This window comes from Miniopterus natalensis, chromosome 11, assembly GCF_054644295.1.
Source record: "Miniopterus natalensis isolate mMinNat1 chromosome 11, mMinNat1.hap1, whole genome shotgun sequence".
Taxonomy (NCBI): domain Eukaryota; kingdom Metazoa; phylum Chordata; class Mammalia; order Chiroptera; family Miniopteridae; genus Miniopterus; species Miniopterus natalensis.
Window position 1 is genome coordinate 6,011,887 of NC_142091.1, and position 137,754 is coordinate 6,149,640.

General features: G+C 51.4%; 8 protein-coding genes and 1 pseudogene across 15 annotated transcripts; 4 read left to right on the plus strand and 5 right to left on the minus strand.

Annotated features, from left to right (window-relative positions):
* The first annotated feature begins 410 nt into the window (after positions 1–410).
* SLC37A4 (solute carrier family 37 member 4) lies at positions 411–5,443 on the plus strand. Of its 2 annotated transcripts, XM_016207683.2 has the most exons (9): positions 411–784; positions 1,560–1,792; positions 2,107–2,350; positions 2,859–3,017; positions 3,240–3,325; positions 3,796–3,909; positions 4,076–4,141; positions 4,479–4,617; positions 4,741–5,443. In XM_016207683.2, exons 1-9 carry the CDS (start codon positions 637–639, stop codon positions 4,905–4,907), a joined length of 1,356 nt encoding a protein of 451 aa, XP_016063169.1. In that variant the 5' UTR covers positions 411–636; the 3' UTR covers positions 4,908–5,443. The 2 variants fall into 2 exon arrangements, with proteins under 2 accessions (XP_016063169.1, XP_016063170.1); XM_016207684.2 differs by lacking the exon at positions 4,076–4,141 and having other exon boundaries at positions 412–784.
* Positions 5,444–6,007: 564 nt separating this feature from the next.
* TRAPPC4 (trafficking protein particle complex subunit 4) lies at positions 6,008–9,783 on the minus strand. Of its 2 annotated transcripts, none has more exons than XM_087821491.1 (5): positions 9,410–9,622; positions 9,077–9,251; positions 7,487–7,590; positions 6,696–6,822; positions 6,008–6,443 (listed from the first exon to the last, which is right to left on the minus strand). In XM_087821491.1, exons 1-5 carry the CDS (start codon positions 9,582–9,584, stop codon positions 6,365–6,367), a joined length of 660 nt encoding a protein of 219 aa, XP_087677617.1. In that variant the 5' UTR covers positions 9,585–9,622; the 3' UTR covers positions 6,008–6,364. The 2 variants fall into 2 exon arrangements, with proteins under 2 accessions (XP_087677617.1, XP_087677618.1); XM_087821492.1 differs by lacking the exon at positions 6,008–6,443 and adding an exon at positions 7,058–7,125 and having other exon boundaries at positions 6,699–6,822; positions 9,410–9,783.
* Positions 9,784–9,933: 150 nt separating this feature from the next.
* RPS25 (ribosomal protein S25) lies at positions 9,934–11,791 on the plus strand. The gene is made up of 5 exons (XM_016207687.2): positions 9,934–10,019; positions 10,239–10,334; positions 10,867–11,050; positions 11,552–11,653; positions 11,743–11,791. Exons 1-4 carry the CDS (start codon positions 10,017–10,019, stop codon positions 11,644–11,646), a joined length of 378 nt encoding a protein of 125 aa, XP_016063173.2. The 5' UTR covers positions 9,934–10,016; the 3' UTR covers positions 11,647–11,653; positions 11,743–11,791.
* Positions 11,756–21,251, minus strand: CENATAC (centrosomal AT-AC splicing factor). The gene is given in 12 exon segments (XM_087821498.1): positions 11,756–11,920; positions 11,923–11,947; positions 12,033–12,165; positions 12,248–12,337; positions 13,355–13,385; positions 14,277–14,382; positions 14,534–14,598; positions 14,915–14,977; positions 15,049–15,115; positions 20,361–20,459; positions 20,840–21,003; positions 21,128–21,251. Coding segments are annotated over 12 exon segments (1,017 nt in total). The 5' UTR covers positions 21,248–21,251; the 3' UTR covers positions 11,756–11,866.
* A 2,774-nt stretch (positions 21,252–24,025) lies between these two features.
* On the plus strand, positions 24,026–25,936 carry LOC107533073 (F-box only protein 8 pseudogene; annotated as a pseudogene).
* A 5,164-nt stretch (positions 25,937–31,100) lies between these two features.
* Positions 31,101–39,876, minus strand: FOXR1 (forkhead box R1). The gene is made up of 6 exons (XM_087821496.1): positions 39,816–39,876; positions 33,880–33,954; positions 33,528–33,775; positions 33,081–33,307; positions 31,588–31,826; positions 31,101–31,129 (listed from the first exon to the last, which is right to left on the minus strand). Exons 1-6 carry the CDS (start codon positions 39,874–39,876, stop codon positions 31,101–31,103), a joined length of 879 nt encoding a protein of 292 aa, XP_087677622.1.
* Positions 39,877–46,112: 6,236 nt separating this feature from the next.
* On the minus strand, positions 46,113–70,299 carry UPK2 (uroplakin 2). 3 transcript variants are annotated; one of them, XM_087821497.1, is made up of 5 exons: positions 47,936–48,011; positions 47,385–47,519; positions 47,069–47,207; positions 46,731–46,801; positions 46,113–46,319 (listed from the first exon to the last, which is right to left on the minus strand). In XM_087821497.1, the coding sequence occupies exons 1-5, from the start codon at positions 48,009–48,011 to the stop codon at positions 46,183–46,185; spliced, it is 558 nt and encodes a 185-aa protein (XP_087677623.1). In that variant the 3' UTR covers positions 46,113–46,182. The 3 variants fall into 3 exon arrangements, 1 of the variants encoding a protein (XP_087677623.1); XR_015715265.1 differs by lacking the exons at positions 46,113–46,319; positions 47,069–47,207; positions 47,385–47,519; positions 47,936–48,011 and adding exons at positions 48,692–48,748; positions 51,482–51,543; positions 70,177–70,299 and having other exon boundaries at positions 46,730–46,801; XR_015715266.1 differs by lacking the exons at positions 46,113–46,319; positions 46,731–46,801; positions 47,069–47,207; positions 47,385–47,519; positions 47,936–48,011 and adding exons at positions 69,062–69,196; positions 70,177–70,299.
* BCL9L (BCL9 like) lies at positions 69,781–97,534 on the plus strand. Of its 3 annotated transcripts, none has more exons than XM_087821493.1 (9): positions 69,781–70,228; positions 85,292–85,393; positions 86,653–87,038; positions 87,697–87,816; positions 90,298–90,499; positions 90,671–90,755; positions 90,855–93,150; positions 93,556–93,837; positions 94,226–97,534. In XM_087821493.1, exons 2-9 carry the CDS (start codon positions 85,368–85,370, stop codon positions 95,323–95,325), a joined length of 4,497 nt encoding a protein of 1,498 aa, XP_087677619.1. In that variant the 5' UTR covers positions 69,781–70,228; positions 85,292–85,367; the 3' UTR covers positions 95,326–97,534. The 3 variants fall into 3 exon arrangements, with proteins under 3 accessions (XP_087677619.1, XP_087677620.1, XP_016063175.2); XM_087821494.1 differs by having other exon boundaries at positions 69,782–70,228; positions 93,658–93,837; XM_016207689.2 differs by lacking the exon at positions 69,781–70,228 and having other exon boundaries at positions 84,962–85,393.
* A 1,400-nt stretch (positions 97,535–98,934) lies between these two features.
* On the minus strand, positions 98,935–108,097 carry CXCR5 (C-X-C motif chemokine receptor 5). Of its 2 annotated transcripts, none has more exons than XM_016207692.2 (2): positions 108,039–108,097; positions 98,935–100,038 (listed from the first exon to the last, which is right to left on the minus strand). In XM_016207692.2, exons 1-2 carry the CDS (start codon positions 108,095–108,097, stop codon positions 98,970–98,972), a joined length of 1,128 nt encoding a protein of 375 aa, XP_016063178.1. In that variant the 3' UTR covers positions 98,935–98,969. The 2 variants fall into 2 exon arrangements, with proteins under 2 accessions (XP_016063178.1, XP_087677621.1); XM_087821495.1 differs by having other exon boundaries at positions 98,935–100,031; positions 108,038–108,097.
* Positions 108,098–137,754: the final 29,657 nt, after the last annotated feature.

The window sequence follows — 137,754 nt, forward strand, 5'->3', positions numbered from 1 at the left end:
CGGGCCCAGCCGAGCGGAAACGCCGGGGGCAGGTTGCCCCGGCCTCGGGCGGCGGGCGCGGGGAGCCCGCGCTGACGTCACAGGGTAACGGGCCGAGGCAGCTGAGCGACCCGCCACGACCCCGGCCCTAGGGCGGCTTTCGGTGGGGCGCGGCGGCCCCGCTTGCAGCTTTGCAACTATAAAAATGTCACACCCGAGGGTGCCAAGCCCCGGGCTCGGGGCGTCCGTCGGCCTGACAGCTGGGGCCGAGCGCGGGGTGCCGGAGCGAGCGGAACGGCCGGGCACCGGGTGCGGGCCTGGCGCGCCCCGCCTCCCCTGGGCTCGAGCAGAAGAGTAATTAGGCTGAGCCTGCAGGCGCAGCTGATCTCACGGGCAGGCGGGCGAGGGAGCGCGGGGGGGCGGTCGCGGGGACCCGGCGCGGCCCGCGCACAGCGCTGCCTCCGGCCCCCCCACTTGGCCGTCGTGAACCTGTTTTCTCGTCTCCTCAGGACACGGGGTTCCCGGCTTAATGATTGCCCAGACGGCGGCTATAAAGGGAGCCTGGGCGCCTCGGGGGAGGAGGAGCAGAAAGCCTAACTCAGCAGGTCCGGCCGCGCGCTGCGAGCGCCCTGGCCGGTCGGCTGGCCGGCTTCCACCATGGCGGCCCAGGGCTACGGCTACTACCGCGCGGTGATCTTCTCGGCCATGTTCGGGGGCTACAGCCTGTACTACTACAACCGCAAGACCTTCTCCTTCGTCATGCCATCGTTGGTGCAGGAGATCCCTTTGGACAAGGATGACTTGGGTGAGCCCTAAGCGAGCAGGGTGGTGGGCCGGGGACCCAGGACCGGCAGGACGAGATGAGTGTGGCAGTGCAGGGTGTACAGCCGGGCAGGGTGTGGCGTGTGCGCGCGGCAGAGGCCAGCGGACAGTCTGCTGGACCAAGAGGCTGGGATCCGCGTCCATGGGTGTGGGTGAAGGACTCTGTGTGACCCCTGCATGTCTGAGGAGGGCTGCTAATCTGATTGCCCGTTTATGCTGAGGGGTTTCCGCGTCTGTGGGGTGCATGCTAAGACCTGAGTGCTTGCCGGCCACTGACATTGTGAGCACTGGGAACTGGGGAGTTGGCACTATGACTTCATGTGGCCTAGCAAGTTACCTTTCAGGAGGAATAAGGTCCCTGGCACCAGTTCTAAGCCCTTTGCCCCATGTTCAAAGGTGGGGCAACAGAACGGCCAGAGGCCCTGGGTTGGCATCCAGGGTGAGGGGGAAATCAGGCATATGTAAATCCCGGGGAGGGGCGCTGCCCTGTCCTGCCCCCTTCTTCCTGACAGCTGTAGCTGGAATTCTCCAAGGGGCTGAAAAGTCATGGGTCACCCTGGGGCTAGTGCTGACGTGAGGCAGGAGTAGCTAGCATCAGGGTTCCAGCACAGGCCCTCCTATTTCTCTTGGAAGGAAGCCGTCTTACCCTGCCCAGCACCTCTACCCGCCTGAACCCAATGCTTCTTCCGCCTCTCCTGTGCCTTTGTCCCGGCCCCTAACCCCCCAGGTGTCCCGTTCCCTGCTTCTCTCCCTTACAGGGCTCATCACTAGCAGCCAGTCAGCAGCCTATGCCATCAGCAAGTTTGTGAGCGGGGTACTGTCTGACCAGATGAGTGCTCGCTGGCTCTTCTCTTCTGGGTTGCTCCTCGTTGGTTTGGTCAACATAGTCTTCTCCTGGAGCTCCACGGTGCCTGTCTTCGCTGCTCTCTGGTTCCTCAATGGCCTGGCACAGGGCCTGGGCTGGCCCCCATGTGGGAAGGTCCTAAGGAAGGTGAGTGTCTACTTCCAAGGAGCCTGTTTAAATTGGCCTAGCGGATACCCAAAGAGCATGTGGGAGCTCCAGCACCCCCTCCTCCAACCCAGAAGAGTTTCTTTAGGAGTTTGTCTGGCTCCATTGCTTGTCAAGATATTTTAGGAGCCTGAACATGGTGGGATCAGGTGGCAGAAGAGAGAAATGGCCCTGCCAAGTAGAAGCACCCTCTCCCTCATCCCTGTAATGGGAGCTTCTGGGTCTACCCCACTTTATCCCCTCCTTCTACATGGACTGTAGGCTGGGCACCTACTCTGTCCCCCTCTGCCCCACAGTGGTTTGAGCCATCTCAGTTTGGCACTTGGTGGGCCATCCTGTCAACCAGCATGAACCTGGCTGGAGGGCTGGGCCCTGTCCTGGCAACCGTTCTCGCCCAGAGCTATAGCTGGCGCAGCACGCTGGCGCTGTCTGGGGCACTGTGTGTGGTTGTGTCCTTCCTCTGTCTCCTGCTCATCCACAATGAACCTGCTGATGTTGGACTCTGCAACCTGGACCCCACCCCCTCCAAGGGCAAGAAGGGTGAGCACCCACCCAAGCCGACCCCTTGGCAGCTTTCATCATTCATTTGGCAGACTTTCATCGTGGACTGGCTGTATGCCTGGCCCTGTGCTAGCCAATGGATGTAGGGGTTGGGATGGTGATGGAGAGTGGATGGGGAGTAAATAAAACTCCATTCCAAGAGGCAGTTAAGTATCAGACAAATGGCAGAGCCCATAAATGCTGTGGTTCATATTATATCCTGGTCCTTCCTTACAGAGCCAGGCTTCCCTGTCCTTGACAGCATCCTAAGCTTAGGTGGCTTGGGTGCTTTCCTCCATCTGCCCTGGTTCTCAGTATCTTTCATTTGTTGAGGTTGGCGGTGTGGAAAGGGCAGAGTGGTGGGCGAGGGTACCCTCCTGTTTGATTCTTGGCTATGTGGATGGACTTTGTTCCTGTGGCTGGTAAATGAGTGTGTATGGGGGAGGGGGGCACAGTGGGGGAAGGGCAGCAGAAGCAGAGCCTAAGGCCTGGCCTCCTCTCACCCCAGGCTCCTTGAAGGAGGAGAGTACCTTACAGGAGCTGCTGCTGTCCCCCTACCTGTGGGTGCTCTCCACGGGCTACCTGGTGGTGTTTGGAGTCAAGACTTGCTGTACCGACTGGGGCCAGTTCCTCCTTATCCAGGAGAAGGGACAGTCAGCCCTCGTAGGTAAGACTGTGCTGGAACAGGGGTGAGCCCTGGTGTGGGGGTGGGAAGTTCAGGCCCGCTTCCCTTGACTCCCTTTTCTTCTTTCCCTGAGGCTGGGCACTACTTAGGCAGCTGTGACCAGTCGCCCTCGGGGACCCTGTACTTCTTTGGGTTTAAACCAATCTGGGACAACCCCAATGTGTGACACCCTTCCTTTCCCTCTTCCCACAACTCCCACTGCAGGCAGCTCCTACATGAGTGCCCTGGAGGTTGGAGGCCTTGTAGGCAGTATTGCAGCTGGCTACCTGTCAGACCGGGCCATGGCAAAGGTGAGTGGGCACAAGGGACAGGGAGGAGGAGGATCCCTTTAAATCTTCCCAACCTGACTGAACAGGCACGTGATGGGAGCCCTGGCACAGGCAGGTTGGCATGTGCTGGTTTAGGCTGTGTGGTAGGACTGAGTTCAGGTTCTTTGCTAAGGATGTGGAGATAAGGCTCTTGGGGAAAGGGTTTTAACTGATGTCCAAGTGAGCCAGAATTTCTCAGCCTAGCAGTGGGCTCCTCCACAGCTCCAGGAAGACAGGTTGGGGAGGAATGGTGCAGCTGGCCAGCATGTGTCCCGAGCCTGCCTCGAGTGGAGGAAGGGATATTGTGGAGTTTGGCCTCAGAACATATGAGCAGCTCCCAGAGTTACCCCAGGCCAAGAACTGGTGGGACTGCCAAAGACCTGTCAGGAAAGGCATGCCGTGTCAGAGTCCAGGGTGCTGTCAGGGCCTGACGTTGCTGGGACTTTCCACAGGCAAGGCCGTCCACCTATGGGAACCCTCGCCATGGCTTGCTGCTGTTCATGATGGCCGGCATGACGGTATCCATGTACCTCTTCCGAGTAACTGTGACCAGTGATTCCCCCAAGGTAAGTGAGGAGGGCTGAGGGCAGGCACGAGGTGAGAAAGCAAGGGCCACTGCCTCCCTCTCCTCCCTCCTACGGCCTGACTCGACTTCCTCTGGCTCGTTCCTCTCTGTACTTTGGTGCCGCTCACCTCCCTTCTGGTCTTCTTTCCTTCCCTATGCTCCTCCAGGATGTTGCTTTCTGGACTCTGGCTCTGCACCCTCTCGCTGAGCTCACAGGCTTTAAGGAACATGAGGTGCCTTGTCCTTACCTCTGGTTTCTCCCACCTTTGTCCCACTCACTCTGCCTTGCCCCTGGCCAACTCGGCTGGCATACATCAGAGGAGACAGCATCTAATTTGGAGGGATGGCTTCTGTGCTTCCTTCACCTACCCACACAGGCCCCAGGGTTGGCTCAGTGTGGCACCCATTCCTCCAGCTCTGCACTGTCAACTGTATTGGGAAGTGGATGAGGGAGGTCACTGTCTCCTTACAACAATTATTGTTCCTGGGGGTTAAGCATTCCTCCCTCCCCTGGTAGGGAAGGCAGGCAGTTTTCTCAGACTCTAATGCTACCGTGCCCTGCCTTTGCAGCTCTGGATCCTGATGTTGGGAGTTCTGTTTGGTTTCTCCTCTTACGGTCCTATTGCCTTGTTTGGAGTTATAGCCAATGAGAGTGCCCCTCCTAACTTGTGTGGCACTTCCCATGCCATTGTGGGACTCATGGCCAATGGTAAGTGATACCCTCTAGTGTCTCTCTACCTCACTCCCACATAGGCCAGTTAGAGGCTGGGGCAGGCCCCATTGCTGTTAGTCTCACAAGTGACTCTGGCTCTTCCCTCCTCCTCCCTGGCAGTGGGTGGCTTTCTGGCTGGGTTGCCCTTCAGCACCATTGCCAAACACTACAGCTGGAGCACAGCCTTCTGGGTGGCTGAAGTGATCTGTGCAGCCAGCACAGCTGCCTTCTTCATCCTACGAAACATCCGCACCAAGATGGGCCGAGTGCCCAAGAAAGCCGAGTGAAGAGAGTGCAGGTCTGGAGCATCCCCTCCCACCTATGGCCTTTCACCTGCACAGGGTCGGGAGAAAAGAGGGATCTGCTCTGGCTAGCACTGAACCTTTGACCCCCTTCTGCTCCTTTTCCCCGGCCCAGGAGGCACTGGAAATTACCAGGGTTCCAGCTCCCCATCCTATGGTCTATTTAAAAGATAACCTTTGTTTTTGGACTCTATTAGCTCCTATTTTGCCTTCAAATAGGCAAACCCCTGCAGTCAGGGAGTCTCCTATACTCTTCTTCTCTCCTGGGCCCTGCCCTACACCCATCCCACCCCATCCCCACCAGAGGTGAGGCTCTTCCTGCAGCTGCAGGCCACCCATGGCCCCTGCCTTCTGCCCCAAGGCCTCTCGGTATGGGGGTGACTGCTACTGCCAACACCTCTGGCTCCAGGGAAGAGAGACCCTCCCTCTCACCATTATCCTGGGTTCAAGGGTAGGGGAGACGGACTGGAGAAGGGCAGGAAGACTTGTTATAGAGGATTAAAACTAGATTTGATACTAAACACTGTCAGTGAGTCCTTTCAAAAGGAGTATATAAGCCAGACAGCTTTCTTTGGAAAATACTCTTCCAGTGCCTGTTCTGTCCACTCTAAAAGCGAGACTTCATTTCCCTGCAATGGGAAAGCTGACATGGACGCCTTTAAGTCCATGTCTCCTTGGCCTTCCACTTAACACTATAATTCAATGATCATTTCAGAGATGAAGCTATTGGGTTTCGGGCAGATTAAATAACTTAATGGAGGGAGGCAGTGGCTGATGGTGTAGTCAGAAAGCCTGGGTTCAAACTCAGGCTGTCAGTAACCAGCCCTGAGACTTGAAGCACAGAGACTGTACCTGGCTTACTCTCTCGTAATGGAACGTACGCTGAGGCCTGGGTGAGGTTAAATGAGAAGGTAGCAATGCAGTAAAGCCTGGCCGTAAACACGTGATAAATGGTCCACCCCCCCCCCCCAACTCAGTAACAATTAAGAAACTAGACCCAAGGCCCCTGACTCAAAGTCCCACATTCGTTTAATGAACACATTTGCTCTGTTTTTTTATTAGACTATCTCCCAAATTCCCTCATCATTCCTGTCTCCCCTCATGGGCCTTTCCCCCCAAAACCATCAATTAGGAGGGCAAACGCTGAGATCAAAGGAATGTTTATTACAGCATTTATGGGCCTACCTCCTCCATAAATAAATCTGTACAGAGTTGGGAAGTAGTACCATGATAGATACAGGAGGGGAAGAGAGCATAGTATTAAGGCTCAGGGATCAGTATGTGTCATCTCATCAATCTCAGCAAAACCCCCTCCCCCAAGTGTACTAACAAGGCTTCTGGGATTTCCATTGGAGTGGAATCAGCAAGACCCCTGCTATAGGATCTCTCAGAATTAGGAAGGCAGGGTTGGGGTTGGGTGGGGGGATTGTTGCAGGTTCAGCCTATGACCCAGGTCCAAAAGTTCCAGCCTTCTCTGCCACCTCCAGGGCTAACTTCAGGTTCTGGTCAAACAGCTCACACCTATACCAGGCCCAGGAGGCACAAATAAGGGCAGTGCAAGGCCTAAGGCTCTCTCCCCACTTTGGGTGCAGAGGGAGAGCCAGCGAAGAGCCTGCTTGAGGGATATACACTCCAAGTCTTTGGTTTCTTAAGTAAAAGGCTACTTGCTCTTGTTTACTTAAAAGTAACTCTAATTATACTTCAAAACAACTTTGGAGAAGAGCACACAGGTTGGGGCAAGGAGGATTTGATCTGAGGACTGGGACCACCCACCTGATGGGCATTTCCAGGGAGTAGAATGGATTCTTGAGGGCAAAGTCTGAGTAAATCTCATAAATCTTTCGGAGTAGAGAATCTATCCCAGCTTGCCTAGGGTCTGCCAGCACCACGAACTTGATCCCTGGAGAGGGGCCAAGAATGGTTACCAAGGGAAGAGAACGCAACAGGTAACGCCAGCCTGTGCTTGCACAACACTTCCATTTTGCAAAGCACGTTCACCAGCCCATTTTCATTTTATCCTTAATGCTCCACAATAAGGCAAGATTTTAAACCTATAGGTGAGACCAGAGAATTGAAGTGACTTATCACATCACCCAGCTCATTGAGACCAGGCTTTGAGTTTTACTGTCACTTACTTCTAGTCTTGAAGGTCCCTCAGCAGAAAGTGCCAGGCAGGGGACATACTCAGGCAATTTCCAATTATCTGCATTAAGGGAGTGAAGCAACGAAACTCATGATCCAAAGGTCATTTCCACCTGACATTCAAATTTCATTTTGAAACAACATTTACACCTTCCAAAATGTGTGCAACATGAGATAACATAAGGTGACCTTTATTTGCGCACAAAATAACCAGGGCTGAGCATGCTGGGTGGTGTGGACAAAGTCAGTGGCAGATTAAATATTAAATAGCTTTGGATTCACAAAACAAGTAAATAGATGTGTCTGTGCAATTGACCCAGGAAAAACTACCCTCCCTTCCCACAGTGCTTACCAAAGCTTTAGTCAATCCCTTCCACCAACCTGTCCCACTACATCCCATTGGCTTATCTGGAGGTGCATACCTGTTAGTGTCTGGAAGCAGTGTAGTTTGAATGTGTCTGTCTCCAGCATCTCAATGCCTGAGCTGCCCTGTTCAGGAGACAACTGGGAGCCAATTGCGAATAGCCTATTTGCAAAGGAGACAAAGCTGGGAATGTACCCACTGCTGTAAGGGAGGAGTGCTTCCCCAAATTTTCTACAGAAGTGATCCTATGTGATGAGTTCACATTACAGCAGAGGGAGTCAGGAGAGGCAGTGTGAACTGCCGAACAGCAGTATGAAAATTTCTTTAAAGTTCACTTGCATTACGACAGGTCCTCAAATAACATCGTTTTATTATAACATTAATGAGATGTTGAAGGAACTTCTGTTCATATCAATTACCTGTGGCAAAACTGGTTTCGTTATACAGTTGACACTAAACATAGGTTTGAACTGTGCGGGTACACTTACACAGTTTTTTCCAATAGTCAGCCCTCCTATATTTGGCTTCAAACACAAGGATTCAACCAACTCTGGATTAAAAACAGTATTTTCAACCACAGTCGGGAATTCCTGGAGGTAGAGGCTGTCTGAGTGCATTGTTCTATGCCGTTTTATTTATTGATTTGAGAGAGGGAGAGACATCGATTTGTTGTCCCACTTAATTTATGCATTTATTGGTTGAATCTTGTATGTGCCCTGCCCAGGGATCAAACTCACAAACTGGGCAGTGCTCTAACCAACTAAGCTACCTGACCAGGGCCTATTCTATGCCATTTTATATAAGGGACTAGAACATCCACAGATTTTGGTATCTACAGGCATCCTGAAACCAATCCCCCCCAGACACCAAAGGGATGACAGTAGTTGTTTTGGGGGAGTCAAAAGTTCTATATGGCCTAGACGGCGTGGCTCAGTGGTTGAGCATCGACCTATGACCCAGGAGATATTGGTTCGATTCTCAGTCAGGGCACGTGCCCAGATTCAATCCCCGGTGGGGGGTGTGCAGCAGATCAATGACTCTCTCATTGTTGATGTTTCTCTCTCTCCCCCTTCCTCTCTCTGAAATCAATAAAGATATATTTAAAAAAAAGTTACATGTGGGAGGGTTACATCTCTAACCCCTCCTTGTTCAAGGGTCAACTGTACCTCCTTTTGCTTAATGTTTCCGAACCCACTGCGGAGACTGAGGACTTATTTTACATCCATACTTTGCTATACAACATTTTACATTAAAAACTTGGGATAAAATTAACACTGGGAATATGTGCCATGGTTACGTACCCCGAGGCTAGCATACTCAGCACAGCTCATACTGTAGTTGAGAACAGAAAAAGATCTTAAAGGCCTTTTAGTTCAACTGCCTTACTATAAAGATGGAGAAACTATTCTCCCAGAACAGAAGTTAACCTAAGCAACATCACACCACTGCCAGTATTAGTATTACCTAAAACCTAACAGTACTGAATCGGTTTTTCTTTTCATAACACAAGAATTGATGACTTAAAATGAAGTAGAGAAAGGTAAGCACTGCCACTCAAGAGAATGCCTGCCCATACAGAACACCACTAACCCACCCAGCCGGAGCCAGGAGCAGGCCAACAGGCACTAGGCAGGGTTGGAGGACTTACGAGTGGAACATGGAGGCCAACATGAGCTTCTCATTGGAAGTGAGGCGGGGCCGGCCGAATCGGATGGACACCGGGTAGTTAGCAGGGTTGCCCAGGTACTCCAGCACCTCTTTGCCATCCGCCGTGTACTTGCCGTTCACGTCCATGCCATTGATGGCCAGCACGGCGTGGCCCACTGCAGAGGCGAGGCAACGGTCAACGAAGCCGGTCCGGCGGGTCCCGCCAGGGGAACGCGACGCCGCCCCGCCCCCGGCCCCGCGACCCAGCCCCCGCCCCAGCCTCAGCCCCGCGCCCCGGCCCCAGTGCCCCACCCCTCCTCCGAGCCTCGCCCACCCCGGATGCCGTCGCGCTGGCCGAAGGCGACTAGCACTCGTTCGTCGTGTAGCTTGAGCAGCAGATCAAGCGGGTAACTGAACGTTTTCTCAGCCTCGGCCCGTGGCGCGTAACTGTCCAGCTGGTAAATCAGGCCACCAGCTTTGTTCACCACGTACACACTGAAGATCGCCATTGCTGCGTCCGCGCACCGGCGCCTCCGGGGAACGGCGGTCACGGGACGCACCCCGCCTCCGCTCCTCCCCCCGCCCCGCACGCCGGCCGCGGCGCTTGCGCACTTGGGGATACACGCTTGGGAGAAGCGCCGGGAAATCAGTTGCCGGGATCTGAGAAATTGTCTTCCGGCTCTTTCCCGGTTCCTGGTGCCAGGACAGCCACGTGCGACGGCTTCCACTCCGGCGGCAAAGCCCGCCCGGGCGTGCGCGGCGTGCGGGGCTCCGGCTGCCTCCCGCTCCGGCGAGGGGCGGGGCTTCGGGCGGGCTCCGCCCCCTGCCCCGGAAGCACTCGCCGCGCGGGTGCGGGTTTCAGGGCCAGTTGGAAGCGGCGTTTCCTCTTTGTCCGACATCTTGTCGAGGCAGCAGGGTTCCCTTGCGCTCCGGATCTCGCCATGGTGAGTGCAGCGGGGCGGCCCGGGGGGCCGGCGGTGCCCCGCGCGGGTGAGGCTCTGCTGGAAGGGGGGCTCCCGGACTGCGGGCTGCAGCCCCGCGGGCGGGCGGGGTCCTGCCTCACCACGTGCTCGGCTGGCGGGTGGGACGCGGTAAGAGGCGCAGTAGGGAGGGAGTCGGGGGCTGCGGTAAGAGTTGGTGGTCTTCCCGCTTTTCTGCAACAGCCGCCCAAGGACGACAAAAAGAAGAAAGATGCTGGAAAGTCGGCCAAGAAAGACAAGGACCCAGTGAACAAATCAGGGGGCAAGGCCAAAAAGAAGGTAGGAGTGAGCCCCTCTAAGAGTCAAGAAAACGGGGCGCCCTCCCGTATTGCTGAAGTATAGTGACATATAGCAGGTGGCTTTTAACGTTGCGGGGTACAGAGTCAGACTACTGAAGCCTATCGCCATTCTCACTTTCCCCCCGTTTGAAGAACGGGGCGGTACTTACTACTTGGAAATTAAACAAGTGTGTGTCAAGGCATTTGTCCTGATGCCTAGCACGGAGTGTTGATTACTTTGATGAGTCTCAACCCATATCCAAAAGTCTCAAAGATGTGCCAAGCTAATGTATCTGATGCCATTAAAAGCTACCAGGGTCTCTTTACTTTATATCTTGGCTTTCTATTTGTAGAATTTCTGCAAATTCTGAGTTTCACAGGTTTCTGCAGGCCAAGGAACAGAGAGCCACCCTCTCAGTACTGCCCTGCAAATGGGGGGGGGAGGTTTCTCTGACACAGGTGCTTTGGGGTAAGAGGGTGATTCTTTTAGGAGCATTGACTTTTTTTGTGTTCGTTTTTTTTTTTGTGAGCAGAAGTGGTCCAAAGGCAAAGTTCGGGACAAGCTCAATAACCTAGTATTGTTTGACAAAGCAACATATGACAAACTCTGTAAGGAAGTTCCCAACTATAAGCTTATAACCCCAGCTGTTGTCTCTGAGAGACTGAAGATCCGCGGCTCCTTGGCCAGGGCAGCCCTTCAGGAGCTCCTCAGTAAAGGTGAGAGGGGTATATTGCATTGTGTGGTTTTTGCGCATTAAATTGGCTGACCGTGTTAGCCATCTTAAATGTTTTTACTGGAATTTTAAAAATTTATCTTTATTGTTGAAAGTATTACAGATTTCCCCTCCTCATTCCCTCCATTGATCCCTTCCACTCCGCCCCCTGCCCTTCACTGGATTTTTAAAAATAGGCTTAGGCTAACCATTGCTGGTTAGTAATATTCTAATATGTCACCCCTAGCAGCCATTTTTGTGCTATGGCCCCTGTGGCAGGATAAAGTGCTATGAAGGTGGCCATCTCAAGAGCAGGTAATAGGTCCCTTATTTCGAAAAGATAATCTAATTTTACTTATCACCAAGAAATGTAGGCATGTCTGTTACTAAACTCTCATGCTCAAATTCAGCATGTCTGTTTTGGGAAGGGATATAAAACTCACTTCCTAATGTTTGTTAGTATCTCACAGTACTGCTATGTGAAAACCTTATTCTTTCTTCTTAGGACTTATTAAACTAGTGTCAAAGCACAGAGCTCAAGTAATTTACACCAGAAACACCAAAGGTGGGGATGCCCCAGCTGTTGGAGAAGATGCGTGAACAAAAGGTGAGCAAGAATCCAGGGGCTTATGGTGTAGGAAGCATGTGTCCCCTTTACAGGACTGTAGACTGATTCTTTTAAAATTTTTTTTACAGGTCCCACCAGCTGTACATTTTGAAAAATAAAACTTTATTAAATCAATAAGTGGGTATGTCTATTTCCTGAGAGGCCATCACAAAGGATAATCCCAGGTAGAGTTTGCTGACTTGGCTTTGAGCCTTAAGAAACCATTAGTTTTTTTTCTTTATATGACTGGTGTTTGTTCCTTGTTGCAACTTAGCTTCAGTTTTGAATTGATGCCTGAAAGGAAATGAAGGGTTAACAGGACAAAAGGGTGAGATCTCCAAAGGGGTGGTGGGTTGGGGTCCTGGCACTGGACCCATACCTGGATTGCCAGCGGCGTCCATTATTCCAGACCCGGCCAAAAGAGGGCAGCCAGCCTGCACTAGTGCTGGAGCTGTGATCAAAGTTGGCCCCAACTCTGTCTGGGGGCAGTTTCTTCAACTTCTGTTTTTCCTCTGTAATGATAAGTAAATGGTTTAATTTGAGTAGGAAGATTTAAATAACACCCCACTGCTGTCCTTGAATTAGTTGACTCACTTTCTTTAAGAAATTCTTCGTAGGAGGGTCCTATTTGTTGGTTCCCAGAGCTGTATTCCTCATCTTGGGCCATCCAGGGTGGTGTGGCACCTGGGAAACAAAGACCTATTAAACAGAAATTAAGGCATTTGCATAGTTACTTACCTGTGTTGCATATAGCAACAGTTCCTTTTTTGTTGTTGAAGACTATGCCAGGTTTCATTTGTTGAGGCACATTTGGATGGTTTTCGATTTTGGGCTACTATGACAATTTGTGTATGAGCCTTTTCTCTTGGAATGTAATGTATATTTAATTTTAAGAAATTTTCCAAACTGGTTATGCTATTTTACATTCTACCAGCAATGAACAAGTCCTTCCACCCATTCTGATGAACATCTTTTTATATACCTTTGAGTTCTTGATATACTCAGGACCCAAGTCCTTCATCAGATAGTGCTTTTTTTTTTTCTTCATTCCCATTCTCTGACCCCTGACCATTTGGAAATTATCAACTTGTTCTGTGGGTCTGTTTCTGTCCTGTTTGTTTTTTAGATTCCACATATAAATGAGATCACATGGTATTTGTCTTTCTTTGCCTTATTTCACTCAGCATAATACACTAGATCCAAATGGCAGGATTTCATTTTTTATTGTTGAGTAATATTCCTGATGAGAACAGACCATACCCCTGGGCCGGGTAGCCTCAGTTGGTTAGTTTGGGGATTTAATCCTTAGTCGGGGCACATACAAGAATCAACAAATAAATGCATAAATAAGTGGAACGACAAATCGGTATTTCTCAAGAGAAAACATACTACATTTGATATTAGCCAAAAGGCCAAGAAGCGACTCAACTTTAAAAAGTAATTGTTTCTGCCTGGCCAGGTGTGGCTCAGCAGTTGACCCTCGGCCTTGGATCCAGGAGATCACGGTTCCATTCCCAGTTAGGGCACATGCCCGGGTTGCAGGCTTGATCCCCAGTCAAGGGCGCGCAGGAGGCAGCCAGTCAATAACGACTCTCATCGTTAATGTTTCTATCTCTCCCTCTCCCTCCCTCTCAAATCAATTAAGATATATTAAAAAAATAATAACTTTCTTAGTTTGAGAAACACTGTCCTGGGCCTTACCTGAGTGGATGTTACCGACTCCTGGTGTGTCCTGTAGTTGGAAGTGGAAAAAAATATCCTACATATAGAAAGCCAAGAGATAATAGGATACTCATAACTAGAGAAAGGGCAAACTTTCATAGAAGGTGGACGGAACTAGTGCCACACTGCTAATTGTGTAGCCTGTTGATGTGAAATCTTAAGAGCACAGTAAATCATTGAAAGTCCTGTCTGCAAGAGACCCATGCTCTTGATAGTGGAGATGTGCGTGCTGCATGCCCGGTTAACAAAACCCTTTCCTCAGCATACATATCACTGGGGAAGAGAATTAAGCATAAGTTATGTTCAGGTTTTTACATGGTACTACATCCATTTATGAGAGAGGACCTCAAATAAGCCAGAAAAAGTGACATTTGAGCTAAGAGCTGAAAAAGTTTAGTGTTAAATAGGTGAGGAGGGAAGGAAAGCGTATTACTTAAGGCAGTGGCAACTGCATCTGCAAAAGGGAAGACTACAGCTGGTGTACATACAGACCATACAAAGACAGCAGGTGATGCAACAAGTCTGTTTGAAGCAGGACTGCAGGGAGGAGTGGGAACTGTTCCAAGAGGTCAACTTGTATTGAGACAAAACAGACATACTTGATAGGACAAGGGTCTGCGTCTGTGTTACTGCAAATGTAGGAGGGGGGTTAATTACAGATGCCTGTGGGATACCTATAAATGTATTAAACTGGAACAATGGGTTCTCCAGAGGACGCAATTTATGTGTTGGCACTCCTAAGTGGCAATGGGGGCACATGTCTGAAAACGCTATACTATGGAACAGTGCAGCAAGAGAAAAACCTGCAGAGAAGACACAAATGGGTAGGAAACCAGGAGGGACGGGTGTCCTGGATGCTGAGGGGGCATTGGCTCTTTCTTGGCTGGCTTATCCACTGTACCTGATGACCAATAAATGTCAGAGGTTGTCCTGTCTCCATCCAGTCAAGCTCTGGGGCTGGTGGCAGGTCCAAGCATGAGGGCCACTGTGAGGTGGAGGCTATTTGACTGAAAAAGACAAACAGGAGCCAGGCAGGCAAACGAGATCCCTGAGCCAAGAGGATAGCAAAGATAAGATTTGTTTTCATATTCCAGCCAAAAAGTTACTGAATGCTCTAACAGGTCAAACTCCCGATGAGAGGTTCCCTTACAATCTTACCTGTTTGTCCCTCTCGAGCTTCCAGGTGCCGAAGAGCCCTCTTCTGGGTCTGGCACTGCCTGAGGCTGAGTTTGATTCAGGAAAAAAATGTGTCTAGGATGCTTAAGAGTCTGCCTAGGCGATGCTCCCACCCTCCAGAAGGAAACAAACTGACATGGAGAGTACTGTCCATCTTGCAAACTCACCCCTCCCTCCCAGCCCTGCCCACATCTTTTCCACCAACAAGGCCTGCCCCCTGGCGGACAGGTAAGGGAATTCAAATGGAGCAGGTGAAGCATGGAGTCCACGAGTTTTCTGAGCTGACAGGTGAAATGCTGGACCTGGGAGAACCAGGGGTCAGTGGATTTGGATACTGCTCTGGCTTCTCCGAGGGAAACCAACCTCTAAGATGGACCGAACCACCTCCCGCCTGCTGTGCTCCACCTCACGGATCTGAGCTGCCATCTGTGGGAGAGAAGTGCTTAGGTGGTACAAGACCATGGGCTGGGTCCGTCAGGGCCTTTCCTTTAACTTACCTCTTTGATCACCTCATCCTCTTTTTCCTCGTAGGAATCCAAACCTTTCACCATGGATTTCTTGAATCTACAAAGAAAAAGGGCAAGTCAGCCCAAAACCCAGGCTCTGCAAGTTACGAAATGATCTTCAGTAGATAATTTTTTCTTTAAATATTGAGGCATTTCAAACTTGCAAGAAAGAAAATAGTACGATGAACACCTGTGAACCTCTCATCCAGATTCGCTGTTACCATTTTTTTCATACTGGCTCCACTTCCCTCTTATACACAAATTTCCTTTTTGCTAAAGCAAAAATGGACTTTAGATATCATGAGACTTAACTCTAAATATTTCAGCATGCATCCCCTGAGAACAGAAACAGTCTATGACACCATGAGACCATTACCACATTTAAGAAAATCAACTACTCTTTCTGAGAGTCAAATTATCCCATATGTGGCTAGTAAGAACCCCTTCAAACCAGCTAATTGTCCTCTGGAACACTCCATGGGCTCACAATATACTGGTGGAGCCATATACTTTCCTGCTTCAAACCTGAAATTAACCATTTCTCCAATGAGATCTGGTTCCTTTCAGTAGAAAGCTGTATTTAGAAACAAAGAGCGGGGAGAAACGATGGCGATGAGGTAACAGCTGCAACCGCCGCCTCCCACAACCACATCAAAATTACAACTAAAATACAGAACCACCATTACTCAGGGCCTCCTGAAATCTGGTTGAACGTAAGCCCCACAACCAGGGAACTGAAGCAGCACCAAGACCGGGAGGAGGGGCAGAGATGTGGGCAGATCCGGGCTGAATCGCGGAGACACGGCCACGGCCCACACCCGGTGCCACGGTTGAAACCCGGAAGGGAATCTTGGCAGCGGAGGTTTCCCGGAGGAGGGAGGGGTCCCAGCCCCACATCAGGCCCCCAGCCCAGGACCGGGAAGAGATGTCCCCACAACTTCGGGCTGTGAAACCAGCAGGGACTGTGGCTGAGGGTCACGGAGGCTGCAGGAGTCCCAGCAGCTCCTCTTAAAGGGCCCACGCAAGGACTCACTCAGATGCGCTCCCTCTGAGCCCAGCGCCGGGCAGCAGCTTGAAAGGACCTGGGACACTTGGGGAGGAACTAACCTGCCTGAAATTAGAGTGAGAGGGGCAGCTTCCTCCCAGACAGAAGAGCTGGCGGAGGCCATCGCTCCTTTGGCGAGCCCTCACTGCACACAGCCGGCAGGCAGGCCCCATATTAGAATCGCCAGCACCTGACTCACACCTCTGGCCCTGCCCCGTGACTCCCAGAGGCCCCGCCCCTCCCCACCTGCAGCTCATCCAGGCCATTTCCAGGGGCTTTTCTATGCAAATGGCCTCTGGAGCCCAGTGCTTAGGACTTTCCTAAAATCTCTCAAACAAGCAGCAGCTGCCCCATAGGGCTTGATAAGTAGCCCCAGGCCTGGCACTAGCGGCAGCCTGCACTGGCTCATAGCTTGGCCTCTCCTGGACACCGCCAAGCCCAGCACAAGTAGCAGCCAGCTACGGTTTGCTATGTAGTTCATGCTGGGTGGCCCTGGGCAAGGCACTGGCACAGGCTGACTTTGCACCTCCCGGGAGGCCCCAGAGACAGTGCACCCGGTGGTCAGACTCGACCACGCTGGATTACAACCCTACCACATCCACGAGTGACACTCAAGGGGAGCGCTTGGTGAACACCAAAGCCCCACTGAAGTAAATCCTGCCCCATAGGGGTGTCTCCAGCACAGCAGCTCTTTGGCTGTAGCTGCAGCTGGTACTCACAGCTGATTGGCCTGGGGGTCAGTTCCTCCCAGGGATGCCAACAGCAACCAAGGCTCAACTACAACAGGACAGTGCACACAGCCCACACAGGGAAGCACCTAGAAGGCCCAGCTCAGGTGACTGGGGAGGCTGAGCCACTGGACCCTACAGGACACCTACTACACAAAGCCACTCTACAAATTCCAGGAGACATAGCAGCTCTACCTAATACACAGAAACAAACACCTGGAAGCAGCCAAAATGTGGAGGCAAAGAAACATGTCACAAAGGAAAGAACAGAAGAAATCTCTAGAAGAGGAACTAAATGAAAGAGATCCAAGCAAGCTAACAGATAGAGAGCTCAGAATAATGGTTATAAGGATGTTTAAGCATATTATTAGGGAAATAACTGAGAAAATCGATAACATAATAAAGTACCAATTTGAAATGAAGGCTACAGGAACTGAAATGAAGAATAATTTACACAGAATCAACAGTAGAGAATGCTAAGAATCAAATTAGCAATTTGGAACACGAGGAAACAAAAAACACCCAACCAGAAGAGCAAAAATGAGAAAGAATCCAGAAATATTAAAATAGTATAAGGAGCCTCTGGGGCAACTTCAAGAGGCCCAACATTCGCATTATTGGGGTGCCAGAAGAGGAAGAAAGAGAGCAAGGAATTGAAAACCTATTTGAAAAAATAATTACAGAAAACTTCCCCTACTTGGGGAAAGAAATCGACTTACAAGTCCAGGAGGCACAGAGGGTCCCAAAGAAGAGGGACCCAAAGAGGCCCACAGCAAGACACATCACCATTAAAATGCCAAAGGTTAAAGACAAACAGAGAATCTTAAAAGCAGCAAGAGAAAAGCAGTTAGTTACCTACAAGGGAGCACCCATAAGACTGTCAGCTGATTTCTCAAAAGAAACTTTGCAGGCCAGAAGGGAGTGGCAAGAAATATTCAAAGTGATGAAAAACATGGAACTACAACCAACATTGCTCTACCCAGCAAGGCTATCATTTAGAATTGAAGGTCAGATAAAGAGCTTCTCAGACAAGGAAAAGCTAAAGGAGTCCATCACCACCAGACCAGCACTACAGGAAATGTTGAAGGGTCTTCTTTAAGAAGCAGCCAATGAACAAAAGAATCTGATGAACTAAATAGATCAAGGGACATTGACATATGCAACAGAGGGTCATATTTCAGAGGAAAGAGGGAAGGAGGGGTGGAGGGTGGGAAGAGATTAACCAAAGAAGTTATATGCATAACCCATGGACACAGTTAATAATAGGGTGAAGGCCTGGGAAGGGGGTGGGAGGGAAGTGGAGAGGATCAACTGGGGGGAAAAATGGGATACCTGTAATATTCTCAACAATAAAGATAAATTTAAAAAGTAAAAAAAAAAAAAAAAAGAACACAAAGAGCTGAATAATAGTAATGTTCTTTCTGCTCCAAAGGTGTCCTGCTTTTAGCTCTTTCAGACGACAGAGCTTTGCTTTTCTTAATAATTCGTACTGATACCTCCCAATCAAATCCTCTCCATTCCTTACTGGTATCTTCCTTCTGTGATAGCCAAATCCCTGGTTCCCAACAACATCGATATACAGTTTATGGGGGGGTTAGAGGCACTGATCTGCGCATTTGGAAATCCACATATGACTACAGTTGGCCCTTAGCATACACAGACCCGCAACTGGGGAGTTGACCCTTGAACAACATGGGTTTGAACTGCGCTGGTCAATTGAAAAAAATATGTGAATAAGTAGATCCATACAGTTGAAACCCATGTTGTTCAAGGGTCAACGGTACTTATAGTTGTTTTATCCTACAACACATACAAAAAATTATCAACACCAATACCACTATCAACAATAAAAATAAACAAAGGTCAAGATTTCTATTCAGCTCTTTAGTCCTTAGAAAATATCCTTCTAAGATGTACAGTCAGAACGTGTACAAAGTTACTTGAATTCTTATCCTTGTTTGTGATTGTTATAAATTTGACTTATAATTAAGGAAATTTGTCTTTGCAATCAATTTTAGGATCTGTTTTCTAACCAAATTTTAATATGTAAAACAGATGTGGGGGAACAGCTCTCCCATGGTGCCGTGGCAGCCTTGCAAAGCCTTATGCAGCTTGTCAGAGTCCTTGCTGAATGCCTGTGTGATGCTCCCAGAACACAAGAGGACTGGAGGCCTGAAAGGAGCTGCTCTGAGGCCATCTCCCACTCGTCTTCCTCTTTCTGGGGAGGCTGCCATGAGACAGTTTCTTATCAACTCCTGGGTGCTGATGAGGTATTTGCTTTCTGAGTAGAGCCGCAGACTTGAAAACCACGTAGCTGCAGTCTACACTTGGCTCCCCAGCAACTCCCCACAACTCATGCTGATGTCATCCAGCCCTTTTTGTTTCAGTGTGGTCCTTTCTGGCATGTGGGACAAAGACTTGGGAAGCTGGCAATTTGGGCTCTTTTTGCTGTCTATGTAAGTAATAAACTGTCTAAACCTAAAAGTGGCTCATTTTATCTTTACTGCTCAGTCAGGCTCAGCCTTGTCTGGTCTTACGAGTGTGCGCTTAAAATTTATAAGGTTAAAAGTCAAAACTATTTAAATAAAAAGTTCCAAGAGTCCATCCTCATAATTCTCAATCATAAAATTTACTGCTTTAGCTATCCTTTATTCACCCACCAAAAACCCGATGTAGCTGGGTCAGGGTATGAGGAATGCTTTTTTTTCCTTCAATCCTCACCTGAGGATATTTTTTCATTGCTTTTCAGAGAGAGTGGAAGGGAGAGAAACATCGATTGGTTGCCTCCCACAATTGCCCCAATCAGGGCTGGGGATCAAGTCTGCAACCGAGGTAGGTGCCCTTGGCTGGAATTGAACCCAGGACTCTTTAGTCCGCAGGCCGACATTCTAACCACTGAGTCAAACCGACTAAGGCAGGAGTGCTTTTTTGTCCTCAGATTCCCATCCCCTCAGTCTGAACCACAAGTTTAAAGGCAAGGTAGTGGGATTTAGGCATTTCTTACCATTCCCTCACTGTCCTCCACACTGAGGGGAGAGGAATCACAGATACCGTGAGCTTCTCTGTAACTTTGGCTCTGGGATCCCCTTGGGCTCCACATCCCATAATCTCAATATGGTCCCAATAAAAGTGGTGTCATGAGGCTGCCTGTGTCCTTTCCTACCCCCTCTGTGCTGAGCAGCTTCCTGCATTTCAGTTTCATAGAGTATAAAACTATTAAGAGTGGGTACTGGGTAAGCACCAGTTTTCTGCCACACATTTAAGTAATTGATTATAGTCAACTTTCACTATATACTGTTCTCTATTGCTAAAGGTATTGTAAATCCCATCCTCAACTAGATTATAAACTTTTCAAAGACTCTGTTTCTTTTGTGTCCAATATAGTATTTAGAATAATGAGCACTATATAAAGACAATAGATACTTATGAAGTCTTTACTAAACTTTCCAAGTAACAGAGGAAGCTCCTGTACTTGACACAAATCCAGGGAATGCACTCTGCTCCTTCATCTGTCAGAAGCAGCGACTCACTGTGCGTAATCTCCAGGGGAGATGAGAAACTTCTCTTTCATCTGAACCTCAGCTTTGTTCTCCCACCAGAATCGGTTCGTTGCTTTCTTATGCTCTGGGCTGAGAATGGAGAAGAGTATGAACAATCCCAATATCAGATTATCGGATATTACTCAGAGATTAGCTAGGCACTAGATAAACTGCAAACTGACATCTGGATTTCTGCGTCTGGGCAAGGCTGGCAGAGAAATACTGTCACTAGTCTCTTCCAGATTCCCAGTCTCCATCCTCAAATAAAAATGTGAGAATCTAAGAGGAGGTGATGATGGGAGGTAACTTTGAGCTAGCTGCCCTGCTAGCTCAGACCACCACCACCAGTGGGATCATGGCAGCCAGAAGCCCTCTATCCTTGAGGTGGGCAACGCCTCCAAGGTGACAATCCATCCTCCCTCCCTCGTAAGTAGGCGATCGTGCTCCGGCGGCTCCGGGCCGGCTCTCACCTGGCCAGATGCTCCAGCAGCCCCCCGTGCAGCACGGTCAGGTTTCCGTGGCTGAGGTGTTTCCGCACCTCGCAGCCGCAGCACAGGCACCAGCAGCAGCGCTCGTGCTCGGGCACGAACCGCTCCACCTGCGCCGCGCGGACGGCCTTGCGGGCGGCCTCCACCTGCGGGACAGGGTGTCGCCGGGAAGAGCCGGAGCGGGACCCCGGCGCTCGGGCCCTCCCCGCCCTCCGCGCCCTCCCGCGGCCCCGCCAGGCGGCCCGCGGCCCTCCCGCCTCCGGCGCGCACCTGGGGCAGGAGCCGGTCCAAGGCCGCCTTCAGCTGCCGCTGGTGCTTGCGGCTGTAGACATGTCCGCGGCCGCAGAAGAAGGTCTGGCGGCACAGAGCGCAGCGCCGCGCCGGCGCCATCGGCCCAGAGCTGCGCGGCCGCGACGCCGCGGGTCCGGCGCCAGCGTCGACCGCTCCCCCCCAGGGGCGGGGCGAGCCCGGCCGCGCGCGCCGGCGCCGCCACCGCCACAAACGCTTCCGCGGCTGCGCGCGCGCCGCCCCGCCCCCGCCGCCCGGGCGCCGCGGGCCGCAGCCTCCCCCACGCGGTCGCGCGAGGAAATGGTCGGCGCGCGCGCAGGTGCGCGGCGGGAGCGCGGGGCCGTGAGCCCCACGCGTGCAGGTACCGATGGGGCCCCGCGCCGGGCAGTGCGACGGGGCTTAGCTCGGAGTTTGTGGGGCGCCCACTGCGCCACCTCACCGATCCGCTCGGCTGCCCTGTCCGGCGCGCCGTTGTTTTCAATACTACTTCAGTGACAGGTTTGAGAGAGGGAGAGAGGGAAGCATCGATTTTTTGTTCCGCGACAAACTGGTTGATTCTTGTGCGCCCCGACCTGGGACCAGCCCACGGCCGCTGGGCGACCCCCGGCACCCGCGGGCGGGAAAACAGCGTGGGGAGGAGGTCACTGAGGCCGCGGGCCGGGCGCTGACGAGGGACACGTGCTGGGGTGGCCGGCCCGAGGGGCGTGACCAGCATTGCTCCTGTGAAGGGTGCAAAATCATGGCTGAGGGTTACAGACATTTTCAATCTGTACAAGTGCTAATCTAGTGGGATTTTTTTTTTAATCCTCACCTGAGGATATGTTTTCCATTGCTTTTCGGAGAGTGGAAGGAGGGGAGAGAGAAACATCATGTGAGAGACACGCTGACTGGTTGCTCCCACACGTGCCCGAGGTCGGCGCCCTTGGCTGGGATTGAACCCCGGACCCTTCGGTCCACAGGCCGATGCTCTAACCGCTGAGCCAAACTGGCTAGGGCAAAGGGGGGTGTTTATCAATTCTTTGCGAGCCACTTCTAGCATCAGCAGCCATCCTGTCCGTCCTGCTCCTAAACCCTAGGGTGGGCCTAAAGCGAACTGCTCCTTCACAGGGCTGCAGCCCCCAGGCGATGGTCTCCACCCCCAGTTCCTGCACAGGGGCCTGGGCCTGGCTTAAGGGCTGAGCAGACGGCTGGCGGGTCACAAATCCCTTAGGTTTGTTACCGGTACTGGTGCATTAACCTGGTGGGTTGCAGTCTGTAGGTATATACACAGTCAGCTTTACATAATTCAGGCCCAGAAAGTAGCCAGACTTCCCTTCAGATCTTGAATTCCTGTTGACACTTCCCTTTAGACTCAAGCCTCTGCCACATGTGATCTATTTTGACAAAACCTTGCAACACAATTCCTTGACCTGCCATCATTCCCCTGGCAGGGTCAATGCTGGACCTTGTTCACCCAAAATTGTTCCTTCTCTGAATCTAAACTCTGAAGTCCCACTCTGACCACCATCTCCCATCTTCCATGTAACCTTACCTTCCATCTGGTCTTTTAACTACATGAAGACTCCCATTCCTGAAAATGACTCCTCTTATCCATTCATGCAGATAATTGCTTAGCATCTGCCAGCTGCCAGCTGCCCTAGGCCAGTGGTTTTCAAAGTGTGTGTGGCCTCCAGATCAGCAACATCAGCATCTGGGAGCCCGTTAGAAATGCAGATTCTTGGGCCCTACCCCAGACTTTCTGAATCAGAAACTGGTGTGGGGTCCAGCTATCTGTGGCTTAATGAGCCCTGTGTGATTCTGATGCTTAATCAAGTCTGAGAACACTGGTTTAGGTCTTAGGTCCTCTTGGCTTCACTTCACACATTGAATGGTCGAAATATTTCCTCCACACTCTGTTACTATTACCTCACTATTACTATTACTTCACTAGACTTTCCAAGACCTCTCATTCTGTCACACCACAACCAGGGATCAAACCAGCCGTGTTTCCACATATGTTCCAAAGCTGCTTAGAGTAGTCTACACTACCTGCTTCGACTTTTACTAACTTCTTAGCCATCTGCAATTTTGCCTTTGAAACTATTTCCCTAAAGCTCCCCACCACCAGATATTAATTCAGCTGCCATCTGAACCGGACTTTTGTGAGATGGGACTTGCCTTCCTTTTGGGGACATCTCTTGTTTTTATCCCCCTAGTGAATGATGCCACCAAGCAAAGGCCTGCAGTTTGGGGTGAGTTATCTTTTGCACTCCTTTTTACTAAATCCCCATATCCACCCTGCACAAGTTGTTTTACAGGATTTCTGATATGTTTAAAGTCTGTCTTTCATTTTTTATACTCCTAGAGCATACCTTCTTCTAATTACCTTCATTGCTTGCTTGGATTCGTGTAAAATCTTTCTAGCTGGCTTCCCTGTGCCTGGTCTGTTTCAACTCCATTCATCCTCCAGCCGTGGGTCTTAAGAAGGCCTCATAAAGAACTAACATAAATTGGCAATCCTGACTATTTGCCTCCTGAAAAAAATCTAAACTTTCCAGCATGACTTCAAAGGCTTTTACAGTATGATTCCCAAGTTCCTTTTCAGTCTGCTCTGTCACTCCCCTCCCCCTTTCCTGACCTCCCTCCTTTTAATCAATACAGATGGTCCCGACTTAACAGTGGTTCCACTTAGAATTTTTTTATTTTATAATTTTAAAATTATAAAATTTAAAAATTTTTGGTGCAAAAAATTGATGGTGTGAAAGCGATATGCATTCAATAGAAACTGTACTTTGAATTTTGAGTGTTAATCTTTTCCAGAGCAAGCAATATTTGGTACAAAACTCTCTTGTGACCCAGGGCAGCAGCAGGGAGCCACAGCTTCCAGCCAGCCACGTAATCATGAGGGTAAACAATTCTCTGTAATGTAGTACTGAATGCATTTTAGATGTATATTTTCAACTTCTCATAGGTTGAGGAGCATCTGTATTTCAGCAGTCCTATTGCTCCTATGCACTTCAGCATCTCCGGCCATTGGGTGAATCTGCCTGATAGTTTTTTTCTATTCTAGAAAGTTCTAAAATATGAACTAGAATGGAATTTCCATGAGGCTGGTGACTTTGCCTGGCACATGGTAAGCTCTCAGTCCATTCATACGCTCTCATATCAGTTCATTATTGAGTAAGTTAAATGTCACCCCTTTTGTGAAGACTTCCAGAGGTGTCCCTGCAGAATTAATTTCTCAATTACAATGTCTGTTGCTCATCCTATCATTTGCATTTAGTAGTCAGTTGAAAACCAAATAGTTGAAAAGCTCTTCAAGTGCAGGGACTGCCTTGTTCATGCCTGAATCCCTGGAACTAACATAAAGTGGTCTTCTATGCATGTTTGTCAAATTAAGTTAAAACCATCAAAACTCCAGGCACCTGGGGTTAAGATGCCCTTGAGATGGGAATTTGAGCAAGGAAAGAGCCTATGAAGCATGCAGCTAACAGCCTACTAATTAGTAGTATGAAACTACAAAACAGGCTAATAGATAGTTTTATTTAAAAATTGTAAAAAGAGCCAGAAGGAAGAAATTCTGCTTGTGGGACAGCAGCTTCAGCCCATTTCAGAGCGTTCCAGACTGCTCTTCCTGGCAGCCTTCCCAACAGACTCCACACTTGCCCAGCTGGCCTCCAGTATCAGGCTCGCAGGTGGGTCAGGGGCTGTGGAGAGTGGCCAGAAACCAGCAGCTCCAGCAGGAAAGCTACCTCAGCAGAGAGCAGACCAGGAGGATGGCTGCCAGCAGCATTTCTAACACCAGTCATGGTAAACAAATCCAGGGAGGCATTGATCTATATCACCTCTTTAAGACAAGGAAAGAACAGGAAGGATTCATTAATTTGGAAATGTTGCCTCCTGAGCTAAGATGGTAATCTTGTCCTACCTGAATGCAATTGACCTCTGTTTATCTTCATGTGTTCGGCAGGATCTCACTAATGATGGACTTCTGTGGCAAGGGTTGTGTAAATCCACTTGGGGTCACTGTTCTATATATAATACAACCCACCTATAGGATTTTCTTTTAGAAAATTATATATGCAGCTGGATGAAGGCAGCCTTACCTTTAATGCCAATCCAAAGGAGGGAGTGAACTACTTCATGTCCAAGGGCATCCTAGACGATTCACCAAAGGAGTAGCAAAGTTGATCTTCTGTACAAGAACACTAAATTGAAAAAAACTGAGAATCTACTTTGATGAAAGGAAAGCTGTCTTGGATGACCTGGTAACACTGCATAATTTTAGAAATCAGTTCTTCTCCAATCCACAGAGAATTTTTTCTTCACATCCATGGCCCTGAAGAGCATGGGGAATATCCTGAAACTCTTATAACAGTTCTTACATACATTCTGTGCTTGTAACCCTGATTTCATGCGAGAACTTGGCCTTAGTCCTGAAGCTGTCTGTGTACCATGCTACCCTTTGACTCTCCTTTCCATCTACCTCACTAGCCCTCACGTGAAGGATAAACTGCCAGAACGAGAATTTATTTCAAATACTCATCATGCTGCTCAAAGTATTAGTGAAGGTTTTGTAGGGCACCTTTGTGACAGCACCTGCCTTACTGGCCATGTGGCTGCACAAAAGCACAGTTACTAGGTTAACTTTCAAACTAAAGCTACCCAAGGACTTATTTAGCAGATATGGGGGTCACATTAGTGCCAATTTTTCTACCTTCTGGATACAGTCAAGCTTGAGTGTACAATATTTTCTTTTACTATTTTCTTTTTTAGTAACTTTCTTGAGGAACTAAAGAATTTTGCAGAATTTTTCTTAATTTTGCTTATCATGTTTTGCACAAAGCAGAGCCACTGTCTTTCACAGCTGTTTAAGACTGTTAAATTGACCTTATACTCTAAAGATGGGAAAATAAAAAATAAAAAACAAAAATGGTAAAAATATCTTGTTAAAAAAATCTGTACATCCTAGCTGGTTTGTTCAATGGTTAGAGCATTGGCCCATGGACTAAAGGGTTCTGGGTTCAATTCTGGCAAAGGGCATGTACCTCAGTTGCAGGCTTGATCCCCTCTGGGGCTCTTGTGGGAGGCAACCAATCCATGTGTCTCTCTCACATCGATGTTTCTCCTCTCCCCCTTCTACTCTCTCTGGAAAGCAATGGAAAAAAAAATCCTCAGGTGAGTATTAAAAAACATCAAGAAACTGTACAGAGGTTATAAAGTGATTGTCCTCCGTATCTCTTACCACCCCCAATCCTCAAAGTTGACTACTGCTGTTTGATACCTATATTCTTCAAGACATTTTCTATGCTGAAACATATTTTTACATATGAACAATAATTTCTGCCACCTTTAGAATCATATCGAGCATACTGTTCTGCTGGGTTTTTTACTCCAAAAAATGTACTGTGGATACGTTCCTATGCCAATAAATAGAACATGGTTTAAATACTGTCTGTATCCCAGTGACGCTCAAATGTATTTATATCTTCAGCTCAGACATATCTTCTCAACTCTGACATAACAATGACCTACTTGACATAACCACCCTGATGCCTCACAGATCCTAAACAGAACTGCTTAAATCTGCCGCTCCTACAGGCTTCCTGTCATCACTCACCCAGTTACTTAACCCCAAAACCCGAGTCATTCTTTCCTCCTGCATCCAGTCAGTCCTGCTGACTTGTTGATTCTACCTCCAAAATTCATCATCACATCAGTCTGCTTCTCTCCAGTTCTACTGCTGCTGCCACTATCCTGGCCCACCTGGACTACAGCAGTTACCTGCCAACAGGTCTTTCCATCTAGGCTGACACTGTGAAGGAGGACCCATATCCCTGGCACCTGACGAAGGGCCTGGAGTATTGAAAACTGAAAACAAATAATCATTGGATGAGTGAAAAAGAGGAAATGAGGGTAGGAGTCTGATAGTCTTTTGGGGGTAAAATGGGTAAAGGCAGGTTTTTCTCAGGGTCATTTTTCCCACAAGGCTATGTTTTGTTCTTTCTTCCTGAACTGCTGCCTGTTGGGGGCACTTGAGACTTAAACCAGGCACTGACAAGAATGTGGGCAGGGGAAGGATGCACGCGTGCAGAGGAGCTGGACAAATTAGGGCTGAATCAGATGATGCCTCTGCCTGGGAGCTAGAGACCAGGGTGGTAGGAGAGGGAGCCCAGGTTGCAGAGTGCTGAGTGGGCTCAGAGTGAGGGACACTGGTGACCTGGTCCCTCCAGCCATTCTTCCAGTGGATAGCACATAAAAATTAGCATCCGGACAGTACAGGAGAAACAGCACAGCATCTCAAGAGGGACTAGGGGAGGTGTTCCCCATCTGCTCCGGCTGGGCTGAGGCCTGTCTGTCCCTTTCCTCGGCACTGCTCACTGCTTCCCACCCCATCCTTGCTTCCCCACCTCCCTGACACCCACCTCCGCCTCCTGGTGGCACCATCAGCCCTCCCCACCCCTTCTTTCCCCAGCCCCACCTCAGTCCCTGCAGGGCACGGCTAGCTTTGAGCACTTCTGCAGAATTGCTGTTATCTGGACCTGGAAACAAAACCCAGTGCTAAGGCTTCATGTGAGAGGTCTTCCCAGCAACTGCAGAGCTAACTGCTACCTTCTCTGCACTTCCAGAGAATGTGGATCTGCCTGTTAGAGAAGTTACTAGTGACGATTCACAGCAAACTGCATTCTCACTAGGCTCTGGGGGTTTAGACACGAACTTGACTTATGCCATTGTATCATTCTCACTGACTGCCAGTGTCATGTGGGTAAGGGCCTCTGAGACAGGGACTGGATGGTAAGCATTGCTTGGTTTTGTGGTTCTCTCCCATCAGCCTTAACAGTCTAGGAAGTGAGCAAATATTTTGTAAGACTATCTTTACACCCTGAAATGAATCTTATAAAATAACCTACCTACACATATAATTTTAAAAAGAGCAATACAACACTCTAACTATAATATAACAAAGATAAAGGGAGATAAATTTATGATATTTCAATGGATAAACTATATTTGAAAACATGAGTTAGAAATTAGGACATACTTAAGAGATATTTAAATAACTATTGAAAATACTTTTAGCCCAACCAGGCTCAGCGGTTGACCACTGACCTAGGATCCAGGTGATAGCGGTTCGATTCCTGGTCAGGGCACATGCCCAGGCTGGGCGCTCGGTACCCAGTCGGGGGTGTGCAGGAGGCAGCTGATCAATGATGACTCTTTCATCATTGATGTTTCTCTCCCTTCCTCTCTCTGAAATCAATAAAAAGCGTATTTAAAAAGAAAATACTTTTTTATATAGGCTACCTTGAAATAATAACTAAATATTTGTTTACACGTGTAGAATCCCTGAGTACAGCAGACACAAACAGAGAGAAGGCACGTGGTACGGGTGACTTAATTGCCAGAGCAGCTTTGCTGTCAGTGAAGTGATTTTCCAAAATGGCAGACAACTCTTGGTAAAATTCCAAACCAAACAATACAATCTTCATTTTTACATAATAGTTGCATTCCTGGGAAATTATATTAAAATGATGCAACAAATATTTTCTGCTTAGGTGTAAAACTAAGTTAGATTCTCAGATTCTTAAAAATGGCCTGAGGTATGAGGGTCAGTTCTTCAGGGTGAGAAACTGACGCCTGTCTGAGGACATCTGATATTCCTGGGTCTGACTCCCAATGCCCACAACCACCCCAAATCTTTTGGGCAGCCACAGTCCCCTAGGCTCAGTGAGAGCTCCTGGCCTAGCACTTCTCCATTTCTGGTGCGTGTTGGGGAGTGAATGCACCAGCTGTAGTGTGGAGGTGGAGGTGGTGGTGGGAGTGGAGAGGTCAGCAGGGTGGGATTTGATATGTTACCAAAATGTGCAAGACAAGCAAGCAAATGGCCCTTTCTTCAAAGGTGGAGATTTTGGTCTGGTAGGGCAGGGGCCATGCTTTTTCAGGAATACCACATTTCAGAGACCAGGGAACTGGCAATTGGATTTCACAGTGAGAGACTGCAAAGGATTAAGGGGTGAATAAGTGGACAGGAAATGAAGGCTACTCCTCAAATATGTATGACTATCACAACTCAGAGATGAAGAAGAAAATGGTATCCACTCCTTAAGGTACAGATGAAACCTGCAAGTGAGCACTAAGCACTCAATGTGCCGGGCACGAGACTGCCTGCTTTCCCTTGTCCTATTCAGATCCCAAATCAAATCTGCATATTTTTAGTATCCCCATTTTGCATTAGAAAAAAACCAGTTTAGGAATGTTAAGAAAACATGTGAAGAAGATATTGCACAGGAGGACAGGTTATCTGCTGAGGGAGCAGAGCTGGGAGTCAAACGTGAAACATCAGAGTGTTACCAGCAGCAGTGAGGTGCAGGCAACCACTAAGAGCTGTCAAGGGCTCAAAGTAGAGCCAGGCCATGATTAGCCCACCAGCATCTGGAACGGAGGAGATTCGTAACTAGATGGCACAATGAACAATAAGTCAGTACCGTCTATTTAGCTTCCGCTGTGAACTAGGTTCAGTAGGAAGCATTTGACTCCACCCCACTTGTTTCCCACTCTGGTACTGAAAGAGAGGCATCTATTAACTCATTTCCTGATCAGGACCCTGATGCTCAAGGTGAAGTGCCTGCCTGAGGTGGGTTCTCCTGGAACAAAGATGCAGTGGCTGCCCCAGTGCTGGCAGCGAGGCAAGCAGGGCAGGGAGGAAAGGGGGAGTGAGGCGCCCTCAACCCCAGCTGACTGCAGATTCCTGGGAGGCCCTGGGCAAGGGAGCCATTCTCAAGACTCAAGCACCACCCACTGCCACCTCTGGAGAGGAGGATGCCCAGTCCCTGGAGCGGACTATCTTGAGTGTAGAGCCATGCTTCTGTGCAGGCCTGTTGGCTGGTGAGGGCAAAGCAGGAGAGGGAATGAGAACAGTCATCTCAGCTTGGTAGTAAATCCATTATCTTCAAGCACCAGCTAAATGCCTGTGACATCCTGACACAGCTCTGACCCTCATTCCTTTCTTACTTGTCCCCCACTCCCCTCAGACCTGAGGCTGGCAGCTGACCCTGCCCTAAACATGGTCTCCCACACCCAGGAAAGCCACAACCCCAGCTGGGATCTGCAGCCTCTAAGGACCAGGACCCACAAGTGCTCTGGCTTCTGCTGAGGGTATGGTGGTGACCAGTGGCACAGGGAAAGAGCATGCACCTCAGCTCTCAGTTCCATCCCAATGGCTAAATGGAGGAAATGAGACGAGCCTGACGACTCCCTTTTCCTTTTCTTTTTTAAAAATATATCTTCATTGATTTCAGAGAGAGGAAGGGAGAGGGGAGAGAGAGAGAAACATCAATGATGTGAGTCATTGATCGGCTGCCTCCTACATGCCCTGGATCGGGGATCGAGCCCACAACCCGGGCTTGTGCCCTGACTGGGAATTGAACTGCGATCTCCTGGATCCGAGGTGGATGCTCAACTGCTGAGCCACGCCCTTTTTCAAGAAATTCTTTCCTCTCATCTTTCTCACTGCTCCTTCACGGCCTATGAGGGTTTGTCTTCCTTCAGCTGCCCCATAAATGTGTTTCCCCAGGCTTCTCTTTACTGTCCCCAGCTGATTACTCCTGTGGGCAGGTGTGCTTTGGGCCTTTTGCAGGGCTGGCTGCTATGAGCTAGCATCTCCCGACTATCATCATAACCCAGAGAAGTGGTCATTGCTCCAGGATCCCAAAAGGGGGTATTTTCTTCCTTTGAGGAAAGAAGAGCAGGGATCCCTTTGCTGCACACCAGGCACTGCCCCATTGCCTCTGGAGCACCCATTAGCTCTGAGGGCATCCCACGTCCAACCTCAGAGCTGACGTCCACCTCTACCTTTTCTCCCATCCTCAGAGACCACACACACACACACCACACACACACACACACACACACACACACGCACGCACACCAGGCTGCTGCAGGTAACTTTAATACGGCATGGGCTTGCTTCTTGGACTTAAAGGTCAAACAGGAAGGGCATCACATCTGTAAGAAAAAAAGAGTCAAAGGAGTCTATCTGCCCTTTGCAGTTGCTGTTCCCTAAGCCTGGAATGCCCTCTCACAGTAGATGGTCTTCTCTCTGAAGGCCCACATGCCAGCTGGTATCCAGGAAAAGAAAAAGCCCTTTGTGTATATAAACTCTCACACCATGCTCTGACATTGTGTGGCCACCATTTCCCTAGGCTGCTGGACTGTGAATAGGACCAGTTGTACCTTAGCTGTTTCTCCATTAGCTCTCTGTACCTCAAGTCCCATGATTGTGTGTGGGATCCCACCTTAGGCAGGCATCACCCCAGGGTTTCAGACCACTGCTATCCTCTCCCCTTCCTACAGAAGGTACCCCCATGGTGTGGCCCAGGTTCCCTCCTTGCATATTCAGCCTTAGGTCAGGATCTTCATGGTCCGTCCCCCCCCCCACACACACACATGACAGGGCCTCACACCTGGCTGGCTCATGCACTGTTGGATACTTTCCAGCTGAGTGGAGGCCAAAGCTCGGGCCTCCTTCTCAAAGCGGCGGTGTCCCTCTTCGGTCAACTTCCAGAGGCAGGATCGAGGCCATGCACTAGCCCCACCCTGCATGCTGACTGGAACTTTCTCAAAGCTGTCTCGGAAACAGAGATTGTGACGGATGGTATTCTTCCAGCCCTCGGGAGCAGTCCGGAAAAAGGGGAAATGCTGTCTGTGGACAGGGAGGAGTGGTAAGGAAAGGCACAGTTCCTGTGGGCCATTCCCTATCCTTGAGCATGTTTTCCCCCAGGGGCCAGGAACCTCAGCCCTCCTCTCCAGGTGGAGAATGGCAAGCTGGCCTAAACTGCTCTTTGCTGACTGAGCGTGTGGCCAGACCTCCACCTGGTGTGTTTCTTGTACAGACCCTCACCTTTGAAACCGTTTTACTGTCCCGATTCCTAGGCTCATTACCCTCCCTCCCTGAGATCTTGGGACTTGGACTTGCAACAGGAACAAAGCATAAATGAGGCCAATCAGCTCCTGTAAGAGGAATCCTGGTCAAGGAGGGATACCACTTGAGGATTAGTATTCTGAGACTCTTCGGACATAGGAAAAGGTGTGAGAAACTTCTCACACTCATGTGTGCATGACTACCAGAGCTAAATGTAAATCCCTTCTCAACTGGGTGCCCCTGGGGGTACAGGGAGCTATGCCAGGCAGTATAGTCCAAAGGAAAAGCATGTGGTCCCCAGGAGGGGGCGTGCAGGAGGCAGCTGATCAATGACTCATCGTTGATGTTTCTATCTCTCCCTCTCCCTCCTTCTCTGAAATAAATAAAAACATATTTAAAAACACACACCAAAAAACCTCACGAAAAACCCAAGGGAGCCCAGCCGGGCGTGGCTCAGCGGTTAAACGTCAACCCAGGATCCAGGCGATCGGGGTTCGATTCCCGGTCAGGGCACATGCCTGGGTTGCGGGCTTGATCCCCAGTCGGGGGCGTGCAGGAGGCAGCCGATCAATGACTCTCTCTCATCATTGATGTTTCTCTCTCTCTCCCTCTCCTTTCCTTTCTCTGAAATCAATAAAGATATATTTTTAAAAAAACACACAAAACCCCAAGGGAAAGCATGTGAGAGACTGTTGGGGAACCTAGACTTTATACTAGATAATCTTGAGTGGGAGGTGGAAGAATTTATTACCCAGGTGAGTTTATGTTTTAAAGAACTAAGATATAAAAAGTAATGAGTTCTCTAATGTGAAAGTGGGTGGGGGTGCATATCTTCCTATACATGTGATATGTGGACACACGTTCAGGGACAACCCAGAACCAATGCCTGGGTAAGGAGAACTGGGAATACACTTATCCTCTCAGATCCAGATGGTAAAACCCAGGCAGCAGCCAAGGGCTGGGGCAGAGTGGAAGGCTTCAGACCTAGGACCCTGCCCCTCCCTCCCCTTCCTCACAACCTCCCCCAGCACGTACCGAGTGAAACTGTAGATCTGCTGCACGTTGAGGCCACAGGGGGAACCGTTTCTTAGTGCCAGTGCAATTAGGTGGAAGTAATTGAGAGGGGGCCGGGACCAGAGCCTCCCCTCCTGTCTGTTGGCTTGCCGGAGCCTCCGACTCTGGAGGGGAGCCCTTTTGTGAGGGGACAGGAGAGCCACAGAGGAGCTGTCATCCTGGTCCTTAGCCTCCTCCTCTTCTGTGAGCTAGAGGAGCACAGAGTCAGAACTGGTCCTGACTCCATGGCCCCTACTCCAGGATACAATGGCAGGAAGGGGTAGTGGTCTAGGGCCACCATCTGGACTGCTCCCCAACCCAAGGACACAGCTAATTTCTGAACCCATTAACCCTGTGTTATCCCTAAGAGCCAGAACTCTGATGCACAATCCCTTTGCCCACCCAGCCTACAACCTCAGAAATCCCTACCTCCCGGCTGCTGGGGGAAGCAAACTGCCTCGTGGGGAAAGGATGCCGCCTGGGGGACGGAGGCAGCGGCTTCACTGGTTTGGCCTCTGAACAGTTGGCCAAGTCTTCCTCTTTTGGGGGCAGCTGAGGGGAGGGGAGTGTGCTTGTCAGATACTCCCCCTTACTAGGTTGTGGGGCCTCCAGCTTTCCAGGGGGAAACACGATGTTAGGGTTTACCCACATCCACAGGTTGGGCTCAATATCTGGACCTGTGCAGAGAAAAAATAGATTATGTGCCTTAGCTCACTGGCTTTGGGTGTCCCGCCCAGGCCACAGGGCCATCCATGTCAGAGGGCGCATTCTCACTACTCACCATCTTTATCAGGGGTGGGCTTTTTCCCCACAGGTAGCTTTGGTGGCTCAACTACACGGAGTTTATATCTGGCAACTGGCAAAAAGACAGAAGAGGGTCAAAATGTCCTCGCACTTCCACTGTGGCCCCAGGGTCCTGGGCCTTAAAGCTTTCTGGGATGGGGCTATGGGCCCTGCTGGGGCAGTTATGCCAGCACATGCCACTAGGTTTCTCCTTACTCCTCTGACCTTCCCATCCACCTCTGCCGTCTTCTGTTCTCCCACTATGTCTACTGCTCTTGAATGATCCAACGGACGCCTGTGGCTTCAGTCGCCATCTATAAACTTAAGGCTTTCAAATCTTTATCCAAACTTCTCTACTGGCCCTTAATTACAAGTCCCCATAGGATGTTTTTACTTGAATAACCTACGGGCACTTTGAACATTTCTAAAACTAAACACCATCTTCCTCCCCTGCCTCCTGTATTCCTCGTCTCAGTGCTTGGCACTGCCACCTAGCCAGCCTTTCAGGCCGGAGACTTGGAAGTCACTCTGAACTCCTCTCCCCCACAGCCACGCCCAGTCAGCCACCACGCCCTCCAGCCCAGAAGGCCTTTTATCAACTCTGACCCATCGCACTGCAGTACGAATGATCTTCCTAAGATGTTAGTCCAGTCTTGTCAGCCGGCTGTGTAAAGCTTTGAGATGGCTTTCCATTGTCTTTGGGCCAAATCTAAAGATATTCCTTGAGATGGTCTAAAAGGCCCCATCTCCCCATCAGTGGTGAGCCATTCCTCCCAGGCTCTCCAACGGACCACACTCTAGACTCTAGCCTTCCTGCAAGCTGTTTCCTTCTTCCTGCTCCCATGGAATTGCTACTCACCCATCATGTCTCTGTTTAAACATCTTTCCAAAGCAGGCCTTCGCTGACCACCTACCTGTCCAAACACTCCCACGCACACATTTTATTGTAATTACTTGCTTAGAGTCTATCTCCGAGTCTGTCTTGTTCACTGCCTGGAACACGGGAGAAGCTCAACTTATTTAGATGAATGAATACATAGTGGGCTAAGAGTAAATCAAGTACAACCTGGCCAGCGTGGCTCAGTGGGTGAGCATTGACCCATGAACTTGGAGGTCACGGTTTGATTCCTGGTCAGGGCACAAGTCTGGTTTTCGAGCTTGATCCCCAGTAGGGGATGTGCAGGAGGCAGACAATCGATGATTTTCTCTCATCATTGAAGTTTCTATCTCTCCCTTTCCCTTCCTCTTTTTGAAATCAATAAAAACATTTTTAAAAAAAGAGTAAATCAAGTATATATTATAGCTATCTGTTTGGCACTATGCTGGCTCCTTGGGAATAGGGGGAGATAGTTGTGCCCCTTCATTGTCTCATGAGTGTCATCATATTACAGATGAATGTAGGTTTTTGTCTGGAAAATGATGATGTATTTATTGGAGAGCTCAGTAATTAGAAAAGATGCCTATTACATTGCTAATGTTCAACATAGTATTCAAAAAAAGGAAAGAGTAGCAAGAGATAGAAAGTTGGAAGAAGAAAAAGGTAAAACTACCATTATTTACCAAAAAAAAAAAAAAGATTAATATAGAAAACCATACAAAATCAATATAAATTATTAGAACCAATAAGAGTCCAGGAAGTTTGCTGGAAATAAGAACAACATACTAATCAATCTGTTCTTCTATAGTAGCATTATAAAACTGGAAAATACAATTTTTTTGGGGAAAAAAAAAGATATTGTTTAGCCCCGGCCAGTGGCTCAGTTGGTTGGAGTGTTGTCCTATGCACCAAAAGGTTGCAGGTTCGAATACTGGTCAAGGCGCATGCTCTGGTTTCAGGCTTAGTCCCCCATGTTTCTCTCTCTCTCTCTCCCCCCAATTCCTCTAAAAAAGAAAAAAAATACTTAAAAAACAAAACAAAACATATCCTCAGGTGAGGATTTTAAAAAAAGGTACTGTTCGCAATAGCAACCAAAGTTACAAACTTTCTAGGGGTTAACCCATCAAAGGATGGACTGGACTTATTGGAAAAAGATGCAATCACTATTTAAGGACATAAAAGACGTAAATAAGCAAAAACATAATACATACTTTAAAGATGTCAATTACCCTCAAAGTAATCTGTATGCTTTATGCAGATATTATCATAGTTATAATAGGTTCTACATTGTAAAAATCACAAAGAATATAAATCAACAGATAAAACTCAACAGAAAAAAAATTTAACCCATAAAGTTTTTAGTTCTCTAACAGATAGACAGCTTCTGCAAGTAAAAGCCAACACAAATCCATAATGGGCAAAAAGATACACAAGGAGGGGACACCTGAAGGACTAACAAGATGCTCAGCCATACCAGTAATAAGAACACAACCAAATAAAACACTTTACATCAGACTGACAATAATTATAAAAACAGATAATACCATGTGTTGGCAAAGATGCAGAGAAATAGAATTCTGTATTACACCGAAGGCCCGACAGCAGCTAATGCCGCCCCTGTGAAGAATAGTCAGGTAGGAGTAGAATTTACTAGACTGTCTGCTCCTGGGTATGTAGTTCAAGTACTATAGGAACCTATATCCTAATCTGCATTGTTGCTATCATCTACCAAACTCTCAGTCACTCCCTTCATTTAGAGGAGTTTGGCTCCTGGCTCACTGTCACTAACACGTCTGTCTTAAGTCTTGGCTATTTCAATACACAGACAATTTTCCAAATAACCTGGCTTTTTGAACTCTCCCCCTCCAAAGAGTCTGCCTTCCATTTACTTTAGACAGTCTCTCAGTCGTGACCTGAACCAGTAACTGCAACCTCTCCATAACCTCATTTTTGTACCACAGAAAAACATCATCTCCTATCTTTCCAGCTACCTCCTTCCCAACCACAGCTATCCTTTGATACCACTGATATCATTAATCCATTGATCTATGGTTTGGTAGAGTTGGATTTAATCAGGGTTAATGTTTGGCCCAGCAAGTGCTTGAAGCCTTAGAGGGCCAAAGAACTGAAGGGTGTACGCAAGAGAGAGAGCATGTTTGACCACGATTCCAAAGAAGAGAGGACATCCAGTGACTGAGAGCAGCAAAATGGTGACAGGACCAAGAGATAGGTGATTTCAGTGGGATCAAAGGATAGTGCCTCTGTCTGTCTCCCTCCCTCTCTTTCTGGCACAGATGTCCTCATGCCTTCTCAAGGCAATTGTTTCAACTATTGTTCCCTTTCCTATTAATTTTTTTTGTCCCTATCAGCATTCAAATATGCTGTTAGCTCTCTCATATTAAAAACAAAAACTTATTTTGCCCTCGCTTTCTGTACCAGGCCGCCATCCCACATTTTGCCTTCCTTTGAGGCAGAACTTGAAAGAATGACCCATAGTTTCTCTCTCCACTTTCCCTCCTTCCACTCTCAAGCCCTGGCCAACCAGCCTCACTCCTCCACCAAAACCATATCATTAAGGCTCTGTTCTGTTAAATCCAATGGTCAGCCCACCTCTGACCAGGTCTCTCAGCAGCAATCCCCTCATCTGACCACTCCTTCCTTGAAACACTTTCTTCACTTGGTTTCCTGAGAACCACAATCTCAGATTTGATTCTCAATGGCCATTTCCTGGGTTTTTGTTGGTTATCTCTCTCTCCCCTCCAATCTCTTTACAATGTAACGCCCCCAGGGCTCATCCTTGTTTCTTCTCTCCTCCGTTCTCACTCTTTAAATGCCACCTCTATATGAAAGACTCTCAAAATTTATATCTGCAGCCCACACCTCTCTCCAGGACTCCAGATGTATATATTTATCTGCTTACTCAACACTTCTACTTGGATATAGAGAAAGTATTTCAACTCAGCATGTCTGGAACAGAATTCCTGATTTCTTCCTAAACCTGTCCTACCAGAAGCTTCTCTCAGTAGAAAGCAATTTCATCCTTCCACTTACTTAATCAGCCAAAAAACTTGGGAGGAATCATCCTCTAATCTCTCTTTCTTACACCACACATCCAATCTATCAGCAAATCTAGTTGGTTCTAGCTTCTCACCACATCCTTTGCTAACATCCTGGTGGTCCAGACTAGCATCATTTCTTGTCTGAATTACTATAATAGTCTTCTAGTAACTAGTCTCATGGCTTCTAGGTTCCTAGTTTCTTTATATCTACAGTGTATCCGCAACACAGCAGCCACAGTGATCTTTTCAGAATATAGATCATGCCAGATCAGCTACATAGCTTGCAGGGCCTGGTGCAAAATGAAAATGTGGAGCTCCGTGATAAAAAATCATTAAAAATCTCAAGACAGTTATAGCAGTGCATTAAATTAAGTATAGCCATCCTATGCAACTATACAGGTCACATACTCATGAAGCTGGTGACTGTCTCTCCTTTACTCAAAACCTTTCAACCACTAGGCCGAGTGTGGCTCAGAGGTTGAGCATCAACCTATGATCCAGGAGATGGAGGTTCATTCCCAGTCAGGGCCCAGGCCCAGGTTGTGGGCTCGATCCCCAGGGGGGGCGTGCAGGAGGCAGCCGATCAATGACTCTCTCATCACTGATGTTTCTCTCTCTCTCCCTTCCTCTCTCTGAAATCAATAAAGATATATTTTCTTTAAAGAAAAAAAAATCAAACCCTTTCAACCACGCCACATCTCACTCAAGTCAACTCCAACGCCCTTCAAGTGAGACAGCTCTTCCCGATCTGTGCTCCACACCTGGGAACTCTCCTCGTTTACTGTCATCCAGCCTCACTGGCCTCTTCACTGTCCCTCAAACCTCCACGCACAGTCCTTCCTACGGCTTTTGTACTGGCTATTCCTGCTGCCTGGGAAACCTTTCCTCTGCATGTTGTTCTCTTGGCTCACTCTCTCACCTAGGTAAACCCGCTGCTCAAATATTATGTTCCCAGTGACACCCAACCTGATGCCCCTATTAAAACTGTAGCTGCCACCACATTCCCCCCCTTCCCACGCCCTCCTCACTGTCCTTTCCCCATCTCAGTTACCACCTCACAACGTACGAGTATATAAAGTCTTTATGTGGACTGTCTGTCCCCAGAATGTAAGCTCCATGACAACCGGTCTGCTTTTCTCTTTATGTATCGCGAGTGCCTAGAACAGTGCCTGGCTAACTGGGGTTGCTCGCTAAGTGAGTCTGGAATCAGTGAAGACGTGGGAGGTTCATCAGCATCACCATGGCGGCAGGCAGCCGGGCAATGCAGGCTCCATTCCTCAGGAGGATCGAGCCTAAGGGCGGCGCGGAGGACGGGCTGCTGCGCGCAGGGCGCGCCGGCCGCGCTCTGAGGCACGTGCCCTCTGCCGCCGGCCGGCCCAGCTCGGGGCGCGCGGGGTCCTCACGGAAACACCGGCAAGACAAAGCCACGAACCGGCGTGAGGCGGGGAAAGCGCCGAGCATCGTGTAAATTAAGGTCACCGAGAAACAAACTGCTGCCCGAGGGCACCGGCTCGGCGGGAGCACGAGGAGCGCGGCGGCCCCGGCCCGCGGGGAACGAGCCGGCGGCGCTTCCGGGGCGGGCGGTGGTCGCCCCCGCTCGGCTCGCGCGCCGCCGAGGCCCGGCCGGCCGTCCACCCGCACGCGGCGGGCGCCGAGGGCGCGGAGGCGGGGTGCGGCGCGGCCGGCGCTGCCACTACTCTACCTTCACGAGAGAACCGGGGTCCACGGGGCGGTGCGCCCACGGCCACGGGCGCCGTGGGGAGCAGACCTGGCAGCGGCCGGGCGGGCTGTGGGCCGCAGCCGCGCGCCCGAGGTGAGGCGCCGAGGGGGCGGGGGCGCGGCCCCGCGTGGGCCCGCAGTCCCGGCGGCGCTCCTGCGCCTGCGCCCCTCGCCCCGCGGGCACGGCCGGGCCACGGCAGGGCGCCGGCCCCGCGGGGCCCCCAACCGGCCGCCCGGCACGCCCACCCCGCCGCACCCCACCCACCCCGCGCAGCTCACGGCTCTGCTCGGCCACCGGCAGGTGCGTGGTGGTGAAGGCCAGGAAGCACTCGCTGCCCATGTCCCAGTCCAGCAGCCCCGGGACCTGGCCGTGGAGGCGGGCCCACAGGCCGCGGCGCCGCGGCGGCAGGTCCACCTTCGGCGCGGGCGCGGGGACGTCGAGGCCCGGCCTCCGCGCGCTTCCTCGGCGCCGCTCGGAGCGCGCGCGGGCCCTCGACGCCCGCCCTCGACGCCCGCCCTCGACGCCCGCCCTCGACGCCCGCCCTCGACGCCCGCCCTCGACGCCCGCCCTCGACGCCCGCCCTCGACGCCCGCGGCCGCGACTGAGGAGGCGCGCCCACCGCCTGAGAGCGCCCGGGCCCGGCGCTTTCTAGGGGCTTGGGTGGGTCCTAAGGCTCAGCCAAGACCCAGACTGGGCGCCGGGGAGGTGGCACCACAGGGTGACGTCTTAAACGGCGGTTTCTAATCCTCACCGAGGATATCTTCCCGCTGCTTTCCACAGAGCGGGGAAGGGGAGACGCCCTGCGAGAGACACGCCTGGATGGTCGCCCGCAGGCGCCGCGCCGCGGAGGCTGCGGCCCAGGCTGTCCCCGTGGCCGGAATCAAGCCCGGCCCCTTCAGCCGGCAGCCGCTCTAACCAGCGGGCAAACCGGCCAGGGCTTACCCTGTGTTTCTAATAATTTCGAATTTACAGAAAAACCCTGAGAATACTATAGAACACCTGTATACCTAAATACCATAATTCAGCAATTACACTGATCATTGACGCTGATCACACTTTAATTTTTCTCTCCATATATACTTAAACGTATTTATTTATTTTAAAATACGTTTTTATTGATTTCGGAGAGAGGAAGAGAGGGAGACAGCAAAGCGCAGCCCAGAGCGCCCGCGGGGGCCGGGCTGCAGCGCCACCTCCTGGCCCACGGGCGCTCGACCGCGGAGCCACGCCGCCGGCAACATGTTTTATTTTCCTGAGCTGTTTAAGAGTATTTGCAGATATCGTGCATCTTTTTTAAAAAATTAAATTTATTGGGGTGACAGTGGTTAATATGAACATATAGATTTCAGGTGTGGGCTTCTATGTTATGAGATCTGTGTATTGCACTGTGTGCCCACCACCCAAAGGCATATCTTCTCCCATCACCTATCATGCCTCTTTACCAATAAATACTTCAGTGTGTATTTCCTAAAAATGAGGATATTGGCTTACATAACCAGGAAATCAGAAATGAGGAAATTATCAAACTCGAAGGTTTAACATTCACTTAATACTATGTTTAATGTATAAGTCCTATTCAAATTTTATTTATTGTGCCAATAATGTCTTTTATATAAGTCTGTTTTCAGCCCTGGCTGGGTAGTTCAGTTGATTAGAGCGTGGTTGCAATACGCCAAGCTTGTAGGTCCCATCCCAGGTCACAGCATAGACAATAATGCAACCACTGAATGCATAAATAAGTGGAACAACAAATTGATGTCTCTCTTTCCACCACCCCAGCTCCCATCTTTCTAAAAATCCATTTTAAAAATTTGTTTTCTGGTCTATGATGCAATTCAGGTTCATGCAGTGCACTTAATTTCCATGTCTCTTTAGGCTCCTTTAACCTGGAGCAGTTAGTCAGCCTTTTAAATCTTTTATAACATTGGTATTTTTAAACAGTACAGGCCATTTATTCCATAGAATGTGACTTAGTTAAGGTTTATCTGATGTTTCGTCATAATTAGACTTAAGGATTTTTGGCAGGAACGCCACAGCAGTGATGTTGTTTCCTTCTTAGTACATCACATCAAGAGGCACATTATGTTAGTCTGTCTCCTCATTAGTGATGTTAACTCCAATCACTTGGTTTGGTGGTAGCCACAAGTTTCTCTACTATAAAGTTACCTCTTCCACCCTTTTGTAATTAGAAAGTAATTTGTGAAGAGAGACTTTGATCTAAAATCCTGTTCCTTATCAGGTTTGGGCCCACTAATTCTAGCATCGGCTTATGACTCTTGCCTGAATCAATCATTACTTCGATAGCTGTAAAATGATTATCTTTCTAAATCTATCATTCTTTTTCTATTTATTTAATTGGCATTCTTCTTCTTTTTCTTTTTTAATCTCATCCAAGGATATTTTTTCCATTGCTTTCAGAGAGAGTGAAGGGGGAAGAGAGAAAAACATCAGTGTGAGAAAGACACATTGATGGGTTGCCTTCCTCAAAAGCTCCAACTGGGGCCAGGGATTGAGCCTGCAACTGAGGTACGTGCCCTTGGCCAGAATCGAACCCAGGACCCTTCAGGCCACGGACTGGTGCTCTAACCACTGAGCCAAACCAGCCAGGGCTTAGGTAGCATCCTGTTGTAAGAAAGAGCTTTTCCTTATCCCACATTTATTTATCAGTATGGACGCAATTCTTTTTTTAAAAAAATATGTCTTTATTGATTTCAGAGAAAGGAAGGGAGGGGAGAGGGAGAGAGACAGAAACGTCAGTGATGAGAGAGTCATTAGTCGGCTGCCTCCTGCACGCCCCCGACTGGGGATCAAGCCCGCAACCCGGACATGTGCCCCGACCGGGCATCGAACCACCATCTCCTGGATCCCAGGGCAATGCTCAACTGCTGAGCCCCGCCCTGCTGGGCATGGATTCTTATTTTATAGAATGGGTAATAAATCATTACTGTCATTATTTGTTTTACTTCTCAAGTTGTTCCACATACGGCCAGTGGATAAGCAGTCCCCTCTGGTTTCCTGGCTTCTCCATCGGCCCACCCACCCTATACTTACTGTGCTGTCTGTTGCTTGTCTACAAGACCAGAAGCTGCGAGAGTACCTGGTGCACAGGAGATCCTCAGTAAATGCTGGTTGTTGTTTTTTGTTGTTTTTTACTTCTCACCTGAGGATATTTTTTTCCATTGATTTCCAGAGAGATTGGAAGGGAAAGAGAGAGACAGAGAGAAACATCGATGTGAGAGAGACACATTGATTTGGTGCCTCCTGCACTTGCCCCAACGGGGCCAGGGATGGAGACATTTCTCCAAAGAAGATATACAAATGCCTAATAAGCACATAAGATACTCAGCATCATAATCATTAGGGAAATGCACACTTAAAACCACTTCACATCCATCGAGATGGCTGTTATAAAAAAAAAAAGCTCTGGCCAGGTGGCTTGTTGGCCGAGGGTCATCCTGTACATCAAAAGGTTGCGGGTTTGATTCCCTGTCAGGGCACATACCTAGGTTTCGGGTTTGAACTCCCATCAGGGGGGTATGAGAGGCAACCAATCAATGTTTCCCTCTCTCTCAACATTTCCTCAGGTGAGGATTAAAAAATAATAATAATAAACAAAACACAGAAAATAATGTGTTGACTAGGATGTAGAGAAATTAGGAGAACCCTTGTGCATTGCTGGCAAAAATGTAAAATGGTTGAATCCCTGTGGAAAACAGTTTGATCGTTCCTTAAAAAATTAAACATAGACTTACCATGTGATCCAGTCATTCTACTTCTGGGTATTTACTCAAAAGAATTTAAAGGACAGATGCGAACAAGATATTTGTACACCCGTGTACATAGTAGTATTATTCACAATAACTAGAAGGTGGAAACAACCCAAATGTCCATCAACAGGTGAATGGATAAGCAAGATGTAACATATCCGTACAGACAATGGGAAATTGTTTAGCCTTAAAAAGGAATAAAATTTTCATGCATGCTGCAACACGGGTGAACCTTGGAAACATTATGCTGAGTGAAATAAGCCAGATACAAAAGGACACACTTTGCATGATTGCATTTTTATGATATACCTAGAATCTAGCCAGATTCATAGAGACGGAAAGTAGAATGGTGATTGCCAGGGGTGGGGAGGAGGGAAGGGGAGTTTTGGTTTTCTATGGCACAGAGTTTCTGTTTGAGAAGATGAAACAGTTCTGGAGATGGACAGCAGTGACGGTCAGTGTACTTAATGCTACTGAACTATACACTCAAAAATGGTTAAAATAGTAAATTTTATGTTTATTTTACCACAATTGAAAATTGTTTATGTCAGTAATTTCCAAACTTTGCTGTGCATTGGAACCTCCCGGGGAGCTTTAAAAAATGCCAGTGCCCGGATGGCCCCAGTCATTTTGATTCTGCTATGGGGTATGGCCTGGGCATTGGGGCTTTAAAAGCCCTCTAGGTGATTCTGTTGTGCAGCACAGTGGCTCCAATCCCATGCTCTTGCCACAACACAGGAAGGTTGACTCCCAACCCTCCCTGCTCTGCAGTTAGGGTGGGGAGGCAGCCAAACCGTTCTCTGCAGGTCAGGCTTTCCCTGGCCTTCTCCTCATTCAGGCCTCGGCTCAGGCCCACGCAGCCAGAGGTCACCGCCTCTCTCATTCTCTGTAGTACTTAGCACATTTTTATTTACCTGCTTGTTCACATTTTTGGGAGTCTCTTTAAGTTCCATGAGGGAGGAGCAATGTCTGTTCACAGTTTATTCCCAGCACCTCCAGCAGAACCTGGCATATACTAAATGTTCAGTTAATATTTGTGGAATGAATAAATATTGTTTTTCTTCTCTCCCGCTGTCTCCCTCTCCTAAGCTCTTGGGTTACTCTAGAAAGGCTTCATTAAGACCGTTGTTCTAGCCCTGGCTGGGTAGCTCAGTTGGTTAGAGCATCGATCCCTGGTCAGGGCACACAAGAATCAACCAATGAGTGCATAAATAAGTGGAACAGCAAAGTGATGTTTCTCTCTCTCCCTTCCTCTCTCTCCTCTAATCAATAATAATAATAACAAAAAGACAATTGTTCCAGCATCTTCTAACTCTGTGAGTCATTTTTATTGTTTTGCAGAACTTTTGGCACTTTTCCAGCCCCTTTCTTCTCTTTCTCTTTTTAAAAAATATGTTTTTATTGATTTCAGAGAGGAAGGGAGAGGGAGAGACAAAAACATCAATAATGAGTCATTGATCAGCTGCCTCCTGCACACCCCCTACTGGGGATCGAGCCCACAACCTGGGCATGTGCCCTGATTCGGAATCAAACCCGTGACCTCCTGGTTCATGGGTCGACCCTCAACCACCCAGCCATGCTGGCTGGCCCTTCTTTCTCTATAGAGGCTTGTTCACTTACTCAACAAGTATTTATTGAATATTACGTACTGTGTCCCAGGCACTGTGGAGCAGAGGTACTGCAGGCCCTTGGGAGCAAAGCAACTGCTCTCAGGGAATGTACAGTCTGGTGGGGAGAAGACTGAATAATCATATGAACATGTAATTACAAACCGTAGTAATGCTATGACAGGTAGTCTAGGAGAGCCCCCCCAGTGGGGGGATGGAAGTCCGGGGAGGCTCCCCTGGAGAGGCTGGATTACCTATCCAATAGGAGTGGAGTGGGGGTGGGGCAGTCTCAAGAGCAGGCCAGGCAAAGGAACAGTGTGTGCAACGGCCCTGAGGCAAGAAAGAACAGGGTGAGAGCTGAGGGCCAGTTAGGGGAGAGACCAGGGCTGGTTCTGAAGGTCATCTTAAAGATTTGAGTCTTTAAGAGCAATTCGAAGGTCACTGATCCTTATGCGGAATATATACTGGGGAGGACAGGAGTGAACAAGGGGGACTATTCCCGCTTTTTCCCCTCAGTCGCCAGACTGTACCACTCTTGTCTCTCTCCACTAGGACTTTTCCACTTCCACTCTCTCCTAGAGCCCCTTTAGCCTATTCTCCAGTCCCCCACTTTCCAGTACCCTGTCCTTTGGTCTCATCCTGGTGACCCTCTGTCTTCCCCTAGTCAGACCCTCTAATCTTTTCCCTTTGCTCTGCCAGCAGGTGCCTGCCCCCTGCCCCCCGCCCCCCAAAGCTCCTATGGCCTCTAGGTCCCCTCACTGTGCACCAGCTCCTGGTGGGGTGGCCTGCTGTGGAGGGTGCAGAACCCCACAGCCCAGGAGTGGGTCTGAGAACTCTCACTCCGGAGTTCTTATCTCCCCCGCCCCTTCCTGCCTCCTGGGGAAAGTGACTCTGGAGCTGTGGGGCAGGGAGGGGACTGGGGACCTGGAATCTATAGCCTCTGCCCAAAGCTGCACCCACAGAAGGGAAACACACCAGCACGGCAGGCATCCGACTTTATTGTAGGAACTTAGTCCCTGGGCGGGGGTGGATTGTTGTTGGGGGTCATTAAAGAGGTGAAATGGGAGGAAAATCGATTGTGATGTGAATAGGGTGAGGGAAATGATAGGGAGAGTTGGGAAGAGGGGAGGCCTGAGGGGGTGAGGAGAGGAGCAGAGGGAGGAGAGGCGGGAGGGAAAGGCACCCCGGAGCCAGGGGCAAGAGGCCAGGGAACAGGCGGTCCTCGAGGGGCGGCAGGAGAAGGCAGGGCCCCTGCAGACTCCTCCTCACTTTCACTTCCGGGCGCCCAGGGCCAGGGCCACGATGAGGCCCACGACCAGCAGGAACATGGCGACAGAGAGCAGCACTGTGATGACCACCATGCCCCCTGTCCGGGCCATTCCCAGCCCAATGGAGTCCGCCTTCCTTCCTGTCAGACGAGAAAGCAGGGAGGTCTTGGTGGGCAGCGGCCCTGTCCTGCCTGAGGCACTCGGCGCAGCCCCTTGTCCAGCCAGCTGACCAGTTTTCCTTCCATCTAGTTACTTATCCAACCATCCAACGGATCAGCCAAGGCATCCAGACATCTGTCAAGTAAACACTTACAAAGCACCTCCTCTGTCACCGCTGAGATTACAGAAATTAGCCGGACACAGTCCCTACCCACAGAGAACCTTCGGTTAGCGGTGCAGGAAGACCAGTCAGCGGGTGGTTAAAATGCCAAGGGCTTCGGCCGGACAGAGGAAGCAAAGGGGCACAGGGAGCGCGGGGAGGGCAGGGCACGCCAGGGAGGGCCAGGGAAGGGTCTGGGCCTGGAGGCGTGAGAGCCAGTGGTGCTACTTACGAGGAAGTGTGGACATTGGGATCTCTCTACTGGACTCGGTGGACGTCCCTTTCTTCACCAGGTAGGAAATGCTTGGGGGGGGCATTGAGAGGGAAAGAAGAGAGAACCCTCGGTGAGTATCTGGGACTTGGGCACAGAGGGAACCCAGCCAGGCCTCCCCCTCACAACTGTGTCTCCTCTGCTCCCTCCTCCAGGAGAGGCTCATTCTCGAACCCTTTACTGCGCCCTCACTCTCTCCCCCATGCTGACCACATCCCATCACTACACCAAATGTCAGGACCCAGCATCATCTCCTGTACCCTTCCCACAGGTGCTCCAGGCCTGGATCTAGTACCTACTAGTATTTGGTTCCTGGCGCGAGGCTTGTCACCTGGTATGCACTGAGCCGGGTGACCGTGAAGCCGGCCCCACTATCCACCACACTCACCAGCTCCCTTCGCCCGCGGCATGGAGGCACCACAAAGCTAGATTTCACCACTGAGCAGGAAATTGGGGGTGAGAGGCAGGGTCAGGTTTCTGGAGGCTCCAAGTAATTTGGGCCCAGTAATGGGGCCTATGGGAAGGCATGCGTGGGAGAAGGCATGCGTGGGAGAAGGGATGCTGGGGATGTCCTGGGAAAGGACTAGGGGAATGCCTTGGGACAGGGTAGCAGACCTTTGCTGTCATTGGCTCTCCGGACCATCAGTGTGGCATTACCCCCTGTGAGGTGACAGGGGGGCAAGGCAACTAGCAGGCTCTCCGTTAGCACCGGGGACAGCAGACCAGAGAGGCTTGAGATGTTGAATACTGCTAGGGGGCCAGGAGGAAGTTAAGTGGCCCCACCACCATCAGCTCTGGCCCCACTCCCAGAGGCCTCTTCTAAGGCTGCAGTGTCCTCCCACTGCAGGCCATCAGCAGAACACAGACCTTTGCTAGTCTGACCACCAGGTGGCAGGCTTGGGCTGCAGAAGCTGGATACTCTACCAAGCCTCCAGATCCTGGGTGCCCACCCTCGCCCCTGCCCACAGCCTTGGGCCCTTCCCCACACCGCCCTGCCTGCTGGGCTGGAAAGAGGAGCAGGCGTGTGCTCTTAGCTCAGGGGCCGATGACTGGTCACTGCTATTGCCAGCCCCCCACCTCCAACTGGCCAGATGAGCTCCTCTTCCAGAGCCCTGGAAGGCGCAGGAGGGCACAGGCCCCACACCCTCCCCAGAAACGGCAAAGACCTGCAGCTGCTGGGGCCAGAACAGTCAGCAGAATCAGGGTCAAGGGCAAGATCTGGATGGGTAGCAGGGATGCCATAGCTGGGCTAGGAGCTGGAATGGATGCTGGCCAGCCGTGGCTTCCTGAGGCAAGTGAGGCCCTGCCCCTGGGGTGGCTGGTTTTGTCTTGAGGGTGGGAGGGGCTGGAGAGGAATCTTGTCCAACCTGTGCCATGGGCTCTACAGCCTCAGGGTGGGGGGACCCAGACAGGTTTTTCAGGATGGGGAGCTGGCCCTCAGGCCTGGAGTAGGAATCTTGGCTGGATTTTGGTGGCTTAGTCAGCTGCAGAGGGGCATGGTAACTAAGGTGGGGGGTGGAAATTGCCCCTTCTTCTGGGACCCACACATGCAAGGGCACCAGTGTTTTCGCCTGCACATGCACCTGGAGCCCAGCATGTAGAGGATAGCTCCCCCGGCTGGTGGGAGGTCTTCCCAGGAAGGCAGCAAGTTCTGAGGTTGCTCTGGTGGGCAGCAAGGGGAGAGTAATTGAGGGGCTCCTGAAAAGGCCTTGGCTCGCCACAAATGGGAGGGAAATGGAACCTGGTAAGACGGCAGAGTCAAGGGTTCTAATTCTTGGTGTGCACTGAGGCCCAGGTTCTGCTGCTGGAGGAGAGGTGGGGGCATGCTGTGCCAGGGAGTGTAGAGGGGCTCAGGTTCCTCTGGAGAGTGGAGCAAAGGGTTCCAGGGAAGACATCTGGAGAGACCAGAGATGGGCACTCACCCAGTCTGGCGGGTTGGGGGTGGACACAGTCAGCCTTGGTCAGCAACCTTTGTTGAACTGTTTGAGCATAAACAAGACAAAGGGACCTGGTAAGAGAAAATGCAAAAGACAACTTCTCTACCCCTGTGCTGAGTTAGACAGAAGTGGAGGTGGGGGGGCGGGCGGAGGGAGGGGAGGCAGAGGAAGTAGGGGAGGGCATGCTCTGCACACCGTCCTCCCGCGTCCTGGCAGGGGCGTCGGCCCCTTTTGTAGACGTGGAAACAGACTCAGAGGTGCAGTCACTTGTGGAAAGTGGACTCTGCCAGGAGAGGTCTACAGAAGTCTGAGAGCCCCCAGAGTGTTGCTGATGTGTGTCTTTTTATTAATCCTCACCTGAGGACATTTTCCATTGCTTTTCAGAGAGAGTAGAAGGGGGAGAGAGAGACATCGATGTGAGAGAGACATGGATTGGGTGCTGCCACATGCACCCGACTGGGGCCGGGGTGGAGCCTGCAACTGAGGGACGTGCCCTTGGCTGGAATCAAACCCAGGACCCTTCAGTCCTTTAGAGCCAATGCTCTAACCACTGAGCCAAACCAGCCAGGGCTGTCTTTTTTTTTTTAATCCTCACCTGAGGATATGTTTTTATTAATTTTAGAGAGAGGAGAAGAGCAAAGGAGAGAAAGAGAAACATCAATGTAAGAGAGAAACATCAACTGATTGCCTCCTGTCCGTGCCCTGACCGAGGAGCGAACCTGCAACCTGCGTATGTGCCCTGATGGGACTCGAGCTCACAGCATTGTGGTGTACGGGACAGCGCTTCAACCAACTGAGCCACCCGGCCAGGGCTTTCTGTATGTCTCTATCTTCCCCAGTCCCAGGGAAGGGCCAGGGTCCTGGCAGGAAAGCGAGGGACTGGTGAGGTTGTCCATGATGACACCTGTGGTGGGAAGGGTGGGCACAAAGCCTGGGGTGCGAGCAAGGGTGACAGTAAGGACAGAACTCATGGGCCCAAGCACAGGGCTGGAGGGTCTTAGACCAGTGCTCCTCCAAATTTAATGTGCATATGAATCACCAGGGAGTTGTTACTGTGCAGTTTCTGATTCAGTGGGTCTGAGGTGAAGCCTGAAATTCTGCATTTCTAATGAGCTTCAGGTAACCTGACTGATGCGGGTCTGAGCCGCCCCCCTTCGAGTTGCCAGATGTTCCGATTGCAGTCCACGTACACCCCGGGGTCCTCTCTGATGGAGATCAGGGCAAGTGTTTCCCAGTCTCCCAGGACAGGCTGAGGCTGCCTTTGGGTAAATAACTGAATTCTGTTTTTCTTGCACTTGGCTTTTGCCCTCTTTTAGATCAGATTCTACCATCACTGTACAAACGGAAAGAGGACCTTTGTGCACTGAGTAGAATTCTGGACGGAGGAAACAGGCTAAAAGGTGCAACTCCAGGGGTAAGGGGACCTTCCTGGTGCTCTTCAAATTGGGAGGGTGTCGCTAAACTTGGAGGAGGGTTACTCTCGGGCTCGGGAGGTGTCTCTTTCCATTTTAGTCACAAACCAGGAAGCAGAAAGGAGAAGAGGTTGGGTTCATTGCAGGGCAGGTTGTGTTGGGTCCACTCCTAAGCCCCATCCCCATCTGAAATTATGAGTGGGACAGACTGGGGCAGGGGAGGACAGGGCTTGGACCAGATTTTAAAGTGATAAGAGGGCCCTGTGGCTTTAAACCCTCCCTTCTCCTTCCAACTCCCCTCCCCACCCGGGGCCCTCCCCAGGTTTCTGGAGGAGCCGAGAGTTGCGCCTTCTCCCTGCCCTGCCAAGCTGCTCACTGGTTGCTCTGGAGGCTGTGCTTTGCGGTCTCCATGGAAACCATTAGTTGCTAAGCAACTGGAGCATCATCTGTGCTGAGCTCTCGCATCTAATTATCCCATCACAGCGGCTGAGAAGGGTTTGGGGAGCTGAGAGGAGGGGGAGGCCAAGCGCAGGAGCAAGAGGATAACTCTTTTAGCAGAGCAGATCCATTGACTACGCTGAAGTCACTTAAAGCCACAGCACCCTGTTCCCCTGGAGGAGTTCCTCGTGGCTGGGAGTGAGGGAGCTAGAGTCACAAGTGCCTGGTGTCTCCCCCTTGAACCCACTCTCGCTAGGCTGTCTGCCCTCTCCGTTCTCAATGCTAAACTCTCTCAAGTTCTCTCCCCTGCCTCCTTTCTTCTAATTCCCATATTCAAGTTAACAAATATTTATTAAGTATCAGATGTGTCCCTGGAACTGTGCTAGGCACCAGGGATGGAAAGGAAAGATAAGTCTCTGCCCTCAAGGAGCTACTAATCTTCCTATGCTGCCTGGACTAGAAGATTAGATCCTAAAACAGACCTACTCTTTCTGAACTACAGTACCTTTTTCCCCCCCTTGAACTATGGTAGTTTTGCAACCAGAAGATCTCAGATGAGAACCAGGTCTGTCGGATACATTGCTGGTTTTCTTTCCATAATGCCACTCTTCTGCTTCCCAGTGAGCTAGAAAAATGTGTTCGTTTGGCTCCTTGGACATGTCAGCCTCTACAGGAACTACTGTCCTCTTGCTGATGAGTGAGTGATACCATAAGACTTTAGGTAAGTAAGTCACTTTGAACCTCAATTTTTCTCACCTAAAATGGGAAGACTCATTTCTTCCCATTCATTTAGCAACATATGACAGGTGTAAAAATGCTGTAAAATAAAGGTGCAGAAGGAATGCAGGAGGTCATTGTCCTAATTTGTAGGATGGTCTGGGAGAAACTGTGGGGACTGGACCTAGGAGTAAGATGCAGTGCTCACCAGACGTTGGTCTCAGGGGAAGTGGCAGAGCCTCTGTCCTTGACATCTGATGCTAGAAAAGGCTGTGAGAATGAAAAACCTCAGTCATTCAGTTGGAAAAGACCTGGATGCTCCATTTTCTTTCTAATGTTACCCCGAATCTGCTTCCGGCTTTGTAACTTCGGCCAAATTACCTGGTTTACTACTCTGAGCTGCAGTTTCCTCTTTTGTAGAAAGGGTACAAAATCTGTCTCACTGGGATATTGTGTCTGTCACTCAAACTAATTTATTTAAGAGTGTCTAGCACAGTATCTGGTTCAATAAATATTAACTTAAGTAATTAATCTTATCCTTTCCTCTTTGTTAACCCTTAGTGCAGAGAGAGACTCAGAGGCAATTAATGACTTTCCAAGGTTATAGGGTGAGTAGAGAATGAGATGGCGTAGCATTTAGGATTTCTTCTCCAGCTGTGTCATCGATGCAAAGGGAGACGGGTGGGCAGGGAAGGCACGGGTCTGAGGGGAGAGAGACTGCGGTTGGACCAGCTGTCCCTCGTATAGCAAGCACGCCACAGGGATACCAGGCGCACAGTAAACATTTCACTCAGTAAACGTGCTGGTGGAGGGCACAGAGACCACAAGACAATTCCTCTCTGAAGGTGCTGAGTCTTAAGGAATGAGCCAGAGGTAGCCTGGTTGAAATATGGAAGGAGATAGTCCAAAGGAGGGAGCAGCCCTGGCGGGGTGGCTCAGGTGGTTACAACGTTGTCCCGAGATGCCAAGGTTGCGAGGTTGATCCCCAGTCAGGGCACATACAAGAATCAGCCAATGATGCATAAACGGGGGGAACAACAAACCAATTCTCTCTCTCTCTCTCTCTCTTAAAAAACCCCACAGAGGGAGCAGCAGCATAAGGCTTAAAAATGTGATTTATTTTGACACCTTCTGGAACTATGAACATCTTGGTTAGAAAGAAGTATTCAAAGGTTGGCATGGTGAGAGCTCTAGCCACCGGCAGGGTCAACAGTGGCTTTGCAGGCTATGCTACAGAGCTTGGTTTTTACCCTGAAGAAAACAGAAAGCTTTTAAGGAGTTTAATTGTGTAAAGATCGTTATGAAAACTGTAGAGAATGGACCGGCAGCAGGTAATGGATTGGCACATTGTGTGAGGGTTGGTCTGTGTGGCCAATAGCATACAGCAGAAATAATGGCATGTCACTTCTGAGGTGAGGTCATAATGGGCATTGCATCTTCCTTCTTGCTCTTCCTTGGATTCCTCACTCTGGAGGACATGGGAGCACCTCTATGGGGAGGTCTACATATGGCAAGGGATTGAGGTCTCTTGCCAGCATCCAGTGAGGACCTGAGACCTCCAGCCAACAGCCATGTGACTGAAACAAGTTTGGAAGCACATCTTCCAGGCCCAGCCAAGCCTGCAGCTGACCATGGCCCAGGTGGACAGCTTTGCTGCAACTTCATGAGACACCCTGAGCCAGAAACACCCAGCTAAGTCTCTCCCAGATTTCTGATTCTTAGAATAAATGTCTGTTTTTATAAATCACTAAGTTTGGGGGTGAATTGTTATATCCCCTGGACATTTTCATAATTCAATATGTGAGTCTGGAGCAAAGGAGAGGTGTGGGATAAAGAGAAGGAAGGTGAGCAATGGTTAAAATCATGAATGTGGAAGAGTCCTTGGAGAGAGCGGCAGAGAAGGAGACGCCCAGGACAGGACACTGAGAAACACAGTATTTAAAGGACAGGTGGAGGGAGAGGAGCTGATAAAGGCGGAGTGAAAATTAGGAGGAAACCAGAAGGGAGTAGAGGAGAGTTTCGAAAAGGAAATGACAAATGATTTGAAGGTAATGACTAAAAAATGCCCACGGCGCTTAGCATCCTGAGGGTTATGCATCTCCTCAGGAGCAGCTTCCTGCCTGTGAGGAAGGCAGGGCAGGCTGAGTCCACCGATGCCCATGAGGACGCAGAGTTAGAACTGTGCAGGTTGCCCTTTGGAGAAGCTTCGCTAGGAAGTCAAGGAGATAACTGGAGGGGACTTGGGGGTACAGAAAAGGCTCATCCATTTTGCTTTCAAAGTCAAAGGTGCAAGAGAGGGGGCATATAATTGATGGAGAGGCTTGTGGAGTAGGAATAAAATGGAGTTCAGATGGGAGATGGAGGCGTTAGCCTTTGGCCCGGGAACAACACTTTCTAGCAGAGAGAAAAGGGGGTCAACGATGCAGAGAAATGTTACACTTTTTTCAGGGGGTGGATGAGAAAGGCCAGGGGACAGAAGGAGTAAGTTAATGGAGCTCCCTCCTGAAGGCCTCTACTGTCCTGGGAAGTAGAAAACTCAAGGTGGAGAAAGGTTTGGGACCTGAAAAAAGGTGAGAGGAGAGTTTGAAGTCACTGCTGGGAGAGGAGGGCAGAGGCTGCCGAGAGCCTGAGGATCATTGGTCTTCGGGGCACTGACTGTATTAGTCAGGGTTCTCCAGAGAAATAAGACCAACAGGATATGTATTTATAGAGAGATTTATTTTAAGGAATTGGCTCATGCAATTGTGGACTCTTGGCAAATCCAAAATCTGATGGGGGAGGCCAGCAGGCTGGAGACACAGGAAAAGAGTTGCAGTTTAAGTCCAAAGGCAGGCTGCTGGCAGATTCCTTCTTTCTTGGTGGGGAGAGGGGAAGGTCAGTCTTTGTTCCATTAGGGCCTTCAAATGATTGAATGAGACCCACCCATATTATGGGGTAATCTACTTTACTTGAAGTCCACTCATTTAAATGTTAACCTCATCCAAAACACACCTTCCAGATACACCCAGAATAATGTTTGACCAAATATCTTGGCACAGTGGCCCAGTCAGTTGACAAATACAATTAACCATCACACTGACCTTGATATTTTGGAAGTTTTTTCAAATTACTCAACAGTTTGGATGTAGAAATTATAAAACTGTCAGGTTGTACTGACTCAGAGCTAGGGTTTTCAAGGTTTGGAGAGCTGAGGGTATTGGCAAGAGTGAAGGGATGCAAAGAAAATAAGGCCTGCCCGGCCGGGCGTGGCTCAGCGGTTGAGCGTCGACCTAGGATCCAGGCGATCGGGGTTCGGTTCCTGGTCAGGGCACATGCCCGGGTTGTGGGCTCGATCAATGACTCTCTCATCATTGATGTTTCTCTCTCTCTCTCCCTCTCCTTTCCTCTCTCTGAAATCAATAAAGATATATTTAAAAAAAGAAAATAAGGCCTAGGCTAGCTATGAAAGGGAGTGATGGGCGCGGGGGGAGCACTGAGGGGGGAGTAAAGCTGCAAAAGAAGTGGAAGAGCTGGGAGTGTGGATGGGCCAGGACACAGAGTGGTGGCCATCTAGGTGGCTGCTGAGAAGAGAAAGCCAGGGTCGTCACTGCAGCTAGATGGATCAAAATGTGTGAGGCCAGACAGAGCCTGCAGCCCCCAGTGCCTCGAGGGGCCAGGCAGGTAACAAAAATAGTTCAACAAGGTGCGTGAAAGTGGGGCCAGCTGGGGAGGGAAGCAGCACGAACTCTGTCGGGGGCCACCCCATGCAGCTCGGCAAGAGTGGCCTTGTAGAGGGGCACCTAGGGTGGCCATGCCTTCTCGCTTTTTCAAGAGAAGCCAGAAATCTGAATTTTTAGGTAAATTGTTCTTATTTTCAAATTTAAACTGATATACATTATGAAAATGCACTTTGTGAGCCAACACACATCCTCGAGGCCAGCGTTGCCATTGGGACCCCCAGGTCGTGCCATCTGGCACCGGGTGTTGAAAGGGGAGTAGGTTTTTTGCCAGGTGAGCAGAGAGGAAAGATATGTGAGGCTAAGGGGATGGAGGCTGGAAGCTTGTAGAGGTAGCATGGGGCTCAGGGCAGAGCCCTGGGAAGGAGGGGTTGCAGTGGAGGGGTGGGGTGTGGAAGGGAAGGAGCAGGTGCCCTGTGGACCCGCCACCAGGTTTTCCACGGACACGAGGAGCCTCCAGCTGGGTGAAGTAGGGAGGTGGAGTCATTCAGTTTGTTTGTAGAAAGATTACCGTTAGGTGGAGGCTTGATTGTGGGATAATTAAGCCTCTTCTTAGGCTTGAAGGAGAGCTAATCCATACAAGAAATAATGATGGCTGGAATTAGCATGAATTAATTTATTCAATAAATATTTATTAAATGCCTTTCCACCAATCACTGTGCTAAGTGCTGGACATTCAGGGTGAATGAAATTCTCTCCGTGAAATTATGGTCTAGTGGGAGCTGTTGCAGAGTCCATGACTACACTCATCAGAGTTAATAACAGCCATTATTTATTGAGTGCTAACCACATGTCAGGCACTGTGCTAAGTCCTCTATGTATTTTCTTGGTTAACCCTCATAACAAACTCTGTGAGGTGGGTACAGTTATTATCTTCATTTTATCAACCAGGAAACTAGGTCAGAGAAGTTAAATGACTTGTCAAAGAGGCACCTCATTGACGGGGCAACTTGCGTGGGCTTGGGCAGTCCCAAAGGGCATCCTGAAGGAAGTGGTGAATAGGAGAAGACCTGACGGTTGAGTAGGAGTTAGCAGGGTGAAGGCGAGGAAGAGGTGGAGATTGTTCTAGGCTGAGAGAGCTGTACTGGCTCATGGTTAGACAATGGACACATTGGACGTTTAGAGTAGCATTTGTGGAAGTCACTGGAAAAGTTGGGACCAGATGAAGAGCTTTGTAAGTCCCTTTAAGGATTCCAATTAAAAAAAAAAAAAAAGTCTTCATTGATTTCAGAGAGAGGAAGGGAGAGGGAGAGAGAGAAACATCAGTGATGAGAGTCATTGATTGGCTGCCTCCTGCTCGCCCCCTACTGGGAATCAAGTCGGCAACGTGGGCATGTGCCCTGAGTGGCAATCAAACCGTGATCTCCTGGATCATAGGTCGATGCTCAATCGCTGAGCCATGTGGGCAGGGCAAGGATTCCAATTTTTATCCCAAGGCTAAAAGGAAGCTCTTAAAGGGTTTTAAACTGGAGAGTGTCATGATCAAATTTGTATCTTACAAAGATGATTTTTTTGCAATGTGTTGGACGAATAGCTGAGACATTTTATTTATTTATTTATTTATTTATTTATTTATTTATTTATTTATTAAATGTCTTTATTGATTTCAGAGAGAGGAAAGGAGAGGGAGAGAGAGATAGAAACATCAATGATGACAGAGTCATTGATCAGCCGCCTAGCCCGCAACCTGGGCATGTGCCCTGACCGGGAATCGAACCCTGATCGCCTGGATCCCAGGTCGATGCTCAACCGCTGAGCCACACCCGGCCGGGTGATTAGAAACATTTTAGATGTCTCTCGACATGTTGAGATAAGATTCTAGACAAAAGATGATAAAAGAGGAGATTTTGGGGCTGATGGTTTTGTGGGAGGGCTGTGGAGGAGGTGGAGAGTGGAGTTAAGGATGCCTCCCAGGTCCTGGGCTTGGGCAGCCGGGTGATTGCTGGCACTGTCGCTAGCTGAGGCATGCAGTGGGGATGGGAGGAGCAGATTTGTGGGGGGAAGGTGGAAATCTTTCAGTTTTGAACTTGCTGAATTGAGTGCCTGAAGAACGCCAAGGTGGAGGTGTGGTCTGGAGCTCAGAAGGTTGTCAGCACAGGTGTGACAGCTTGCAGCCTTGGAGAGGAGTGCATGCTAAGTGAGAAGACAAGGCCAAGGACAGAGTCTGGGACACCAACAGTCGGGCAAAGGGAAAGAGGAGCCTGCAAAGGAGACCGAGAAGCTTCCCAAGAGAAAATAGAGAAGAGCCAGCAGGGAGTGGTACCCCAGGTACTGAAAGAATACTTCTAGCAGTACGTTCTGTTCCGCAGCAGACTGGTCCTCAGGGAAGGGAAGAGATTTGGAATGTGCTTCTGGGGTTTGGCCAGTAGCAGTCATGAGATTGCTTCAATCTAAGAGGCAAAGGATAGGAATGAGAGGGACTGGGCTGGGCAGGGAGGTAATAATGTAGGACTGAAGGTCTGGGTGGAATGGGGTCTGGGATTCAATGAAGGGCTGGGACCTGACCTGGGGAGAGCAGGTGTGAAGGAAGGTAGAGAAATTTTTACTCTCCCCGCTTCCCCCACAGTTCCTTAGATGCTTTCTGGGGGGGCAATGTCCCCTCCTGAGTTCTGTAGGAACTAAGGATGGGCACAGGAAAGGACAGGTAGGAAGGGTTTGCTGGGATGCTGGTGGGTTGCTGAGGAGGAGATATGACCTGAAACAACAGAAGTGAGCTCATCTGGATCAGCCTTACCTCAGGCCTGACAAGGAGAGGGGACCTGGTCCTTGGAGGGTCTGCCCAGGGCCAGCCAGTAGTGTGTGGGTTCCTGACTTCATGCAGGAAGAATTTCACAGCATGAGTCCAGGGGAATTTTAGAGGATGCTTATTAAAGCTGGGGACAGTGAAATGAGAAAGGGCTGGGGAAATGAGCCTAGGCTGGGCTGCTTTGGCTCACTAAGAAGTCAGAGAAAAGGGGACTTTGGGGACAGACTCAGGTTTTTTTTCCTGAGGACAAACTGCTGCTGCCCACTGCTGCCCTGGTTGCAAGCCTCGTGGAGTCCCTTAGAGTTTAGGCCTGTGTGGGCCAGCTCCTGGGAAGGAGAGCCAGCTCTAGACCTTCCTTTTGAGGGGTTTTAAAGGCTGGGCATTTAGGGAGGTCTCAGGGGAGGATCTCAATAAAATATTCATCAGCTTTATGCTGTTGCACCAAAATGAGGTTCATTCTCTTACCTTCATCTGTCCTTGGGTGTGGTTGGCAAATGGCACCAATTGAATTTCTGCTGTCTCCCTGAGCGGGGTGATTTAAACTACCCTCTGGCTGGGGAGGAGAACTGCAAACCGTTTACTCTGAAGTGTCCCGGTTTAGGGAAGACAGGATTTACTGGATGGCTGCAAGCGCTTGGCATCTTGATTTTCTAGATGGCTGCACACTGCTGTTTAACTATCTGCCTTGGTTTCCCCGTTCTGTCTGTCCTGGCTGACTGACCTGTTGCAGAAGGACCTCTATCCACCTCTATCCAACTTCTACAGGAGTGTGGGGCAGGGATCCGGGTTCTCTTGAGTCCAGTGGGCAAGGGACACAACAGAGCTGTGACTTTTAGCCTTGGGGTCCAGCCATTTCTGAACCCCTCTCCCCCCACAGGACTTCCAGGTCAGGGTGTGGTTCAAGCCAGTCCCCAGAGAAAACAGGGGGATGTTTTAAGGTCACCACCAGGAGGAAGAGCAAGTTATGTGGGTCGGGGTCAGACCCTCTGGCATCCCACCTCACACTCCAGGTGAGGAGGGTGGCCTTGGCACAGCTACTCAAGGCCATACACAGTCTTGAACTCTGCCTTCTCCCACCTCTCAGGCCCCGATTGATATGCACATCAGATGTAGTGTCCTTTACAAAGCTGCTATTTGTGCAGAAGCCCGAGGGGAGGAGGAGGGGCGCCCCTTCCCGTCCAGCCACTTCTACTTGCAGTGATCTGCAGTCAAATACAGCCCCAGTTACTCCACACACAGCTCAGTGCGTGTGGACAGTTCCCGGCTCCCCGCAAGGCCTTGCTGGAAGTTTTCCTTCGGCTCTGCCAGAAATGTCCAGACCTCTGAGCTTCCCCACCCACCAGGGTCCTCTCCACCTCAGCCCTTCCTCCCCACTCCCCCAGCCCTGAGCTCCCCCGTGCCAGCTATTTAGCCCAGCCTCACTGTCTGGCATATTTGCCTCATCTCCCCAGTTCTCTGTCTCTAAGAATGGAGAAAGAGCCTTGAATAGGCCATCCGCCAGCAGCTCCCATCCCGCCCATCCAGTTCTAAGGGTGCAGGAGAAGCCAGGGAGCTGGAAACAGGCTGTGCAGGTAGGCAGAGGGCTCAGAAGAGAGCCAGTGGCTTCGGAGCAGATAAGCCAGGGCTACACCCCAGCTCTGACTGCTATTTACAGCTTGGGACCTTGATCTCAGTGTCCCGTCTGGAAACGGAGGTGGTAAACGTACCTCAGGGGTGCTGAGGACTAGATGAAACAAGGCGCGAAGTGCCCAACACAGTGTTTGGCACATAGTAGGTGCTTAAAGCAAGTTCCCTCCTCTCTCTTCATTTTAGGCCTCTGATGAAGAGGCAGAAGGAGAGGGACTAGCTTGAGGGACGGGGCTCTCTCAGAGCCAATGAGGCACGCTGGGGGTTGGGTACAGATCTGTTCTGTCTCAGCCCAGGGGCCTGGGCCCCTCCAGTGCTTTTCTCACTGCACTCCTTGGTCTGGCCTTGGGGGAACCTCTGGGAAAGGCACCCCTCACGGGTAGGCGGAGGGCTGGTGTGGGGGCACTGCCTCTGGGCCTCGAACAGCCCCTTCCGCTCTCCCCCAACTCATAATCCGATTTCTATTTCTACTCCCTCCTCTGGACTCATCACCATGGCAACAGTTTTCTCAGTTGCACTTCATCAGTTTCTCCTGCAAATCTTTTTTCCTGCCCCCTCAGTCTCCCTACTCCCTCTACAGCCTGCACTCCTGCATGCTCGCTGCGCTCGCTCCGCTTCCTCTGCCCCTCGCATCTCTCCCTTGCTTTCCATGGTCCCTGCCTGCGCATGTTCAAATCTCTCTGCAGCTTTCCTTCTTTCTCTCCCTTCTCAAGTCCACCATAAGCGGAGACCACAAGAAGATAGAATTCAGCTTAACGGAAGGAAAAACAGATGTTCCTAAATGGCACGGGCTGCCTCGGGAGGCAGTAAGCACCCCATTACTGGAGGTATTCAAGATTTTTAAAAATATGTATGTGTATCTTTATTGATTTCTGAGAGAGGAAGGGAGAGGGAGAGAGAGAGAGAAACATCATTGATGAGAGAGTCACTGATCGGCTGCCTCCTGCACGCCCCCTACTGGGGATCGAGCCCGCAACCCGGGCCTGTGCCCTGACCAGGAATCGAACCGCGATCTCCTGGGTCCTAGGTGGATGCTCAACCGCTGAGCCACGCGACCAGGCAAGGAGGCGTTGAAACTGCCTGCCAGGGCTGTTGAGCGGGAGTTAAGCATCAGAAGGAATTTGAACTAGTAGTTGGCCTTCGAGACCCTTTCCCACCAACACCTGTGGTTTTCCTGCTCCCGCTCTTCCTGCGCCCAGCACGCCCCCTGTGCTCCCTGTAGCTGAGGGCAGCTGCTTCTTTCTCCGCCAGGCCTGTCTGAGGCCCGCACTGATTGCATTAAGTTCACACCTTTTAATTATTTATCATCTTTTATTCTTCAATTGTCCCCATCTTGTGAGATCCTTCAGGGCAGGTACCTGTGTTATGTGTTACAGGATAAAAACTTATTAATCACTGGCTGTTCTCAGCCTCCCTCTGCCCCACCTCCTCTCACCCCCCAGATAGTTTTACCCTTCACCTGTTGTTGGAAACCTCCCCTGGACCTGCTCAGTCCCAGGGCTTCCGCAACGGGGAGCTGGGCGAATGTGGGAGCGGGATAAAGGGGCAGGAGGCAGGCAACTTTCTTGTGTTAGGGAGAAGCTGGGTAATGAGTAAAGGAAGAAAGGAAAATGCTGAGACCTGAGAGGCTAAGCCAGTCCATCGAGTAGGGAGGTGACAGTGGGAGAGAGGGAGGAGCTCTGCTGGTGACAAGGACGGGCGGAGAGAGGCAGAGGCAGAGGCAGGAGAGTTGGGGTTCGCAGAGAATCACTCCCTGCTGCCAGGTGTAGCAGCGCAAGAGGGAAGGGAGCTTAAGGGGTGGTGCCGTGGAGGACAAGTCGGATCGCCTTCAAGGGCAACGAGTAAAAGTTGGGTTTCTTTTTGAAATTATTATTATTGTTGTTGTTATTTTAATCCTCACCCAAGGACATTTTCTCCATTGCTTTTCAGAGAGAGTAGAAGGGGGAGAGAGAGAGAAGCACTGGTGTGTGAGAGACACATCCGCTGGTTGCCTCCTGCACACGCCCCCGACCCGGGCCGGGGATCGAACCTGCAGCTCCTTGACCGGAATCAAACCCGAGACCCTTCAGTCCGTGAGAACCTGGCTAGGGCTGAAATTATTTTTGATATTTGGTATTTGGGTTGTGGGGCCCCAGAATATATTCATGGTGCCAGGGTATAGGTGCCCCATTAAGCAGCACCCAGTCCTGCAGATAGAGGCTGTGGGATCCTTCAAAAAGACCAAAACATTAAGCTTTCCCCCTTATCTCAGTTATATCTCTTAATAAAAAACGTTTAGTAATCTGGGACTTCAAGTTACAAATGTCTGGACAGATGGAGAAAATGAGGTCCAGGGAAGTTAATCATCTTGCTTAAAGTCACGGAGCAGGTTTTATGTCTGACTTGGACTGGGAATGTCTGGCCCAGGGTTTTGTCCCCAATCCAGGGGTGCCTCTTTAGATTGGTTACATGCTGAGAGAGAACAGGGGGCCTGGGAGACTGGGGGGTCTGAGCATTCCTCCCTCTGTTCAACACGCTGTGCCAGAGAAAGAGGCCGGCCTGCCTTCCCAGATCTTGTGGCTTCACAGGGAAGAGAGCCAGGTGCAGGACAAAGTCCAGCGGAAAGTTGGAAGTAAGTGCTGCAGTGTCATGGAGTCTGGACTGGGGATTAGGAGACATGGGCACCTCTTGCAGCTGTCACTCTTCAGCCACGTGACTTTACGCAAGTCCTTTCACCACTCCGGACCTCAGTTTCCTCACCTGTGAACATTCTCTCTCTTAAGATAGAAGTTCTATAGTGCTACATATAAGAAAAATTAACGCAGTAACTAAATATATTCTGTGAGTGCTGTCCCCTGACGCTCACCCTTCTCAGCACAACCTCTGAGAGGCTCTTGCTTTCAGCTGGTGGCCAGAGCAGTGAGCAGGTGACTTTTGCCACTGTCTCTGGGGCCTTGCCTCTGGTAGCCCCTCTGGGGCTTATGAACTCTGCTCTCCCTCCACACACAGACAGAGCTAAAAGAGTGTTTTTCTCTCAACAAATCCAGTCTGCTGCTTAATCCGTCTATTTAATATCTTCCTGATAAAGAAGAGCCTGAAGATAAACTCATCCAGCCCTCTTGTTTTACATTTGAAGACACTAAGGCCCAGAGACAGGGTGTGCACAGGCCAAGATTACACACTTTTGACTCTTAGGCCAGTCTTCTTTCTTCTCGGACTTGGAGAGTTTATTAGAAATGGGTTGTTTTGCCCTAGCTGGTTTGGCTCAGTGTTTAGAGCGTCAGCCCATGGACTGAAGGGTCCTAGGTCCAATTCCAGCCAAGGGCATGTACGTCGGTTGCAGGCTTGAAACCCGGCACCCCCATCGGGGCGTGTGCGGGAGGCAACCAATTGATGTGTCTCTACCACATCAATGTTTTTCTCTCTCTCTCCCCCTCCTTCCACTTTCTCTGAAAAGCAATGGAAAAAAAAATCCTCTGGTGAGAATTAAAAAGAAAAAGAAAAAAGGGTTGTTTTGTAGGCAGCAGGGACAGCACTGAGTGTTAGGCAGGTGGATCAGACCGGACCTGGGTTCAGCAACCTTAGTACTTGGGTTCTAGCTAGGAAAGAATTCAGAGCCAAGACCCGAACTATAAGAGAACATTTATTTCATTAATCGCAGAGGTGGAAGAAGTAATTCCTAGAAGAAATGGGCTAAGGAAACAAGTTATAGAGGCAAAGGAAGGGCCCTTGGAGCTTGGGAGTCAGGAAGGTAATGGTAACGTGCCTGGGGGGGGGGGGGAGGGAGAGAAAGGCACAGGCGTGCTCCCAAGGGGGAGAATGCTGGGTCCTCCCTCTTAATGGTTTTAAGGGAGATTTTAGGGGAGGTCCCAGGGGAAGATCTCATTGTGATATTCAGCAGCTTTCCAGGTGTGTCCCTTCAGAGTTGTGGTCTCCACTGATTGATTGGTAGGCTCCAGGCCTGGGTGGGGGTGGGGGGGTCATTATCCAATGCAGCTGGTCCTGAGGTCAGCTGTGGCTGGTTTTGTTTGGCGTGGAGCTGAAATACAACTTAGACCTAAATGTTATCTCTAGGGAGGAAAGGACAGGGGGTCCAAACAGCATGACCGGAGATATGCTAGGGGAAGAAAGGCCACCCTGGGGGCGAGACCACCCTACAATTGTCCTTTGCTAGGCACCCAGGGCTTTCTATCCTGGTGACCTTCTGTACCTGGCCCACCATACTTGCTCTACTCATGTCTAACTGCCCACCAGTTTGAAGATGCATCCTTAGAGATGTTTCATGACATCTGGTCAAGATCCCTCCCTGGGATTTTGTTCTTTAGACCTCTAGTGAGATGTACTGTGCCCAGAGAGGACCACACCTCAGGCTGGAATGAGTTTCAGCTCAGATGTTTCCTGCAGGAAACTTTCTCAGACTCCCAAGCCCAGATTAGATGTCTCTCTAAAGGGCTCCCCAAGCCTTCAGGACATTGAAATTGCCTGTTCATTTGTTGTCTGTCTCCAACTAGACTGTAGGCTCTAGGAGGGCAGGACCACATCTGTCTTATTTGCCAAAATATACCTTTTGTCTGGTCCAGTGCCCCAGCCCACTAAACAGTTGTTGAATCAATAAGTAGGCAGGATTGGTTAGAAAGGATTCCTGGAGGAACCGGTAAATGCTGACTCAGATATCACAGTCAACAAGGACAGAATCGTCAAAGCAAAAGAAAGTCTGGGGATAATGGGAAACGGGGAGAATGGAGCAAAGTAAGGCAGTTTACAAAAAAAGAAAGAAGGATCCCTTCAAGACCTTGGCCTTCACCAGCTGAGGAGAGCTTCTGGATACAGGGCCGAATGCATCTCAGCCTCGCTGAGGATAAGAGCAAGTGTCTGTGAGCACCTAGAATCCCTCAAGAGGGGCCTTTTTATGGGGAGAAACCCAAGGGCAGCCTGGGTGGAGGGGAAGAAAGCTGGTGGTGCTAACAAACAGGAACAGGGCCTGCAGCGGGTGGATTCTTGACTTTGTGTAGGAAAGATTTCACAACACCTGTCTAGCTGATTTTGAGGGTATGTTTATTAAAGCTTGGAACAGTGAAACAAGGAAGGGCTTAGAAGAGAAGAAGCAACATGAGCAAGCTTAGGTGGGGCTGCTTTGGTTCCTTGGAAAGTTAGAGAAAACCGACTTTGGAGACAGGTTCAGGGGGCTGGCCTGGGAGGAGGGGCCGCTGCTCATTGCTTCCCTGGTTATAAGTCTCATGGGCACCCTTACAGTGTAGAAGATGCACACCTGAGTGGAAAGGAAGGCACTGGCATGCTCCTGAGAGGGACAGCGAGTCCTGGGGTCCTTCATCTTGAAGGTTTTAAAGGCTGGGAGTTTAGGGACAGGAGGATCTCAATAGCATATTATGAATTTTATGCTGATGTGACAAAATGACGTTTATTCCCTTAATTTCATCTGTCCTTGGGTGTGGTTGGCACAAATGGCACTAATTGGATTTCTGCTACCTATCTTCCTGAGTAGGGTGATTTAAGCTATTTACCCTCTGGTTGGGGAGAAGTGTAAACTACTTACTCTTAAATGTCCTTGGTTAGGGAAGACTAGAATTTTGTGATTTACTAGATGGCTGTAAACTGCTTGGCTGTTTAAGTATCTGTCTCAGTTTCTCTATGCCACTTGTCCTGGCTTATTGGCCTGTCTCAGGAGGAGCTTTGAAGCCGGCCAGAGGTGTGAGTTTGGTGCTGAGGTCTGGAGGGAATGGGAGTTCTGGGAAGGCCTGGGGCACAGAAAGAAAAGAAGGTGAGGGGCAGCTTCCTTCTACTGACCCCTCTATTAGGTTGAAAACTTAATATTAGGTTGGGAGGACAGGGCCTATGTCTTCTGTTTTTCCCTTTCCTCATCCAGGTGTCTGGGCACCGGGACCCACTAGTAGAGTCCCTAGGGCAAGGATCTGGAAGTGGCTGGGGCAGCGTCCTGAGTGGAGATGGCATGGCAGGAATTGTGGGAGCTCCCTCATTCCATCAGCCTATCCCTCCAAAGGTGCTGTCTCCCAAGTCCTTCTACCAATCTCCACCCCAGCCAGCTTTTGCAAAACTGCTAAGCCCTATCTGGCCACCAGGGGGCGAAAGGTAGCCCTCGGGTCCTTCTCCCTCCAATTCCCCACCCACACACCTGAGGGCCAAGGAGGGCGGCGCCTCACCTGGCTCTAAAGCCCCGCGGCCCCGTTAACCCTTTCCTGCCTAGCCTCAGGCACTTCCCTCGGGCAGTCACTCGTGGCGGATTGGAAGGCAAATCTGTGGGTGCGGGGTGTGCAGAGGGGAGGGGCTAGGGTGGAGAAGGTAGCCTTTCGGCTCGCGGCGGCCCGGTCCCAGCAGGAGCTGCGGGCGGCTGGCGCCCCGGCCTCCACCGGGAGCCCACGCGCCCCCTCGCGCACCTGGGCGCCGAGGCCCGGGTAAGGGGCGTGGTTTACCGGCGCCCGGCCTCCGGGGCAGGACGTCGGGGGGCCGTGGCCCCCCAGGACCCACGCTTCCGGGTTCCCCGCAGCCTTCTAACTTTCACGACCCTTTGCAACAACTAGTAATGGGGGGGGGGGGGCTGTGTGTGGAAGGGTGGCCCAGGAGTGCAGGGAGAGACCGAAGCCTGGCAGCGGGGGGCAGACTTGCGATTGGGCGAGGGGAAGGGCTGGCTCACGCCGCTCGCAGGTGCCCGGGTCCGCGCGTCGCCCGGCCGGGACCGGGCGGCCCTCCAGGGCTGCGACCAGCCCGAATCCCGAGGCTGCGCTCCGGGCTGCGAGCCGCGAACGGCGGGTGGGCGCGCGGTCGGGAGCCCCTCCCTCTCGGCGCCGGCGCCGCGTCGTCCGCCCGCTGGCACTTAAGGAGTTAAGTCCGCCCGCAGCCGGCGGCGCAGGAGCCGGGGAGAAGGAAGTGGAAGGGGGTGGGCAGGGAGGAGGAGGGGGGCGCGGCGGGGGACAGCGCCAGGAACCCCCTCCCCAGGGACCTGGCCCCTGGGCCCCAAGTCCCAAGAGGCCCCGCCCTCCCCGGGGTCGCGCTCTCCCCCCGCCCTCCCTCGCGCTCCAGCTTTGTCCCCGGGAGGGTGGGCTGCGGGATTTCCAGCCAAGCCTTGGCTGCCTGCTCAGTTTTTCCAAACCCTCCAGTCGGGGAAGGCGGGAGCCCTGTCAGGATAAGAGTCCTTCCCCCACTGCCCCGGCGGCCCCTCTCCCAGCCTCCTCTTTCCTGCCCCAGGACCTTTTCCAAACTTCTTTCCCTTTCCGACCCCATCCCCTGCACCCCCTGTCCCCATCTCTACTGGCAACTAAGTTCCAAGCTCAGGTTGGAGGGGCCAAGTGGCTCTCACAATCCTGGAGAGGCGCTAGAAAAACGACACTCTGCAGGCCGACCCTGAGACCTGCTGGGTGCCAGCCGGACTTCCAGCCTGACGCCCGCCCCATCCCAGGATCTGGCCCCAGGGCTACCAGGGAAGGTGGCCCAGGAGTCTCCCGCCCCGGGATGGAGGCGGTGCAGCGGGCGCCCGCAGAGCTGGGCAGCAGGCTCTGCACGGTTGGTGCCAGGCCCTGGGCAGGCTTCGAGCAGGAGCAAAGTGTTCCGAGCGCTGGCACGGTTCTGTCCAGAAGGTCTATTATATAATAATCACCATCTATCAGGCAGCCAGGCCGCTGGAGTGAGCGGGGGAGCCAGGCCGCCCGGAAGGGCCTCCTCCAGGCCCAGGAAGTTGTCTGCCTCAAGGTGGGGCTGTAGGTGCATCCCAGAGTGAAATAAGTGGGGGTCGAGGGGCAAGTGAGGGGCGCGGGGCAGTCCGAAGGCCGTCCCCGCAAACCCTGCCCCCAGAACTCTGACTGACAGTGTCCTGAGCCAATGATTGAAGTCACTGTGGGGCTCAAAGTTAACTCTTTCTTGGATCCTAGTTACTTGAGGGGATAGAGCCCCTCCCTAGGAACCGGATCCCTAGCGAATCTGAATCTTCGCACCTGCACGCGGTCTGAGAAGCACCGCGACGCAGATCCTTCCGTCCTGGGTCCGAGCCGTCGCGGGAAGTAGTCTGGGAGCTGCAGCAGCCCTGGCACCGCCCCCTCCTGCGCCCAGCCCCGAAGTCAATTGTATTACGAGATGAGGTTGTGTGTGTACACCCTGTGGTTCCAGAAACAGGCCCGCGTGGCGCTGGCACACCCACACTGCGCCACAAACAGGCACCCTCTCACACCTATACCAGGCCGGCACTGCCACCGACGTGGCCCGCACACCTGTGACACACGCACACGGAAACGCGGTGGCTCCCCGAGTGCGCCAGCAGAGGGAGCCGCTCCACTCCGTCAACTGGCCGCCGGCCTCGGCCCACCCCGCGCTCCCTCCAGGGCCCCGCCCAGAACGCGTGGCTGCCTGGAGCTCAGCTCCGCATCCCAACCTGGAACCCACGCTGGGGAATGAGTCACAGCCCCACCCAGGGGAGCGCTCTACTTGGCTGCTCCACGGGACGTGCGGAATACACTTGAACTTACTGTGTACCACATTTAGAGACCCCTTGCAACACAGCTATCACCCCCACTAACACTGCGTCCTGGACCTGCTAGGAGCTGGGCACTGTGCCAAACGGATGGGAGCCAACCTATGTGGCTTGTCATGTATGTAACAAAAAACTGATCCACATAAATGCGGTGGACCCTTCCTTATAACAAGCAACCTGCTTGAGAATGGCCTTCTTGCCTTGTAGCTCATATTATACCCACAGGACCCCTGGAGAGGGGAGAGGAAATTAAACCCTAATTCCATGGGTCAGGTACTATCCTAGGCCCTGGGATTCTATCACACCAGAGCTCAGCCTCTCTGGGCTTCAGCTTGCTTTTCCTTTAAATGGGAATAATATCTAGCTCATGGGGTTGTGATTCATCAGCCCCTAACCCAGCCCGGGGTGGCACAGCATCTAGTAGGCACTTGGGGAAGTTTTGTTGACTGGATCAAAGCATGACCAAGACACAATGTGCATGAAAATGCTGGGTAAACTATGGTGGTAAGCAACCCACAGGGGGTACTATGCTATCTTCCTTCAGGTCTTGTCCCCCTTCTCCTGTATCTCCCCAGACCTGGCCCAGTGCCCAGTTGCTGGCACTATCCACTCATCAAGTGAATTTATTGAAGCCCTACTATGACCCCAGAACTTGAGTGCTATGGGGAATATAGAGGCATAGAAGGTTTGGGCCCTCAACAATATTTTGGAGCAAACAGATATATATACAGAGAAACAAAAGAAAACATTTAAGTAGGTACCCAGTGGGTGGCATAGATATAATATGTGGTAAGGACAGAGGGAGGTAGGAGAGGGCTAGAGCTCCCTGGGGACCATCTGTGAGCAGGAGCCAAGGGTTAGCAGGGGAATCAAATAGCAGGAGCAAACAGGCTCACCAGTGCTCTTCCCTCCCAAACACTCAATGCTTATTACTTGTTGGTATTAATTCTGGGTGGGTGAGGGCATTGGGATACAGGGGAAGTGCCTTGGGATATGGACACCCAAATTCTAGTCCTGGGCTTACCATTTTCTAGCTGTGAAACCCGGACTAAGTCCTTCACTAGTGCAAAGTTCAGTTTCCTGACCAGTTTAATGGGGCCATAGCATCTTTCTCACCAATTTGTGGTAAACATTGAAATAACATATGTGAAATGCTTTTTAAACGTACAATTTCTTTTTCATTGCATCTACTCTCATATAGGGTCGTGTGTGCGCGCGCGCGCAGCACTCTGAGGATAGGAGAGAGTTCTTTAGAGAAGACAGAGGTTTCACTTCCACAAACATTTTCTTAGCATCCACTTTGTACTGAGAATTGGGAAGAAAAAATTCAGTCTATGTCCTCAAGAACTTCATGGTCTACTAGGAAAGAGAGAGGAATAGAGGAGATGCTCAGTGCATAATAAGTGTGGGTGGGTACAGTGAAGAGGGGGCTCGGTAGCGCGTGTGCTGGGGTTGAGAGTCCAGGCATCCTGCTTCTTCCAATCAGCGCAGACAGGAGGGTAGGGTAGGTTGTCAAACCTCTCCCTAGCGCGGACGTCGTCGGCGCGTCCCCTCCGCCGGGGAGGGGGGAAGGTGGAAGCCCCCTCCCGCCCGCGGGCCAACCCGCTCCCCCTGGCCCGCGGCGCCTTACCGCGTCAGACCACTGGGAGGCCGGGGAGCCGGCTGGGCGCGGAGGCGAGCGAGATGGGGGAGCTCTTATTTTGACAGGGGCCTCTCGGGCTCTGGTATGAAGGCTGGAGGCCGCCCGAGCGCCGATGCTTATTCAGGCCGGGGCGCGGAGCCGAGCGCAGGGCAGCGCGGGGAGGCGGCGCGCGGCGGGGCCAGTGGCCGGACATGCCCCGGGCTCGGGGCCGCAGCAGCACCGCCGCCCGCAGCCAGCCGGCCCGACGCCCGCACGCCTGGGTCCCCCGGCGCCGCGCCGACCCGGGGCTGCGACGCGGACCCTCGGCGTCCGACCGACAATAAACGCGAGACAGCCCCCTCCGCGCCCCGCGCGCGCCGCCCCGCCGGCCTCGGGGAAAGTGAAAGGAGGCGGCGAAGCGCGGAAGGAAGGAAGGAAGGAGGAGGAGGAGCAGGAGCCCGAGCCTCGCGGTTCGGGGCCGAGACCCCGGCCCGCGCGCAGGGCCGGACGGGCGCGCGCCTCCGCCGCTGCCCGGCGCCCACGACCATGCTCCGCGACTGGGAGGCAGGAACCTAGGCGCCCAGCGACCCCCGGGCACCTCCCCGGGCCGGGCTGGCGTTGAGACCAAGGCGCCCAGGACCCAGAGCCCACCTCCTGCCCGCCCCCGCCGCACCTCCAGCTGGCGAGCAGGGACCCAGACCCACCCACCGACCCTGACCTGGTCATGGCGTCCAGCTCCGGCCTGGCGTGAGGACCCCGGCCCGCCAGAGGTGAGGGGTGGGCTGGGGCTGCGGGCCGCGGGCGTGCCGAGCCCGCGAGGCGCGGAGGGGAATCCGGCTCGGGCTGGGGAGGGGAGCGCAGTCCCAAGGTGTCTGGCGCGCGCCCCTCCGCCGTCCAACGGGCGGGAGCGCCCCCAGGGTTCGTGGAGGTTACTCCTGGGCCCCCAGTCAGGCCGGCGGCCCGAGCGCGGGGGGAGGGCTGACCCTGCCGCCCTGGAGCGAGAACAAGGCCGGCCTCGGGCCAGCTGGAGCGGCAGCCCTGCCCTGGGGGCTTCTGGGAGTTGTAGTCCCCCTCCCAGGCTTACCAGTCCTTTGGGTCCCAGCACCCCGGGACCCCTCCCTGCCGATGGGAGCCTCCAGAGGAGGTGCATTGGGATTGGGGGTTGTTGGGGTCACCCTGCGTCCCCGAGCACTGCCTGGGAGCAGCAGGGGCTGTGCCTGGAGGAGTTCTCCCAGCCTGGGATTCTCAGTGGTGTGGGCTTGGCTGGAGGGGGTGGGGCAGTCACACAGTTCCTTGGAGGTGTCCCTGCACTGCTGAGGGGAAGTGGCCCCTGCCTTGGTCCAAAGGAATGTGGGGGAAGAGAAGTGAGGCTGAGGGCGTCTTGCTTGGCTGAGATATATTCTATCCCAGGGCTGCTGGAGTTGGTTTCAGGAGAGACTGAGGTCTACTGTCCCCTTCTCCCACCTGGAGCTGAGGACAGTGTTCCCCACAGTCTGGGAATCTGGAGGGTGCCTCTCTGGAACAGTAAAGCCAGGATCAGCTTCTGTCTGTCTGTCCAGCTTCCTTCCTTCCGGGTTTTTCTGACACTTCCTCCTCCCTCTCTTTCTGTCTGTCTGCTGCTTGGGGTGTATGTCTGTGTCTGGGGGGGCGGGGGCTCTGCTGCAGGGAGGAAACGTGTTGCTCTGGGAGAGGTTAGCCGGGCATGTGATTGAGCTCTGGGAAAGGGCTTACCTAGGAAAGCTGTCTTCCCACTATCTGCTGTAATCCTACTGATGTCTCTCGGCAGCTTTCCAAGTGAGAGTTCCAAGGTGGGTGGGCTTCCGCTTCCCTTCTCCTACCTGCTTCTCAGCCTTTCCAGGGAGCAGCCACTTCTGGGCTAGGGCGGCCTGACTGCTCCGCTGTCTTCTCTGGGTCAGGCCACGATTTCATGGCCCCAGGCGAGGAACGTGTTCGGGCCCTGTCTTTCTGGTGTCAGCTCTGAGGCCCCTGCTGAGAGAAGCCTCAGGACAGGGGGAGGATGGCAAAGAAGGTGAAGGGTAGGGGGAGTGTGGTGCCAGAAAGGAAGATGCTGCCTCCCTCGGGTGATCAGGCTTCTTGGCCTTGAAGAAGAACCAGGCCTGAAGTCCAGCCTTCTGACCACTTCCCTCTAGAGGTTCTCTGCTTACCTGTGTTGCTCCCAATTGGGGTGGGTAGGGGTTAATGTTGGAAAGGGTGCTTGTGAGGGCTAGAATACCTATAATCTTGGATCCAGAGTAACTGTTGTGCTTGGGGTAGCAGGAGATGGGTTCTGGAGATCTGTATGGAGACTCTAAATGAGGCTCTAATTGCTGGGGTTGAAAGTCAAAGTGGGAAGAGATTACAGAGTCCTGGAGGAGGATTGGTGGTCCACAGAAACCTGGGACTAGCGCAACAGTGGTGATGTAGGACCTAGTGAACTTGCTTTTTTAAATCTGTGTTGGGCACCCATGCCTTTGTTTGGGTAGTTCCTGCCTCCCAACTTCTGGGTACCTGGGTTAAGCAGGAGACCTGGGCTGGGGGCTCAGTTTCCATGGACAGGCAGGGGTAGCATTCTGGGCAGGGCCTAGTAGGTGGCAGTGTCGACTCCGCAAAGGCTGGAATTCCTGGCACCTGCTTTAGATTAAAGGAGATGCCTGCAGAGAGGGGCTGCCTGCCTGTGGGGGGAGTGGCTGGGATGGAGTTCCACGGAGCCCAGGAGTGGGGTGCAAGGAAAGCACCAGGGTTTCAGGCAACAACAGCTCTAGTAGGAGTGGAGGGAGCCAGCAGTCACCCAGTTTTGCAGCCCCTCCTCCAGGGAGTCTAAGAGAAGCTGGGGGCACCCCCATACTGCCTCTGGCACCACAGGCTGAAATTCTGTCCCAGTGCTTGGGGACAGGAGTGAGGTGGGGCAGTTGTGAGGAGCCAGGATGTCTGAGTGTTGAGTTTTCCCAGGACCAGAAGAGGCCTGAAAGGAGATAGGGGCACTTTGGGGTTTTTGTTGCCCTAATGCCATATTTACTCTTCCTGGGGCTTCTTGGTTGCTCATAGTGAGGTGCTCCAAGAGTCTGGGCACCTAAGGGTGATGGGGAAATAGCATCCCTTGTACCAAGAGCTTTGGGCACTGCCCAGATGCTGACCTAGGGGAAGGAGGCAGAGGGGGATGGCAGCGTGGGAAAGTGGGCAGCCTAGTGGGTACAGGTTGGGTGCCTTGGGCGGGGAGCCTCTGCCAGGCCTGCTCTCCCTGGGGTGGGGCTGTTCCGGGGACTGGCTCAACCTGTTGAGTGCCTGGCTGCGCTAGCTTGGCATCTGTGCCCCTGCCTGCCAGCCCTGCCAGCTGCCCACCCATAGCCACACTATGGGACTGCCCCCAGGGATCTGGAGAAAGGAGGCTCTGCCTGGCCAAGGGCCCAGGATGGGGCTGGTAGATAGAGGCTCATCTAGAGGGTGCTGAGCTTTCCCAGGTCCTGTCCTGTAACCACCAGAGCTGGGGCTGGACATAGTGGGAGGTCCAAGTAGCTAGGAGCTAAGGGGTCTGGGGAAGGCCACAGGACTAGAGCCCCTGAGATGCTGCATGTTACTTGGATGGGTGGCCGTGGAGACAGCAGCCTGGAGTTAGAGCCTGGAGTCTCCTCTGCCCCGTGCTAGGTCCCGGCCTCCAGACTGGCCTGAATCCCTTCCCTGGGAGAGAACTGCCTACTTTCCTTGGAGGTTGGGGGGAGGGGAATAAGGGCATTCTGCTACCCTGGGAAGAGAAGGGTGACTTCCTGGGTATTGGGGTATGTTGCACTGCCCCGTTCTCCCTAAAGCTGCCCCCCCATGGAGAGGAGGGAAGCCCTGTGTTCTTAGGTAGCTGTCCCCCACCCTGCCCTGAGCGTGGAAGATCCTTGACCCCTGCAGGCCCTTGCTGCCCCCACCCCAACCGCTTCGCTTTAGGCCCACCTTGGGGCTCTGCTAGGTGGTGGGGAAGGGGTGCCAAGGTACGAGTCTGTAGGGGAGAAAGTAGTCACCGCAGCCTGTGCGTGGGGTAGGGGCACAGGCAGGCTTCCCTTTCCTCTCAGTCCTGAGGGGAAGGAAGCCTTCCTGCCTTCTTTTCTAGTCAGTGGCAAAAGCAGAGGCCACTTTTCCACCCCAGGCCCCCCTGCTTGGCCTGGGGCACCTGCCTTTCCTAACTTTGATAACTTCTCTATTCCCCCTTCTTCAGGGGCTGGTTCTGTCCAACCCCCTCCTCCAGTGGGCTGGTTGGTGGCTCTGCACTGGCCTGTCTTCCTTCTCCCCTCACTCTCTACCCCCAGCCTCAACTAGGGAATGGCCCTGAATCCAGCATTTCGAAACCAGGATTATTTTGAAATCCCTGAGTGCTTCTCCACCCCTCTGACTCTCTCCTCCCCACTAGCCCAGAACTTAGTCCTCTAACCTGACTCCACGCTGTGCATTGACAGGGTGTGTGTGTGTGCGTGCGTGTGCTAGCACATGGCCACGTGTGTACTACTGTGTGTGTGTGTGCTATCACATGGCCACGTGTGTACTGTGTGTGTGTGTGTGTGCTATCACATGGCCACGTGTGTACTACTCTGTGTGTGTGTGTTAGCACATGGCCATGTGCATACTACTGTGTGTGCGTGTGCATCCCAATGTGAGTGTATCTCCTTTTTTTGAATATATCTTTATTGATTTCAGAGAGGAAGGGAGAGGGAGAGGGAGAGAGAGAAACATCAATGATGAGAGAGTCATTGATCGGCAGCCTCCTGCACGCCCCCTGCTGGGGATCGAGCCCGCAACCCAGGCATGTGCCCTGACCTGGAATCGAACCGCGATCTCCTGGATCCCAGGTCAATGCTCAGCTGCTGAGCTACGCCTGGCCGGGCTGGGTGTATCTTCTTTCTGTCAGCAGTTCTGTGTGCTGGCCCATGTCTCTTGTTCCTGAGCTCTCCTGGGTCTTCTCTAGGAGTATGAAAGCCTTTATGGTCTTAAGGAGCTATTCTTGGGGAGTTTGGAGTGATTTTTAGGAGGCTTTTTTTTTTTTTTTTTAATATATCTTTATTGATTTCAGAGAGAGGAAAGGAGAGGGCGAGAGAGAGCTAGAAACATCAATGATGAGAGAGTCATTGATTGGCTGCAGCCCGCAACCTGGGCATGTGCCCTGACCGGGAATCGAACCCTGATCGCCCGGATCCTAGGTCGAGGCTCAACCGCTGAGCCACACCTGGCCGGGCTAGGAGGCATTTTTGATGTGTGTCTTTGGGAGTTGTGTCTGTAAATCTCTGTTGCATGTGTCTGGGAGTATCTCTGAGGAGTGCATGTGCCCAGGGTTGTGTCTCTCATGAGTGTACTGCATGTGTGTGCTCTGCTTCTGTTCCCGCCTCTTTCCTCCTCCCTGGGAACGTGTCTGGGCTGTGTAGTCACATGTCTCCCTGAAGCTGCCTGGGACATGGAGTCCTCTGTCCTTTGATAGGGAGCTTTCCTGGAGTGGGGCCAAGCCTTCTGGCAGTTCTGTGGTCCTTGGAGAGAAAGTGGTACAGTGGGGAGACTTTGGGATAAAGTGTCCCCAGGGCTGGGCTCTCTTCCTCTGTCCCTCATGGACACCCAGCACCTTGAGGGATCCCAGCATTACCAGTCCACCCCTTCTTGTCCTGAGGCTACAGTGGTAGATGTCATAGGGAGGCCCAGTGCTCTAAAGGAAAGGGCTGGGGAGAGGAAGTTAACTCTCCAGCCCTGGAGTAACTTGATTTTTGAGGACAAGAAATAGCCACTGCATCAGACTTGGGAGCTTGGTGGCTAATTTAAGGTTCCGAAAGTTGACTTCTCTAGCTAGAGGCAGAGAGCAAAACAAGACTAGATGCTCATATTTCCAGCCTCAACAGAGGACAGAGGGCCCTGAAATCCTAGGGGGTGATGCACCACCCCAGAAGTGTGAAGTATTTGGGGTGGGGCCAGTTGCCATTGTAGTAGATCCTCAGAAGCCTTTTTAAAAATAAAAATAAAAAAATCTTTATTGACTTCAGAGAGAGGAAAGGAGAGGGAGAGAGATATAGAAACATCAGTGATGAGAGAGTGCACTCCCCCAACTGGGGATCGAGCCCACAACCCGGGCATGTGCCCTGACTGGGAATTGAACCCTGATCGCCTGGATCCTAGGTTGATGCTCAACCGCTGAGCCATGCCCGGGTGGGCAAGCCCTTTTTTTTAAAAAAAAATTATTATTGATTTGAGAGAGAGAGACATCAATTTGCTGTTCCACTTATTTATGCATTCATTGGTGGTTTCTTGTATGTACCCTGACCGGGTATCAAACCCAAAACCTTGGTGTATTGGGAAGATGCCCTAGCTAACTGAGCCACCTGGCAAGGGCCTGAGAAGTTCTTCTTGATGTTTAATCTCATTCCTTCCTTCTGCAGTTAGACAGTGTTTTACAGGAGGGAAGGTTGCCAGGTGGTTGGTTGTTTTTTTTGTTGCCAAACCAAGGGTAGTGACGATAGCAAAGTTATGTCTACATGGGATGCGGGCAGTGAAACCCCTGATACCTTGCAGTGCTGTCCTGGGATCTCAGGCTGTAAGCGAATGCTTTCCTCTAGAAGCATTTGTGGCCAATCAGTGAGGAAGAAGAGGGCTGGGGCAGGGGCAGGGGCTGTGTGTGAGTCCAGGGCCTGTGGAGACAGCAGCGGGAGACGTGCAGTGGATAAGCTGTCCTCTTCCTGTCTCTGTTACTGCTGCCCCTCCATGGCCTCTAGTCCCAGGATGAAGTGGGAAGAAGGGAGGGGTAGAGGCACAGGTTGGTACAGTGCTCAGTGACCCAGCATGGGGAGGGCCTTGGCAAGGAATTTTCTGTTTATTTCTCAATCTCTGTCTCTGAGACACGCACACACACGTCACTGCAGACACCTTCAGGAGATGAGCCCAGAAAAATCAGCCAGGGGTAGGGCAGGGCAGTACCAGATGGGGCCATGTGGAACCAGCCTTGTTCTGACAGATGCCCTGCGCTTGCCCCTAGAACTAGAAGTTGAGCCCAGCAAAGTTCTCCCCAACTCCCCCATCCTGTGCCTGGGAGCAACACAGACTAGAGAGGGTTAAGTCTGGTTGGCAGGGACACCCCCTCCCTCCTGCCAGAGAGAGAGAGGGAGAGGTGGTTAGCAGCTTGCTCTAGTTGGCCTCTCTCCCAGAATTCTTTGGAAAAGAACTCCCCTTTGACCCCCAGTACAAACTGAGCCCAGCCACCAGCCTCCCTCCGCCTGCCTTTGGGAGCTCCGCCAGCCCCTCTTACTGAACTGCTACGCCTGCATGATTCTCTCACCCCCGGCCTCCCAGCCAGGCCTGGTCCCCAGGACTTTGCATCTTCAGGGGATAAGGGTTGTAGCCAAGGAGACCACACAGGGACATAGGAGCCACACCGTTCTTTCCCCTGACGTAGGGTAACCCTGGGGGTGGCTGGGGCTGGAGGCTGAGTTCCTTAGGCTCCCCATCCAACTCTCTTCCCAGGTCCTCCTGCCAGGCCCCGAGAGTTGTCTGTCTGCCCCATCTCTCTCCCTGCGGGACTGAACCCTAAGGGATCTCCAAGGCATCTTCCTGAGCCTTCGCTTTCCTGCTTCCAGGATAGGGAGGGGGAGCAGTGTGGCTCCTGGCCAATCCACAGAAGTCCTGGAGGGGGTGGGGTGGGGGTGGGGGCGGCAGTGGGGTTGTCTCAGTAGCTCTGAGACTTCCTGGAGCTGCAGGCCATGTGTATGTGTGTACATGTTTATTTGGTGTGTGTGTTAAGATGGGACTGGGTTGTGGGAGGAGCAGGGGCATGGATTGCTGGCCTGGGGTTTCTTGCTGTGACTTTCTCCATAGGGAGCCTTAATCCCAGACCACACCCTGAGCCTGAGCCCAGACACCCAGTTGCCCCTGAGATGAGAGTAAGGTGTGTGTCCCTCTCCCCCACAGCCTCCTTGCTGACCTCTGTCTGCCGTGGTCTCCTGCTTGGTTTTTTGTCTTGGGCACCTCTCCTCCTGGCTTTCTGCCCCCACTTCTTTCATCTTCCTCCCCAAGAGGAAGGGAGCTAACAGCCTTGCAACCTGGGAACCTGGTAGGGAGAGGGGCTAAGGCCAGGGCAGGAAGGGTTAAAGCAGCTACTCCAGCGAGAGGTCCCAGTCCTCTAGTTGACTGGATTCTTTCCCCAGGTGGGAGGTGGGAGGGCAGCCTGGAGGGCAAGGTACAATTTCCTGGTCATCCCAAGTCTTTCTCTTTGTTGCTGGCTTTGGCCTCAGCTGGCTGAGTCAACGCCAGGGTGGCTACCAGCCACCATAATGTGGTTTCTGCCTTGGCCCCTAGAGATACATGCTCTCTCCCCACTGCTACCCCCTCCCTCCTTCCCTCCCTCCCCCCTGCCTCCCTCCCTCCCCCCTGCCTCCCTCCCTCCCCTCCTTCCTTACTTAGCAACAACTCCCTGAATTCACAACAAACATGCCTGAGGCTCCTGGTCTGAGTAGGGGAAGCTGGAGAAAGCTGTGAACCTGGATGGAGGTGGCACCTCTAGGCTGTCCTCAGGAGGGAGGGGCTTCTAATCCCCTCAGGAACTGGGAGGAAGTGGTCCTGCTCTGGGGAGCTGTGACTGGTCTGGCTGAGCTGGTTTAGGGGCAGGGCTTGGACTCCACCCCACTTGACCTTTGACCCTCACCTGCAGAGTGGAAGGGGCAGCAGACTGGGGGGGGGGGGGGGCCTGTGCTGTTGTCATGGTAACTTGCCTTGCTCACTTCCCTGATTCTTAGGGGCCAGGATCAGTGAGGACATAACAGATTAAGGGTGAGTGGACTGAGGCCAGCCCAAGAAATTTACTCTTAGAACAGCAGCCAGGCTGGGCACGTGTGTTGTGGGGTGTGGAATGGTGTCCTCTCTTTGATCTCCTCCCTGGGCAGGACCTGTGACCTCTAGCTAGGACCTGGTATACCTCAGGCATGGAGGGAGGGGAATGAGTGAGACACCTGTTCTTTCATCACAGCAGAGTGCTGCTACCAGGGTGCATTTGTATTGTGAAATGGTTAAGAACCCAGTTGCTGGAGTGCCTGGGTTCAAATCCTGACTCTTCTAACTGAACTGTGTACCTTAAGCAGGTTACTTGACTTCTGCATGCCTTGTCTGTGAAGTGGGGGTGATAAAAGCACTTTTGCGTAGAGTTCTGAGGATTAAGTTAGATAAAGCATGTGAAGCATGCAGCACAGCCTGACGTTTCAGAGCAAATGCTCAAAAAACGGTAGAGGCCGTCCTCACTGGCGCTAGTCATAGCTCTTCCAGGAATGACTCTCAGGGGCTTCAGCAGGGGAAGAATTGAGGCAGGTGGGGGGAGTGGGGGGTGGTCAGGAAGAGACAGCCTTGTAAGCACTTCAGACTCCTAGGTTTTAATATCCTTCCAGACCCACCTTCCTGCTGCCTTAGTTTCCCCACTGTTGGTGCTGGCTGACATCTTGATTGCAAGTCTGCCAAATAGCCATGGCCCTGGAGAGGGCCCTGGGGGACTTAGGACATGCCTTTTCCCCTGTCTCCCTCACTTCTCAGGGCTGAGCCCTCCCTCCCCTGGTCTGTGAGCTCAGATCAGCTTCAGTAACCTCTCAACCATCCCATCCCTTGCTGCTCTGTTCTTTCACCAGCCGAACAAGACATTCTGTCCTTAAACGCCTTAGATGTCTCTTCCTTTCCTTCCTGGCTGAGGGGTCAGGGACCTTCCTGGGGAGGAGAAGTGGCAGTGTGGAGCTATGATATGGATGGTGCTTCTTAGGCCTGCCTCAGTGTCCCGGGTTTCCTGGGTTCCCTGGAACCCACCTGGGCATTTCCCCTGAGAGTGGTGGGGGCAGTGCTCAGGCCTGTTACATGTGTAGAAACCCAGATGGGCTTGCCTGACACCTGCTGCATATAGATGGGCAGGGAAGAGGCATCCTGAAGCTCAGAGGAGGGGTGGGGTTCTACCAGCATCTACGGTGTCTAGAGGACACCTCCAGAAGCCTTTCCTGGGCTGATGGGTGAGTATGGGCAGTCTGGAAAAAGTCTGCTTCAGCCCTGTGTGCCCTGAGGCAGGGGAGAATACTGAGTGGTGCTGGGAAAGCCCTGGGATGGGAGTGGGATGGTGGAGGGGCTGGGGCTTGGGAACTTCTGGGTAAGGAGCCCAGGAGTGGGCAGCAGGGATGGTGGCTACGAGGGGAGCTCTGCAGACAGGTGGTTTGGATCTTCTGGGCAGTCGCTGTCCAAATCCCTGGAGAAAGTTGATCAGAATGTGGCAGAAGTGCCTGGGACACCTGGGCTCCTGGGTATGAGGCCTGGGCTTGGCCAGCAGGTGCCTTCTCTGGCCTGGTACCAAGAGGAGTGGGCTAGAATCCCTGGCTCTACTCACTACCTCCTTCTGGGACCAGAGGGAAGCACCTCCCTTCCATAGGCCCAGGATGAGGGTGCAGCATGGGCCTGGGCTGTGCTTTACTGCTGGGCTAACTGCCTGCCTGTGCCCAGCCCCTGGAGCCTGTTCCTTGGACAGGCTGGGGCTATTTTTGGGATCAGGCTGGGGCTCTGGGGCTGGTTTCAGATGTTCCAATGTGAACAGGAGAAAATGGGAACAGATGGCTGGTGGGTTCCATGCAGTGGGTCCTGCTGGGAGCAGGTTATTTTTAGGGTCTTGTTAACCCTTTTGGGGCTTGTGGAGCCACCTTGAGAGGGACAGCCCTTTCTAGTTGAGAACAAGTCTTCTCCTTGGACCCCTAATTTTCAGGACTGCATCTCCCAGTTGCTCTTCATTTCCTCTAAGACCCTCCCATTGTTTAAAGAGGTCCATGGCAAGACCTCCCAGCCCAAACCCTGTGGAGAGACTGCCAAGGGGTCAGGTGGGGAGAGGGGCACCTGGTGTAGGGAGTGTAGGCCACTTTTGAAGGGAAACCCCCCTTTGCTTGCCTCCTGGGGTTTTGAGACATAGACCCGAGGATAAGAGAGTGGTCAACTGCACTCTGGGTTCACACTCCAGTCTGAGTGTTTGTCAGTAAACCCAGGATGCTCAGGGGAGTGCTTGCCAAGGGGCTGGCCTCTGAGGAGTGTAGAGGAAGAGCCAAGTCTTTGTACTCAGTACCACGAATCCGAGGCCCACAAGCCCATGAGTACTTCCAGGACACACATCTGAACAATGCCCACATTTACCAAATGCCCATGTATTTGGGTGCTCTTCAGGGAGTAAAAAAGGGGACACCATGGCCAGAGGTGATTTGTTGAGGGCTAATTATGTCATAGGCATTGTTAGATAGTTTTACTAATAGTATTTCACTCTATGAACTTATCCTCATTTTGCAGAAGAGGAAACTGGGGCCAAAGGGCCGAAGGGGTGGAGAAGGTCCTGTAGCTCAGAAGGGGTGGGGTATGACTGGCACCCTGTCTACCTGACTGTAAACCCAGTTCTCATTCCACTGCATCACTCACACTGCCTGCCGGTGTCCCAGCCCCGGGATACCTGGCACTGGACCACCTCAGGGCGCAGGTTTATGGAGTAAGTAGGACAGGAGGCCTGGGGGCAGGGGACCCTGCCTGCCACTGCCCTCATAGTTCCCTAAGCCCTTCTTGCCTGAGCGTGCCAGGACTGACACCAGCAACCCCATTTGGCCTTCCTGTCTTCCCTGCAGGAGGATCACAGGCATACATCCTGTCTTGTCAGCCCCCACCCCACCCTGTCCTGGCCCACATGCCCTGCTTCCTGTAGGGTCCTGGCAGTCTGGATGTCAACGTAGGCAGAGCTTGAGGGCCCTCCAGGTGCTGCTGTTGCCAAGAGTTTGGGCCAGGCTGGCAAGGTGAGGGGGTTGGGAGGATGTCTCTGCTGCTGCTAGTACCTGGGGGAGAGCAGAGGAGCAGAGGAGCTGCCACAGCCACGGTGAGGTTGCCTGTGGTGTAGGCTGGCTGTGCCAGCAGGCTGCCCTGCGACACTCCTCCCACAATGGCCCCATTGTTCCCAGCAGCCAGGCAGTTTGGAGGAGGTGCCTAGGCCACCCCTAACCCCCACCCCCCAAACAGGGGCCAGATTAACCCCTTGGAGGCCAGAGGCTGAGGGCCCACAGGTTGCTTTTGAGCCCATTCCTCTCTTCTCAGAATACAGGTTTGGGAAGCCACCTTCTACCCCCCTGTACCCAGCAACAGGGCAGCTCCGGAGTAGCACCTAGACCCTCTCCCACCCCCACCATGGTGCAGGTGCCAGGGGCCAGGAAGTGCCAATGGGTGGCAGGCAGAGACCAGATATATTTGGGCTGGTGGGGCTAATTCCAGCCACCACCGCCTGCCCTACTGGCTCCTGAGCTCCTTTCCTTCCTGTGAAACCAGAGCTGGGTTGGGCCTAGCTCAGGATTTCGGTGGATTTAAAGAGGCAGCACCATCCCTGCCAGCTTGGCTTCCTCTCCCCCTCCCCAGGTAGGGTCTGGGGCAGAGAGTACTGGAGTGCTTCTTGCTTCGCCCTTGCCGAGGCTAACCCCTGGCTCTTGCCCCTGTGGGGGTACCAGACTTTTGGCACTCTTCTCTCCCAGAGCTTTGGGTGGGTGGGGTGGGCGGGGGTGGGCTGTGGTTTCCTGTGCGGGCTGTTTGTGCCTGGCCCAGAGTGCCCGCTGCCTGCCTGGGCTTCCTGCCCTGTCTTGGTTCATTGTGCCCCCCTTCTACAGCTCCCCGCTGGGGGAGGGAGCAGTCAGGGATTGGGCAGCAGACTTTGGGGGCACCTCACTGCCAGGGCATGACTGCTTCCCGAGGCCTGGCCACACTGGCACTGGCTGAAGGAGCCAAGTGAGATGACCTCAGGCTTGTCTAGGCAATGCCATTTGTCCCTGCAGCCTCTGAAAGGTACAGAGACCAGAATGGGCAGAGTCCCTTGTAGAAACACCCTGTTTAAAGATCCCAGACTAGAAAGGTCTGGGGCCAGGAGTTTCCATGTCCCTGTAGGGCTGGGGTTGCCTGACATTACCCTGGGGATGCAGGTGAGGTTGGGCTAGAAACTCCCAGACAAAAATTGTTGATTTACATGGTCTCCTTTGGCAGGAGGTGGGGGAAATGAGGAGAACTGCTAGGAACCTGGACAAGGGGAAGCCCCTCACCCCCAACTCCGGCAGCCTGGAAGCTCCCACAAAGAGGGTCTCCGAGCAATAGCTTGGTCCTTGAGCAGGTTTCCTGCTGGGCTATGAATCCTTGACCTCCCCGCCCAGCTGAGTCACCACCTCAGGAAGAGGAAGTGACTTGGGTGGTAGAGAAGAGCTTCTAGGGGCCAAGGAGTCCTGATACCCTGGAGAACGGGGACTCACAACCTTGTTGTCTTGGGAGACTGCATCTCCCTGAGCCACAGGTCAAGGATCCCACTCCCGTTGCTCACAGCAGGGCCCTCCCCTTTCAGCCATCACAGGGGCTCCTAACCATTTCCTCTCTAGAGGTATTTGCCCACTGAATGGGAGCGTGGACCCTCCAAGCAGTTTCGTTACTGCCTCTTTTGGGTGGTTTTGAGCTAGGCAATGAGATTGGTGGGCCTGCCAGAGAACCAAGCAGAGGTTCCCAAGGTGGGGGCAGCTGGAAATAGGTGGGTTGCCACTGGTGTGTGAATGCCCCCATACCTGTGACAGTTCTGTATTGAACAAGGAGCTGGAGGCCCTGGGCATCCATGGAAACTTTCCTGGTCTCCCACCTGTAGCTGGTGTCAGGTCCTGCTTCCTGCCCCCCAACCTCCCAAGTGTCACAGGGAGGGCAAAATATCTCAAACTCTGTCTCAGTGGCCTCCTGGGCTCCGTCCTCATGAGTGTGCTGCTGGCCTTTCACTTAGGAGACTGGCACCAGCTCCCTGTGTGTGAGCACATGTCTCCACTCTCCAACCTGCCCCCTAAGAGGGAGCCACAGCAATGTGTTCCCAGAGCCCCATCCCTTTTCTTTCACCCATCTCAGGGGCTCCTGGCCTGGTGCTGCAGGGGGGTGGGGGGGATGAGATGGGAAAGTCCTGACTCATCCCTGCTTGACTCAGCTTGCCCTGTGGCTGGGTGGGAGCAAGGGGTGGTGTTCTAAAGGAGAGGGCAACTCTAGGATTCTTCTGGAGCAGAGCCTTGGCCTACTGGGGACACTGGAGAAGACTAATTTCCTAACAGCCCCTTCCCAAATTATTACAGGTCCCAATATTTGAAGTTGTAAACATAGGAGGTAGCGGTGGCCCTTGCCCTGTCCCTGCCCCCCAAAGGGGGCTGCGCCCAGTGGCTGGCTTGTGGGAAGCCCACCTATGGGGTACAGGCTCAGATGAGCGGTCCTGACTCAGCAGGGGTACACGCAGTGTTGGGGAATCACCAGGGCGACTGGGTCTTGGGCTTCCACTATTGTTCACTTCCTTTTCCTAGACCTGTTTCCTCGTGGTGACATGGGGATCATAAAACTCCTACCTCCCGGGAGGTGGTGAAGGCGGGAGCCTGAGACCCGCGGCAGCCACAGGCCTGCTCTTAGCCCAGTGCTGCCCCCAGCCCGCCCCCGCGCCTGCCCCAACCAGGGGCGATGCAGGAGCGGGCTGGCAGCCGGCGGCTTCCCAGCCGGGCCCTGGACTTTGAAGCCTTCCCCTGAGGCCCCTCCCCTCCCAGGGACAGGTCTGGAGCTGGGAAGGCCAGTGTGCCCCGGGTTAAGTTGGGGTAGACGCTCTCAGGGCTGCAGGCGGTCCCAGCGCAGCCTCCAGCGGCCGGGTGGGGGCCGGGACTGAGCCCAGCGTCGGCGGCGCGTCACCTGCGGGAGCGCCAGGCCCGGGCCTCCTCCCCGCCGGGGTGGGGGCAGGGCCGGGGCCCCGGGCGAGGCTCGTGCCGGTGGGAGTCTGCCTGTCGGCGCCGTGTCCATGGCCCTGCGCGGCTGTGACTACCGGGCGCGCCTTGCGGGGCGCCCTCGCGGCCTCAGTCTTCCCGTCTGTTCAATGAGCCGGGAGCGCGCCCGCTCTGCCCGGGCCTCGGCTGGGCCCTCGCCCGCGCCCCCCGCGTCCCCCCGCGCACCGCTGCCAGGCTTGGCGTGGGCGCACCTCTCGCTTCCCGGCTCGTGCGTGTCTTTGTCTCCCGGTCCACGTGTGAGCAGTGAGTGTGAGTCAGAGTTCGGCTGCCGGTGGCTCTGGGCCCCAGCCTGGCGGCGCCCCGCGCTCCGCGGAGCCTGGGCCCTGCTGGGCGCCGGCCGGGCCGGGCCGTGTGGCCGCGGCTCGCGGGGCGCAGGGCGGGGGCCGCGGGGCGCCGCCCCCTCGCCCGCGCTCTCCTCGCTCTGCCCCTGCTCGGGCTCTGCCGAGGGGTGGGGAGGGGTGGGGTGCGGGGCGGGGGAGGGGAGGCTCCTGCATTCTTGCGGTCGGGGAGGAATCCGAGCCAGCGTTACTGGTCTCCAGAAGAGCCCAGCTGCAGCCCCGGGGCCCCGCCAGGCCTCTCGCGGCCCGCCCGGGCCTGCTGGGATGGGCACGGGCTAGGCCCCGAGCTGAGGGCGGAGCGGGGCACGGGGTGGGGCGCCGAGCTGGGGCTGGGTGGGTCGCGAGGGGTTCCCTGCCCGGGTGAGGGGCGTGACTGGGAGAGAGTTCCCCAGGGTGCCAGAGAGACTTCAGGGCCACCACACGTGGGCACCGTTGCAACCTATCTTTTTAGTGCATTCTGCCTCTTCGGCCCGGGGCCTTGCTAGAGACTGCAAGCCCCCTGTGGGTAAAGTGCGGGAGGGATGGGATAGGACTGGCCTTTAGGATTGAGACCCCACCTAGTAGTCGTTCCTTTGCATCCCCACCCTACCCTATCCAGTTCCCTAGTCTCAGGGCTGTTGGGTCCTCCCTTCTCCCCTTCCCACCTTACACCCCCTCCCCAAGTCACAAGTTTTCTCTTTGGGGCTTGTTGCTGCAGTCCGTGCTCCAGTACCGAGTACCTGGCTGGGCCCTGGGCACGCACAGGGGCCGTAGCCCCACTGTGTGTGGGAGCCATGAGGATCCTGGCTAACAAGACAAGGTGTGTGGGTGTCATGGAGGGTGGGATGTGTGTGTGGAGTGCGGGGAAGGGAAGGGCCCACTAGTGATGGGGCTGAGCTGTGCTGGTTTGGAGAGCCGGCCAACGTGGGCACCTAGCTTCCAGGCCACCAGTGAGCTCAAGGGGGGTCAGAATGGGAAGGCCTGTGCTGAGGCAGGAGCCCACAGCCTTAGTGCCTGGATCCAGGGGACAGAGGGGAATGGCAACCAGCTATGCCTGCTGCTTAGTTGTCCCTTCCAACCTATTACTCTTAAAAACAGTTTGAGTAGAACCCCCACCCCCCACCCCACTGCTGGGTCCAGTGGCGCCCTCTGGCCTCAGTCTAAGCTACAAGGGAGGGGCGGTGCCTGCCTTCCTCCCCTTCCCCAGGAGAAGCCTGCAGACAGGGCCAGGCGGCAGCAGCAGGACGGCAGAGCTGAAATAAATCTGAGCTGGTGTGGAATGAGGGGGGATAAATATCCTCTCCCAGTGATGTGATCTTTCCAGCGGCTATTAATAGGTCTCCGGGGAGGGGGAGGTGGTGGGGGGAGCCAGCTGGATCTTAAAGGGCCCACAGCTTAGGCTGCAGGAATCCTTGGCTTTAAGCTGCACTCCAGCCTGCTCCACACACCACTCCCCTTCCCCTTTCTTCCTGCTCCTGCCCGCCGGCCCGCGAGGCCTGCTGCCAACCCTCTTCAGGCTTTCCCCCTCCTGCTCTGGGGAGCTGTCTGGACCAGTGGGTACCACTCTGTTGTGCTTTTCCCCACTTCCCCAGGGGAATGGGACTGGGGCATGAGCAGTGACCCTCAGGTCCTGTGCCCCTTCCTGTGGGTGTTGGGACACGTGGAAGTTGAGGTTTGGGACCTTGGAAGGAATCTGAAGGCAGCAAACCCTAGAAGAGAGGATGCTTAAGTTTTGGTCAGGTGTTAGTGTGTGTGAGGGTGGTGGTGCCATGGAGGCTTGCAGCCTGATGGGTGCTGGGGAGTGTGGGTGGGTTCTGCCAAGGAAAGGCTCTGGTTTTCATTTGAATTGTGGGGGCTAGGGGTGTAGGGAGTTGCCCCATCTTCACTCTCCAAGGTGAATGGCATCAGCCCTTGTCTGAGGAGCAATGGAAGGAGGTAGGGAATAAGCTGGTAGTCTTAAAATGCCACTCAGCCCTCCCCTCCCCTCCCATTAGGTGAGGCAGGATGGGGCAATTAAAATCCAGGCATGCTAAGCCCCTATCAAGATTAACTTTTCATGTCTCTCTCACCTTTTCCCAGGTTACCCCACCCCAGGAGGAGAGAAGCTCCAGGGAGCCCGCCACTGTCCCCCCGCGGCCACTGCCCCCCTGCCCCATCCAAGCCAATGCACCCAGAAAATAAGTTGACCAATCATGGCAAAACAGGGAATGGTGGGGCCCAATCCCAGCATCAGAATGTGAACCAAGGACCCACCTGCAACCTGGGCTCGAAGGGTGTGGGGGCGGGGAGCCATGGGGCCAAGGCCAACCAGATTTCACCTAGCAACTCAAGTCTGAAGAACACCCAGGCAGGGGTGCCCCCTTTCAGCTCACTCAAGGGCAAAGTGAAGAGGGAGCGGAGTGTGTCTGTGGATTCTGGAGAGCAGCGAGAGGCTGGGACTCCATCCCTGGATTCAGAGGCCAAAGGTACCCCATTTTCTGATACCCAAGAGTCCAGCATGTTCTACAGTCCAAGGCCCAAACTTGGTGGGAGATCATCTTTCTGTCCCACTTGCCTGATCCTCACCCCCTGCTTCTCCAGCATTTATGCAGGGCACTTTTCTCTTACCCACATTATACCCACCAACCTGGTCCTTTTCTCAGGATTGGGGGTGGCCAGGGTGGAGATTTGTCATCCTTAGGTGCCACCCATGATGGAGCCACACAGAATGATGATGGGGTTTCTGGTCAGTCTCCTTCCTCTTCTGCTTTCCCACCAGAACCCCTATAGGGGAAGAGGGAGGTGCTCTGGGGTGAGGAGCAGACCTACACATCCCAGGAAGCTCCTGGTATCTGGGCTGGTGGGAGCTGCTGAGCAGCCACTAGCCTGGAAGAGTAGCAGAGGCTCCCCCCCCTTAATTAGAACCAGTTGTGCTCCGTGCTGGGTGGGGGAGGGGAGACAGGCAGTGGGGCTATAGAGAGAAATCAGAAACAAATGGTAATGTGGTGGGGGCCAAGGGCTGGCTAAGTGCCCACCATAGCCTGGGCATTGCCCTGGGATATCTGGGAGAATGGGCCTGGGTGTGGGAGGACAGGGCCTTCGGGCACTCACTCTGACCCCTGCCTGACTGTCCTGCCTGGGCAGAGGTGGCACCCCGGAGCAAGCGGCGTTGTGTGCTGGAGCGGAAGCAGCCATACAGTGGGGACGAATGGTGCTCAGGACCAGACAGCGAGGAGGACGACAAGCCCATCGGGGCCACCCACAGTGAGTGCCCATCATGCCAGGGTGCCATGGGCCCATGGTGCCCTTGGGGGATGGCTGCCCTAAGGGAGCCTTCCTCTCTTCAACTACGGCTTTAGAGGGCAAAGGCTGGGCACCGAGCAAGGGTCAGTAGCCCAGGCTCCTCTCTGATCCACCTCTCATATTCTGTTGCTTCCTGCACTCACGCTCTGCCTCTGCCTTCCAGGTGCTCAGTGGCCCCTTCTTTCTAAAGACTGAGGTGGTGGGGTGGGGTGAACCTCAGGTGGCCCCTCCTGACTATGCCACTTATTCATCCTTCCATGAATTCCTGGCCTATGCTGCCATCTACTGGGCAGCAGGAGTCCAACATCACTTGGTGTCAGCCTTGCTAGGGTGTGAGCTGACCCCGGCTGGCCCTGTCTCTGGCCCACTTCCCTAACCTTTAATTGACTCCTGGCAAGTGCCCAGGATACATCACCAGGACAGAGTGTGGGTGTGAGTGGATGCCCGTTCCTCTCACTCTTTTATTGATCAGCATGTATTTGGGCCTTGCACAAGTGATGGGGGGAGAGCCAGACACAACCCTGCCCTTGAAACACCCATACAAATTTACTTGGTGCTTTCCCTCAAAGCTTACATCTAGTTTTTTTTTTTTTGGGGGGGGGGGATGTGAAACAGCTTAATGCATAAGATACTAGCCAGAGAGTGTTAAATTGTGAACTTATTAAAGGCAGGGACTTAGAAAGAAGGAAGAAAAAAAATATGCTGGCTAAACTTACTGCTTTGTGGTGTTCAGTCCTTACAGCAGCCCTGTGAGGTAGGTGCTATTATGATGCCTATCACAGCAGAGGAAATAGACTCAGCAGGTGTTTGTGGAATGAGTGGACCATGTCTGTGGAGGTGGCACATAGATCAAATACTGAATGAAGCCTTTACAGCTGGCTGGGATTTTAAAGGTCATCTGTTCCCAGGTCTCCCCAAAGGGACCGACTGACGGTTCACGAGCCCCTGGCTGAACTCTTCACTGATAGATGGGGTGGCCACTGCCTCCAAGGACAGACACTCTCCTCTACCACGTTCACTTTTATAACATTGGACTGTACCATTGTAGAAACATTGGAAGACACAGGGAAATACAAAGACACCATTTCTAACATCCCATACTCAGTACCAAGGCAACCACTATTACTATTTCAGCTGTACTGCCTGGCACCAGATTCTCAAAGAGCGCTTAATGGTGGCGCAGTATAATACTTTATAGCCCAGGTTTTACTAATTATTTGTATAAACTGGGGAAAGGGCCTCAGTTTCTTCGTTTGTAAAAATAATATTTATCTCATAGGGCTGGTGAGCTGATACGTATAACACACTTAGAACAGTGTTAGCTTTCATTATTGTTATTGTTGTACTAGAAAGTTCCTGTTGAAATAAAGCTGCCTCCTTCCCCAAAACTTGTGCCCAGGAGCCCTAGTTCTGAGCACTGAGCACCTTTTTCTTCCCAGGGCAGCATGGAAGTTGGCTCTCAAGTCCCCTCCCATCCACAACTTTAGGCTCTGTGATTCTACGTAAAATTGGAGAGACTGGGCCCCTATGAGTTAGGACTGGCAGAGAAGGTTTATCCAAGGAGAGGGACTTAGCACTGGCCTGTGAGGTGGCTGCTGCCCTGGCTTCAGGAGTCAACTTCAGGCAGTTTGCCTTGTATGAACTGAGAGAGCTGTCACTTCCCATCCGTAGGCCAGGCACTTTTTTCTGGCCTGGGATTGGGTCCACCCACTCACTTAGACCCGTTAATGACCAACTATAGGTTTTTTTCTAGGCTGGGACTTACAGTCAAGTTTGTGACCATGAAACAAAACTTCTTGGTGCTGAGGGTGGCCAGTCTACCTTGGGAGTGAACCTACTATGTCAGCCTTTCCTAACTTTCTCTGTTTTCCCAATGGTTTTTTAGTTTGTGACTTACTTCTGAACTTGTTACAAAAGTAGATTTTTTTGACCTGCTCCCTATGCGGGGCAGGAGAGTTGAGGCTGAGGGGGACGAAGTGTCACACAGCCAGTTAGTGGTGGGGCTGGCATGGAAAACCATCCACCGTTTGAATCATCAGTTTGTGTACCCTGTTTGCCTCCCCATCACCTGCTCAGTGTGTGCAGACCGCAGAGTGAGGGATGGAGTGGGTCTAAGAGCAGGCTTTGCAGACTCTGGGGGAATCACATGCATTTGGGATGCCAATCACGGGGGAGCCGGTTCATAAGGGTCACACTTTCCCTCTCCTTTTGCTCCACATAGTCCCCGCCATTACCATCCTGGTCAAAGACTGGTCTAGGGCAAGTATGTGTGGAAAGTGAGCTAGGGAAACCACCAGCGGGTGGCAACAAATGACCCTGTGGGCACCACCTTTAAAGCAGTGAGCCTCTGTCCCTGGGCACCTCTGGGATGGGGTGGTAGGGTGCCAGCTAGTTTCCTTTCTAGACCTGGCTACTTACCCTCTTTCCTTCTCTTTCATGCAGATTGTAATGTAGACCCTGCCATGGCGGCCCCACAGTTGGGTCCCGGCCAAGCCACCCAACTTCCCCTCAGTGAGAGCAGTGCACCAGGCCCCCCGCATGGGCCCCCACCAGGCCTGCGGCCCGATGCCCCCGGGGGCGGGGGTGTCCCTGGAAAGCTGCCCTCACAGTTCGTGTATGTCTTTACCACGCACCTGGCCAACACGTAAGTGCCTCAGGGCAGACCAAGCTTGCTGTTTACCCAGCATCCCTAAGCCTGGGTTCCCAAGTGAGCACCTATGGGGGCCAGGGTTGGATTGGGTTGGGTTGATTGAAGGTGAGGGCTCCCTCCTGCCTACCTCTCTGAGCTATCTGTGCCTGGCTCTCTCCTGTGCAGGGCTGCGGAGGCCGTGCTGCAGGGCCGGGCCGACTCCATCCTTGCCTACCACCAGCAGAACGTGCCCCGGGCCAAGCTTGACCAGGTGAGTGTGGCTCCTGGTTCAGGCATGGTGTCTCCACTAAGCCACATTGGCTGGTGTGTCCCCTTACCTGCCTCATGCTCTGCCTCTGTCCTCTTGCAGGCCCCCAAAGTGCTGTCCACCCCAGAACCGCTACCCCTGAGCACACCATCGGCAGGCACCCCACAGTCCCAGCCACCTCCACTGCCACCACCACCACCCCCAGCCCCTGGCAGTGCCCCCCCTGCTCTGTCTTCTGAGGGGCCTCCTGAGGACACCAATCAGGACCTGACACCCAACTCAGTGGGAGCTGCCAGCACGGGCGGTGGGACTGGGGGTACCCACCCTAATACCCCTACGGCTGCTACCAACAACAACCCGCTGCCTCCTGGAGGAGACCCCAGCAGTGCCCCTGGCCCTGCACTGCTAGGGGAGGCCACCCCCACAGGAAATGGGCAGCGGAGCCTGGTGGGCTCGGAGGGCCTGTCCAAGGAGCAGCTAGAGCACCGGGAGCGCTCCCTCCAGACACTTCGAGATATTGAGAGGCTGCTGCTCCGCAGCGGGGAGACTGAGCCTTTCCTCAAGGGTCCCCCGGGAGGAGCAGGTGAGGGCGGGCCACCAGCACAAGCCCCTCCTGCCCCCCAGCAGCCACCCTCGGCCCCTCCCAGCGGGCTGAAGAAGTATGAGGAGCCCTTGCAGTCTATGATTTCACAGACACAGAGCCTAGGGGGTCCCCCTCTGGAGCATGAGGTGCCTGGGCACCCCCCAGGTGGGGACATGGGGCAGCAGATGAACATGATGATGCAGAGGCTGGGCCAGGACAGCCTGACGCCCGAGCAGGTGGCCTGGCGCAAGCTGCAGGAAGAGTACTATGAGGAGAAACGGCGGAAGGAGGAGCAGATTGGGCTGCATGGGGGCCGTCCCCTGCAAGATGTGATGGGCATGGGGGCCATGATGGTGAGGGGCCCACCGCCTCCCTACCACAGCAAGCCTGGGGATCAGTGGCCACCCGGAATGGGTGCACAGCTGCGCGGGCCCATGGATGTCCAAGATCCCATGCAGCTCCGGGGCGGACCTTCCTTCCCGGGCCCCCGTTTCCCAGGCAACCAGATGCAACGGGTGCCTGGGTTTGGAGGCATGCAGGGCATGCCCATGGAGGTGCCTATTAGTGCCATGCAGAGGCCTGTGAGGCCGGGCATGGGCTGGACCGAAGACTTGCCCCCCATGGGGGGGCCCAGCAACTTTGCCCAGAACCCGGTGCCCTACCCAGGTGGGCAGAGTGAAGCAGAACGATTCATGACCCCTCGGGTTCGTGAGGAGCTGCTGCGGCACCAGCTGCTGGAGAAGCGGTCACTGGGCATGCAGCGCCCCCTGGGCATGGCCAGCGGTGGTGGCATGGGGCAGGGCGTGGAGCTGGAGCGGATGATGCAGGCACACCGGCAGATGGAGCCAGCTATGTTCCCCGGGCAGATGGCTGGTGGTGAGGGCCTGGCAGGCACTCCCATGGGCATGGAGTTTGGCGGAGGCCGGGGCCTTCTGAGCCCCCCCATGGGGCAGTCCGGGCTGAGGGAGGTGGACCCACCCTTGGGGCCAGGCAACCTCAACATGAACATGAATGTGAACATGAACATGAACATGAATCTGAATGTACAGATGACCCCGCAGCAGCAGATGCTGATGTCGCAGAAGATGCGAGGCCCTGGGGACATGATGGGGCCGCAGGGCCTCAGTCCTGAGGACATGGCCCGAGTGCGGGCTCAGAACAGCAGTGGCATGGTGGGAGGCCCACAGAAGATGCTGATGCCCTCGCAGTTCCCCAACCAGGGCCAGCAGGGGTTCTCTGGGGGCCAGGGACCCTACCAAGCCCTGCCACAGGACATGGGCAACACCCAAGATATGTTCAGCCCTGACCAGAACTCAATGCCCATGGGCAGCGTGGGGACCACTCGGCTTAGCCACATGCCTCTGCCCCCTGCGCCCAATCCTCCTCCAGGGTCTGTGCATTCAGCCCCAAGCCGGGGGCTGGGCAGACGACCTTCGGACCTCACCATCAGTATTAATCAGATGGGCTCACCAGGCATGGGGCACCTGAAGTCACCCACACTTAGCCAGGTGCACTCACCTCTGGTTACCTCGCCCACTGCCAACCTGAAGTCACCCCAGACTCCCTCACAGATGGTGCCCTTGCCTTCTGCCAACCCGCCAGGACCTCTCAAGTCGCCCCAGGTCCTCAGCTCCTCTCTCAGTGTCCGTTCGCCCACTGGCTCTCCCAGCAGGCTCAAGTCTCCCTCAATGGCGGTGCCTTCTCCAGGCTGGGTTGCCTCGCCCAAGACAGCCATGCCCAGCCCTGGGGTCCCCCAGAACAAGCAGCCGCCTCTCAGCATGAACTCTTCCACCACGCTGGGCAGCATAGAGCAGGGTGAGTCAGCTGTGTTGGGTGAGTGGCATTGGACGCTGGCATGGGGAGCCTGGGGGTAGGTTGGGCATCTGTGCAGAGGTGGGCAGCTCTGCAGAGGGGATGTTGGCAGTGGATATAGGCTTTCACAGGGGTGCATGTTTATCTGGGCATTCTGAGGAAGTCAGAGTTGGGCTTTCTCCACTGCCTGGGGCCCTGGCCCTGGGGCTATAGAACTGCTTGAAGAAGGGTGGGCCATAGTGATAATAGTGGGAGGGCTTTGTTCAGTGGGATGTCTGGATAGAGGTGTGCCTGGTGCAGTCAGGTGGAGATTTGGGAGCTGACCTCTCCTGAACCACCAATATGAACAACCAGATTCATATCCCCTCCCCAGTCACTCCTGCTTGTTCTGTCTCCCCACTTCTATAGGTGCCCTCCCGCCTAGCGGTCCCCGGAGCAGCTCCTCTGCGCCTCCTGCCAACCCTCCCAGCGGCCTCATGAACCCCAGCCTGCCATTCACTTCCTCCCCAGATCCCACACCGTCCCAGAACCCTCTGTCATTGATGATGTCCCAGATGTCCAAGTATGCCATGCCCAGCTCCACCCCACTCTACCACAATGCCATCAAGACCATCGCCACCTCAGACGATGAGCTGCTGCCTGACCGGCCCCTGCTACCCCCACCGCCACCACCGCAGGGCTCTGGGCCAGGTGTGAGGACGGGAAGGGGACCACAGGGAGAAGAGCTGATGTGGGCCCTGGGGGTGGGGAGAGTGGGCATGTCCCACAGTCACCCCTGTGGTTATGCTGGCTTTTATGTGCTTCCCGAGGGCCCAGGAGTGGGGAGTGATGTCCAGGACACAGTTTCCACTTGGCATAGTCATTTAGTGAAACCTAAGCCCAGGGCACCCGAGTGGTCTTTCCAGCAATCCATGGTGTGTCCATGGCAGACTGGGCCAGAACCTGGGTCTCTGGGCTTCTAACCTAAATGCCTCAAGTCCCTTTCCTTGCAGCCAGGGCAGGGCAATGGTGAAAGTCCTCACCCCTGGCACCAGCTGGGTGCAGGTAGTTCCTCACCCTCTTTTTTCTTTCCCCACAGGGATCAGCAATAACCAGTCCAACCAGATGCACCTGAACTCAGCTGCTGCCCAAAGCCCCATGGGCATGAACCTGCCAGGCCAGCAGCCCCTGTCCCATGAGCCCCCGCCTGCCATGTTGCCCTCCCCCACCCCTCTGGGTTCCAACATTCCACTGCACCCCAATGCTCAGGGGACAGGGGGACCCCCTCAAAACTCAATGATGATAGCTCCAGGGGGCCCAGACTCCCTGAATGCCCCCTGCGGCCCTGTGCCCAGCTCCTCCCAGATGATGCCCTTCCCCCCTCGGCTGCAGCAGCCCCATGGTGCCATGGCTCCCAGTGGGGGCGGGGGCGGGGGCGGGGGGCCTGGCCTGCAGCAGCACTACCCTTCGGGCATGCCCCTGCCCCCAGAGGACCTGCCCAGCCAGCCGCCTGGCCCCATGCCCCCCCAGCAGCATCTGATGGGCAAAGGCATGGCTGGGCGCATGGGCGACACATACCCACCAGGCGTGCTCCCTGGGGTGGCATCTGTGCTGAACGACCCTGAGCTGAGCGAGGTGATCCGGCCCACCCCGACGGGGATCCCCGAGTTCGACTTGTCGAGGATCATCCCCTCTGAGAAGCCAAGCAGCACCCTCCAGTACTTCCCCAAGAGCGAGAACCAGCCCCCCAAGGCCCAGCCCCCCAATCTGCATCTCATGAACCTGCAGAACATGATGGCGGAGCAAACCCCCTCACGGGCCCCCAACCTCCCAGGCCAGCAGGGCGTCCAGCGGGGGCTCAACATGTCTATGTGCCACCCCGGACAGATGTCCTTGCTGGGCAGGACAGGTATGGCCCCGCAGCAAGGCATGGTGCCCCACGGCCTGCACCAGGGGGTGATGTCCCCTCCTCAAGGCCTCATGACCCAGCAGAATTTCATGCTGATGAAGCAACGGGGCGTGGGGGGTGAGGTCTACAGCCAGCCCCCCCACATGCTCTCCCCACAGGGCTCCCTCATGGGCCCCCCGCCCCAGCAGAACCTCATGGTGTCCCACCCCTTGCGACAGCGCAGTATGTCTCTGGACAGCCAGATGGGCTACCTCCCTGCACCGGGCAACATGGCCAACCTGCCCTTCTAGCACTCCCTGTCTGGGGCTGGAGCTGGGGCGATATTGCAACTATGATAACCTGAAAAAAGTTTCTTCCCCTCCAGTGTTGGGATGACCTGGGGTCAAGGGGTGGGTTGAGGGGGTGGGAGGGGGCTTGTGTGGGGAATGGCATTTGTGGCAACCAGATGTGCTGGCAGCTTAGTGGGAATGGCAGAGTGGGGTGGGGGGCTTTGGGTAGGGGTTTGTTCCATTTTGGCCATCAGACTGCCCCTCCCCCACTCCCCCACGCCCTATGGAGCCTCTCTTTCCCCCGTGTCTGCACCCACCCTCATTCAGCGATGCTTTCTGAGTCCTGTATGGAGTCCTTTGCGGGGAGAGGCAGGGGAGGTGAACTCTCCCTTCTCTGCCCTTTCCTTCCTGCTGCTGCTCTCCGGTGCTCCAGCGCCACTTTCCTTCTCTTGGTGTTTCTATTCCCACTTGGTTCTCCTTTTCCTGCCTCATTTCCTCCCTGCTGATGTGACTGACCCCCTCTCCCACCCTTCCCTGCAGGCGGCTGGCCAGATGGGCAGGTGCCAGCCGTAGCTGTAAATAGAGAGCTGCGCTTTTGTGCCAGTTTGTGTGTTTGCTGTATTTCTGTGTTTTGATAGAAGTCACACAAAAAAGGGATACAAGAAACCCTTTCCCCTTCTTTCAAATTACTGCCCGTTCCATTCCTTCGGACCCAGGGATGTGCAGTCTGACACACCTATCCACTGTTAATAGCATCTCTGGGTCCATAATGAATACCATTCTGGTCTCCTCCCCAGATGGTGAAATGACAGCTCACACCTGAACTGAGCTCAGACCACCTGGGCTTTGCCTTGGGCCAGGCAGGGCTGAGACCTCCGGACAGCAGCCTGTCTGTGCTGAGTGATTCAGGAGAATGTGTGTGCATGCATTTGTGTTTGCCCCACACAGGTGACATGGGCCCCTGGCTTCCTAGTTGTGGATGTTTGGTGTCCCCTGCTGCTACACCTTAGGCAGAACTTGAAGTCCTTAGTCCCCAGTCTGGGGTGAAGGAAAGGAGAAAGGCGGAGGCTGTGTGGCTCGCTAGAGTGGAGCCATGGAGGAGTGACATGGCGGCCCAGGTAGTCCTGCGCCCACTGCAATAGCCCTGGGCCAGGTACCCCCAGGGCCCCGATTCTTCCAGAGGCTACCACCTAATTCTGTCACCAAAGGAAGAAGGAAAAGGGTTTGGCCAAGTCAGTCTCTCCACCAACTTCCACCGGCTGAGGACGGATTAGGGAAAGAGTTGGACAGGGGGCAGGGGAGCATCCTGGTGGCCTTTCTGTGCCTGCCGCCCACTCACTGGCAAAGCCCCTCTGCCCACCCAGGAGCAGTCACTGCCTCCCCCTCCGCCCCAGAAGGGCTCCCCCCTCTGGTCAGCTGAAGCCATAAGTGACTAGGTGTTCTGCACCCACCCCACCCCCAGCAGTAAAACACTTCTCCTTTCCTCACTTCCTTTCCTGCCTTGTGAGGTGGCAGGGTAGTTCCCTGGCTGAGGCCTTTTGCGCTGTGCCTCCAGGGGCCAGGGGCCATGTCTAGACAAGGTGTTTTCTGCCATGGCCCTATCCTCAGCCTTCCTCACCTGCAGGGCCTGGTCTCACATTGGCAGCTGTCATACAAAGGGAATCTGCCCCCACTTCTCCCAGTCTGGTGCTGTCCTCAGTCCACTGTCAGCCAGGTCAAGCGCTTCCTCCGGGGCTGGCTGCAGGCTCCTGTCTCCCCCAGCACCTCCCAGGGCCGGGACCTAGGCCTCTATCCAGGAGCCACCTGCCCTCCAGCCAGGCGCTCTGCCTGCCCTGCCTCAACCTGGGCCTTGTGCCCATGAGCCCCCACCCCTGACCCCAAACTTTCCAAACTGACTCTGAGTGTTACCTGCCCAGAGGAGAGGGTCAGACTGCGAAGGGCTCAGTGCCCTCCTCACTCTCTTCTCCCATCTGCACCATCAGAGTAGCTTTTCAAGGCAAACTCCACAGGCCAGCCTCCGTCCCTCCCTCCATGGCCATACCCCAGCCATTTTGTACCATTATATAAATATATATAAATATAAATATATAAATACAATATGTGAAGACATCCTCTTGGTTTTTATTTTGAAACAATTTTTAGGCTTGTTCCGGGGGTCTCTGTGCTGCCTGTACTGTATTGACCTGTTTTATAGGTGCCTTTTTATTAAAAACAGAAAATTAAAAATCCAGTCTCTTGCCTTTTTGCTTCCATGTCTGGCTCCTCCACAGGCCAGCTTGCTGTTGGATGCTGGGAGGAAAAAGGACAATGCCCTGGGTCATATCTCTGCCTTCCCTCGTGGGGGCCCCCTAGGGAACTTGGGTGATTGACTTGAGTGGGAGTGGACAACTCAGATGTGCGCTGGGCAAGTACAGGGTCCCTGCTGCCCCACTCCAGCTAGACCACAGGCTAGGGCGGCGGGAGGGCAGCAGGCGGGTGGTGAGCAAGCATGCGTAGAGCAGTTTCCCCTGGTTCCATCTGAGTAGTATCCTCAAGGGCAAGGCCCTGTTTCCTGGGGGCAAGGGACTTCCCTGCCCAGGCCTGGGGGGCACACTATCTAGCCTAGGGGGATGCCACAAGTGGAGGCCTCCAGGCAAGGGGCTGTAGGAGTTGACTCCCAGAGGCTTCTTTCCTTCTGTTTCCCCTCAGGAGCTCTGCATATTGGTACTGACTCTTGGCCAAGGCTTCCTCTACTGTGGTTGGGACCCTCTGCTGCTTGAGGAGTTTCTCTCGGCTGTGCAGCCCCCAAGGAGGGGCAGGGAGAAACCAGTCTGCTTCCTCCATCAGTGCCCAGACTCACCAGGTCCTAGACCCTGCCATGCTGGCCTGCCCTGGGAGCTCTCCACCCTGGGCAGAGGAGATGGCTGGCTTTGGTTTATGCTTGTACCTCCTTGGGGCTGGGGGAAGAGAATCTTTTCTTCCCCTGGCCGGGCTCCTTTCTGCTGGCTCAGCCTTAGTTCCCCTCTAGGACACTGGCTGGGCTCTGAGGGTGCATGGAGTCTGCCCTCCAGTCTGCATACCTTCCAGTGACACGGAGCTGGCCCAGTATCATTCTGATCAGAGCCAGGGACAGTTACCTGGCCGGCACCAGTCAGAGCTTCCTGCTCGGTCCAGATGCCGTAGGGCCGATAGCCGGCAGAATCAGTGTTTGTTAGAGACAAGACATGTTAAGGCCACGCCCTGTTGCCAGCTGGCCTTTCCTCAGCCTTAACCTCCATCCCTGGTGCTCAGCTTTTAGCTTCTTTTGGCAGGTGGGGTGGGAGGGAAGCTGGGTAGTTGCGGAGTGCGTTCCAGGAGGGTAATGACTTTCTTACTGGCTAAGACAGAAGTAAATTTGTTTTTTGAGCTTTGGATGGTTAGGATGAGAGGGGTGTGGGGTCCTCCAGCCCAAGGTGGTTCAGGTGACACAGGTATCCTTCGTTTTGCCTTTGAGCTGCTTCCCCTTTCCTGGACTCCAGCCTCGCCTCAGGTCTGGGAGAAGGGCTGACAGGGGTGTCCTGGAATGAAGCGCTGATTCTGGCTGCCCCATATAAGGACTCTGCCCAGGGGAGCTCGGATCCCAGTGCCCGTGGAGGGTTCCGGCATCAGGGCATCCCCCAAAAAAGTAGAAACAAGGGGGCTGGGGCCTAGAAGGTGGTGAGGGAGGTGGCATTCTCTGACTCGGAGAGGCTGTTCTTGCGCCAAGTAGGGAAGCACTGGCACAGGGGGGCAGGACTGGCACAGCCCAGCTTGGTCAGTACCCGTGACAGGTCACTGCGGAACTTCACTCCGGCGAAAGTGTAGAGCATGGGATTGAGGCAGCAGTGGGCCAAGCCCAGGAATTCGCTCATGGTGATGGCCATGGAGAGATAGCCGTTCAGCTCACAGCTGCTGCCCACGGCTTTCAGCCTCACCAGGGTGTCCAGGAAAATGACGATGTGGTAGGGTGACCAGCACAGAAAGAAGACGCTTGTCACCAGGATGGCCACCCTGACCGCCTTCTGCCGCTGAGGGCGCCGCTGGGCCTGGCACAGCCTGTGCACCACCCCCGCGTAGCACCAGCCCATCACCAGCATGGGCAGCAGGAATCCTCCCAGGTGGTAGAGGAAGCGGGAGGCGAACCAGGCGCTGGTTTCGGCTCGGTTCTCCTGGGAAAAGGTGCAGAGCGGCAGCGAGTCGTTGCGAGGAGCCTGGCTCACCTTGGCGAAGAGGATCTCGGGCAGGGCGAAGCAGCAGCCGGCCAGCCAGACGGCGGCGCAGGTGAGGCGCACGGACAGGCGGCGGCGGCGGCGGTAGGCGTGCACGGCGCGGACGATCGCCAGGTAGCGGTCCACGGCGATGCAGGCCAGCAGGAGGCTGCTGCAGTAGAAGTTGATCTTGTGCAGAGCGATCACCGTCTTGCAGAGGAAGGTGCCCAGGACCCAGCCCACGGAGCCCTCGGCCACAGCAAAGGGCAGGATGAAGACCAGCAGCAGGTCCGCCGCCGCCAGGTGGAACAGGAAGGTCTCGGTGGAGCTGCGCGTCTGCCGGTGCCGCTCCAGGATCACCAGCACCAGGACGTTGCCCATCACGCCCAGGAGGAAGATGAGGCCGTAGGCCAGGGGCATGAACACGGCCTTGAAGGAGGTCAGCAGGGGCCCCTCCGCGGCGGAGCAGACGTGGTTTTCCACTGGGGAGGTCTCCGTGCTGTAGCTGTAGTTGCCTAATTCCTTGTATTGCAAGGGCAGGGAGACAGAAGGCGGAGAGCTGAGGACCACCCCTCGGGGGCCCGGCTCCCCGCACTCTCCTCGCCTCCCCGCTCCCTGCGCTTGCCCCCGCTCGCCCCCTGTGCCCCACTGCCCCAGTCCCAGTCTCCCTTCGGCGCCCCGGACAAGCTGCTTTGCCCTCCTGAGCCTGGGCGCTCATCTGTGAAAGGGCCCAGCCGCTGGCAGGGGAGGCGGGTGATGAAGGGCCCTGTCCTCGGCGCGGAGCCGCAGGCTGGGCTGGCATGGGGACTTCAGTTTGGGAAGGGCTCTAGTCGGGACAGGGAGCCAGCTGTTCCAATTCATAAAACCTAGGATCCCACCGACGGGGCGGGCGCTCACGTGCCCGCTGGCTCCCTCGGGACCTTCCCTCCACTCCCGCCTGTCTTCGGGATAATAACCTGTAGCAGCAGCCTCCCGGTTCACCTCGCCCGCGCACCGGCTCAGGTACGCGGCATCCCCACTTCATCCGCCCGGCGGAAGGCCAGGTCTGCTGGGACCCGCCCGCCGAGCCCGCAGCCAGCACCCGCGCCACCGCCCGGCGCCTGCCCGCCGCCCAGCGCCCGCGCGGGGCCCCCCTGCTGCCGGCGCCCAGGGCTTCCGACGCAGAAGGAAGTGGGGGGGCCAGGCCCGGGCCGTGCCCCCCGGAAGCCCCCGGCCGCCCCGCCCCCGGCTGTTTACCCGCTGACCGCGGGGGAGGGGCCGTTTCCCAGCCTTTGGCTCGCAGCTGCCGCCGCACCTGCGCCGCCCCCTCGCCGCCGCTCCCCGCGCGGACCGGCCCCTCCGCGGCCGCGCAGACCCGCCGCGAGCGGCCGACCCGGGCTGACGGCGCCCTCGGCCCGTGGGGGCCGCGCCGGCCCGGGGTCCCCGCGCCCTCCTTCCGGGAGGCGGGGCGCAGGGGGCGCAGGGGGCGCTCCCCTCGCGGCGGGCAGGCGCCCTCCCGGCGGGCCTTGCCCTCCTGGTCCCCGAGGCGGGTGCTCTGGGGAGGCGGGTGAGGGCGCGCGGGCACGAGGGCAGAGCCCCGCCGGCCCCGGCCCCCGCCGGCCCTCGGGCCCGCGCGCGCCTCGGGCACCGGGGCAGGAGAGCTCCAGCCCGCCAACCCCGTCACACCAGAGCCCCGCTCAGCGCCCTCCACTGCTCCTGGTTTACCTACAGCCAGCGTTTCCTCTTGTTTTACTTTGTAATCTCACGCGGAACAGCAAACCCGTCGTGAGAAAAAGCCGCGGCCAGAGGGCCGTCGGGGCGAGGGCGCCGGCGCGCGCAAGGCCACAGCCGGCCCGCGGGGGCGGGGGCGGGGGCGGGGGCCGGGGCCAGGGGGCCGGGCCCCGCCCCGAGGGAGGCCCGGGGGGTCGGGGGGTCGGGGGTCGGCCTGGCACCCGCGGGGTCCGGCCTCCCGCCCCCCCCCCCCCCCCCCCCCCCGCCTCTGAACCTGGGCGCCCACTCTTGTCTCCCGCGGCGGCTCCCACATAGGCTTTTGTTTGAAAAAGTGGTTCTGCTTTCATCTGAAAACCCTGGAATTGCAGGACGAGGTCTAAGTGCCTCCAAAAGGCCTTTAAATGTCAACAAAATACACGTGCGCCCGGCGGTCCACCCTCGCCTTCCGCCCGATGGCCTTGGAGCCCTGCCCTGCGGGCGGCCCTTCGCCCGCCGCCCGCGACACCCGGCGCATGCTGGTCCCCAAAACTTTGCTCAAACTCTTCCTTCTGCTAAACAGCCCTTCCTAACTTGCCCAATTCCTGCGCCTCCTTCCCGGGGCCCCCACCCCCATCCTCCTCCGTCCTGGCTCCCCCACCCACACCGCACTCCCTCCCCAGGGAGGCGGCGGCGTCCCCGCGCGGGCCCTGCTCCCCGCACAGCCGGCGCAGCTCGGCGTCTGCCTCGGAGGCCACGAGCTTGGCCCTTGAGGGGCGCAGCAGGGTCCTGCACCGCTCTGGGGCAGTTTCCAGAGCAGCTATTCTGAGGCTCAGGACGTCTCTGTCTCAGTGGACACTCAGGCACCGCTCCCCCCTTCCGCAGGTCCTGCCACCTCCAGTGCCCTTGACAGCCTAGCCCGCCTTGGGTCCTCTCTCTGTAGTAAGAGCTATTTCCAGTGTCATCTTTGAATACAACCATTTGATTCATACTGGAACCCAGCAGGAGGTGAGGCGGGAAACAGTAAGAAGGGCAGTCTTCATGCAGAGCAAAGCAATTCAGAGGGAGGAGAGATGCAGAGCTTGGAGCAGTCAGTGGGGCGACTCCACCTGCACTGGCCGTGGTGGGAGCCTGGCTGTCCCCCCGCCCAGTGGAGGGCTTAGGTGCAGGCCGCCTGTCTGACCAGAAAGCCCTTCATGAGAAACACTCAAGTCCTCTCTCTCAGAAGCATCCAGGTTGATTAGTTTATTTCTCATTTAAAGCCAATGCAGTGGGCTGTGTCCCCAGGACACCAGAGGCCCCATCTCCTGAGAACCCAGGTCTAGATGAAAGTTGGGGGTAGGGGACTATTTCTTCCTCTTTGCCAAGCAAGAGGTGTTTGTTTGGCAAAGTGCTCAGGCAGAGAGGGGAAGAAGGGAGGGGGCTGTTTTGAGGGGTGCTAGGAGTTCGCAGTACACCTTGGCAGGAGGTATCAAACAGACATTTTGAGGGCTTGGGAGTGGCAGGTGTAGAAGCCAGTGTAAAGCCACTTCCCATACCCAGGGGATCAGGCACCCCCATCCTTCCCCAAACCCAGCCGGGTTGGCCCTGGCCTGGTGGGAGGTGGAGAATCAGGAATTCTGAACGCCCAGAGGCCTGTGATGCAGAAGGGGCTCTGCCAGACTTACGCACAGAGGGAGCACACACCGGCCCAGCAGAAACAGGCCCTCTCCTCTCCTGCATTCTCACGTGTGCACACACTGGCAGTGCACACACTGAACAGATACAGAGGAGCCCAGGTGGGGCCATGATAGCGAGGGGCCAGGTAGGTCCCCAACCTTACACACTGGTCGGGGACCCGTGCCCCAAAGAAGGGAAGCAGACACGATGACTGGGGCGAAGCTGAGTCAGAGCCAGGGACATGGGTAGCAGGTGGCTGTGAGCACTGGGGACGGGGCAGGAAAGGGCTAGAACAGTCTGTCAGGTGCCAGGAGAAGGGCGGATAGGGGAATTACAAATGTTACTCTTCTCCTTCCATTCTCTGCCCCTCCCTTCTTTCCTCAGGAGCCACTGTAGGACCCAGGCCCCTCCTTGTATAATTAAGGTCTCCAAGCTCCATCTGACTCCAAATTCTGAAGCTGCCATATCTCCCTGCATGGCCAGCGTGAGGCCAGCGAATGTTTGCTGCCTGGGATTCCGAAGGCAGGTGGGCAGGGGTGTCTAAGGCATCCCAGGGACGTGTCCTGGGTCCGCTCCTCCTTCACTCTCTGCCCTGCCTTGGATGACGTGGTTGGCGGGTACTGTAGCACAATGCGGGGTTCTCTACAATCTGGAGCCATGCGCTCAAACTGACCAGATGGAACTGATAAGGAAAACAGAGCTAGACTCAGGGTTAAAGCTCCAACTGCGCAGGGATAAGGTAGGGAAGATCAGGCTTAGTCATAGTTTATGAGAAAAGGACCTGAGAGTTTAACTGTGAGCTTAAGATGAGTCAACGGGGTGATGTGGCTGCCAAAAGTGCTACTGTTACCTTCCTCTAGGTGACAGAAGCCTGCAGGTGGGCATCTGGCACCAGCCCAGTTTGTTTGGTCTGGACACAGGTGAGCAGCTGGCCAAGGGGTCTGATATCCCCACCTTGGGAGTACATTTTCAGGTACTGGGTAAAGAGAAGACAGGTCCTAGAGAGCTTTCTTCTTCGAGGACTGACAAGAGCCCCCATGGGCAAGAGGGCAAACTGGGCTTATTGTGTGAGGTTCTAGAGGGCGGGCCTGAGGGAATGGGCGGAGGCTGGGGTTGCGGGGGTTTCAGTCAGAGGAGAAAGAATCTTTTAACAGGCAGAACTGTACAACATTGGGTTGGGGCCCTTGGGAGGAAGAGGAATGTTTGAACTCCAGTGTGTGGGAGGGATCCCTATTGCAGAAAGGGGGCCCAGCCCTGCCCTCAAATGCCTTTTGCTCCCAGCTCCTAGATACTTGGATCCTCTGGCAGTCAGCCCTGCCCGGGACTGAGCTGGTTTTCATCATGATTTTCATGCAGCTCAGCACCTGGACGAGAGCCGTTTATTTTCTCACCTGTCTGTCATGCAGCCAGTGATGCCCCAACCTGGCTCTGCTTCTCAGCCTGAGGGAGGGCAGGCTTCCTGGGCGCATGGCTCACCCAGACAGAGGCCTGGGACTCCAGCGGCTTGAGGCATCTACACGCAGATGTAGATCACCGCTCTGACCACACACGGGCCCCTCTCTGTTTATGCCCTTGTCCTGATATCACAGCCAAGAGTCAGGAGCTGTGAGCGGAGTCAGCCAGGTCGTCTCTCATTCTACCCTTCAGTGGCTAGAGGGGTGTGGGGTCTGGAGGAATGAGACTGGGCTAAGGGTGAGGGAGAAGTCTGCGTCCCTTCCCCTGCTCTTCCTATGGAAGACCACCCTCCCCAAAGACCATCTGAGTCTGGCCTGCCGTTTGTCAAGCTTCTCCTTTCCTTGCTCCACGGTTCAAGAGCGAGCCTGCTAGGCTCCTTTTCTATCTCTCCCCAAAGGTTTCAGCTCTTAGGACACAGTGCTGCTCTGGATGCGGTTCTGGGGGGAGACTTTAAACTGTCCCTACCCCTGCACCGAGTCTTTAGGTTTAAGGGGTCCGACTTGACTCTCCAAATCAGTTTGCACTTTGGAGACAGGGTCATGCAGTCTGAGGGACAGGTGTGTGTCTCCTGGGCGTGTACAGCAATCTCTCGAAGCTGTCGCCTGAGTCAGGACTGATTTGAAATATGTTGTCCCATCGCCTGTGAGAGAATGCTCATTCCTGTGTCCTGATTCTCAGTGCAAAATCCATGACCATTTTTAAAGCTATTTCCAGAGTGGAACAGCCTCAAGGAAAGCAAGAGCTCCTGATGGAGACTGGTCTGTGTGCCTGAGCCCAGATTCACCCCAACGCTGACCCCTCCCCAGGCTGGCCCGGGGTCTCACTCTCATCTCTGGCCCTTCCAATCACACCCAGTTGGGGCCTCCTCCACCGGGGTTCTTCTGGGACTTTTGACCTAGTCAAGGAGCACCCTCCCTTCCCCCAAGATAAAGCCCAGAAATGCCTGAGCTGGTTTTGGTTCCCCTTCTTCACACCTCCTTGATGCAATGAGATGACAAGCGGATGGGCTTTGCAGCCTGTGATTCTCTAATCACACTGAGGTCATAGTTTATGGGGGCACTCACTGGGGAGGGGTTGGGAAAAGCCAGGCCCTGGGGGTGAACCAGTTTCTCCCTGCTTTATAGCAGCTTCCCCTCCTGGATGGTATGCAGGGTGGGGTTGGAGGTGCAGTTTATGACTGCACCCCCGTGGGTGCCCCAGTTCCTGGTTCCATCAAGAGGAGGCTCCACACTCTCAGGGCAGGTTCCCCCGGACAGAGGTTTTCTTATGTCTGCCAAGGTCTGCCTTCCAGCAGGATGGGTCCCTGGCCTGCCCCCCCCCCCCCCCAGGGACCTGGCTCCCTGGTCCTCATACTTAACCATCTGGTTTTTTGCTGTTTGGATCCTCCATTCACGGGAATTAGCAGCCCATCTTAAGAAAATGGGCATTTTAAGCAGCTAGAGTTATCTTAGAGTTCAAGGGGCGAAAGGAAACACAGGATGATCAACACTAGGGGCCAAGAGCCATGGAGTATGGAAGCCAGTGTCCTAGGAAAGCGAACCAACATGTGGTTTGGAGAAGGGCAGGAGGGGTAGGAAGCAAAAGACCCAGAAGCTAGACTGACCCACAGAGAAAACCTGAGCTGAGACCTCAGGAACTCACAAACCAGTAACTGCACACTGAGAAGCTGCTCTGTGCAGACCCTTCTCCTCTGCCGCTCCAGGTCTCTGTGCTGTGAGACACTGTCAGAGACGCCACAGCTGCTCAAGGCCCTGCTGTGGATGGGTGGGGGTGGAGGGGGCCTCTGTGCTTCTGAGGGGCCTCAGCTTAGGGGAGAGTGGACCGGAGGTAAGTGAAGGTGAAACCAGGCACCAGAAGCTGGTGAAAGAAGAGCTCTAGAGCTGGATGGTCCCAAGACTCTTGGGCTCCAGGCTAGACCCTGATTGAGGGGACCCTGGCACACTGGGACACCTGGTCCAAGACCATGCATTTGAAGTGTGACATGAAGCAAGTCACCAAGTACCTGTCCCTGGGCTGTAGGTGTTCTCTGCTATATGGAACATGCCCTGCTGTCGCCCTGCCCCCAGCCACCACCTGTCTCTAGTAGGTCACGCAGTGGAGTGAGGCGTGCAGTTAGGGGAAACTCTTGAGGCTTCTCAGAAGCCAGGACCAGCCAGGTCTGGGAAGGTTACTATGATATCCAACTGGGTCAGGGCTTGTGGTCAGCTTGAAGCTGTGGGCAGAGGAAGACACCCAGTAACCTAATCAGGTGCGGCCGGCGGTCAGGACGGGGGGCCAGGGCGGCGGCATGTTGCCCTCCAGGGCAGCAGGGTTTTAGTCTGATTTGGGGTATTGCCCAGACTCTGTGAGTAAACTCATGCCGGCTTCATGGGCACGAGCCCGTGCAATTACACAGGGCCTGCACTGCTGTCGTGAAATTTTTAATAATTTTTGAAGAAGGGGCTGCATTTCCCTTTTTATGGGGTCTGATTAGACTGATAGTTCTGGCTCTACTTTTATCTGGGGCTTAGATCCGAGAGGCCAGACTTTAGATGATTAGCCCTTCCCCTCACCTTTGTCTCCCCATGTTCTGCTATACTTCCAAGCCTTAGGACCTAGGCAAGTGAGGGGCAGACTTGTCCAGGCAAGTCTGGGAACAGGGTTGATGGAATTATAGTATAGACTCCAGCTAGGGGAGCTGGAGGGTGAGTTTAAGGTCAGGAGAAAGGGTTTGGATCCTTCATAATCCAGCCCAAAGTTCAGCTCAGAGAGTGAGTGGTCCTTCCCCTAGAAGTGCTATTGGCCATGAGGGAAAGGAAGAAAAGGCCACAAAGAAGTTTCCAGAAGATCCTTAAAACAGTCCTCTGCTGCCTGCAAACAGGAGTCCTGAGGTCTGTGGTTTAGATACCGCCCCCGCCCCCCAATTCTTTTGGAGCCCAGAGACAACCAAGCCAACTGAACCACTCTGCTTCATGGGAGAGACTTGGATGGGGGACAGAGTGATGCTGGGGACCATTTTCTTAGCCCACCCAAGAACACCTATCTCTAGAGATTCCAGTCCTTTGAGGGAGGCCACAGCATGTTCTAAGACATTTCTAGGATTAATACAGAGTTCTCTCACAAACTTGGAACCTACTGCCCCCTGACTCTGGCCCACCGGGGTTCTCTCCCTTGCTGACCACCTGGTCTCACACTTCCTTGGTTTAGTACATAATCATTGTCTAAGAGCTTCTGGCGAGTGATTTGTTTTTTCTTAGCTAGACCATAAGCCAATTTTGAGGGCTAAGACCAGGTCCTCAACTTCTCCATTTAACACAGAATGTAGTGCCTTCATGATAGAATCGCATAGCAGGAGATGAATAAATATACATTGGTTGGTCAACCAGCAATGGCAGCCTCCTGACATTAAGAAAACCTCCAGGGTTCTCTGCCATCTAGCCCCGTATGCCAGCCCTGAGAGATAAGGAGAGGGTGGAGAGGCAAAGCGGCTGCTCCCGGCCGTGCAACGAACCAGGGAGGGTGTAGGACCTGAAGCTACACCTGCAGCTCCCGGTAAAGGGTGCCTGTTTAAGGCAGCAGCTCTGTGTACCTGCTTTGTCCATGGGTGGGCCAGTGGGTCTGTCTTCACTCTGTCCACCCAGAGTGGGAGGGGACTCCATAGCTATCCCCTCTTCCTTGGGCCCTTGGCACAAAATATTTAGAATTTCAGGGAGGGCCTGGGTAGCTGTGAGCCATCTGTCCCTACTCACCAGGTCCTCCGGGTTGTAGTTGATGATGAGGTCCATGTCCATGGTTAAGGGGTAGTTCATAGTTGTAGCTGTTGCCACCAAACTGGTCACTCGCTGTCTGATGTTGAGAAACTTTCCGCCTGATACCTTTAGAGAGGTGGCAGCCGTCAGCTGCAAATTTAAACAAATGAGCTGTGCGTTGTCTCCTGAGGCTGTGTAGGACCCGCTGCCTGCCTCACAACTCATCATTTTTTTTTTTTTCCACTGGGTCTTTTCTGTGTGTGTGTGTTTTGTTTTTTTTTGAAGAAAGAGGGAAAATCCCCATAGCTTCAGTGCTAGTCAAGCATTTCAGCTTCTTTCCTGGCAATAGTCTCATTTGGGGCTTGTGACTTGTTTAAAGACTGCCCCTCACTTCTCCTCCTGTGCCTTCACCAGCCGTCCAATAAGGGAGGCATACCTTGTCATGAAAACCACCACACTAGCCGGCGGGGCAATGAGGGAAACTCCACGTAGAAAGGGAACAGGCAAGCCCTTCCAGGACCACTCCTCCAAGCCCTCACCAAACCTTCATCTTTCTTGCCACTAGGGCGCCCAATCATCCAGTTTGCCTGGGACTGAAAGTCCCTTGTCCTGGGAAACCCCTAAGTCCCAGGCACACTGGGACCCTCGGCCACCCTACTTGCCACCATCCTTTTGCCCAGGCTGGGGCACAACCCGTTCCCTGTTTAGCTCAAGTTCAGAAGAAACAGGTTAGATATTTTCAAAGAGAACAACACTAAAATGTTACTAGAAGACAAAAATGAAATTACCCAAATTTTTAAGTACAAAAACAAAACAGTGACAGAGTTATTTTCTGACTCAAAAAATAATGATGTTCTAGCTACAAATGAACTTGGTTAGCATATAGATTATTAACATCATAGACTGACTACTCAGCTAGAGTGCACTTTTGCTCAGAAGGACCCCGAGGACCAGAGGAGAGTGATGCCCCAGGGCCCACAGCTAACCAGAGGCAGGCCGGGACTTGAACAAGCTTTCCTGGCTCCAGGTTGGGTGTCCTCCACTACACCAGGCTGCCACTCTTACAGGCCCATGTAACCCCTTTCCTTTCCCTCGACTCTGTCTTGTCTGAGGACTCCTTCATTGAAGAAGCCCCTTTGTAGACATTGATCAGTTTCCCCTCAAGTCTCATCTTTGTGCCTGTTTTTTTCAGGAGAGGGAATCTTTTCTTTTGGTCCAATGATGTAAAAACAATGCAGAAGCGCCCACACGTGACCTGCTGCCACATCGCCCCACCTCGGCCCTGTGATCAACCTCCCCTTCAGCCTCATTGCCGTTTGCTGGGATTCCCGCCTTCCCAGAACCGTTCCTCACCTTCCCCCCATTCATCTTCTCCTTTTTCTCCTATACACCTTACTTATAACCCTCACTCGACCCCCAACAGATACATCTTCTTGGGCTTCAACAACTTGAGGAGTTTTCAGCCTCTGTCTGTGCTGTTGGGGTCCTTCCTCTCTTCGTTCACTGCCTTCAGCAACTGCTTTCAGGAGGAAGACCCAGGACAGGTGTGGGGGTTCCTCTCCCACACTCCAGCCCTGAAACCTTTGTGAAGATGTGCCCCCAATGTTTCCTGCATCCCAAGCTTGCTGTGTCCTCCTCATTCTTCCCCTACCCTCAATATTCCTGCCCCTCCAATCCATTGATATATTCAACTTAGCTTTTGCTACTCTAAGGACATTGATCAGGAAGGAATATAGTGTATAAAATCATGTAGGAATTCGATGATTCATGTAGGAAGGTCAAGGTTCTTGTCACTAGATCCTTATCAGGCGATCACCCAGTATTGAACAAACACCACTTGTTCCTTTCAAGAGATGGTGTTTTCCTGTAGGGTGATTTACTCACTAGAAACTTACCCCTCATGCTGAGTCAAAATATGTCTCCAGAGGTCCTGGCTCTGCCTTATGTCCAGGCTGCCTAACTCCTCTTCAATGAGCATCGTCTGAAGACAGATAGCACATCCTCAGCAGTCTTCTCTTCTCCAGAATATCCATTCCCAGTGTCTTCAGCCAGTCTTCAAAGAACATGGCTCTGGGTCACTTGTCAGCCTGTTCTTTGACTTCTGTGTGATTTATGGTTAATGATCTACATCTAAATAGGACAAAATATAGAAAGATAAGAGTTTTCTTACTCAAGATTCCATACTTAAATGAGTGTAAATAAAATGTTTTTTCCTGCGTGGCTGGTGTGGCTCAGCCGTTGAACATTGACCTATGATCCAGGAGATCGCGGTTCAATTCCTGGTCAGGGCACATGCCCAGATTCGATCCCCGGTGGGGGTGTGCAGGAGGCAGCGGATCAATGACTCTCTTTCATCATCGATGTTTCTCTCTCTCTCCCTTTCCTTTCCTCTCTCTGAAATCAATAAAGATATATTTTAAAAATAATAATAAAGATATATTTTTAAAAAATAATCTTTCCTGTGGACTCTCACTTTCCTTGATAACATGCCTAACAACTTCATTTTGATGGTTCTAGCCCATGATATCAGTTTATAAAGGGTAACTTTTGAAATCCCGAGTCAGTCATTTGGTGGTGTGGTGATAACTAGGGAAGCATGTGTCTATCCAAGTCCTGATGGAAAATATTGACAGGACAGTGCCAAAGCAGAACCCTACTTCATGCCACTAGAGACCTACTGTTCCCGAAGTTCAGGGAAGACTTCATGGGAGAAGTAGGACACGAGCTGGACATTGAAGGTCTGGAGAGAGTGAAGACTTGATGTACCTGGAGAGGAGGGTGCATGGTAGGGGGCGTGGGAGACGATGAGAACTGCGTGAGCAAATGTGTGGAAAGATTACTCAAGATGTGGGGGGTCTAGCTACGGTAGTGATGATGATGATGATGTCGGGGGCAGCCATTGGAGGTTGGTGTGTGTCCTGGGCAATGTAGGAGTTGCTCCTGTGGCCTTTTCCTCTCCTTTTCTCAGTGGTCCATTTCCCTCGTGTGGTGCAGGCCCAGCTAAGGGCTTTGGGGGACACTCGGGACTGCTTTTCAGGTGCAGCAGCAGGCTCTGGCGGTAGTTTTAGCTGTGATGGTGTGGGGCAGCAAGCCATCGCCTGTTTCTCAGTGGCCGATTGGGTTTGATGGAGCAGAACTCCTCTCCAGCCTCCTGACTTCCTGGTGCTTCTTGTACTATGGACCCATTAAGATATCCCTTTCTGTCACTGTAGATCCTGGGACATACTACAGGTTCCTGAGGCCCACTTGTCCCAGGCACTGACATTTGAAGGTCAACTCAGTTTGCCCTAAATAGGTAAATACCTATTGACCATGAATTCTAATGTTGTTTTAGAAGGTTCAGAGAATAACTAACTGCCTGTGATTGAAAAGATGGTATTATAATCTTCAAACCCAAACCCAGACTAGCCCCCTAGTGTAGAGGGGCAGTGCCTAGGACTTGATCCTTTGACTTGAAAGATGAGAAGGAAAGGGTCCCACCTGTGTGTGACAGTCAGGTGGGGAGGGTGCTTCCAGGTGAGGCAGCCCAAATTTTACTTCAATAAGCAACTTGTTTATATTTCTACTATGTGATATCCCAATTCCCACCCAGTGGACAGCCTACCTGAGGTTAAGTTGTTTTCCAGGCTTCTCATAAAAACAGCCACTGGTGGTTCTGTCAAGAACAGGCTGTGTGTCCGCCTTGGGCAGACGGCTGCTTGACATGGGCTCAGGTGGATTTTTTTCAGTGATTTTACTTCACAGGTCATGGGATATATTAAATTTCTATTTATTCCAAATACTAGATACAATCACTAGTCTTGGAGTTCATTTCCCATGTTCTACAGAAAAATTAAGTTTTCTGCAGAGTGATGGGGTGCAAAGAATCGGTTGGGGTTCCCCCCTATTTCTTTCACTAACCTGGGCCTCTCTCTCTCTAACCTGGCAGAGGGCTTGTTCCCTTCTCTCTCTGAGCCTCTTACTACTGCTCAGAAGGGAGTGCCATGAGGAGCAGCCTGAGGAGGTGGTGGGCATTCCTCCAGGCCCCAAAGAGAGCAACAGGAACATTTACATAGCATTTACCTATCTACAAAGGCCTATAAGGGTTAACTTCAGTTTTACCTAATCTTCATATTTAATCACACATTGAATTATGTTTAATCCTCAAATGCCTCGATCGTACTTTTAAAAAAGGTTTTTATTGTTGACACTGTTAAAGATGCACCCCATTTCCTGGCCATACTTTTGAGGGGGTGAGGAGACAGAGGCCCAGTTCCTCACGCGTGACTACAGGGAGGGTAATCACCCGGCAGGGTTGGAAGGCCCCTCTGTGGACACCAAGCTCGGGGCTGTCTCCGCCAGACCACACAACTTTCGCTCACAAATTTAGTTTTGCAAAGGACGGGAACTTGCCCAGCTGGCTAAGGGCAAGCCCTCTACAGGCTATTCACCAGGCTCTCACTAAGCGCCATGACCTGTGCTGAGCTCTTCATACAGATCATTTCCTTTCATCCCCTGAACAGTCGCGAAGTGATATTTTTATCACATTATCACACGTGTGGAAACTGAGCAGTAATGGGAAGTAGTTGTGAGTGTTGGCAGCTCAGTCAGACACCAGGGCCCAGCAGCTCAGAGCAAACCAACACAGGAAGCGGAGCGAGCGAGTTCTCAGGCTGGAGCCAACGCCCACGCGCTCCTCTCTTACTAGGCAGCAGGTAGGAGTCCGTGGGGCGGAGGAAACGGGCTGCAGGTGCTGGGTAGAGACATCACCTTCACCCCAAGGTTACAGGGGCCATGAGTGTGTCTGGAAACCTTGGCCTGGGGCAGGCTGTGTGCTTGGGTTAGAGTGAGTAGGTGCTTGTGTCCTGGTACAGCTGAGCCCCAGCCAGAGGGCGGGTGTGAAGATCAAGGGAGGTGGCACTCAGGCTCTGTTTTGGGAGCACTTTGTCTCACAGAGGAGAAGGAACACACATGTATGCAAGTGTGCACACTCCACACATGTGACTGAGAACCTTCTCGAAGCGGTGCTGTGAGTGTACTATACGAACCCAGTGTGGGACGAGATCAGAGTGTGGGAGGCACACAGACTAAGAAGGGTAAGCCCAGCATTTCTCACGCAGAATTGCTGTGCAGGAACATGCTGGGCAAACTTTGGAAAGAGCTCTGAACTTTATATCAAAAGGCCTGGCTTGGCGGCCCCACACTTCAGTATTCCAACAAGGCCGCTTTTGGACCAGACCCTTCCTAGATATTCTAAGACACACCACACCCAGAGTGCCAAGAGGGTGTCTCTCAAGCTGCATGCCTTAGAACCAGCTGGAGGGTTTGCGTTTCTGATTCTGGACGTCTGGGGTGGGGCCTGAGAACTGCATTGCTTGGAAGTGTCCCAGGCTGCTAGCCTGGGAGCCACCCTGAGAACCGCTGCTGCTCTAGTTGCCACGGGATCGGGATCGGAGCGCAGAGAAGGCTTGCCCTGAGGCATCTGGGGTCCCGAGCTGAGTTCCCAGGCCAGCCAGCTCTGCGCTCAGCCCCTCCACACATGCTGTCACACCTCCCTAGGACAACTGCCAGCACCTCACACAACTGGTTCCAGAACCCAGAAGACGGGCTTCCCTGGGGCCCGAGCTGGAGCAGCTGAGGTTTAATCCTGCCTCCCAGACTCCTCTGGCTCTGGCTCCCACACTCCCTGGTCCAGCTCAGCCTCATTCTAATTGCTGGCACTGGAGCTCTGCTAGTAAACCTTCAGCAAGCCACGTACTCCAGTCACTTCAGCTATGGCCCATAGTAAGAAATGTGTTTTACATCACAACCTAGTTGGCATTTAAGCACGGGAGTGTGTGTGCGCCTGCACCCCCCCCCCCCAAGGGGCTTGGAAAGGAAGGAAGTTCGGGCAGGACTTTGAGGGAAGGGAGAGGGCTACAGTGGTACAAGCCCATCTTGGGGAGAGGGCGAGGACGACGGAGCGGAGGGTGAGAGGCAGGGACGTGTGCTGATTGGCATTTGGGTCACAGAACGGGCCCTGGGCCATGTGGCAGATTCTTCAGCAATAGAACTTCACAACACAGCTGGAATTTAAGGTTTGCTCATTTCAACTTCTGAGAAACATTTATTAATTGCCTATCATGTACTGGGTTTAGCAGTGAACAAAACAGGCTAGCCTAGTAAATGTCTCTAGGGAGGACGAGTGGTGGGTCCTCAGATTACTTCTCAGTTAATTACTCCTTAGGCCTCCATTACATCCAGGCCCTGAACCAGATGCTGGAAAAGTAATGAGAAACAGGGCTAAACAGGGCTCCCCGCCTTCGCAGCTTACACCTGAGAGGGGGAGGCATTAACGATGACTTATAATTATAAAAATCTGTGAGTGCTGTGAAGGAAAAGACAGGGTGTCAAGAGAGCAAAATAATAACATGAGCTCAGTCTTCACAAGCTAGTAACCACAAGCACACGGTCCCGGATGAACTGACAGTTTATGAAGCCCTTTCAGGCTCCGCCTGGGGAGAGCCTCTGCAGCAAGCTCTGGGGGAAGCTGGCCAGGAGTCCTCGGCCTATTTTATTTATGAGAAACCCAAGGCTCGGCAACTCTGTGAGTTGTGTAGTTCTCCCCAGTGGGAAAGGAAGCCCAGTCCGATCTCCTGACTCTGGGTCCAGCACTTCCCTCCAAGGTGCAAGAGATGAACTGGCCCTAGAGAGAGAGGAAAAGTGGCGAGAAGTTCACCTTTCCCAGGACAGCCTCTAGGTGAGCTTAGAGTGAGGCACCGTGGCCCGCAGCGGTGGGTTTGGAAGTCTGGCCTCGGGTGGCCCAGAGCAGCCTTGAAGGGCAAAGGCAGGAACCTCTGCAGCAGGAGTGTGCAAGGTGCTGCCAACGCACCTGCACCACCGCTGGCAGTGAAAGTGAGCCAGACCCAAGGCGGAGGTGGTGGCCCGTTGAAACTCCCCACCGCTCCGGGCTCAGGGCTCAGGGCTCAGGGCTCAGGGCTCAGGGCTCACTGCTGAGCCAGCCCATTTGCCCCATCAGCACATTCATTGCGGAGCTCATCAGAGAGGTTTCCAAATGACTCGCCCGCCCTGTGGCCCCAGAAAGGAAGCTTTCTGGGCTGAGGTATGGGGGCTGCTGGGTGTGGGCCAGGCACTTGAAAGAAAGTAAGTGATGACACAGCAGTGGGGGACAGGGCTCCTGACACTGTGAGACCTCAGCTTGGAGAGAAGACAGGGAGTGGCCAAGATAGAGCAGCCACCAGGCCTTAGCCGTCCAAGAAAGACATCAGAATATCCCACAGCGGCTCCCTGATGGCAAGGAAGCAAGGGCCAGACTCAGCAGATTAGGTCCCTGTAATATATGGTCCAAGGGTATTGTTTCTGTTTTTCAGGTAACAGATATTTATGAAAGTCTATTTGCTGCTCCCCTTTAGGTGCACTCTCCTCCAACCACAAACTCCTACAGTCTTCCCTCTCCCTGCTCCCTTCCTGCCTCCTCACTTTTGCTTAAGGTGTTTCCTGAAACTGGGCAGCCTTTCCCTCCCGTCTGTGCTGGGCTAGAATCTAAATACCGTCCATGCCATCTCAGTTTTCCCTCCTCCACAAAGACTCTCCTAAATCAAAGTAACTTTTTCTTCCTTTGAACTTAATCTAGCATTTTACCTATATTTCTTACTTTTTACCCTGCATTGTGGTTGTTTAGGTTCTATACTCTCCTACTGGGCTATGAGAGTCTTTGGTGACAAAGTGATTCATGAGTCATCCTTTCTCCGCTGTCCCCAAGAGCTTTGCACCTAGTAGGTATTCAATAATTGTTTTTGACTGACTGACTGACTGACTGACTGACTGACTGACTGACTGACTGACTGAAGAGGGAATGAGGATAGGGCCAGTGGAGGAGGGCGGGGTGTCTCGGAGAGGCACAGGGAGTTTGACTCTCCCAGGCTGCTTTCTGTGGGCTGGGCCTGTAGTGCTTATCTCAGGGCTGCCAGGAGGGTCAGGAGAAAGAGCACCGGCTTTGAGCCTCGGCTTTGGTGCTCAGTAGCTGTGTTACCATGGGCAAGTCTCTGTCTTTTTCCTTAAGTGTAAATAAATAATAATTCCTATTTTAAAGGATTATTGTGAGGATCAATATAGGATCAATACATGAAAACACCCGATACCTAGTAAGTGCTCAATAAAGTTTGTTGACCAGTTACCCAAGTGAGAGTAATTTTTTTTAGCCTCTTTTTCAGGTGGGGCTGGGGTAGGTGGGTGTTTCTTTACTCCTCTTTGAGGCAGAGATACCCGTGTGCTTGCTGACTCTTCCCTGCTGCACCATAAGCCAGCACAGCGCAGGCAGCCAGGGCTGGTCAGGTCCACAGGGGTGTCCACAGGGCCGGTCAGCGTCCACGGGGGTGTGACGAGCAGCAGGACAAGCATGTGCATGGAAACGAACTCACCAGCCCCTGGTCTAAAGTTCTGCTGCCACTTAAGCAAGGCGTTCTGGGAACTAAATGAACACGGGCTGTCACAGTTCCTGATGCTCCCCCTCAGGCAGCAGAATTCTTGTCTTCTGGGTGGTGACCTACCCCTGTCATGGTGCCAAGGGCTTGCCATGGAGGCAGAATTAGGAGAGAGGCCTGGCTCATCCACAAAGGCAGTCACCCTTTGCTTGGCGGCTGACCCAGAAACGAACTGGTGTTTTTTGCCCTTGCCAGGCCTGGGGTGGAGGAGAAAGCCACAATACATTGAACCTTACAAATGAGCCCATGTGTGGAAAATGGACATTGGCCCAGGCTTTACGGTTGTGGAGCTCACTGTCTTGAATTGATCCAGAGGCTGAGTCCTGGTCAGCTGCAAAGAGAGGACTCCTTGGGCTGGCCAGTGGGGAAAGAAAATCATTGGGGAGATGCTTGGGGATAAGAAAGGAGCCCCAAACTGGCCTCAACAACTTTCTATGCACCCAGTTTCTCCTGTGAGGTGAGCAGTTTGGAACCCATCAGAGAGAGAGGTTCCCAATGGTGCACAGAAGGTGTATGAGGGCCCCTCTGGACTCTGGGGTCAGCACACGGTAACCTGGATGTGTCAGTGACTGGTATGTGTGGTGCGCCCTTGAGAAAAGCTGGCTTTGCTGCTGCCCAGAGGTCACTGAGCTGGAGGAATTTTCAGTGGGAGGATCCTGGGGGGCCACAGCCGTCTCTCTCTAGTCTTTTTTTCTCTGGGGGAAAAAATCTGTGTGAAATCTGCTTTCAGAGGGCCCATCCACTCTTTCCTTCTTGTATGGGGGCCTTTGATGGGAGCCTTTTACAGCCCTGCTGAGAGCAGGGAAAGGGGGAGAGGGTTGTTCTCACCCCAAAACCCTACAAGGACTCTGGCGTGTATCAGCTGAAGTCATATCCTTAGTGGGCAGTGGAGCTCTCCAGGTCTCTCTCCAGCCCCAATGTCTGAGTTCAAGAGAAGCGACTGGAGCCTGGCAGCAAAGAAGGATTCTGTTGCTTTGTGGAGTCTTTAGTTACAGACCATACTTTGTTTTCTTTAAAGATTTTTTTTCTTTTCTTCTAGTCTTGTTTTTTTAAAAAATCCAGTTACACAATATATGAACACATTATTTTTGTAAGTGATTTAAATGTGACCAAAAAGGCCCTTTGATCAATACCAATAATGCACTCTCCCCTCTCCCCAGGGATAAGCATATGGGAAGGTCAGTGTGCTCTTTCTCCAGGTCTGCCTAGGCACCACAGAAAAAATAAGGTATTGTTTTGCTTTGTTTTTATGTAAAGGGCGTCATGTTGTTCATAGTTCAGGAAGTTAAAATCTTATTTTATTTTTACTTATTTATTTTTTATTGACTTTATTGCAGTGACATTAGTTAATTAATACAAGTTTCAGGTATACAATTCTATAACACATCATCTGTATATCGTATTATGTGTTCCCCACCCCAAGTCCAGTCTCCTTCCATTAGCATTTATTTCCCCCTTTTACCCTCTCCTACCTTGTCCACCCCCTTGTTGTTTTATTTTAGAATCAACATTACATAGAATCGGAAAATAGCAGGAAAAATTAGTAATAATGTAGTGATGAGAACTAATATAACTTTGTGCACCATCTTTCTTCTTATACATATATTGCAAATTTGTAACCGCAGTATGCATGTGATTTTGCAGGATGCCTTTTCACTTAGTGTGATCTCATAAACATTGTTTGGAGGTTCCAGCATGAAATGTCAGTGCTTAAAGTTGCTATTTTTCTGATTCTTACTGCTTCCAAAATGCTGAAAGAATTAGAGCTAACAGATATTCATTAAATTTATTCAATTATTATTAGGAAACTATTGTGTGCCAGGTTTTGTTCTAGGCTCTGAGGATACATCAGTGAGCAAAGTAGACAAAGACTCCTGTCCTCAAGCCTTCACAGAGCTTATTTTCTAAAGGGGAAAGACAGGTAATAACCAAAGTTAATAAGTAAATTAAATAGCACATTAGATAAATAGTACACGAGAAGGGCATATGTGCTGTTAAAGAAGGTAGGACAAAGAGGGTAGGAAGGACTTGGGCTGTCAGGAAAGACCTAATGTTTAGAAAGGGACTTTGGGGTGAAGACTTGAAGGTGTTAAGAGAGTGGGTCATGAGGATAACTTGGGATTAAAATGTTCCAGGCAGAGCAGGTGGCAAATACAGAAATTTGGAGGTATGGGAACATGCAAGGAAGCCAGTCTGACTGGAGCAAAGTGGGGAAAGGGGAAAGAAGGTGACAACAAAAAGAGTGGGACCAGATCGTATAAGGTCCCATAGGCCCTAAATGAAAGAACAGAGGAAAACTCCAGAAAAAAAGCTGAATGAAATGGAGGCAAGCAATTTATCAGATATAGAGTTCAAAATAATGGTTATAAGGATGCTCACCGCATGAAAAAGGACATACAAACCATAAAAAGGGATCAGTCAGAAATGAAGAATACAATATCTGAAATGAAGAATACACTGGAAGGGATAAACAGTAGGTAGGATGAAGCAGGGGATCGAATCAGCAATTTGGAAGACAAGGTAGAGAAAAACACTGAATCAGAGCAGCAAAAAGAAAAAAGAACAATAATAATAATAATAAAAAAGGACAGTTTAATGGATCTTTGGGACAACATGAGGCATAACAACATCCACATCATAGGGATACCAGAAGGGAAAGAGAGAGAGCAAAGGATTGAGAAACTATTTGAAGAAATAATGACTGAAAAATTTCCTAACCTGGTGAAGGAAAAATATACACAAGCTCAGGAAGTGCAGAGTGTCCCAAACAAGATGAATCTAAAGAAGTCCACCCAAAACACATCATAATTAAAATGCCAAAGGTTAAAGACAAAGAGAATCTTAAAAGCTGCAAGAGAGACAGTTATCTACAAGGGAGCACCAATAAGACTGTCAGCTGATTTTTTAGCAGAAACATTTCAGGCCAGAAGAGATTGGCAGGAAATATTCAAAGTGAGGAAAAACAAGGACCTACAACCAAGACTACTTTAGCCAGAAAGGCTATCATTTAAAATTGAAGGAGAAATAGTTTCCCAGACAAGAAAAAGCTAAAGGAGTTTGTTTCCCCTAACCAAGTATTACAAGAAATGTTAAAGAGTCAAGAGGGAGAAGGAGAAGGGGGAGGGGGGAGAGGAACATAGTTAAAAGAATAAAATGGCAATAAATACATATTTATCAACAGTCACTTTAAATGTAAATGGCTTAGCTGCTCCAATCAAAAGACATAGGGTAGCTGAATGGATAAGAAAACAAGACCTATATATATGCTGTTTATAAGAGACCCACCTCAGAATGACAGATACACACAGACCAAAAGAAAAAGAAATGAAATAAGATATTTCATACAAATCAAAATGACAAAAAATCTGGGGTAGCAATAGTTACATCTGACAGACCTTAGAACAAAGCCTATAGTAAGAGACAAAGAAGGACACTACATAATGATAAAGGGAGCATCCAACATATGAGCACCTAAATACGTAAAGCAATACCTGATGGAGATAAAGGGAGAGATTGATAGTAACATAGTCATAGTAGGGAATTTTTTTTTTTAAAATATATCTTTATTGATTTCAGAGAGGAGAAAGGAGAGGGAGGGAGAGATAGAAACATCAATGATGAGCGAGTCATTGATCAAGCCCACAACCTGGGAATGTGCCCTGACCGGGAATCGAACCCCAGTTGCCTGGATCCCAGGTCGATGCTCAACCGCTGAGCCACGCCCGGCCGGGCAGGAATTTTTTTTTTTTTTTAAATCCTCACCCAAGGATATTTTTCCATTGCTTTTCAGAGAGAGTAGAAGGGGGGCAGGAGAGAGAGAGAGAGGGAGAGAAGGAAATATCAGCGTGAGAGAGTCACATTGATTGATTGCTCCCTGCATACACACCAACCAGGGCTGGGGATAGAGCCTGCAATTGAGGTATGTGCTCTTAGTTGGAATTGAACACAGGACCCTTCAGTCCACAGATTGACACTCTAACCACTGAGCCGAATTGGCTAGGGCCACAATAGGGAGTTTTGACACCTCGTTGACATCAATGGATAGATCTTCCAGATAGAAAATAAACAAGGAAACAGTGGCCTTAAGTGACACACTAGATCAGATGGGTTTAACTGATATCTTCAGAGCTTTTCATCCCAAAATAGCAGAATATATTCTTTTCAAGTGCATCTTAAACATTTTCTAAGACAGACCACATGTTAGGATACAAAACAAGTCTCAGTAAATTTAAGAGAATCAAAACCATATCAAGCATCTCCTCTGACCATAAGGGTATGAAACTAGAAATTAATCACAAGAAGACAACTGAAAAACACACAAAGATATGGAGGATAAATAACATGTTACTGAACAGTGAGTGGGTTAGCAGTGAGAACAAGGACGAAATCAAAAGGTATTTTGAGCCCTTGCAGCTGTGGCTCTGTTGGTTGGAGCATCATAACATGCACCAAAAGGTCATGGGTTTGACTCCCAGTCAGGGCACACACCTAGGTTGTGAGTTCAGTCCCATACAAGAGGCAACCAATCAATGTTTCTCTCTCACATAGATGTTCCTCTTTCTGTCTCCTTTTCTCTTTCTAAGATCAATAAACATATCCTCAGGTGAGGATTAAAAAAATGCTAAAACACAAATTTAGCAATTAAAAAAAAAGATACCTTGAAACAAATGAAAATAAGAATGCAACAACCCAAAATCTATGGGACACAGCAAAAGCAGTTCTAAGAGGGAAATTCATAATATTACAGGCCTATCTCAAGAAACAAGAAAAGCTCATATAAACAATCTAACTTTACACTTAAAGAAACTTGAAAAAAAAATCACACCAATAAACAGAGCCCAAAGTGAGTAGAAGGCAGGAAATAATAAAGATCAGAGCAGAAATAAATGAATTAGAGCCTAAAAATCAATACAAAAGGTGACTCAAACCAAGAGCTGGTTCTTTTCAAAGATAAACAAGATTGACAAACCTTTAACCAGACTCAATAATAAAAAAGACAGAGGACCCAAATAAATAAAATCAGAATGAGAGAGTAGAAGTAACAATGGACACCAAAGAAATACAAAGGATTGTAAGAAAATATTATTAATAACTATATGCCAACAAATTGAACAATCTGGAAGAAATGGATAAGTTCCTAAAAATATACAATCTTCCAAATCAGGAAGAATCAGAAAACTCAAATGGAGAGATTACAACTAGTGAAACTGAAAACAGCAATTTAGAAACTTCCAACAAACAAAAGTCCTAAACCAGATGGCTTTACAGATAAATTTTTACCAAACATTCAAAGAAAAACCAGCACTTGTTCTTCTCAAACTAGTCCAAAATTTCAACAAGAGAAAATACTGTGAAGCTCATTTTATGAGGCCAGCATTATCCTAATTCCAAAACCAGATGAAGACACTACAAAGAAAGAAAATTACAGGCCAATATCCCTGATGAACATAGATCCTAAAATCCTCAACAAAATACTAGCAAACTAGATCCAGCAATACATTAAAAAGACCATATACCATGACCAAGTGGGATTTATTCCGGGGATGCAAGGTTGGTATAATATTCACAAATCAATAAACGTGATACATCACATAAACAAAATGAAGGATAAAATCATATGATCATATCAGTAGATGCAGAAAAGGCATTTGATAAAATCCAGCACTCATTCATGATAAAATCTTTCAGCAAAGTGTAAATAGAGGAAACATTTCTCAATGTAATAAAGGCCATATATGACAAACCTACAGCCAACATCATACTTAATGGGTAAAATCTACAAGTGTTCCCCTTAAGATTGGTAACAAGACAGGGGTGTCCACTCTCACCACTTTTATTCAACATAGTACTGGAAGTCCTAGCCACAGCCATCAGACAAGAAGAAGAAATAAAAGACATCCAAATTTGAAAGAAAGTAAAACTGTCATTATTTGCAGATGACACTATACTGTATATAGAGAATCCTAAAGATTCCACCAAAAAATGACTAATACTGATCAATGAATTCAATGAAGTAGCAGGATACAAAACAAATATCCAGAAATCAGTTGCATTTTTATACACCAAAATGAACTATCAGAAAGGGAAACTAAGAAAACAGTCCCATTCACAATTGCTTCATAAAGAATAACATACCTAGAAATAAATTTAACCAGGGATGTATAAGATCTGTTCTCAGGAAATTATAAGATACTGAAAAAAGAAACTGAAGAAGATACAGATAAGTGGAAGCATATACCATGTTCATAGATATAAAGAATTAACATCATTAAAACGTCCATACTACTCAAAGCAATCTATAGATTAAACGCAATTCCTATAAAGATACCAATGGCATATTTCACAGAACTAAAACAAATATTGCAAAGATTTATGTAGAACCAAAAAAGACCCCAAATAGCAACAGCAATCTTGAGAAAGAAGAACAGAGTTGAAGGAATCATGTTACCTGATATAAAATTATATTATAAGGCCATAGTAATCAAAACAGCATGGTGCTGCCTTGGCCAGTGTGACTTAGTTGGTCGAGCTTCATCCCATGCACCGAGAAGGCACAGGTTCGATTCCTGGTCAGGGCACATGCCCAGGTTGGGGGCTTGATCCCCAGCAGGAAGAATGCAGGAGGCAGCCGATTGATGTTCCTCTCATCAATGTTTCTGTCTCTCCCTCTCTCTCTAAAATAAAAAACACACATATAGCCCTAGCCAGTTTGGCTCAGTGGTTAGAAGGTCGGCCCCACGGACTTGAGGGTTCCAGGTTTGATTCTGGCCAAAGGTACATACTTTGGTTGCAGGCTCGATCCCTGGCCCCTGGTCGGGCATGTGTGGGAGGCAACCAATTGATGTGTGTCTCTCACATCGACGTTTCTCTTTCTCTCTCTCCCCCTTCCACTCTCTCTGAAAAAGCAATGGAAAAAATATCCTCAGATGAGATTAAAAATAAATAAATAAATAAATAAATAAATAAGTAAGTAAATAAATAAATAACACATATTTTAAAAAAACACAGCATGGTGCTGCCATAAAAACAGACATACAGATCAATGGAACAGAATAGGGAACCTAGAAATAAACCCATGCCTTTATAGTCAATTAATATTTGACAAAGAAGGCACAAACATACAATGGGGTAAAGATAGTCTATTCAATAAATGGTGTTGGGAAAACTGGACAGATACATGCCAAAAAAAAAAAGAAAAAAGAAAGAAAGAAATAAACTAGACCACCTTCATACACCATAACAAGACTAAAGTAAAAATGGACTAAAGACTTAAATGTTAGACTCAAAACTGTAAAAATCCTAGAAGTAAAATCTGAGACATTTCTTGTAGCAATATGTTTCTTCTGACACATCTCCTTGGGCAAGGGAAACAAAAGAAAAAATAAACTAACTGGGCTACATCAAACTAAAAGATTTTTGCACAGCAAAGGAAACCATAAACAAAATGAAAACCATTAACAACCCATTGAATGGGAGAACATATTCTCCAATGATACATCTGATAAGGGTTCAATACCCAAAACTTATACAGAACTCATAGAATTCAACACCAAATAAAACAAACAATCCAATTAAAAAATGGACAAAGGACCTGAATAGACATTTCTTCAAAGAGGACATATAGATGCCAATAGACATATGAAAAGATGTTCAACCTCACTAATCATCAGATGCAAATTAAAACCACAATGAGGTATCATCTCACACCTGTCAGGATGGCTAATATCAATAAATCAATAAACAAGTGCTGGCGAGGATGTGAAGAAAAGGGAACCCTTGTGCACTGTTGGTGGGAATGCAGATGGGTGCAGCCACTGTCAAAAGCAGAAGGGAGGTTCCTCAAAAAATTAAAAACGGGACTGCCTTATGACCCAGCGATTCTACTTTTGGGAATATATAGAAACTCTAATTCGAAAGAATATATGCACTTCTATGTCCATTGCAGCGTTATTTACAATAGCCAAGAGTTGGAAACAGCCCAAGTGCCCATCAGTAGATGAGTGGATAAAAATGCTGTAGTACAGCCTGGCAGGTGTGGCTCAGTTGGTTGAGAGTTGTCCTGCGTAACAAAAGGTTGCCGGTTTCATTCCCAGTCAGGGCACAAGCCTGGGTTACAGGTTTGACCCCTGGTTGGGACACATACTGAAGGTGACCAATCAATGTTTCTCTCTCACATTGATGTTTCTTTCTCTCCCTCTCTCTTCCTTCCTCTCTCTGGGCATGTCCTTGGGGGGAGGATTGTGGGGGAAAAAAAAGGCTGTGGTACATTTACACAATGGAATATTACTGGGCCCCACAAAAAAGAAGGCACTCTTACCCCTTGCAATAGCATAGATGGACCTTGAGAGCATTATGCTGAGTGAAATAAGCCAGTCAGAAAAAGGCAAGTGCTATATGATTTCACTCATATATGGACTCTAATGAACAAAATGAACTAATAAGCAAAACAGAGATCAGGCTGACAGCTGTCAGGGGGGTTGGAGATTGGGGGACTGGGTAGTGGGGGCAGAGAGGTTGAGCAAAAAAGAAAAAAAAGAGAGAAAAAACTCATGGACATTGACAACCGTGTGGTGATTGCCAGGGCGAAGGGAGGGGGAGGAGGGCGTGGGGGGATAAATAGTATGGACAGACACTTGACTAGGGGTAGTGAACACACAATACAGTGTACAGATGATGTGCTGTGGAATTGTGCACCTGAAACCTGTATAATTTTGTTAACCAGTGTCACTCCAATAAATTCAATAAAAAGGGAAAAATATACATAGTAGTTACAAATTAAAAAATAAAGTGTAAATTAAATCACCTCATTTGGAAAACTTTTACATCCAATCCAAACTCTTGATGTGGCCTCAAAGCCCCACACAGCTCAACCCATGTCCCCCTTGCCCTCGCCTTCAGTTACCCCCCATCCTCCTCGTCACTGGCGCTTTCTCAGTTCCATCCAAATGCAACACACTTTTCTAACTCCCTGCTCCTCTGGTTTATTCTCATACCCCATAACTCAGCCTCAGGGTTATCTCCACCCAAACTAAAGTAGGTCCCCTTTCATAGGATTTTACCACAATGTGTAAATATTTGCTATTCGATCACTTCTGTGTTGTCCAGCTCCCCCCAGCAGACTGCATGCTCCTTGAGGGCAGGGATCAGTCAGTCTTTTTGACTGCAGCTTCCTCAGTACTCAGCACAGTGTCTGGCACATAGTAAGTGCTCAATATATACTCAATGAATGTAGTGAGAGGCACTCCTACACTGGGCCTATGCTTTAGAGGGTACCACTCTGGCCCTCCCATAGCTCTGCTCCTCCCTGTGGGGAGGAGAGAAATGTGCCCACCAGGAACCTTCTGCCCCCAAATGGAGATCCTGGAATTCCTTTCCTAACTGCCCTCAGCTCTCCTCCCAGGGCCCATCACCCTAAGGACAGACCGAGTCGCTCATGTGTGCGTCCCTAGGCCTAAAAGATGGCCAAGGTGACTGAAGGTTGGTGTATTATAGAGCTTGCATGTGCTGGTTGAAGTGTCCACATGTTTGCCTGTGAAGTGGAGGTGTGAAAAGAGACAAGCCAGCCCTCCCTGCACCTCACGTTCTGGGGAGAAACTCCGAGGAGTCCAAGCAATCTAAACTAGAGCTAGGTCTTCCTGGTTGTTCTGAAGGTACAGTTTCCCACGGCAAGATGATAAACCCTGTTTTGTCTATATCTTGACTTACAACTACCATTATCATCTCCATTTTATTTATTATTTATTTATTTATTTATTCCTATTTGTCTTTATTGTTGAAAGTATCACAGATATCCTCCCTTTTTCCCCCACTGATCCCTTCCACTGCACCCCCTCCCCCCCCCGGTCTTCACCACACTATTATCTGTGTCCATGGGTTATGCATATATGCATATAAGTTCTTTGATTAATCTCTTCCCACTCACTCCCCCACCCCCACCTTCCCTCTGAGATCCTTCAGTCTGTTCCCTGCTTCTATGTCTCTGGATCTATTTTGTTCCTCAGTCTCTTTTGTTTATTAGATTCCACAAATGAGTGAGATCATGTGAAACGGAATCAGAAAGAATCAGGAAACCTGAATAGGCCAATAACAACTGATGGAGTTGAAGCAGCAATAAAAAAACCTCCCAGAAAACAAAAGCCCTGGTCCAAAGGGCTTCACAGGGGAGCTTTCTAATTCTTAAGTTGTAGGGTTAAATAGTTAACTAAAAATATTTCTTGCTTTTTGAGGTAGGCCTGCAGTGCTTTTAACTTCCCTTTCAAGACTGCTTTCATTGTGTCCCATAGATTTGGGATTGTTGTGTGTTCACTTTCATTTGTTTCCAGGAAGTTTTTGGTTTCTTTCTTGATCTTATTGGTAACCCATTCATTGTTTAATAACATGCTATTTAGCCTCCATGTGTTTCAATGTTTTCGCGTGTTTTTACTGTAGTTGATTTCTAATTTCATGCCCTTATGATCTGAGATGCTTGATATGACTTCAATCTTCTTGAACTTGTAGAGACTTGTTTTGTGTCCTAACATGTGGTCTATCTTTGAGAATGACCCATGTGCACTTGAGAGGAATATGTATTTTGCAGCTTTGGGGTGAAATGTTCTGTAAATGTCAATTAAATCCATCTGATCTAGTATTCCATTTAGTCACTGTTTCTGTGTTGACTTTTTGTCTGGAAGATCTACCCAGTGAAGTCAGTGGGGTGTTAAAGTCCATGACTATGACTGTATTGCAGTTGATCTCTCCCTTGAAGTCCTTAAGGTTATTATTGATAGGGCCTTATTTATTGCCATTTTAATTCTTTATGCCTATGTTTTTCTCTCTATTTCTTATTATTACAGCAGTCCCTTTAATATTTCCTGCAATGCTGGTTTGGTGGTGATAAACTCCTTTAGCCTTTTTTTTTTCTCTCTGAGAAGATCTTTATTTCACCATCTATTTTGAATGATAGCCTTGCTGGATAGAGTAGTCATGGTTTCAGATCCTTACTTTTCATTGCATTGAATACTTCATGCCATTCCCTTCTGGTCTTGATGAGAAATCAGCTGACAGCCTTATGGGAGCTCCTTTGTAGGTAACAGATTGCTTTTCTCTTGCTGCCTTTAGGATTCTCTCTTTGTCTTGAAGTTTTGGCATTTTAATTATGATGTGTCTGGGCATGGGCCTCTTTAGGTTTTTCTTGCTTGAGACTCTGTGCCTTCTGAACTTATATGACTTTTTCCTTGATCAGGTTAGGGAAGTTTTCTGCCATTATTTCTTCAAACAGGTTCTCTAACCCTCTCTTACTTTCTACATCATCTGGCACTCCTATGATGTGAATATTGTTACATTTCATGTTGTCCCACAGCTCCCTTAGACTGTCCTCCTGTTTTTAATTGTTTTTTCTTTTTGAATCTCCGATTGAGTGATTTTTTTCTACCCTGTCTTCTAATTCATTGATCTGATCCTCATCTTCCTCTAATCTGCTGTTTATTTCTTCCAATGTAGTCTTTATTTCTGGTATGTCATTCTTCATTTTCTTCATAGTTTCCATATATTTTCTCATGTTTTTGAGCATCCTTGCAATCAGTATTCTGAACTCTATATCTGATAGATTGCTTATCTTCATTTCATTTAGTTCTTTTTCTGGAGATTTCTCTTGTTCTTTCATTTGAGGCTTGGTTTTTGTCCCCCCATTTTGGCTGCTTATTTGTGTTTGTTTCTATATTAGGTAGGCCTGCTAGGACTCTCAGTATTTTTAGAAGGTCTCTGGTGCAGGTCAATATCAGACGCTGTTTGTGACTGGCCTTGAGTATGTTGTTTGGAGCTATCAACAACTCATGGCTTGAGGTCCCCTCTGTTGGGGCTGGGTGTGTTTGGACAGAATCAAGATGCACACCAAAGTCTGCTTTTCCACGGCCTTGGTCCAGAAGCAGATCAAGCAAAGACTCAAACACTCTGAAGTCTGCCTCTGCCTGCAGGCTGATTAATCTGATTCTCTTAATGAACCTCAGGCTGTAGAAACTCCATGGGGTAGGGCAAAAAGTTTTCCAGCAGGGTGGAGCAATTGCTTCCCCCTCAAGCAAAAGCTGCTTGGAAAGTAAATGTTTGCCTCTGCAGTATGGGGGAATGGCAGCACAGGAATCCAGAGGTGTGCCCTCTGAGCTCTGTCTCCAGGGCCCACATCCCTAGATTCTCCTCACACTTCTCTAGCCCACTCTGCTCTCCCTCTACTGGAGCCCAAGGTGAGTGGCTGCACACAAAACTTTATGTATTGGCCCTTTAAGAGGGTGCCTGTATTTCCAGCTGTCTCTCCCTGGCAGATAGAAACCTCGCTGCTTTTCACAGCCAGATGTTATGTGGGTACCTTTCTCAGTTCTGGTGCTCTTGGCTGGGAAGCCAGGCCTGGGGTTTAGACCCCAGAGTTTTCAGTGGGAACCCCCACAGCTGAGATATCCCTCTGGATCTTCAGCTGCTGCCTGTGGGTGCCCCACCAGCCCTCTCACACCTCCACACTTCCTGCCAGTCTCTATGTGGTCTCCACATTATGTCCTTTGTAATGAGGGTTCTCTCCAGTATGTCTTCAGTTGCAGTTGATTATTCAGGATGGTTTTTCTATATTTTGGTTGTAATTCCAGTTTGGTCTTAGGTGAATGTCAGTGTAGCTTCCACTCAGTCTGCCTCCATCTTTAATCTCTACATTTTTCATTTTATTTTTTAAAATATGTTTTTATTGATTTTTAGAGAGAGGAGGGGGGGAGAGAGAGAGAGAGATCAATGTGAGAGAGAAACATCAGTCAGCTGCCTTCCGTAGGCACCCTGACTGTACCTTGACTGGGAATTGAACCGGCAACCTGGGCATGTGCTCTGACTAGGAATTGAACCAGTGACCTTTTGGTGCATGGGACGATGCTCCAATCAACTGAGTCTCACTGACCAGAGCTTGACTTATAACTTTCCAATATTGAATTTATAGTCTATGGACCTCCATTTACACTCTTGCCCTGGGCCTGGCTAGGTCTGGGGCAGGCTTGCCTGAATGGATGGACATGAACTTCCAGGGGCTGACTCTCCTTCCAATGGATAGGGTGTGGGGATGCACAGACTGTTGGAGCTCAAATTCCCACTACAACTTGATCCTAAAATCTTTTTTTTTTTTTTTTTTAATATATCTTTATTGACTTCAGAGGAGGAAAGGAGAGAGAGAGAGAGAAAAACATCAATGATGAGAGAGTCATTGATCAAGCCCGCAACCCAGGCATGTGCCCTGATCGGGAATCGAACCCCGATCACCTGGATCCCAGGTCGATGCTCAATCGCTGAGCCATGCCCAGCTGGGCTGATCCTAAAATCTTTGAAGCCTTGATAGGAATGAGGAGAAGCTGACCATAATTTGTTTTCATTCTTGGAAAACTGCTTATGGAGACTTTTAGTTATGCAAATGCAGAGTATAGCTCCTCTTCTAATACCCAATGCCTGTGATCCTAGGGCCTAGGAGCAGTACTTCTCTGGTCAAGTAATGAAAGTAGCCTGTGTTGTAGGCAGAAAGGCAACTCTTCAGATCCTCTTTCCCTTTTTAAAAAACATGATATAAAATACAATTTATATAATAATATTTAGTGAATGATTATCATGTGCCAGAGACTATGAAAATTAGTTTATATGGATTATCCCGTTCAGTCCTCATAATACCCAAATTATAATTTTCATTTTATGAATGGAGAAACTGAGGTTCATAGAGTTTAAGTAACTTGTGCTGAGGCCATGCTGTTACCAAATTGCAGAGCTGGGTTTTGAATCTACACCTGACTCCAGAGCCTTTTGTATTCACCCCTATCATCCTCTGGAAATTCCTCACTCATTAATGACCTCCTAAGATGGAGCACCCAGACTAAGAGACTGTTTTCAAGATTGACTCAGACTGGAGCGGAGTGGGAGAAACCATCACTCTCTGTGAAAGGTGTGTCAGTAGGGCCATCCTTGCTGACTTTTGAAAGAACTTTTTTCTTGACTCAGGAGAGAGAGGGTGGGACACCTTCACAAGGGCATGAAGATGCAATAGGCAGGAAGGAGCCGAGAATCTTTCTCCCTTAGGGCTGAGCCAGGAAGACTTGAGGCCCAGGTGACTACGCCAAGTTCAGAAGGGTGATGCTGCTATAGCCAGAGTGTCTCCAGAAGCAGGCAGGACTGGCCAGGTGAACTGCTGGGGTGAACCCCGTTCAAAGAGCCAGAGGAAATCCGAGAACAGCCCCAACTGGTAGCCTGGTGCTGCACTCTGGACAGGTTACTTCCTTGGTGCCGATTCCAGCATAGAAGGATGTCCTTGCCCTTTTGGTTATGAAAACTTGTAAGACTCGAGGAAACTTTTGTTTGTGGATTCAGTTTTGTCTGTTTTTTTAAATATGTTTTTATTGATTTCAGAAAGGAAGGGAGAGGGAGAGAGAGAGAGAAACATCAGTGAGAGAGTCATTGATCCGCTGCCTCCTGCACGCCCCCTGCTGGGAATCGAGCTAGAAACCAGGGCATGTGCCTTGACCTGGAATCGAATCACGATCTCCTTGATCTTAGGTTGATGCTTAATCACTGAGACACGCCGGCCGGATGGGTTTAGTTTTACTTTATTGCACTTTTCAAACCAGATTGTTAGCAGAGAGGAAATACTGCATGCCTCTTATCTACTCCCCTTGCATTTTCTGGGAATCCAGGTGGAGGCTGGAGCAAAGAAAGTATAACAACTGTCTTCTCGCCCCTCCTCCAAGTAAGTAACCTGTCTGTCTGCCCAGCTCAATGGTGACACTTCTTTTGATGCTTCTTAACATTATGTTATAAACTGTTGATTCATATTTCGCTTGTGGTTGACCTAAACTGCCAGATATTTTTCATATAATCTGCTGTTGGACAGCTACTCCCAGCTTATGCTTCTGGCACACATGCAACTGATTAACAATAAAACAGAATGTAAATGCAGGACATTCCATATTTAATTTTTTTGATTCTCTGGTCTGCTGAAATAATGTAAATTTTTTACTGTCACCTTTTGTAATAATCCCCTTCTCAGCTTGTGTCTTATACAAAACTGATGAGCATTAACTACTTTGTAGTTAATGAAAATTACAAAAAATTCATTAGTTGAGAAAAATGTGAAATAGGACAAAACAGTGGCATGACACTACAACAGGGGTTTCCAAAGTGTGGTCTGGGGGTCCTGGAGTTCCCTGAGGCCCTTTCAGAGGGTTTGTGAGATCAAAACTATTTTCATAATAATGCTAAAATGTCTTTTCCAGTCTCAACCTATCACAAATGAACAGTGGGATTACCCAGAGGCTACAGGATGTGTGACATTGCAACCGACTGTGCAGAAGCAGCTGTGAGAATCTAGCTGTCATCTATGAGCTAAGCACAAGAGACTTGGAAAACCATAAAACAAAGTCACTCTTTTTTCACTCTTTTCTTCTTCTTGGAAAATATAGTTATTTTTCATAAAAAAGTCATGTTAACATGCAATAGGTTTATTATTATTTTTAAAGCAATTAATAAACAAAACAGTTAACATTTTTATTAATTTAAATTTCCAATACAATAAACATTAATAGATATAACCTACATTAACAGAAGTTCTTGAGGGTCCTCAATACTTTTTAAGCGTATAAAGGGATCGGAGACCACAAAGTTCAAGAACCACAGCATTAGAGAAAGTCCTCCAGGCTGATGCTGAGCCCTTAACCTATGTGTTGTCATAAGTAATGTGAAAATTCTTTTCTTCAGAATTTCTCTAGCACTTTTTTTCTAAGGTCGAGGCTATTTAGCAGGGCAGACACTGTGGATTTAAGAGACCAGGGCTCTAATTCTGGCTCCGTCACTAATTAGCTGTGTGATCCAGACTCTGCTTAGTGCAACCATATTAATACATGCAGCCAGACCCAAGGTTTTATTTCCCCATCCTGACCCAGCCCCTTTGGATCTATTCTCATACATAGTTTCTGGTTTTCAGTCAATATTCATTGACATTTAAGTGGTCTTGATGAGAAGTAAAGAAAGTCGATTGTGTTATTCTTGTAACTTTCAGTAGGGTGAAATTATGTCAAAATGAAAAGCGAAACAATGTGTCAACTGATACCACATTCTTTTGGTGTGTATGGTGCTTCCTCATGGGTCTCACTCAGGCTCCTACCAGATCTAAAGGAGGTAGTAGGGTTAGGTTCTTAGGAGGATCATCAGTTGGGGGGCCGTTACAGGTCCTTGAAGTAAGTCACAGGGGTGGGGAAACTTTTTTCTGCCAAGAGCCATTTGGATATTTATAACTTCATTTGTGGGCCATACAAAATTATCAACTTAAAAGTTAGCTATGAAAAAAGCAGCTAGATTTGTTAAATTTCAAGTCCCACCTGCAGTTGCCTTGGCAGGGCCAGAAATGATTTTGCAGGCCGTATGTGGCCGGTGGGCCAGATGTTCCCCATCCCTGAAGCAAGAGAATATTAACTTTGCTTTTACTGCTGAAGGAGGCTCAGCAGAATTTAGTTTAAGGTCTTCAGCTTCATTAGAATTTGTCCACATGTCCCCATCCTAAGATTCAGGGTCTCACTCCTTCCCAATCAATGTCTTATTTTTAACATGAGACCCACTAGGTTATGAATTCAATTTGTGTTGAAATTCAACTCCCTGAAAGTAAAAATTTAGGGTTTGCTTACCAGAAAGCTTAATGCTGAGTCTACAAGAGATAAGAGTTTCTCTTCTGGCAGGCAGCCATAGAAGTCTTTTGGTCCCTCTCCTAGATCTTGAGCTGGGAATTTAAAACCCTGAGTTCATCCCTCTTTCTCCAAACTGTCCAGCATACTTAAAAGCAACCAACAAGGCTCGTAATACTCCTATTTTTACTAAAATGTCCTATGGCAGCAAATATCTGGTTACTCGAAGGCTTGCCCTCTATAAGCATTTATATGGGTGACTACAAATGAGAATGTAAGTGACTTTGGCCACTGATGCCATAGAATACTAGCTCCCCTTTACAATTAATAGTTATTAGTGCATTTAAATTTGATCAGATCAGAGAATCAATTACAGATTCCTATCCTTAAGATTTTATTTCCCTGAGACCACAGCCAGTACCAATAAGTTATCAAACAGGGAAGCAGAACCACTATGAATTATGAGATAAGGAGTTTACGATAGAAATGAGATCTTACATAGCTTGGGAAGGAGCTAAGGAACTGAAGGACCAGCAGAAAAGTTAGAGTCAAAAAAAGGAGTCAACAATGTGGGAATTACACATCTAGTTAACACGGGACTGCGATGGGGGAGCTCATGGAGCTGCCACCTCTGTGGGTCCAACCACCAAGTGTTTAAAGGTGGGCCTGGGGCCATAGGGTTAGAGGTTGGGAAGAATTTCTCTCCACTGATCAGAGCAATGCAAGACAAGCTTGAGCTCCTACCACTTCTGTTTCCAGCTGTCACCACATCAACTGCAATGACCTTCAGAGAATAATAATTGCTGCTCTATTTCTGCTTTCCAAATCACATACACATTTCTCTTTTGACCAGCTCTGACCTGAAACCATCCAGGAAGGGGATTCTGGCAAACTTAACCATGTCCTCGTAGTACAAACACCACAGTAATGGCAATGTGTGGGCTGGACTGGATTCTGGGCTGGGAGGAAAACAACCTATGAGAGACATTTTGGGGAAATGGAAATGATTTTTATATGAACTTTAATTACATGATTAAAGGAAATTAATGTTAATTTTTATTTGTGTGGTTATGTAAGAGAATGTCATTCTTAGGAGTTAGGCACTTAAATATTTAGGGGTGAAGTTTCAAATGGTTTCAAATTTATTTATTTTTATTACTAAGTGAATGTGGTAAAATGTTAACAATTGTTGAATTTAGGTGGTGGATCTGCAGATATTTCAACTTTTCTGTATCTTTGAAATTTTTTATAATAATAGAAAAAATAAAAGACTGTTCTTGATGATTACTCCCCCTAGGAGCCTTTCCTGAGTCTTTAAGGACACAGGTGTCTCTCATCTCTAACTCTCCAGTGCTTATTCCTATACCTGGCACAGAGTAGATACTCCATTAATCCTTGTTCAGTCAAAAACAGAAGAAAGTCAAATTGAGAAATTTTTTTCAGGAATACCACCAAATTAGGGTTCAAGTAAATCTAAGGAAAGCAAAGCTTTGGGGTTTTAAATTTTTTGTTTCAAATTACAAAAGTAATACATGTACATTAAAATATTAAAGAACCAAAGTGAAAAATAAAATTACTTTTCCTTCTCATATACATACTCCAAAGCCTGCATGCAAGGGTTTAGAATGTGGGTCCTGGACAAGATGCTGGCATAGGTAAACGTGATACTTGCCTCCTCCCACAACCACATCAAACTACAACTGTTTGTAGAACTACAACTGGTTCTACAACTACAGAACAACCATCATTCAGAACCTCCTGAAATGTAGCTCAACAGAAGTTGTATAACTATGTATATGAAGAAGAATCCCTGCTGAGAACTGGTAGGAGAGGCAGAGACCTGGAACAGGCAGGTCCCACACCCATGAGTGGCAGATAAAAATCAGGAGGGATATCTTAGCTGTAGAAGTCCCCCTGAGGAGCGAGGGGTCCTAGCTCCACACCAGACCCCCACAGCCCAAGGTTCCAGTGCCAGGAAGAGAAGTCCCATAACTTCTAACTGTAAACACCAGCAGGGATTGTGACTGAGACAGAGGCTGTTGGAGTCCCAGGCATTCCTCTTAAAGGGCCGGTGCATGGACTTATTCAGATTCACTCCCTCTAAACTCCAGCATTGGTGCAGCAGCTTGAAAGGCACCAGGCACATATGGGGAGAAAGAGTTGTCTGGCAACAGGGCAAGAGCAAGAGGGGCAGCTTTCTCCCAGAGAGAAGTGCTGGCAGAAGCCACTGTTCCCCTTCTGAACCTTCCTCCCACAGAGCCCGCAGGCAGGCGCCATATCTGAGTCTCCATCAACCTGGTTCACACTGTTTGCCCTTCCCTGGTGATTCTCTGAGACCCTGCCCCACCCAACTTGCAAGCCCACCCATGCTGTTTCCAGTGGTTCTTCTTACCTTGGCTCATGTTTCAGACTTTCCTAAAATTCTCTTAAACAAGCAGCATCTGGCCCAGCGAGCCCCATACCTCTTGCTAAGTGGTCCCAGCCCTGACACTAGTAGCAGCTGACTTTGGTTGGCAGCTTGGCCTCTCCTGGGCACCTCTAAGCCCAGCAAAAGTAGCATTCATCTACAGATAAATCTGTGCCTCATGCTGGGTGGCCCCGGGTAGGACACAGGTGGTGGCTGACCTTGGCTTGCACCACCTGGGAGGCCTCAGAGCCACCTTCACAAGTGACACACTCTAGGGGCAGATTCAGCTGCATCAGAGCCCTGCTGAAGTAAGTTCTGCATCATTGGGTGGGTCCCATCACAGCTGATCCTCCACAGCGTTCACAGCCAATTCTTCCAGGCAATTAGCCTGGAATTAAATCCCTCTTCTCGACATGCCAATAACAACCAAAGCTCAACTATAATAGGAGAGTGTAAACAGCCCACATGGAGGGCACAGTTGGAGTGCCCAACTTGGGTGGTTGGGGAACCTGTGCCACTGGACCCTATAGAACATCTACTACATAAGGCCACTCTACCAAACCTGGGAGACATAGCAGTTCTGCCTAATATATAGAAACAAACACAGGGAGGCAACCAAAATGAGGAGACAAAGAAACATGTCCCAAATAAAAGAACAGAACAAACTCCAGAAAAAGAACTAAACGAAATGGAGACAAGCAAACACTGACTTTAAGGACATTCAATGAAGTTAGGGGAAGAGTAAATAAACTTAGTGAGAATTTCTACAAAGAGATAGAAAACATAAAAACACAATTAGGAAACATAAAAAAGATCCAGACAGAAATGAAGATTATATTAACTGAAATGAAGGCTACATACAGGGAACCAACAGTTGAGTAGATGAAGCAGAGGTCAAATCGGAGATTTGGAAGAGAAGGAAGCAGAAAACACCCAATCAGTACAGCAAAACTAAAAAAAATTAAAAAAGAGGATAGTGTAAGGAGCCTCTGGGACAACTTCAAGCTTACCAGCATTCACATAATGGGGATGCTAGAAGGAGAAGAGGAGGAGCAAGGAATTGAAAGTCTACGTGAAAAAATAATGACAGAAAACTTCTCTAACCTGGTGAAGGAAATAGACTTACATGCCCAGGAAGTGCAGAGAGTCCCAAACAAAATGAACCCAAAGAGGCCCACACCAGGACACATCATAATTAAAATATCAAAGGTTAAAGACAAAGAGAATCTTAAAAGCTGCATGAGAAACCCTGGCCAGTGGCTCAGTGGTTAGAGTGTCGGCCTGTGCACTGAAGGGTCATGGGTTGGATTCCCAGTCAAGGGCATGTACCTGGGCTGCAGGTTCGATCCCCAACCCCTGGTTGGGTGCATGTGGGAGGCAACCAACTGATGCATCTTTCTCACATCGATGTTTCTCTCTCTCTCTCTCTCAACCAATGGAAAAAATATACTTGGTTGAGGATTAGCACACACACAAAAAGCAGCAAGAGAAAAGCAGTTAGTTACCTACAAGACAGCTCCCATTAGACCATCAGCCGATTTCTCAACAGAAACTTTTCAAAGAAATATTCAAAGTGATGAAAAGCAAGGACCTACAACCAAGACTACTCTACCCAGCAAAGTTATCGTTTGGAGACGAAAGACAGATTAAAAGCTTCCCAGACAAGAAAAAGCTAAAGGAATTCATCACTACCAAACTAGTATTACAAGAAATGTTAAAGGGGTCTTCTTTAACATGGGAAGGGGGTTGAGGAGATGGGTGAAAAAGGTGAAAGAATTAAGAAGTACAAGTTGGTAGTTACAGAATAGTCATGGAGATATAAAGTACAGCATAGGGAACATCATCAATAATATTGTAATAATCATGTATGTTGTCAGATAGGTACTAGATTTATTGGGTGATAATTTAATAAGTTATATAGTGTCTAGTCACTGGGTTGTACACCTGAAACTAATAAAATCTTGTCTGTCAACTGTAATTGAAAAATAAAAGATTAAAGTAAAAAAAATTTAGAATGTATCCTTCCAGAAGTATTTCTATGCAATTGTAAATACACACACACAGAACATACACACTAAAGGTGTTTTTTGGTGAGTTACTTTTTAAAAAATGTAATAATATATCATGGAGTTTTTGACATTGGTGTATAAATAGATCTATGTCATTGTTTACACAGGCTAATTCATTGTGTAG

Coding starts and splice junctions, on each gene's coding strand:
- SLC37A4 (XM_016207683.2), top strand. CDS start 637: ATGGCGGCCCAGGGCTACGGCTACTACCGCGCGGTGATCTTCTCGGCC. Junction 785..1,559: donor TTTGGACAAGGATGACTTGG/GTGAGCCCTAAG, acceptor TCTCCCTTACAG/GGCTCATCACTAGCAGCCAG. Junction 3,910..4,075: donor TGACCAGTGATTCCCCCAAG/GTAAGTGAGGAG, acceptor ATGCTCCTCCAG/GATGTTGCTTTCTGGACTCT.
- TRAPPC4 (XM_087821491.1), bottom strand. CDS start 9,584: ATGGCGATCTTCAGTGTGTACGTGGTGAACAAAGCTGGTGGCCTGATT. Junction 7,591..9,076: donor TTGGCCTCCATGTTCCACTC/GTAAGTCCTCCA, acceptor CTTTGCAAATAG/GCTATTCGCAATTGGCTCCC. Junction 6,823..7,486: donor CTGCTTCCAGACACTAACAG/GTATGCACCTCC, acceptor GCCCCTCTCCAG/GGATCAAGTTCGTGGTGCTG.
- BCL9L (XM_087821493.1), top strand. CDS start 85,368: ATGAGGATCCTGGCTAACAAGACAAG. Junction 87,039..87,696: donor CCTGGATTCAGAGGCCAAAG/GTACCCCATTTT, acceptor CTGCCTGGGCAG/AGGTGGCACCCCGGAGCAAG. Junction 87,817..90,297: donor GCCCATCGGGGCCACCCACA/GTGAGTGCCCAT, acceptor TCTTTCATGCAG/ATTGTAATGTAGACCCTGCC.
- UPK2 (XM_087821497.1), bottom strand. CDS start 48,011: ATGGCATCCCTGCTACCCATCCAGATCTTGCCCTTGACCCTGATTCTG. Junction 46,802..47,068: donor GCGCCAGGAACCAAATACTA/GTAGGTACTAGA, acceptor GCCCCCCCCAAG/CATTTCCTACCTGGTGAAGA. Junction 46,320..46,730: donor CCCAATGTCCACACTTCCTC/GTAAGTAGCACC, acceptor CTCGTCTGACAG/GAAGGAAGGCGGACTCCATT.
- CXCR5 (XM_016207692.2), bottom strand. CDS start 108,097: ATGAACTACCCCTTAACCATGGACATGGACCTCATCATCAACTACAAC. Junction 100,039..108,038: donor AACTACAACCCGGAGGACCT/GGTGAGTAGGGA, acceptor CCTGCCCTTGCA/ATACAAGGAATTAGGCAACT.
- RPS25 (XM_016207687.2), top strand. Junction 10,335..10,866: donor GGGGCAAGGCCAAAAAGAAG/GTAGGAGTGAGC, acceptor TTTTGTGAGCAG/AAGTGGTCCAAAGGCAAAGT. Junction 11,051..11,551: donor TCAGGAGCTCCTCAGTAAAG/GTGAGAGGGGTA, acceptor CTTTCTTCTTAG/GACTTATTAAACTAGTGTCA.
- FOXR1 (XM_087821496.1), bottom strand. CDS start 39,876: ATGGGCAGCGAGTGCTTCCTGGCCTTCACCACCACGCACCTGCCGGTG. Junction 33,776..33,879: donor GCCCACCCCTGATAAAGATG/GTGAGTAGTGAG, acceptor TTCTCTGCACAG/GTCCAGATATTGAGCCCAAC. Junction 33,308..33,527: donor CTTCCCCCAGCAGCCGGGAG/GTAGGGATTTCT, acceptor GTGCTCCTCTAG/CTCACAGAAGAGGAGGAGGC.